The following is a 144,179-nucleotide window of genomic DNA, read 5'->3' on the forward strand; positions in this document are numbered from 1 at the left end:
CCACTGTTTAAAATGTTTACCATCTAAGTATTGGTCATCTACATCTTGTAAGACTTGTGCAACTTAAAGATAAATAGCAGAGGAAACATTACTGCAAATCTGTTGAGAGTACAGTTTATATTCAAAACTAGATCTACTTTGCACTTTTATTTTTTAATCCTCACCCAAGGATATTTTTCCATTGATTTTTTTGGAGAGAGTGGAAGAGAGAGGGCAAGACAGACAGAAATATCAATGTGGAGAACATATCAATTTGTTGCCTCCTGCACGTGCCCTGACCATGGCCCAGGCCGAGGAGGAGCTTGCAACCGAGGTACATGCCCTTGACCAGAATCAACACGGGACCCTTCAGTCCGCAGACCGACACTCTTAGCCAAACCGGCTAATGTGATCTACTTTGCACTTTTAACATAATATGCAGGGCTGCTTAATGAGTTGATATGTGCCAAAATCTAGGTTAATGCTTTTGCAATTCTGTCTGCCAGAACGAAAATATGGGCTTCTGACCTTTTAAGAACTGTATAACAAAGACCCCAAATGGGTGAATATTTAAAAACAAATTGATTTACATCTCATTATTTAGAAAGCTATTAATTATCTGAATTTTTGATGTCTAAAATAACATCACTAAAAGCAAGTAATTAGGAAATGTCTGTGTAAGGAAACAAAAACATCAAGATTGTTCCCCAAATTGGCCCTGGCCAGGTAAGCTCAGTTGATTAGAGTTTCACCCCATGTGAGTTCGATCCCTGGTCAGGGCATATACAAGAATCAACCAATGAGCACTGGTCAGTGTGGATCAGTAGGTTGGAGTGTCATCCTTAACTCTGAAAGGTGGAGAGATCAAGTCCCAGTCAGGGCACACTGATGTTTCTCTCTCTCCACCTTCCCTCTCTCCTTTCCACTCTCTAAAAATCAATGGAGTCCTAACCAGTTTGGCTCAGTGGATAGAGCGTCGGCCTGCGAACTGAAAGGTCCCAGGTTCGATTCCTGTCAAGGGCATGTACCTGGGTTGCATGCACATCCCCAGTGGGGGGTGTGCAGGAGGCAGCTGGTCGATGTCTCTCTCTCATCGATGTTTCTAACTATCCCTCTCCCTTCCTCTCTGTAAAAAAAAAAATCAGCCGAAACCGGTTTGGCTCAGTGGATAGAGCGTCGGCCTGCGGACTGAAGGGTCCCGGGTTCGGTTCCGGTCAAGGGCATGTGCCTGGGTTGCGGGCACATCCCCGGTGGGGAATGTGCAGGAGGCGGCTGGTCGATGTTTCTCTCCCATCGATGTTTCTGACTATCTCTCTATCTTCCTCTCTGTAAAAAAATCAATAAAATATATTTAAAAAAAAAAATCAATAAAATATATTAAAAAAAAATCAATGGAAAAAATATTTTAGGGTGAGGATTAACAAAACAAATACATGGAAATATCTTGGCATGAAATTATATTGTTTTCTTCTCTACAACAATCATCTTTCTACTCACATAAGGTTACTCTATCTCACTTTAATCTCTTAATTTCTTCCCCCTTTGGTATGCAGAGGGAAAATACAGATACCCACTTTAAAACAAAAAAAATCCTCACCTGAGGATATGTTACTATTCATTTGAGAGAGACAGGAACATTGATCAGTTGCTTCCTGTACATGCCCCAATCGGGGGTCAAACCGGTAACTGGGTATGTGCCTTGACTCACAAACCTTTTGGTGTATGGGATGATGTTCCAGCCAACTGAGCCATCCAGCCAGGACTGATGTCTACTAATTTTAATGCATGATGTCACAATTCAAATTTGGTACTCATGAACGAGAACTGTGCTCTAGTAATGTAACAGAAAAAAACCAAACAAAAGTTTCCTTTTCCTAACCTCACATCTGGTTTGGTGTTTTACTAGGATCTTAGTAAGCAGTAATGCCTAGGGCTGACTCAAGGATAAGTATTAAATTATAAGTATTACAATTGCAAAGCCATGTGTTTGCAGAAGATGCTCCCTCTTGTTTTTAATTAAAAGATTAAAAGGTAAGACTGAACCAGGAGATATGAAGTCTAATTTTCTCGGAATGAGGAATGAAAAACCAAGACAAGCAAGCACTGTAAAATTGTTTTTTTAATGGCAGGTCAAATATCCTGAAACATACATATAGTTTGATAGTCTCCTAATCCCAGTTGAGTTCAAATATTAAAGTAACACACACAAGCTAAGAGAATTCAATATTGTTCCAAGGCACTTACTGAATCTCCATGACTAGATGAAAACAAGAACAATTAGGATAGACAATTAAACAGTATATAATATAAAAATAACTTTTTGCTTACAATTTACAAAATGTATTATTATTACAATCTTTGATTTCTGATAACCTGCAATGCTGGCTGCATGAATCCAGCAATTTTAAAATTCAGAAACTATTTTCTAAAACTTCAGGGCAAATAATTTACAAATAAAGTACACAGAGATTTAGACCATGCAGAAATTTTACATCTTCTGTTAATAATATTTTATGACTACAACTTTGTCAAATTATATACCTACTTGCCCTGTACATATACAAAATAATGCATACATGATAAAACATTAGCAAAAGAGTAGTCCTTAAACTCAATTTATAATAAAAGTATTACTATATTAACATGTCTACAAGCAGCGTGTAACAGGGTTAAGAGACATTAAGGCAATAATACTTGAAGTTAACAAAAAAAAAACACACACAAGAAAAAAAACACCATATGTAATACTTTTTCCTAAGTGTATGTAGTAAAGCAGGTAGATAGTCCCGGCAAAAAATGCAAAGGTAATAATCTACACTGCGGTTAGTCCCACATTTTAAAGAAGGAATACTATAAATCTGGCTTTCAGTGGCACTTGAATTTTCCAGTATAATTTAAGTGGTTTTTGGCTCCCTGAATCATGTCCATTCTGAAGGTGGACCTCTTGGTCCTTTGGGTTTTCCACAGCGATTACCAAAACCTATAATCAAGACACCACAATAATTGGTCAGTGTTCAGAAATATTTTTATGCTGTATAGACGATGTCAAACATCCTTATCTTCTTGAACAAATAAATTTCCACATGGGAATTTAGAATTTAAACTAAGCAAAACTCTAAACACAAAATTAACTTTCAACTTTTGGAAGGACACATATGTAATATCTTAATCAATAAAAAAAAATATATTTTTAAAAAAAGAAACTGAATAAATCATAGCACAACGTTTGATAAACTTTGCCTTCAGGAAATCCTAGAATGATGGCAAATGATTTTTTCTCATTCTTGCCAGTATTAATGACATAATTCAAGTTTTAAAATTACCAATATCGGTGGCTTTTGTTGGACTTTGTGGTATTGGATCTTTCTTGTTACTGGAAGTAGGTGGACATTCTGTACAAGTCTCCGGGTGAATACCTCCTGCTGGATGATATAAAATGCAAAATAGAGCTACTGTTAATCACCATTATTTGTAGCATCCTATGTATAATCTTCTAATTGTTTTAATTTGGAAAGTAAAAAATAAGTTTTCTCTTGGGGACATCAGGATTTTAGAGAACCAAATAAATATAAATGATGAGGTAGAGAGCACAGGAAATCATACTAAGTGTTCTTCCTGGCATCTAGAAATCTGCAGTGAGTACTTCTGCAATGTGAAGATTATCCTTATGCTCTGACTTTATTTAATAAATCTGGATCTTGGCGTATTTTATTTCCTTACATTAGTTATACTGTGTGCTAATAACTGCAACTGAAATGCTTTTTATATGGAAACCAATGAACTTACTATTTGCTCCTATAAACAAGTTTTACATTACTTAAGTTTAATCAATTAATTATTAATGTGTAAGATTAGTTAACGAAAGAAATTAATGGCTATGATTCATCCATTCTTTCACAATCTTTATCACATCTCTACACCTCTGTAAGAAAAACTTTTCTGGAAACTTGGAGTGTAAGTCAAATGACCTTTTAATATATGTTAACTCCTTTTCCGTTTCCCTCCCTTCCCTATCCAATCTAGATAACCATCCTGCATCATTCCAGTCACACTTGCAATGATCCTCAACTTTATGATACTTGTCCTTAGGTGCTTATGGTCTAAATAGAGGGTCAGCAAACTTTTTCTGTAAAAAGCTAGAGAATAAGTACTTTAGGCTTTGCAAGCCAATACAATCCTGTCACATATTCTCCACTGATTTTTGTTTTTAAGCAACTCTTTCAAAATGTAAAAATCACTAGTTTAGATCAAGGGCAGAACAAGAATAGAAGCCAATGGCAGGATTATGCCTGTGTGGTAGTTTGCCGTTCCTGGTCGATTAGGAAAGGCAGAAAAGTACATTAATTATTATAGTAGTGTGATAAATTTTACAATAAAATTATAAAAGGGTGCAATGGGGGCAGAGAAGAGAGGTATGTAGGTGGAACTAGTAGTGGTGAGGTATTCAGTGCTGGCTTCTAGGAGGAAACGATGATCTAGTCTGAAGACCTCAATTTTCTCAGCAAAGTAAAGGTCATCTGCTAAGAGTTAGTGGGATAACCAAGCAAAGCTGAGGGTCCAACTGTGGAGGAGACCAGAATTGTAGGCTAATTTACAGTATTCAGTAAGCCCAAGGGATAAAATAAAATGGTATGGGAATTAGGAACAAGAAAATTGAAGATAATTTTCAGTGTGACTAGAGTGATGGAGGATAGTAACTAGATTGGTTAGAGAAGGAAGAGGAGCCAGAAAGGAGTTAACATGTATTAAGAAAATAAAAGATTCAGGGATCCAGCCATAGCAGTAACAGTAATGTAAAAAAGATAGTCATAATAGCATGGCTGCCGTGTGAGTGCCTACTATGCGCCAGGCAGCGTTTGATACTCTATGCGTGGGAGTCAGCAGTCCTCTGGAGTAAGTAGGTTCTGTTCATCCACTTCACAGAGAAGAACACTAAAGCTCAGAAACATCGGCACCTGGGCAAAGCCACAGGGAAGGACAACGGTAAAAACGAGACTCCAGTCCAGGTGGCCTCGACTCTAAAACGTTGGCTCTTCACATACAATATGTTGCCTCAGCAAAGTAGACAGAGAGTAACAGCTGATACGGAGCCCCATGAGGCAAACATCCGGAGAGAGAAGCTGAAGCAGAATGGAGGATGAAGGCAGAAAATGATAGATGAACTGAGGAAATTACATAGGCTAGGATGTTTGATGAGCTGCTTACATGGTCACTGATTTATAGGACTTAACAATAACTTGACCTATTTTAGCATGACAGTAAAAGTAATGGGGTAGGAAAAAAATTTAACTTATAACACTCGGTTGAGCTACATAATCTTTGGTCTTCATAAATGTATGAAGTCCTAAAAGATTTCCAAAACAATCTATTTTTAGGGACCTAATTCAATCACATAGATTAATTACGGGGCATTTATTTAAATCATTGCCAGATCTAGATTCTAAGTGGTTTTATAACCAACAGAAAATAATACACTGGGAAATACATTAAAATAATTTCTTTCCTATCAGCCTATAACTATTAATAATGAATGCAGTTATTTTCCAGATCAATAATAATCTCTGGAATAGTAATTAATTTGGAAGAATTATACTACATAATTCTGGTTTTAGGTGTCCTACATATTTTCACGTACAAAAATAAACAAATAAATAGCATATACCATAAGACATGCTATTTTATGAAAATTAATCTATGTAATCTATAGCAAAAAGGAACAAAATCTAACTTACCACATTTTTCACTCCCAGAGGTTATCAAGCCCTGTAAGGATGACATTTAATAACTTTATAAACAAATAGGAAAAAAATTTGTTATGAGTATCCCAAGAAATTGAGCTTTATCAAGATACTCAGTGTCAAGGGAAAAGAAAACAATGATGTTTTCAATTAGGCTTAAAAAAATGTCCTCCCCAATAAACTAATTTCATTTATTTTTAAAAATATAATAATGTTACATGCAATAGACATTAGTATTTCAAGACAAATAATCTTAAATATAATGTTACATGCAATAAACATTAATATCTCAAGAAAAACGATTTTAGCCCTGGCCGGTTTGGCTCCGTGGACAGAGCGCTGTCGGCCTGCGGACCGAAGTGTCCTAGGTCCGATTCCATCAAGGGTGCATGGCTGGGTCGAAGGCTCGATCCTGACTAGGGGGCATGCAGGAGGCAGCTGATCCATGGTTCTCTCTCCCTCTCCCTCCCTCTCTGAAATTAATAAAAAAATACTTAAAAAAACATGACTTTAAATATGTTACATGCAATAAACACAATTATTCAAGAAAAACAATCTTAAATATAATATTACATGCAATAAACATTAATATTTCAAGAAAAAAGGGATTTTAAGTATAATATTACCAAAACTGTACTACCATAGTATGATATCACAAAAGTTGTAGGAAATATTAAAAATCTGCAAATAACAGGATTACCTCTATTATATTCTAAAATATTTTTTTCCCTCTGAATCTATTTTTGTTCATCAGTTTATGTTGTTCATAGGTTTAAAACTTTTAAATGTATGGTACTTTATATTGGGAGTAAAAGGATAAGGAAATTCCTTTTTCCTTCTGGATGAAAACTGAAAGGAAGCTGTTACACAAAGGAATATACACACTACTGCATTTTGCCAGCCTTTTACAATATTTATCAAATTATTATACCATGGATTGTATAATAATCCATTGTATAATAATGATGACATACCATCATTCTTACAGGTTACCACTATTTTATGTGAAAAAGTGTATCAATGGTTTTTAATCAACTGTAAGATGTACCCCAATTTCAGTGATATTAAAATATGGGAGAAATAGGAAAAACATTAATGTTGGCAAAAAAAACAACATTTTTCCACAGCTAAAATATTTAGTTACCAATACATTTCCTGAATGTGAAAGGAAACCTCATACCTAGTGTTATAATGGAAGGAAAAAAGTCTAGGCAAGTACTAGGACCCTGAAAATAGTAAGTCCAGTTCCACTCATACCTCCAGAATGATTTGGAACATGGCACAATTTATGAATTTCAAAAGCAGCTTGGGAAAATAACTCTCTCAAGTGTTGGGACAGTTATATATAGACCATGTTGCCCTTGTAAAAACTCCAGATCTCACATTTCATCTGTAATCTTTGCATAAGAAATGCTGTTAAAAGTTTTATTTAATAGTCTTAAGCTACAGTTATTATAAACTAACAATATGGAGGCATGGAACAGACTGACATATCTTGATGTGGGGGATGAGAAGAGATAAACCAAAGAATTTATAAACTAATATGCATAGTCCATGGACACGGGCAATAGGGTAGTGAAGACCTGGGGGGGAAGAGGGAGGGTAGGAACTGGGAGGAGGGGGGTAAAGGGGGGTAATACTATCAACAATAAAAAAATATTTAAAAAGAAAGTAAAAATTTAAAAAAGCATATACTAAAAAAAATAAACAAAACAGCAAAAATATTGAACTCTTGCTGTTTTAATACCAAAAGGACTCACTTCAGATTTTTTTTCAGATTCTTCCTGACTTTGAAGTTCACTCCATTCAGATCTTACAGGTGTATCTGAGAAAAATGAAATCTTACAATTAAAATTAACATCTTTACTTCTTGAAATTTCTTGCACTAGGTAATATAAAAACATCCTATAGATTTTTAGAAATTATCACACTTTCATAAAAAATTTTGTTTCTATCAATCTAAGAATATTCCTTTGTTTCCCTCCTTAAAATATAATTAAAATAATTTACTCATCAGAGTTTATTATAAGTTCACTATAATCTATAGATTTGACAGACTTAGATTTAATATTATTGAAGTATATGGCTTCACTGGTCTTAACATTCTTAAAATCAGTTAAACAGATAAAGAGTAGTGAGCACCTCTGTGAATATATTAATAAAGCTGTTTCTCTACTCTTTCTGGAGGGGAAGGAAGAAAATTACAGTTTCAATGCTTTGAAATATGACTACTTTTCCCAGTTCTCACCGGTAACTCTTGTGGCCTGAAGTGTCCCTCAATTTAACACAACTGAGTGATACTAACCTACAACCCAATTTAATGTTTACTTACCTGAACTGGCACTAAGTGAACCAATCAATGTCTTTTCGTAATGAATGAAAAGATACCAAATTGAAAATACATTTATAATTGCGGTTGACTAGATTATAGTATCTAACATAAATGCAGCCCATTTTAGCGATGTTAGCAAGGAAAAATACCATTTCTAAAAAGTATTTTTCATACAAGGAATTAAAAACAGTTGTCAATATCAACTCAACCCTGTTTTTGAATTTAATTATGTAGTTCAATAGCAAATAGATTAAAATCAGCCAAGTTTCCCAGAGTTTAAAGTAGAGTATGAATATTTTTGTAAAATTAGAAGAGATACTCACTATGTTCACTTGCTAATACAAAAGATTCAGGAGTTCTTTCAGGGAGAGGAGGAGGTAAATCTTCACTAACATCAACATCTATATTAAATACATAACATTTAGAAAAATTACGAACTTGGTTAAATGTTGACTCATTAAAAATGAACTTATCTAAACAAAGACCTTTCTTAAAATTCTAAAACTCACTAACACAAGTATATAAGAGAACTAGTTTTTTAAATGTGAAAAATAAACAAATCTTTACCACTTTACTTGTTGTCAAGAATTATGACAGTCTTCATTCTTAAAGCCTTTTTTTTTTTTTTTTGATAACTGTGGCCCTTTCTTCTCAACTACATGTTCCTCCCTGGATCTCTGGATTGTATTTTCTTTTCTTTTTTTAAAATATATTTTATTGATTTTTTACAGAGAGGAAGGGAGAGAGATAGAGAGTTAAAAACAGTGATGAGAGAGAAACATCGATCAGCTGCCTCCTGCACATCTCCTACTGGGGATGTGCCCGCAACCCAGGTACATGCCCTTGACTGGAATCGAACCTGGGACCTTTCAGTCCGCAGGCCCACGCTCTATCCACCGAGCCAAACCGGTTCCGGCTGGATTGTTTTTTCTACGTTATAGAGGTTATTCAACCAAATAGAGCATATTTTACATAGGCTTTTGCAAATCATATACCGTGTGGGAGCCTAGTGTAGCCAAGTTTGAGAAGTCTTTCAGGACACCTGAGTCAGTTTTAAAATCAGAATTCATAAACAGGAATTTTTGTCAGGCAGTAACTTATGCCAAAGGTTGTTTTAGGTATCAAAACAAAATTATTCTCTTTAATTCCCTAACAAGTTTTAAAACAAACAAGCAAACGAAAATCTACTTCTTGAGCCAATGGTTCAACTACAAGGTAAACTAACAACATTAAAAACAGGACTGCCCTGGCCAGTGTGGCTCAGTTGGTTCAGCATAGTCCTGTGCATCAGGACGTTGCTGGTTCAATTCCCAGTCAAGGGCACATGCCTGGGTTGTGGGTTCAATCTCTGGCGGGGGGCGGGCATTCAGGAGGCAGCCATTAGATGTTTCGCTTTCACATCGATGTTTTTTCTCTCACCCTCTCCCTTCCCCTCTCTGAAACTCAATCAACTATGAAGAAGAAGAAAAAAGGTCTGCTTATAGTTATGTTGCACCACAGGATGCTTACACAGGAAAATCTTCAGTTAATACCAAACTAATGTAGCATAGTCAGGGAAGGGTGAAAAGAAACCTGAAATCACATTTACAGCTATCTTTGCTTTGAAATACAAACAAAATAAAGCAGAAGTGAGCTGCTATACAATAGAGCGCTTTCAACTTTCCCTGTTCAGTATTTTAAAGGAACTCCTGTTATCACCAAAAGACTGGACATTTGGCAGAAAATTTAACAAGCATATCACATCATGCATCCTTCCTGTCCTCACCAAATTCTATTTCTAATAGTCACTTTAAAAAAAAATTTCCTAGACCCAAGACACATGCCTGATATCCCCCCCCAAAAGCGCCCCAAATCCCCAAATGAAAATTTCTTATCTACACATTTTTTTAAGTAGTTTCAACTTGGTAGTTATATTTCTTTTTCTTTTTTTAAAAAAAATATTTTTATTTCAGAGAGGAAGGGAGAGGAAGAGAGAGATAGAAACATCAATGATGAGAAAGAATCATTGATTGGCTGCCTCCTGGACGTTGGACCGAGCCCGCAACCCTTGACTAGAATCGAACCTGGGACCCTTGGATTCACAAGCCGACACTCTATCCACTAAGCCAAACCAGCTAGAGCAAGGTAATTAAATTTCAAACTCTGAAGTTGAGGGAGAAAAATGTATCAACAAATTTAAATTATGGCCAACTGATAAAGTAATATTTATTGTGGTAACCATTATCTTCTGAAGATCCTTCAAATAAAACACAGAAGAATCAAGAATATAGAAAATCCTAAAGTTTAGGAAACTAGCTTAGAGTCTCATCTACTCTACCAGATACATTCTCAAGATAAAAAAATATAGTATGTCTGAGTTGGAGAAAATAAAGGTACAACAAAGGTGGTACTTACTGGGTCAGAAATAGAAAAGGAAAATCATCTTTCAGGTTCCCAGTACCTTTTATGCCAGTACATTATAAATAAGTCTGTACATGTCAATTATAAAAGTTCACTGACAAGTAAATGACCACTGATAATCTATCAGTAAATAGCTTTCATGTTTATACATTTGCTCTCAACTTTTTGGTCTGTTTAAGAAAGCAGCCATGATTAGTTTCAGCAGATCAAATTGTTTCAAGAACCAATAATACATACTGGGAACTGACCACATGCATTATGTTGAAATACTAAGACTGCTTAATTAAATAAGAGCAGTGATGACTAAATACGGATATATCCCACTCACTACTGAATGGATTAAAATTCAGTCTGCTGAGTAGTTGCAATATTGCTTCTTACATTAAACTAAGGATTGAAAGCAGCTTCTTTTTCAAGAACTTAGGAAGTTTTTAAAAAATTTTGTAGTTAAAAGAGCATAAAAAGATAATAATTATTTATTATAGATATGAGTGGAATTAAATGGCCAATCAACCCATTCTACAATATTTGTGCCACTGTTACTTCAAGCAATTATCTTTCTTAAATTATTTCTATTATACAGGTTTTTGACCCATGTAAAATACTAAAAGCTATAATACAGAAAAAAAGATAAAATTTCTCAGTTACAACAATTGAAACATTTTGAAAACACAAAATCCAGCAATGCAATGTGATTATATTAAGATGATAAAAGCTTACTTAAAAAAATTTGTCTAAAATAATGAAATTTTGCTGTAGGTTTTAGAGTAAAGTGTGGAATAAAACATAATGAATTAGTAATACAGTTAAAGTGCTTAGCACAGTGACTGGCACATAGTAAACATATTTAAGTGTTAAATACTATTATTACCTTTTTCAGCACCTGAATGTATTGTTCCTGCTATATCATGCCTAGCAATGGACATTGGCAATACTTTCCTTGTAGATATGCTTTCAGTACTAGTGGAAGCAGAAACTGTGGCACTTGCTGTTGAAATATTAGTTTTATTCTTGGACACAGCACTGTCACAGTTCCTTTCATCTGAGTCTGAGTCATCCGAGTGAAGAGGATTAGTAAAACTGAGGGGTGCTCTGAATAGAGGTGAACTACTATGATGATCCACAAGATCATGGGTTTCGACTTGTTTTGTGGGGCTTGGTGTTAAACTCACAGTTTTCATTGTTTGACAGTGGGTATCTGAGGATATCGCTTCAGATGAATCAGGCAGGGGTAAGGTATTTTCGGGTCCATGAAATGACCACGTTACATGTCCTTCTTCATCAAGAGGCAAGCAGTCTGGCCTTGGAGGTGGGTCTGAATTCTTCTGTGATTCTTCTGGTAGGATAACTGGAGCTTTATTTGACAGTGTTCCACTGTAGTCCACACAAGAATTCTGAGAAATATCAACTTTCAGATCCCCTGAACCCAATTCCTGTGACTTAGAGATTTTATCAATTATACAAGGTGAAGCTGATTTAATTTTAATTGCGTGTCCCCTATTCAAGAGTGTGTTCCCATCAAAACTTTTTGGTCCCTCTTGGAGAGGGACCTTCTTAATTTCAAAACTTAAATTTCGCTCCAATTTTTTATCTGTATGTTCAATTGATTCATTTTTCCCTGGAAGTTCTGCTGATTTATTATAATTTCTGTTGAGGTCTGTTGAATGTTGTTCTGATGAAACCACATGCAACACGGGCTTCGGATGGTATCTGTCATTGTCCTGCCACACAGTAGTGACTGTTGGAAAAGCTGAAGGGGGAGAAGGTGTCAAAATGGGTGGCACTGGGTGAGGCTCTGGTGGCTGCAGTATTTCTTCCTTAGCATCCCCTTCTACGAGGCAACTGAAAAAAAGCATGAATAAAAGGCTATTGTAAGAATGTTCATCCTTTGTAAAATAAGTTGATAGGTAACTAGTATGCAGTTAAATCTATAATATTAAGTCAGTAGAGTCTATAATTTGTATGAACAAAATATAATTTGTCAAACTAAGAAACTTTAATGTTTAACAAGGTAATACATGTACACAATTATACCATGATTTTATATCTCTTCTTATACACATTCTTGTGTTCCCCTGCTAAATGATTTGGGCTTCTGATGGATTGGTTTTCTATGTATCATCAGTAATTCAGCCTTCTAAATTTCCTTCAGATTTGTACATCTCTCTCACCTAGTCAAGCACATAGGCATCCCTCTTAGAAACTTTGGGCCTCCTGCTTTAGTGTGGGCTACAGCCTTTCTAGGCTACCAGAGTTGAATTTCTCTCCTGTTTCCCAGGTCCCATCCTCCTTATTCTGGGTATACTCCCTTATTTTGGCGGGTTACATCCTCCTCTAGTTGCTTATGAACTATATTTAGGAGGCAAATTTCTTGAGGCCTTGCATATTTAAGTATTATATTTTCAAGGTTATTGATTTTTTTGAAAAGGTATAGAATTCTAGATTAGAAATAATTTTCCCTCAGAATTTTGTAACTCTGATTCCTATTCTTTTAAATGTGAACTTTTTTTGACAGAATCCTGGTTTGATTCTCTAATTTCTTCTCTCTCCGATTAAAAAAAAAAGTTTTTGTTGATTTTTAGAGAGAGAGGAAGAGAGAGGGATAGAGAGACTGCAAAATCGATGAGAGAGAAGCATCATCAATCGGCTGCCTCCTGCACGCCCCCTATTGGAGATTGCTACTGGGGATTGAACCCGCAAATCGAACCAGTGACCTCTTAGTTCCTGGGTTAATGAGCCACACCAGCCTGGCTGATTTTCTATCTCTTTGTATTTGTTCATATTCATGGAAGATTTCCTTAATTTCTCCCAACCTTCTGTTTAATTTAAAATTTTTTGCAATATTTCCAATAGCTTATTTTTTACCATCCAGTTCTTATTTCATGGTATCAGTATTTTCTAATGAATGAAAAAAATGTAAATATTTATCTCCCCCCGCCTCCCCACAATCTTTATTCTATTATGTATTGTCTTCCCTTTTTTCCTGCTTATTTGGGGCTGTCTTTCATAGTAGGGGACTTGTCAAAGGTCTGATTTTTCCTGCTTTGGTTCACTCTGTAAAGTGCATGATTGTCTAGCCCAGCCATGGGCAAACTACGGCCTGCGGGCCGGATCCGGCCTGTTTGAAATGAATAAAACTAAAAAAAAAAAGACCATACCCTTTTATGTAATGATGTTTACTTTGAATTTATATTAATTCACACAAACACTCCATCCATGCTTTTGTTCCGGCCCTCCGGTCCAGTTTAAGAACCCATTGTGGCCCTCGAGTCAAAAAGTTTGCCCACCCCTGGTCTAGCCACTATGCAACTGAGGCTAATGCAGAATAGTGTTGAATATAAACTAATTGGGGGGAAAAAAGTATACATAAAAAATTAATCTATTGCCGAAACCGGTTTGGCTCAGTGGATAGAGCATCGGCCTGCGAACCGAAAGGTCCCAGGTTCGATTCCGGTCAAGGGCACGTACCTGGGTTGCGGGCACATCCCCAGTGGGAGATGTGCAGGAGGCAGCTGATTGATGTTTCTCTCTCATCGATATTTCTGACCATCGATCTCTCTCCCTCTCTGTAAAAAAAATCAATAAAATATATTAAAAAAAATCTATTAAATTCCACCTGAAAAATAGAATGAAATATGAAAAATGGCTAGAAGATGTGTATGTATAATGTAAGAGGGGAGGGCTTGAGGCTTAGTGATCGTCTCAGTGCATGGGAACTGAACATAGCTCTTGCAATATCAATGGTAGGCCACAACCATCAATGATACCTTTCTTCTCTGGGGATGGTAGTTTTTCAAGAGAGAGATACTGTCAACACCAGAAGCAGCTACCAATATTCTGGGAGCCAAATAAAGGGTAAGAGCAAGGGAGCTGGAGAATCTCATTATTCAGCATGCAGATTCCTGTTTTTAGTAAGACACAGAACCCCATCATCAATTGGACCTGATGTCCTTGAATCCAGAGCAGCGGTTCTCAACCTGGGGGTCGCGACCCCTTTGGGGATCGAATGACCCTTTCACAGGGGTCGCCTAAGACCATCGGAAAACACATAAATAATTACATACTGTTTTTGTGATTAATCACTATGCTTTAATTATGTTCAATTTTTAACAATGAAATTAGGGGTCACCACACCATGAGGAACTGTATTAAAGGGTCGCGGCATTAGGAAGGTTGAGAACCACTGATCTAGAGATTCCCTGGTTCAGCTAATCCAGAGTAAATGCCTCATACTGTGTGTGCCCAGGATGTGAGAAGCAGTCATCTGTCTCTTCAATTTGATGAAAGGAATCTGGGGTTGTAAACACTCTTATAGTGACATTCAAGTACTCTTCTTGTTTTCAGTACCATCTTACACAATAGCCTTAAGTATGATCTCCAATTTCTGAGCCTCTCGGGATTTTTTGAAGAGAATCATCCTGCTTCTTATTGCTTTGCCCACCTACATGGCAGCAAGTTTTAACTTTCTTTGTTCTGTTAGGTTCCTTTTCATTGGTCAATGTGCTCCTCACTTCCCTATATTTTGTCAACACCTCATATAATGACATATCTGCTCCAATTTTTTAAAAAAATCTTTACATATTTTTATATTTCTTCACCATAATTTTAGGAAGTTTAGAAAGGGACCAGTGATAAGTATTCAAACTGCCTTATTTAACCAATAATCTTAGAAATGCTTTTAGAAGAAGTAGTCTATGCATGATGTTGATATGTACATAGTAATATATTCTTGGCTACTCACATTTTAAAAGGTAGCTTTATTAAGGTATAGCTAGTAAACAAAAAACATATTTAATGTATATGATATGAGGAATTTGAACATGTGCATATACCCATGATACTACTACTGCAATCAAGGTAATAAACATATCCATCACCTCTAAAAGTTTCCTTGTATCCTTTGTGGTATTTGTGGCTACTCAAATTTGATTGATAATTACAATGACAGACTTTTTTCTTATCCTCCCTTATTTTTTTAAAAAATATATTTTATTGATTTTCCACAGGGAGGAAGGGAGAGGGATAGAGAGTTAGAAACATTGATGAGAGAGAAACATCGATCAGCTGCCTCCTGCACACTCCCTACTGGGTATGTGCCCGCAACCAAGGTACATGCCCTTGACCGGAATCGAACCTGGGACCCTTGAATCCACAGGCCGACACTATCCACTGAGCCAAACTGGTCAAGGCCCTCCCTTATTTTAAGGTTGGTTGAAACAAGGCTTAGAACATTTTACAGTATTTTCATATGCACAAAAAATGATAAGCCCAGTCACAAAAAGCATGCTATATTCTGATTTATCACTATAGTAACTAATATTCATATTTTCACTACTCTAAAGTAAAAAAAATTCCACTGAAGAAATACAGTATGATTTGCATCATTCTTTTTATAAATATTGTTCTTGATTTCACCTGTTCTGAAGAATGCATTTTTCACTCCTCAAAAATAGAACAAAATATTCAGAATCTACTACATGCTAAGCTAAGCATTATGCCAGTTCCAGAAGAAGATAAAACAATGAATATAACAGTTTGGGTCCTTATGGAGTACAGAGAAATACTGAAAAATAAGGTTAAAAAGATAGGATGAAGCTACCCCATGAAGGCCCAAAATTTCACAGTAAGAAGTTCGTACTTTATAATAAAGAAAATTTACATTTGTTTGATCACGTTTTATTTTTTATTTTTATTTTTTTATATATTTTATTGATTTTTTACAGAGAGGAAGGGAGAGAAATAGAGAGTTAGAAACATCGATGAGAGAGAAACATCGATCAGCTGCCTCCTGCACATCTCCCACTGGGGATGTGCCCGCAACCAAGGTACATGCCCTTGACCGGAATTGAACCTGGGACCTTTCAGTCCGCAGGCCAACGCTCTATCCACTGAGCCAAACCGGTTTCGGCTTGACCACGTTTTAAAATGAGTAACACTATAACTTGTTTCAAATTTGTATTTTATAGGAACTTATAAAATTACTTTTCTTATAATAATTTAGGTATTAGGCATGTATAAAGCATAATCGCATGACAGATTAAGTCTAACACAATAAACATGTAGTCTAAATAACCAGTTTACTTACTGCAGCCATACTGAAAATCAAAGTATACCATTTTTACTTTTTATTCATCTTATGCTCTTGTAATTTTATTTTCAGTTAACAATTCTATATAATAAAAGCCTAATATTTTTGAGGAGTGAAAAATGCCTTCCTCAGAAGAGGTGAAATCAGGAACAATATTTATAAAAAGAATGATGCAAATCATACTGTATTTCTTCACTGGAATTTTTTTACTTTAGAATTATCAAGGGAATTACTTAGAAAATTATATAATTTCCTAACCACTATGCTATACACCTGAAACTAAGAAAATCTACAGAGTAATAAATTCATCTTTCCTATAATGTTATAAAACATCTTCACATAAATTCTTCAATTTGCATATAATTTTTGGCAATCATATTACCTGTATAGTATGAAGAGAAATTGTAATCTTTAGAATATTTAAAATTTTACTTATACCACATACCAAAACATGGTTATGCTCACTGTTCTTATATATTACTAGTAGCCCAGTGCACCAAATTCGTGCACATTAAAAGGGAATTAATTGCCCTAACTGGTTTGGCTCAGTGGATAGAGCATCAGCCTGCGGACTCAAGAGTCCCAGGTTCAATTCTGGTCAAGGGCATGTACCTTGGTTGAGGGCACATCCCAGTGGGGAGTGTGCAGGAGGCAGCTGATCGATGTTTCTCTCTCATTGATGTTTCTAACTCTCTATCCCTCTCCCTTCCTCTCTGTAAAAAATCAATGAAATATATTTTTTTAAAAAGGGAATTAATTAGCAGAGATATTTTAATATTACTATTTGCCCTTTCTCTATAATAGAAGTGTGAGAGATGAAATTAGTAAAATGTATATGAAAATAATATATAAATTTATTAATGAATAAACAGTAACAAAAGGATATAAAAATAACAAAAACATGATATAAAAACAACATTGATGCAAACAATGACTCATAAAGTGATTAAACTTATTCTAATATCTCCCTGTACACCACATTAAGAGTGAAAACACTTTCAGAGTGCTTGACTAATTTCCCTTGTGATGAAGTACTTAGAACTTTAACTGTAACATCACATGCTCTTCAAACTCGAGAGAAAACAACATATAACTGACCATGTGTGAAAACGGGTTCAGATAGGAATATGCCTACTTTGTCTAGAGTTTGTCCTTGTGATTTATCAATAGTCATCACAAATGCTGGCATCCCGGGAAAGCGTCGTCGAATCAATTTAAAAGGGAGGCCAGTGTCAGATGGGAACAAATTAATTCTTGGAATCAGAACAACCTCTCCCTCTGCAGATCCTGTTAATACTTCAGCTTCGATAATGTTAGGTCGTAATCTTTTGATAATAAATCTGGTACCATTACAAAGACCCCATTTACTATTGAGATTTCTCAATAGCATGGTGATTGCACCCACTTTCAATTTTAATTTATGACATGGCATTCACGAAGGAGTAATACTATTAAGAAATTCGATGGGAAAATTTTCCTTTTCAGCATCATCTGTGGAATCAATGGAATCATCACTCAAATATGTGTGAAAATCTCCATTGAGTATATGCAAATTTTCTTCATTTAATTTTTGAACATGATCATTTTTTGGACAAAGAATTGCACGTTTAGATATATTTTTAATATTATTTATAGCAGTGGTTCTCAACCTTGGCTGCACATTAGAATCACCTGGGAATCTTTTTAAAATCCTGATTCCTGGGCCCCATCCTCCGGAAATTGTTCTTTGTTATGGGGTGGGGCCACAACATTAGTAACAAAGAAACAGAATTAAAACTTTATTGTGGGGAGCTGCTACAGTGTTTTGGACAGGTTCAAGCCTTGGACTGATGAGAGGGCACAGTCCTCTCTTTGACATGTGCAAGTCCCAGCTTGGAGGGCAGGTCCCTCCCGGCACAATTACAGCCAACAGCTGTAGTTGTAAGCTTGAACCTATGGTCCAAACACGTGGCCCTATGTGCCTGGGTGATGTAGGCTTGAGTAGGATTGAAACCCAGGAGAATGTTGTAAACATCTTGGTCATGCCCTTACTTTGCCTTGTAGCATCTGCTATAAAATAAAGGCATGGCTGTGGGCATGGTCGCTGTCTCTCAGAGAAGCAGCGTCCCACCGAGACCCGGCTTTCATTCTCTTGTTCTGTCTTTTCTAAGCCTTTCATCCGCCCCCCCTCAGGTTTACCCCTTGCCATGCTGGTGCGGCACACTTTAGAAAGATATGCCTCCATACTCCCAGGACAGGTTCCTGCCTCAAACCCCACCCTTACAGGAAACAGCTCCGGGAAACAGCTCGGGATGGGCGCAGCTGTTGCCAAGACAACCCCTGCAGGACTGACTTCCTTCCGCTTGGTCATGGCGGTTTTGGTAGTGATGAGCACCACCCATGGTTTTTATATAAGTAGATACTACTGAAATTTTATCAAGTGAAACAAAATTTATGTAGTACAGTTATAAATTAATTGCTATACATATGCTACATCCTAAACAGAAGACTAATAAAAGTTATAAAGAAAACTTAGAAATTAGTCAGCATTTGTTATTTTAAAAAACAGTGAGTAAAATAAAAGTGTCCTTTCAAAGAAAATGCAACATACAATACCTGCGAGTCCTTGGTGGTTTTGGAGGGGGAGAATCTTGTTTGTCAGAATCTATGGAGCTGACCATATTTTCAGTGTTAATTTCATTCTGCCAAGAGAGGAAAATGCTTCATTAAAGTTAGGAAAAAAATAAGTTTCTTTCCTTATATGTCAAATAAATTGTTTTCTGGGCTTTTGAAATTTTCAAATATTACCAGTTTTTCCAAGTAACAAAATGGGCCTTAAATATTCCATATTATAGCCTGAGGGGCTATCAAACCCGGTCCATCTCCAGTTACTGAAAAGTCAATTGTGTACGGCAGTATTTCAACATACTTCAAGTGCTACTATAAAAAAGAAAACAGATTTTCCCAGGTTTCAGCACCAAAAAAACACCCACCCCAAAACCCAAAACCAAAAATAACAGATTTCCTATGGAAATAAAGATCAAAGATATCTTTTTTTAACACATCACTACACTAGAAACTTAACATGCAGCGGGAAAAAGCCAACAACAAAATAAGGCTTATACCCTTCACCCTCCCAACCTATTGTGGACCTCTATTGCTACCTAGTACATTTATTAAACAGGTCCCAGAACTCATTTTAATCATTCCTTGTCCTACTCTCCCTCTGTCACTACATTAGTGTCCATTACTGTAGAGAGCCCTATATCACTGCAGATCAATGTTTATCTCTCTCCCTAAAATCAGTAAACATATCATTACGTGAAGATTAAGTAAGTCATGGGATGTAATGTACACATAACTACAATTAACGATCTGTATTGTATATCTGAAAGTCCCTAAGAGAGTAAAGTTTAAAAGTCCTTATCACAAGAAAACTTTTTTTGACTATGTGTGGTAATGGATGTTAACTAGACTTATTTTTGTGATCATTTCACAATATATACAAATATCAATCATTATGCTGTATACCTGAAACTAATAGTCTTATATGTAAATTATAGCACAATAAAAAATAATTTGAAAAAAATTTTCTATATGATTATAAATGTTAATGCCAAGTTGGGGGCAAGGGGAGGTGCAAAAGGGTATGGGGAGGTAAATGGTGGTGGAAACTTGATCTGGGGTGGTAAACACAGAATACAGAGTACAGATCATGTGTTGTGGAATTGTGGATTTGAAACTTGTAAAATTTTATTGACCAGTGTCACCCCAATAAATTCAATGAAAAGGAAAAAGTAATGGTTAGAGTATTTTTCATTTCTATATACTAAGGACATGAGAGTTTAAAGCATCTGTGTTTCTGTAGTATAAAAACCTTAAACTTTGAAATTAATATTGCATTTATGGGGGAAAAATTGGTATATTTTTCAATTAAAGTTTAAAGAAAAATGCACACCTATTTATCTTTTTGAAATATTAAATGAATCCCAAATTAGGTAAGATTATATGCAATAATATGTTAGCATTCTATTCTATAATATAAACTATTTGGCTACATTTAGCACAGGTTATAACAGGCTTTAGTTAAACTAAAGGGAAAAAATGATGACAACGTATGAGGCCTAGTTGTACAATCATTCCTCTGTTAATGAAAGAAGTAAGAATGAGGTCACATAAATGAATTTTTACAAATCTGAAATTTTCACTTGGCTTATAAAGGAAGAATACAGTTCTTACAACTCATGGATTAATGTTAGATCATACTAACACACTGAGATCAGCATTTGATAACCAATCTCTCATTTAGAAAACCAAGAAATTTCAAACAAATAGTCTGGGAAATTGCCAAAACCATGGAAAGAGGAAAACCGAAGATTACAAATTTTGCAACTCATTTCCTCATTTTACTTCAATTATTGGAGCTAAGCTGGTTTATCATGTGATAGTTGTCTTAGGGTTAAATGATTAAAAATAGCCCCCATATCTTTAAGGACAAGGTGATTATATAGGGAGGAAAGAAGAGAGCTAGTTTGGAAAACAGGCAGAAAGGAGAAAAATATAATATATATTTTTATCAGGTCAAAAGTTTGGATATCTGCCGGGTATGTGCTCGGTGGCTGAGTATATACCTATGAACCAGCAGGGCACGGGTTCAATTCCTGGTCAGGGCACATGCCCAGGTTTAGGGCTCGATCCCTAGTAGGGGGCATGTAGGAGGCAGCCGATCAATGATTTCTCTCATCCTTGATATTTCTCTCTCTCTCTCACCCTCTCCCTTCCTCTCTGAAATAACTAAAATACATATGAAAAACAAGCAAGTTTCAATATCCAATAAACTCTTTTTTACTAAAATTTACCTTTATCGTTTTCATTTTTTAATTTTCACCTCAGAGGGATATGTTGATGTTTTTTAAAATTGATTTTTAGCCCTAGCCCGTTTGGCTCAGTGGATAGAGTGTTGGCCTGCGGACTGAAGGGTCCCAGGTTCGATTCCGGTCAAGGGCATGTACCTTGGTTGCGGGCCCATCCCCAGTGGGAAGTGTGCAGGAGGCAGTTGATCGATGTTTCTCTCTCATCAATGTTTCTGACTCTCTGTCCCTCTCCCTTCCTCTCTGTAAAAAAATCAATATCATATATTTTTTAAAAATTGATTTTTAGAGAGAAGAAGAGGGAGGAATGAAGGGAAGAGAGGAAGAGAAAGAAACATCAATGTGAGACACATAGATTAGTTGCTTCATATATGCACCCAGACCCAAGATCAAACCCACAGCCTACGTATGTGCCCTAAGTGGGAATCAAACCTGCAACATTTCGGTGTATGGGACAATACTCCAGGTAACTGAGCCATCCAGTCAGGGCTAAATATTTTTTCTTACTTTTAGGTCAGGGCTAAAATTTAACTTTAAATGATAGTTGACACATATTGGTTTCAAGTATACAACATAGTATTAGATATTTATATACCTTACAAAGTGATCACAATATTTCTAGTAACCATCTGGCATCATACAGGTATTACAATATTACTGACTATATTCCCTATGCTGTAAATTTCATCCTAGTGACTTATATCTATAACTGACAGTCTGTATTTCTTTTTATATATATACTAGAAGCCCAGTGCACAAAAATTTGTTCACTGGCGTGGGGGGAGGGGGGGGAGGGAGGGTGGTCTCTCAGCCCAACCTGTGCCCTCTCACAGTCTGGGACCCCTTGGGAGATATCCACCTGCTGGCTTCGGCCTGTTCCCCTGGTGGCAGATGGCACGCCCGATCCCGTGGTGCCTGCCCTGTCTCCCCTGGTTGCACACCGCAGACCAGGAACCCGCGCTCGGGTGGGCAGTGGTTGGGGATCGCGCTGCCGCCCCCCGCCCCCCCCCCCCCCGGGTCGCACACAGCAGGCCCAGATCCTGCTGTCGCCCGCCCCCTGCCCCAGGCCGCACATGGCAGGCCCAGATCCCAAGCTGGGGCGGCAACGGCGGCTGGGGATTGTGTTGCCGCCCGCACAGGGTGGCACAACGGGATATGCCTGCAGTATGCAAACTGAAACGGCCATTTTGTTGGGTTAATTTTCATACTCTTCTGATTGGCTGAGGAGCGGAGCGAAGGTATGGTCAATTAGCACCTTTGTCTTTTATTAGTGTAGATTTTTTTTTATTCATTTCAGAGAGTAAGGGAGAGGAAGAGATAGAAACATCGACGATGAGAATCATTGATTGGCTGCCTCCTGCAAGCCCCCTACTGGGGACCAAACCCACAACCCGGGTATGTGCCCTTGATGGGAATCAAACCTGGGACGCTTCAGTCCACAGGCCAATGCTCTATCCATTGAGTCAAACTGGCTACAGCTACAGTCTGTATTTCTTTTTTTATATATATATTTTATTGATTTTGTACAGAGAGGAAGGGAGAGGGACAGAGAGTCAGAAACATTGATGAGAAACACCTATAAGCTGCCTCCTGCACACCTTCTACTGGGGATGTGCCTGCAACCAAGGTACATGCCCTTGACTGGAATTGAACCTAGGACCTTTCAGTCCGCAGGCTGATGCTCTATCCACTGAGCCAAACCAGTTAGGGCCAGTCTGTATTTCTTAATCCCTTCACCTTTTCCACTGACCGCCCAATCCCCCTCTGCCATATTAATCTTGCCTTCTCTCCAGTATGATCTTTTAAGGCTAAAATAACATTGAATTAAGTCATGCCAAAAAGGGACTCAATTGTGGCCCTATAATTCTACTTTTAAAAAAACCATGTACATTCCTATGTAATAAAGAGCTAATATGCAAATGGTAATCACGCCCTCAAGCCCTTGCACTGGGGGACCTGAGGCCATGCCCCCTGCCAGGGGACCTGATGCCATACCCCCGCCTGGTGGGGCTTGACGGGGGACCTGAGGTAGCGCCCCCCTGCCCGGTGGGGCTTGACGGAGGACCTGAGGCTGCGCCCCCCCCCCCACCCTGCGGGGGCTTGATGGGGGTGATTTTACTAATTTTCTTTCATCTCTGACACTTCTATTATAAAGGGCAAATAGCAATATTAAAATATTTCCTCTAAATCCCTTTTAATGTGCATGAATTTTGTGCACCGGGCCACTAGTATAACATTATCATGACCAAAAACAAAATAAAATTCATGTAGAACCAACTTACAATTAGGTGGGGGTGGCAGCAAGAAGAGAGAACCGTGAAGGAAAAGGGGGCTGGTTACCTGGCAGGCCTAACAACTCAGTAACTGAAGGTAATAGCACAGGATGGGTTTTTTTTGTTTTTTAATATATTTTATTGATTTTTTACAGAGAGAAAGGGAGAGAGATAGAGAGTTAGAAACATCGATGGCAGAGAAACATCGATCAGCCACCTCCTGCACATTTCCCACTGGGGATGTGCCCGCAACCAAGGTACATGCCCTTGACCGGAATCGAACCTGGGACCTTTCAGTCTGCAGGCCTATGCTCTATCCACTGAGCCAAACCGGCCACGGCTACAGGATGTTTTGATCATAAAAATTTCTAACTCAATAGGTTATAATGGGAAGTCAGGTCCTCGGTCTATGTGATAGATTAATCTTTACCTTGAGGAGGTCCTATATATTGTTTTTGTGTATCTAAGGTAATATACTTAAAATGTCACAATATCTTCTCCCGGCCTCGAAAGATAAACACTGGTACTGGGGCAAGACACCCGTACCATTCCTCATTGTTATTTCTTATCTGCATATCTTTGTAAACTATGTATATTAAATGATAAAACTATCTTGCACCCACCAATGTAAAAGAAATCTGTACCTTTCCATTTTGCTTTTTATCCAATTTTAGGGATTTCCTGCTTTACTTTCTCCTGCCTCCTCCTACCACCAATGGATTTACTGTCAACTTCTTCTTTTTTTTTTTTTTTTAAATATATTTTATTGATTTTTTACAGAGAGGAAGGGAGAGAGATAGAGAGTTAGAAACATTGATGAGAGAGAAACATCGATCAGCTGCCTCCTGCACACCCCCCACTGGGGATGTGCCCGCAACCCAGGTACATGCCCTTGCCCGGAATCGAACCTGGGACCTTTCAGTCCACAGGCCGACGCTCTATCCACTGAGCCAAACCGGTTTTGGCTACTGTCAACTTCTTTACATCTGCTTTGATTCTACTGTATAAAATAAACTCCAAAATGGTCATTTTCCAGAGTATTTTCTCAATGCATTGAAATTTTGCTTCCAAGTCTGGCCCTCAGCCTTGGCTCAAATAACCTCTTTAAGCCTTTCTTTAGGTTTGGAACTCTTTTGTTTATGCAACAACGCAGCTAATTTTTTAAAAAGTAATTTACACTTGAAACAAAAAAATACGAATTTTGACATAAGAACTACTTTCCCAATGTATTGTTTAGAATATTATGTAACTTGTATTGGAGTTATTAAATATGCATCATAGTTGAGTGTTTCAAACAGGAAGGAAAGGAGTTAAAATCAAGGTTAAATAAAAATAATAACTATTCTCATGTTAGGTAAGACACAAGATGACAATTAAAATGCTAAATATTACATCTTGGTAAAAGGATTTCTAAAATTAATAGGCCAACAATACCTACCACTCCATCAGCAATTTTTTGGACTCCATGAATCTCATACAGTTGTAGCTGTTTTTCAAACAATTGGGCAATAGCTCTATGAACAAGCTCATACTGCTCCTATTAGAGAGATGAAATGATAAACAAAAGAAAAACATTAAAAAACCCCAAAAGGCAAATCTAAAAATATAATTTATAAAGTGAATTAAAAAAACTATACCTTAGTTTGTACTGCAGAATGCCTCTGTGTTCTCATTTCTTGTATTAAATTAAATACATTAAACTCCTCTGGTATTTTCTAAAACAAAGAATGTAATACATAAACTCTAAATAACGCTTCAGAAAAACACTAGAATAGTCTTCAATTTTTCATATAGACCTTATACACATGCTGGCTAACTGAAAACATCCTGAATACCACATACCTTGTATCAGAAACTGCTTGGCATTGTAAACTTAAGCTCACCTTGACTCTCAACAGTCAAGCTAGTGAGCCAGATACATGAACAAAAAAAAGAAAAAGTCCGGCCAAGCCATGACCTCAGTGCAATGGGAATAAAAATGCTGTGACTAACTCTGATTGGTGTATGGAATGAAAAGTGAAGGAAATATAATCTATCTGGAGAGTTGAGAAGCTTGATGTGGATAAAGCCTAAGACTGAAAGAAGGAGAGGTATTCAAGAGAGGAGAGAAGATAGGCTACTTGGTTGAGATCATACTATCCTATATAATAAAAGCCCAGCCACCGAATGGCTGAACGACCAAAATGAACGATTGACCAGTTGCTATGATGTGCACTGACCACCAGGGGGCAGACGCCCAATGCAGGAGCTGCTCCCTGGTGGTCAGTGCACTCGCATAGTGGGAGCGCTACCTGCGGACAGGGATGAGCAGCACTCCCACAGCGGGCCGATCCCTGCAGGCCATGCCCTCCAACCAGTGCATGAATCCATGCACTGGGCCTCTAATATAAACGTAATAGTTTAAACTCATTCCACAGCCCAATGTTTCCTGGGCTAGCTATATAAGGACCGGCTAAGAGAGCTAGGAAAAATCAGATCTCTCAACTACATCCCTGGAGACTGTTTATCCTAGACAATTCTTTTGTACATTTGTATTTAGAACTACTGAAGTATGCAACCCTGGCATGAAAAACTTTATATTCAAGCAACTTTTGTAGAAAAGAAGATGGCATTCTGAAAAGTAGAGAAACTTGGTAGAGGTGTAGCAATATTTTAAAAAAGATAGAAAGGTAGAAACAGATTGCAGGCACATTTCTGAGGCAAAACTATTAGAAATTGGGAATCAATAAGAATATTTTGGAGTGATAAAGAAGACAGAAGAGTTAAGAACAATTCCCATTATTTACTGCCTGGGAGTCTTTGCATATATAAAAATATTTCTTTTTAATTTGTAAAAACTTATTTATGATGAGAGAGAGATAGATTTGTTGTTCCACTTATTTACGCATTCATTGGTTGAATGATGCATGTGCCCTGACCGGATATCAAATCTGAAACCTTGGCATATCAGGTAGACTCTAACCAACTGAGCCACCTGGCCAGGGCCCATCAAAAGATTTTTACATCAAGTCCTAACCTATGGCCCAAGACTATATTTATGTTAAGTCAAACTGAATCAAATGGGGACTATGTTAAAAAGTACAACTTTTGAAATGATCAGGAGTTTATTTTGTTTGCTGCTATTCATCTAAATGCCTCTTCCAATCCCAATTTTAATTTCTGACTTTTATGTTAAAAGTGTGATAGAATCCTATCTAAATTGTATTCACTTACAATTTTTCAATTGAGCATTAGATTAGTTTTGAGGAATACAAAAATAAAACTTAATCCCAGAGGGTTTTATCAGAAACTGTCTAAAATTTAAATATACCCTAGCAAAAATGAAAACTGACAAAAAGATAAGGGACAGAAAAAGAAAGAATGGAAGGGGAAAAGGAAAGAAATAAAATATTATTAATCCTATTTTAAAAAAAAATTTTTTTTTATTAATTTCAGAGAGAAAGGGAGAGGGATAGAGAGATAGAAATATCAATGATGAGATAGAATCATTGATCGGCTGACTTCTACACCCAACTGCGGATTGAGCCCACAACCTGGGCATGTGCCCTTGCCTGGAATCGAACCCGGGACCCTTCAGTCCATAGGCCAATGCTCTATTCACTGAGCCAAACCAGCCAGGGCTATTAATCCTATTTTATACAAGACATAGATTGACATATTCAGGGAAATCATAAAGCTATGAGGAATTAAAAGCTTTTCCCTAATGCATAGAAACCAAGCATATTATAGAATCAACAAATGAACCGAATCTATGTATAATAAGGAGATTGTGTTTTTCAAATCCATAATGAGAGCTGTGTCTTATTTATCTCTATATCCTCCATATACACAATTTTTTGAAAACAGTAGTGGTAATAATAGCAGCAATAGTAATAAAAACAAACACTAAACTGAGCATTTGCTATGTGCCACACATATAAAGAACTTTAAATGGTTAACTTAATTCTTATGAATTATTAGTATTATGATTTCCATTTTTAGATCAACAAATTGAGGCACAATGAGATTAAGCAATTTGACCAAAATTCCACAGCTGGTCAATGACAGAACCAGAATATTAATCTGGGCAGTTTGGCCAAAGAGGATTCTGTATCTTGAAAAGTCAATGCAGATTTTACATCCCTAATATAGGTATTAATTCACAGAGAACAAATGGGTGACATGTTTACCTTGCGCCCAGTGTATTATCTCAAGTAAAATGCATCATTTATACCTTTTTGCTAACCTGTATTTCATACATACCAAAGCTACTTCTAAAAAAGTAACAAAGCATATGCTGTAATTTACTGCAATTAGTCATTATATTTGAAAATCATAATAGATCAACTGGATATAATGTTACATAAAAATATTCTTACCCCAGCTTTTAATAAATTCCACGTATAATCTATGGCACAAATGGCACCTGTTCTTCCACAGCCTGCACTATGAATACAAAGTTTGAAAACACAATTTAATTTTTGTAATAAAAAACTGTAAAATAAAAAGCATGTTAATATATTTAGAAGCAAAACATTTTTTAAGAAATTTGACAAAATTCTTCTTAGGGTACTTAAGTACTGTATGTGCACCTTAACATTAGTATTTAGATCTTGTTTTTATTAAGTTTAAAGAACTTTCAAGAGTGACTCACAGAATATCTAGGAACCTTTACTGTGGAAGTCTAATTCTACCTCAGAAAACCTTAGTTAACAAAATATCTTGCAGAGATAAATTCATTCCAAAAAATAGTTTGTTAAACACATAATCCAGGAAGTTCTGATAAAGTACATTATAAGCAACTTAGTATGATTTTTAAAAAGCTCTTAATAATGAACAGAAGTAATATTCATTTTAAACTGATACATTTGTCAATTCCACACATTTCTAAAACATTTCTAGAATTTTAGAGTCAAGAATTACAAGGGCTAAGTAATACATATATTTAAAACTTGATGGTTAAATGTGTAAAAAATACAGAGACATAAACAACTAGATAAATGAAACACAACAGAAAGTACAGAAACAGATCTGAGCATATGTAAGTATTTATTACATAATGGATTCGTCAATCAAAGGCGAAAGACTAGACCACTCAATAAATGATACAGGAAAAGTAAGCTAACAATGGAGAGCAAAAAGTGAATTCTTACCTCCGACCTTAATCACAAAAAAATTACAGATGAATTAAAAATATAATGTTAAAAAAATGTCTGTAAAGTGCTAAAAAATACGGGCAAAACTTTAAGTGCTATTGTGTTAGGGGAGGACTTTCTAAGCATATCTCAATAGACATAAATCATAAATGAAGAGAGTCACAACTCTGACTACATAATTTAAAATATATACATGGCAAATCAGGCAGAATAAAAACCATGAAAAACCACGATCAAAAGTTAACACCCTCCAATATATAAAGAATTTGTAGTGTATAATTATTAAGAGATAAATTACTACTACTATAAAATATCTGGCAATGTACACAAGCAAGCAATTCACAAAAGAACATAAAAGACATAAAATGAAAAAGGGAAAGCTTGCTCTATCACAGGCATTAAAACAAAGTATTGAGGCAACTCTGGGGAAATAGGCACTCACACAAACTGGCAGTGGTAGGAATATTTCTAATTAACATTAGCTTTATGGATAACAAATTTAACAATATGTATTAAAAGAATTAAAAATTTTACATCCTTTGACTTAGATATCCCCCTTTCAGATCTATTTCCTGCCCTGGCCAGTATGGCTCAGTTGGTTGAGCATCGGTGCACTGAAAGTTCGCTGGTTCGGTTCCTGGTCACTGGTTGGAATGCATACTGGAGACAACTGATTGATGTTTCTCACATCAATGTTTCTCACTCCCTTCTACCTTCCTCTCTCTCTCAAATCAATAAAAACATATCTTTTATATCTATCCTTATGAAATAATTACAGATGTGCCCAAAGATTTTGCTATTGGATGTTTAAACTGTTTACAATTTCAACTAATTTGTAAAGAACTCAAAGAATTTGCTTTATCTTTTAATTTTACAATTAAGTAGGTCTTTTTTCTTTTTAACCAGTCAACTACTTGATTAAAAGGTCAACCAACCACTCAAGTAACTACAGAAACAATTTTTTTTTAAAATTTTCACCAAGGATACACTTTTATTGATTTTTAGAGAGAAGTGGGAGGTGGGGGAGATATGTGAGAGAAAAACAGTGATCAGTAGCCTCTTGTACAAGCCCTGGGGATCAAAACTACAAGTATGTGCTCTGATTGAGAATTGAACTGGGAGTTTTTTGGTGTATAGGACAATACACTAAACTGAGCCACCGGCCAGGGTCATAATAATATTTTTTAATTAATCAATTGTTAATTGACGGTCACATCTCCATCAACAAGTCACCTTTTCCGGCCTCAAAATAAAAAAGCAGCCCTTCTACTAATGTAGGCTTTACAATCAGATCAGTTAGATAAGAAAATAACTTTAGTATTCCATTTAACTACTGAATTAATTAACCAGTAAATATCCAAGTCACTTAAAGAGATAAACTGATAGCAGTTTTATGAAGTAAGTACTATGGAAGTCTCCTAAAATAAGCTAATGTAAATTAGAGATTAAGGGAAGAAAAATTGCCTCAGGATTCAGATAGCTTTTATGATTTGGGAATCTGTATAATGACCTAATGCAAATTCAAAAATTAGGCTCCAAAATACAATATATCACCCATATTATAAGGCCACCTATATTCCAAAGTATTTAAATATTTGGAAAATTCTTTTGTACCTGCAATGGATACAAATAGGCACATCTTCATGTTCTTGGTATTTCCTCATTAAGCTTATCATATCCAGAATAGAATCAAATGATGAAGGAACATCATGGTCTGGCCAGTTCACATAATGAAACTGATATAGCCTCCGAGATTCCTTCAAGAATAACAAAAATTCAATAATTATGAAAATACATTTGCAAATTTTAAAACATAGAAAAGCTGCATATCTCACTTTACTGCCATTTCAAGATAGTTGTATGGTATTCAGTATCACATTAAAAAAACAAAGTAGGTTGCGGGTTTAATCCCCAGTTGGAGTGTGTACTGGAGGCAACCAATCAATCTCAATCTCAATCTCTCTCTCTCTCTCTCTCTCTCTCTCTCTCTCTCCCCCCCCTCCCTCCCTCCCCCCTTCCCCTCTCTCTAAAAACAAAGCAATAAAAACATTTAAAGAAAAATTTAAAAATTTAGTGATAGTCTACATTTATTGACTATTTACCATCTACCTAGTACTTAATTGCCATATAATGTCATAAGAAAGGTACTGTTAATACTATTCTCATTTTATAGGTAAGAAAATTGAGATAACCTGTTTAAAATTTCATAGCAATAAAATAAAAAAAAATTAAAAATTAAAAAAAAAAATGCTGAAACCGGTTTGGCTCAGTAGATAGAGCGTCGGCCTGAGGACTGAAAGGTCCCAGGTTCGATTCCAGTCAAGGGCATGTACCTGGGTTGCAGGCACATCCCTAGTGGGAGATGTGCAGGAGGCAGCTGATCGATGTTTCTTTCTCATCGATGTTTCTAACTCTCTATCTCTCTCCCTCTCTGTAAAAAATCAATAAAATATATTTAAAAAAAAATTTCATAGCAAGTGACCAATGTGGGATCTGAACTTAACCATTACACTGTATATACTATTTAATTAATCCAGAGCATTAAGTAGATGAACAATATATCATAAGCACTGTGTTAGAATCTACTGCAACTAGAAGACTAATAGAATATTTAAGCCGAAAAAGAAAATTAGAAATGAACCTGTTTAACCCCAAACCCACTTGTCTTCTTTCCGATGAGTCAGTATATATGGGGGAACTCCCAACCCCTGACACTTTCAGAGGATCTGTGAGTTTTAAAGTATTTTCATAGTAGTACTAATGTATTTTCTATTTGCCTTTTCACTCTCATTCTCTCATGTGTGTACAGCACGGTGTTCCCAAGACTACTTGACTTATGATGATGTGATCACTTTGACAGCTAATAGAATATATGCTTGTGTATTCATGCTTTTAAGTTTTCTTCTGTTTAAATTTCCAATATAGTAAATATTGAAAGATATAACCCACATAAACAAAAGATCTTTGAATCTTCAATAATTTTTAAGGATGTAAGAGTTCTGCTATGAAAAAACCTTGAGAATGGTTATTCTAAGTGTTTAACTGAAAGAACACCTGCTCTGAATCCAGATTAAAACTGTATTAAAATTCAATTTCTGCCATTTACTGAGTAACTTTAGGGAAGCTAGTTAACGTGTTAAAGACTCTATTATCTTCATTAATGTGCAATGGAGATAACCACTATTTGAAATGCCTGATACATCACTGAAGTTTAATAAGGTACCTATCATTATCACCATAAAATTAAAAGTAGCAACAAAAGTATAATAAATAACTCAACTAAAGGAACATGATTAGTCAAGTCAGAATGGGGAATAAGAGTACCAGTACCATGTTTTCTTATAAACAGCAAAGTAGGAGTTGTGAGTATGTTTACAGATGCATTAGTTGGGAAAGAATGATGAACTTCACGTCAAGCTAAATTATATAATATGGTTTCAAAATTAAGCTAATAAAAATAGAGAAATTGAGGAAGAAGTTGACAAGCATCCTCTAATGTCCATCAGATTTTTTCTTTGATTTCTCCCTAGACAATTATCATTCCATATGGCTCTGAAACACTGAAGTCAAGGGCCCTTGAGTGAAAACAATATGTATCTAAATGATTACTTGGCTTTGATGGTAGTTTGTCTCTTTCTAAAATACTATAGACTGTAAAAGTGGGTCATAATTACCTAAGCAATGCTATAATATGCTATTGCAATGAATACATTTATAGCAAAGAAACTAACTATTCCAAATACAGTAAATTAAATTTAGGGAGAGCTATTCTAAGTTAGTTAAAATTTATCTTATTTTATTTATTTTACTAGAGGCCCGGTGCATGAAAATTCATGCACTGGAGGGGAGGGGGGTGTCCTTTCACCCGGCCTGCTCCCTCTCACAGTCCGGGAGCCCTCAGGGGCAGGAGGTGACCTGGCTATCAGGGGAAGGTAACGCTCTCATCACATCTCTGCTGTTGCCACTCCCAGCAGTGCAAGCCTCGGCCGGCCCTGGTTACCTGAGCCTTGGGCAGCCCTGGGCAGCTGGGCAGCAGCCATATGAGGCTTGCCTGCACCTCAAGGCGGCCCTGAGGGGTTGGGGGGCTGAGGGGACTGGGGGACTTGTGAGCACTTGGTATGTGCCACACATATAAAGAACTTTACAATGGTTAACTTAACTCTTATGAATTATTAATAGTATGATTTTCATTTTTAGATCAACAAACTGAGGCACAATAAGATTAAGGAATTTGACCAAAATTCCACAGCCGGCGGGGCTGAGGGGACTGGGCACCGCAATCTTTAAGGGTATGGCAGTCCATTAGCATATTCCCTCCTTACTGGCTATAGGTGCCGCCATCTTTGCAATGGTGTGAGGGTCAATTAGCATATTCCCTCTTTATTAGATAGGATAATTATTTATATTACATTACTATCTAACTTTATAAGCATAAACCTCAAGATACTAAATAAAACATTACTCTGATTTTCTTCATTATTGTACATAACTAAAAGGTTTTTTAAGTCTCCTTAACTATGTAAGATAGTATATATTATTTATGCCTTCTCTTTAAAAATTATTCTTAGAGTCCTGGCCGGTGTGGCTCAGTTGGTTAGGCGTCATCCCATGCACTGAAAGACTGCTGGTTTGATTCCCAGTCAGGGCACATGCCCAGGTTGCTGGCTAGATACCCGGTAGGGGACGTGCAGGAGACAGATTGATGTTTCACTCTCACATCGATGTTTCTCTCTCCCTTTTTCCTCTCTCTCTAAAAAGCAATACAATGAATCTTTTAAAAAGTTATCCTTAGAAATTCTCTCTAAATGAAAAATACTTACATTCTGGAATTCAAGTAAGAGTGTCCTAATGAAGTAGTCTGGTCTTGCTTGTTCAGCTTCCTAAATAAAGGGGGAAACACTTGTGAGTCAGTAACATTAAAACATATACAGTACTCACCAAAACAAATAAGAAACTCGTAAAGTCTACACTCTAAAATTAACAATTACTTGGTGTACCTAGTAATTACAAAAATAATCATTCTAAAAGCCATGAACTTAAGCTTTATATATATATATTTTTTTTCCCATTCAACAAAAGGGAAACTTTATTGAGGCCTCAGGACCATGGGATTGAGGCAGAAGGCCACTATGTGGGCTGAAGAGGTGGCAGAGGGGCCTCATTGAACCTTCTTGGGGCACAAGTTGATGGTGTGGCTGCACTTCTTCTGGCAGTTGACAGTGCAGGGGTGCAGGCAGGTGTAGTAAGTCACAATTGTACTTCTGAGTGAGCTAGCATAGAGACGACTCAATGCTGCCACCCTGCAGACAAAGCACCAAGCCAGGGTGGACTCTTTCTGGATACTGAAGTCTGAGGGAGTGCAGCCATCCTCCAGCTATTTGCCCGCAAAAAATCAGACACTGCTGGTCAGGCGGGGTGCCATCCTTGTCTTGGATTTTACTTTAGTATTCTCAAAGGTGTCACTAGGCTCAACCTCAAAGGTGATGGTCTTGCTACTCAGGGTTTTCACAAAGATCTGCAACTCTGCGTCTGCCTAGGACGCTATTCCACCGCATAGTTGAAGAGAAAGAGGGTGGTGTATATATACTTTTAAATAGAAGTATCTGTTAACTAATTCCTTAGCTAAAACTCTATCTTCCAGTAAAAGTAATGAACATCACCAGAATCATGTAATAGAAATAATACAAACAAAATGTCACTTCTTAGTACCTACTACCACCTACAACCATTACATCTTTCCATAAAGTTTTCCTTTCCCTACTTAACACTTACCTCTGTTAACTGGATCCAATTATAGAAGGAAGGATATGCTCAGAAACTGCCAAATTGTTATTCTGATTAAGGATAACATTACCACTTTATTTTTATTTTTTTTAAATATATTTTATTGATTTTTTACAGAGAGGAAGGGAGAGAGATAGAGAGCTAGAAACATCAATGAGAGAGAAACATCCATCAGCTGCCTCCCGCACATCTCCTACTGGGGATGTGCCCGCAACCCAGGTACATGCCCTTGACCGGAATCGAACCTGGGAACTTTCAGTCCGCAGGCCGACGCTCTATCCACTGAGACAAACCGGTTTCGGCAACATTACCACTTTAAAAGTCTTTTAGTACCATTTGTCAAAGTATTAGAGTAAAACCTCTATGTCAGTTTGTCCCTAAGCAAACAATGCTTTATTTCAGTAGTTAAAACCATAGGCAATGACTTCAAGAGCAACATATTGTTTTATTGATAAAAAACAATACAATATTATTCTGCTTTAATTTTTAAAGTCATCCTAATTTACTTTGAACTTTTCAAATAACATTAAGGGAGAAGTATTTTTGTTTATTTTCATCTAAAATAAGTACGAATAAAAACACTGGCCCAAGACTTAATTTTTTTCTTGCCTATAAAGCTAGTAAATATTTTGACTTTGCAGGCCATAAAATCTCTGCCTACTCAACTTTGCTATTGTGATAGGCAAATATGTACATTAATGGGCCTGGTTGTACTCTAACAAAACTTTGTTTACTAATCAGGTAGTGGTTAGATTTACCCATGGACAGTGTGCTAACATCTGGTCTAAGTGGATTACATACAGCAACTATGATCCGTGACTGAGCTCCTGCTAGCCACTCCTCTCACTTCCACTGACTCTTTACCCTCCTCATTCTCAAACCAAGAGAGCTCCTGATACTGTCCTTCCTTAGTCTCAAACTCTGTCAAATAATCAAGTCACTTACTATGGTTACTTTCATCAACTTGTTTCTAAATTTTATTTTTGTTTACATCAGTGATAACAAATCCTAAGTTGTCTGAAACAATCACAAGACAAATTACCTTCCTTTAAAAAAAAATTTTTTTTAATTGATTTCAGAAAGAGAAAGGGAGAGGGAGAGAGTGATACGAACATCAATGATGAGAATCACTGATTGGCTGCCTCCTGCACAACCCACACTTGGGACTGAGCTCGCAACCCAGGCATCTGCTTTGATTAGGAATCAAACTGTGACTGCCTGGTTCATAGGTTGATGCTCAACCACTGACCCACACCAGCCAGGCCAAATTATCTTGCATCTTACATAAAAAATTTGTTTCTTCAGCAGGAATCAATTCCAATGCTGACAAATCAAACCAGCTGTTACTAACCAAATCAAACCTCATAAAGGACTTTGTAATTATTTTTAGTTCAACTGAAAATTACCCAAAAATACATCTTTTTTTCAAATTATAAACTATGTTGAAAATTTTAAAGTTGTTTTGCTGTTGAATGTTAAGCACTATGTATTTCACCTGAATTTTAACACTGAGTACAGTTATTACATTAAAATTTGCAAATGTTCAACGCAACCACACTGCACAGTACTGAACTGAAGGGGGGGTTAATATTGTAGAATACTTCCTGGGCTGGCGAGGGGGGATGTGTTCCCTCATAGAAGTAGAGAATATGGTATGTATTGATTTTTATTAATTTCAAATAATATGAAATGCAGTATGATTTTTAAAAATGCTTATATTTAACACAACAAACAGTTCATTCTAACCAGGACTTTAGAGTATTGACTTCATATTAATTCCAGGCAGTTAACTCTGAGTTATAGTTAACATTACAAAACAACATTGTATTTATAAAGGAGACTGTATAACATAAGTTGAGTCCTTTCTATATCAATGTAGGAAGCACTAAGCTTTGGGTATGCATCAGAGGAATTCACAAGTTATACGTACAAATAAATCATAAAATTATGGACTTCTTGAACTCACCAATTACAAATAAAATCATAGAAATTATTTATCATTGAACCATGAAAAACAAAGTAAAAAGCAAGCAATTCTGAAATGGGGAATGTGATAGTTAATTTTATGTGTCAACTTGACTGGACCATTGAGTGATTAATATCAAATGTTTGATATTTGATCAAAATTATTCTTGGTGTTTCTGTGAGGGTGTTTTTGGGTGAGATTAATATTTAGATCAGTGGACTTTAGGTACAGCAGATTGCCCACTATAATATGGGTGGCCCTTACCTAATTAGTCAAGGCCTAAATAGAACAAAAGGAGCAGACTCGCCCCCAAGTAAGAGAGAATTCGCCAACAGACTGCTTTCATCTCCAATATCACTTCTTCCTGGTTCTACAACAGACTATCTGAACCAAAACTGAACAACAGCTCGCCTGGGTCTCCAGCTCCCTCACCCACCACCCTGCAGATTTTGGACCTGCCAGCCTCCATAATAATGTGAGCCAATTCCAAATAATAAATCTCTTTCCCATTATAGCAGTGATGGCAAACCTTTTGAGCTCGGCGCGTCAGCATTTTGAAAAGCCCTAACTTAACTCTGGTGCCGTGTCACATAGAGAAATTTCTTTATATTTGCAACCATAGTAAAACAAAGATGTGTGTGTGTGTGTGTGTGTGTGTGTGTGTGTGTGTGTATCTGTATCTATATCTATATATCTATATCTATATATCTATTTTATGTGCCTCAGGCATGAAACAGCACTGGCCACCGACACAGGCATCAAGCTAGGATGAACTAAGGGCTGTACATCTGCTTTGCCCCTGATATAAGAGCCACACCACCAATCAGGTGTCTCCTTGCCCATTGCCAGAGGGTAAAGGATGTATATTTTTGATATTTATTTTATATATTTAAATGCCATTTAACAAAGAAAAATCAACGAAAAAAATGAGTTCGCGTGTCACCTCTGACACGCGTGTCATAGGTTCGCCATCACTGTTTTATACATACACATGATATTGGTTCTCTTTCTCCAGAAAACTCTGACTAATATAGTTAAGTTACTGAATTTCCGTGTTTGCTCAATCCTGGATCTTTTGACTTGAGTAAATAAGAAAATACACTTCCTTTAGGTCATTAAAAAAGGTGCTATCATGTGTAAACCAAAGCAAATCATTATTACTATTTTAAAGCTTGCTTATATTTTACTATTTTTTCCTTCATGTGTTGTTTTTAAATTCATTTTCTCAGATTTCTGTTATGTTATTTATTTATTTATTTTTAAATATATTTTTTATTGATTTTTCACAGAGAGGAAGGGAGAGAGATAGAAAGTTAGAAACATCGATGAGAGAGAAACATCAATCAGCTGCCTCCTGCACATCTCCCACTGGGGATGTGCCTGCAACCCAGGTACATGCCCTTGACCGGAATTGAACCTGGGACCTTTCAGTCCGCAGGCCGACATTCTATCCACTGAGCCTAACCAGTTTCGGCTGTTATGTTATTTTTAGGACTTCAATTTAATTCATTTTCAGAGCTCATTAAATAGTTAGATATTTCAAGTTTCTTATCAAATTGTCTGCCACAAAGATCAAACTTTACGTCTCACATGGCAATTCTTAAACCTATCTTTGTATATAATTAGAACATTGTGGAGAGAGTAACAGATATGAAAAATTAACATGCTAAACTACATGCCAGTCATCAAGGGTTTAAAATAGATCACCCAGATGACAGTTTTTCCATTTACTCATATATAAACACTTACCACCAACTTTGATATTCAAAGGCTAACAGAGAATTCACATAAGGTACAAGGAATTTATATATTTATGAAGTCATTCCAAAAACTTCTAAATTTTAAAGCAATAAAAAAATGATATTAATATTTGTTTAGTATAATTAAATGTAGATTTACAATGGAAACACTGAGCGTGTGATTTATATAAAACTGGGTTTGTACCACATTATAATTTAATTATTCATCAGTCTAGCATGCCAATTTTCTGATTAAAGTAACATACATATAAACAGGTACTTACACAAGAAATTTTAAATGGTGCAAATGTTATAGGGTCTTCTTCATACAAAGGCCAATAGCGCTCACACTTTTTCTGTTGTCAAAACAAAAACAAAAGTTAGTTAAGTAATCCATGACATAGTTTTTCTTGAACTTTTATTAATATTTTGTGTGCAGGTGTTTAGCTTGTCGTTCCTTCCCAGAAAACAGAATAATTGCCAGCAGTAGGCAAGGAGCTGAGACAATGCATACTTGTCCAATTGTTCATTATTATCATTAAATATACTTTTTAATGATTTCAGAGAGAGAGAGAGAGAGAGAGAGAGAGAGAGAGAGAGAGAGAGAGAGAAACATAGAAACATCAATGATGAAAATCACTGATTGGATGCCTCCCGCACACCCTACACTGGGGATCAAGCCCGCAACCTGGGCATGTACTCCCGATCACAATTGAACCCGGGACCCCTCATTCCACAGGCCGACGCTCCATCTACTGAGCCAAACCAGCCAGGTCCCTATTATTCTTAAAAATGAGTTACTGTGGGAGAAACCGAGATGGCGGCATAGGTAAACACCGGAAATTGCTGCCTCGCACAACCACTTCAAACATACAACTAAAAGACAAAACAAACATCATCCAGAACCACAGGAAGGCTGGCTGAGTGGAAATTCTACAACTAGAAGGAAAGAGAAAAGCACACTGAGATTCAGAGGAGGTGCGGAAGTAAAGTGCAGAGGTATGGAGGCGCATGAGGAAAGGGCTGGCAACTGAGGACGCGGTTGTCTCTTTCAATCAGGAGGGAGTCTCAAGCTCCCAACTGCTCTGAACTCCAGTTCCAGGCGAGTCTCTGGGGACCCAGACTCATACGGGGAGAAACTGGACTGTCTGGCATTGGTTGGAACTCGAGGGCGGCTTTCTCTCAGAGGTGCTTGCAGCGATTACTGGGACACTGAGACGTGGGGCCTCTTAGGGTAGGACTGAGGATCAGCCATAGCTGTTTGCTCCACCCTGTTGATTCCCTGAGACCCCGCCCCACCCAAGCTGTGTGCAGAGGCTTTTGCATATGAAAGGCCTGGCCCTTTGCAATCTGAAAATTACCTAACAAACTGCAGCTGGGTCAGAGAGACCCAGAACTTCCAAAAGAAGGCCCAAGGCCCCACAGCAGCTTGCATTGCTTCACAGCTGGGTCTCATCTGGGCACCTCCAAACCCCAAACAAAGAAGAGAAATCTGCAGATCTCTCAGTAGGTGCTGCTGGGTAGCCTCAGGCAGAGGCTAAATTAGCACCTCCTTAGAGATCCAAGAGCCAGTGTGCCCAGTGGTCAGAGTGGGACCATCCAGATTACAACTCCTCAGATCCATAAGGGACACACTCAGGGGGCAGACTCAGTCAGCACCAAAGCCCCACTGAAGCAAGTCTTGCCCCAGAAGGGTGTCTCCAGCACAGAAGTTCTCCCACTGTAGACACAGCTGATTCTCACAGCCAATTGGCCTAGAGGTCAATTCCTCCCACTGATACCTACAACAATCAAGGCTTAACTACAACAAGACTGTGCACAAAGCCCACAAAGGGGTGCACCAAGAGTGTCCACCTCAGGTAATTGGGGAGGCTGAGCCACTGGGCCCTATAGGACACCTAGCACAGGAAGCCACTCTATCAACACAGGGAAGCAGCCAAAATGAAGAGACAAAGAAAAAGGTCACAAATGACAGAAATTGAGGAAAGCAAATGACTGGATATAGAGTTCAAAACCACGGTTATAAGGTTTTTCAAGAATTTTCTAGAAGCAGCCGATAAATTTAGTGAGACCCTCAAGAAATCTAGTGAGACCCTCGAGGATATGAACAAGGACCAACTAGAAATTAAGCATACACTGACTAAAATAAAGAATATTATACAGAGTTGCAACAGCACACTAGAGAATTGCAAGAATCATGTCAACGATTTGAAATACAAAGAAGCAAAAAACACCCAACCGGAAAAATAAAAAGAAAAAAGAATCCAAAATAAGAAGATAGTGTAAGGAGCCTCTGGGACAACTTCAAGCGTACCAACATCAGAATTATGGGGGTGCCAGAAGAAGAGAGAGAGCAAGATATTGAAAACCTATTTGAAGAAAAAATGACAGAAAACTTCCCCTACCTGGTGAAAGAAATAGACTTACAAGTCCAGGAAGCGCAGAGAACCCCAAACAAAAGGAATCCAAAGAGGACCACACCAAGACACATCATAATTAAAATGCCAAGAGCAAAAGACAAAGAGAGAATCTTAAAAGCAGCAAGAAACAAAAAGTCAGTTACCTACAAGGGAGTACCCATACAACTGTCAGCTGATTTCTCAACAGAAACTTTGCAGGCCAGAAGGGAGTGGCAAGAAATATTCAAAGTGATGAATAGCAAGAACCTACAACCAAGATTACTTTACCCAGCAAAGCTATCATTCAGAATTGAAGGTCAGATAAAGAGCTTCACAGATAAGAAAAAGTTAAAGGAGTTCATCACCACCAAACCAGTATTATATGAAATGCTGAAAGTATCCTTTAAGAGGAAGAAGAAAATAAAGGTAAAGATTCAAATTATGAACAACAAATACACATCTATCAACAAGTGAATCCAAAAATCAAGTGAATAAATAATCTGATGAACACAATAAACTGGTGAATATACTAGAATCAGGGGCATAGAAAGGGAGTGGACTATTCCCCCCGGGGTGGGGGGGGGGGAAGAAGGGGTATTGGGGGTACAGGAAAAGACTGGACAAAAATCGTACACCTATGGATGAGGACAGTGGGGGGCAGGGGGGTAAGAGCAGAGGGTGGGGTGGGAACCGGGTGGAGGGGAGCTATGGGGGGAAAAAAGAGGACCAACTGTAATAATCTGAACAATAAAGATTTAATTAAAAAAAAAAAAGAGTTACTGTGTTATCTCCCCAAGATTAATCATAAGAACATTATTAACATCCTCCTCTAGGGAAAAAAAAAATAAAACCTACTTTTAAAAAAGTGCCTGGCACAAGATCCATTTCGAATGAAGAGTTGTCAGGCAAGTTTTAAAGCCTATAAAATAGCATCCCCTTAATATCCGGCTGAATTCTCATTAAATGTAAAATCTGTGGCATAGTAGAAAGAGCATTCTACTTGGTATCAGAAGAATTTTACAAGTACTAATTTTCCTGTTTAATTGATCTTTAGTTTCTTTACCTGTAAAAATGGGAATGATCCTAATCTTATACGATTATTGTGAGTACTAAGTAACAATACATTTCAAATGTTCTATTGATGGCAAAAACTCATTAATTAAAGTTTAAACTATCCACTTTTATTTGAAACTAGAGGCCCGGTGCACAAAATTCCTCATGACATTTGTGCACTGGGGGTGTGGTCCGTCAGCCGGGCCTGCGCCCTCTCACAGTCTGAGAGCCCTCGGGGGATGTCCGACTGACGTCTTAGGCCAGCTCCCCGCAGGAAGCAAGCCTAAGCCGTCATTCGGACATCCTTAGTGCTATTGCGGAGGCAGGAGAGACTCCTGCCACTGCTGCTATGCTTGCCAGCTGTGAGCCCAGCTTCTGGCTGAGCAATGCTCCCCCCGTGGGAGCGCACTGACCACCAGGGGGCAGCTTATGCATTGAGTGTCTGCACCCCTGGTGGTCAGTGCGTGTCATAGCAACCAGTCGGTCGCTATTCGGTCAATTTGCATATGAGCCTTTTATTATATAGGACTAGAGGCCCAGTGCATAAAAATTTGTGGGATCCCTCCGCCCAGCCTATGCCCTCTTGCAGTCTGGGACCACTCAAGAGGATTTCCACCTGCTGGCTTAGGCCTGCTCCCTGGGGTATCGGGCCCAAGCTGGCAGTCAGACATCCCTCTGGCAGCCCGGCAGCCCTCGGGGGATGTCCACTTGCCAGCAGGGAGCAGACCTAAGCTGCAGTCAGACATCCTTAGTGCTGCTGAGGAGTCAGTAGAGGCTCCCGCCACCACCGCTGTGCTAGCAGCCATCTGCTGGCTTGTGGCTGAGCAGAGGTCCCCTGTGGGAGCACACTGACCACCAGGGGGCAGCTCCTGCATTGAGCATCTGCCCCCTGGTTGTCAGTGTGTGTCACAGTGACCAGTCATTCCAGTCATTCTGCTGTTAGGGTCAATTTGCATATTATCCTTTTATTATATAGATTACAGAAAATGTAATCAGTTCCCCCTCTTACCTTCCTGTTTTAAATAGGTATAGAAATAAAACACTCAATTTTCATTGGTTTTCTAATATCAAAGCTGATCATTTTAGAAAATCAGGTAAGTAAATGAAAGCCAATGTAATAGAATATACAATGATTCCGATGCTAAGAAATGACACAATTTATCAAAATCCAATAAAATGAAAGCCTTTAAATAAGACTCTAACTTAACCTTTCAGGCAGTAGGAAATATATCAGTTCTTACTAAATTCCTATAACTTCAAATATAGTAAATGGAATTATTACGTACAGCTTGGAATTAACCATAAGCTGATAATATTGCTCAGAAGGCAACCAATTTGAACTATCTAGTATTGTTAGTTTGACTTACAGCAACACTATTAATATGTTAGAAGGCTAAAAACTACACACCTCCTTTCCCAGAAGTTTATAGAAACTGATAAAAATAATTAAATTAATTTTGAGGATTGTTTTTTGTCTTCTACCTGGTAGTTTTAACATCTTGAATCAGAGAAAACAAATTATGCAAGATTAATTTAGTAAGAATTAAAGCTGTGTGACTAACACCACAGTAACAAAGGGTTATATTGGTATTTATATTTCAGGTATAAACTAATGACTATTAATATCAAAAGCTATATGTTAAACACTATACATACATTACCTATAATCATATATCATTCATGTTAGGGTGAGAAAAGTGAAGCTCAGAGAAGAGTATAAAAAACCATTATTAAAAATTTTGGATTAAAGAAATTCACTGTACCATGGTCAAAGAGCTAGTTAAGTGTAGATTTGTTTGATTTCATTAATTATGCTCTTTCCATTAGGTCACATTCTAAGTCAAGGTTATCAAATAAATTAATAGGCCCTACTGCTTACTACAAACAAAGCGCTATCAATTTCAAAATCTTAGTTTCAAAAAGCTTTTCACAGGCCTGCCCAATGTGGTCCAGTGATTGAGCGTCAACCCATGAATCAGGGAGGGCTTGGTTCATTTCACCTGGGTTTTGGGCTTGATCCCCATTAAGGGGCAGGCAGGAGGCAATCAATCAATGATTCTTTCTCATCATTGATGTTTCTATCTCTCTCCCCCTCACCCTTCCTTTCTGAAATCAATAAAAACATTTGAAAAACAAACACAAAAAACCTGCACTCAATTCAACTTAAATTTTTCATCAAGTATTATTACTAATATACAATGGGAACTTATTAAAAGAATGAAAAGAACTGGTCTGGGGTGGCTCAGTGGTTGAGCATCAACCTGTGAACCAGAAGGTCATAGTTTGATTCCCGGTCAGGGCACGTGCTCAGGTTGTGGGATCGGTCTCCAGTGTGGGGCATGCAGGAGGCAGCCTATCAATAATTTTCTCTCATTAATGATGTTTCTATCTCTTGCTCCCTCTCCCTTCATCTCTGAAATTAATAAAATATCTATACTAATAAAAAGGTAATATGCTAATTAGACCGGGTCGACTGGCCATCTTCCAGACATCTGACTTCCTTCCAAAGTCATGGTGGTGGGGGATGAGGCAGAGGCAGTTAGGGGTGATCAGGCTGGCAGGGGTGGGCAGTTGGGGGTGATCAGGCAGGCAGGCAGAGAGGTGAGGGGCCCTACTTTAATTGATGAACTAATAAGTATAAAGAAAACTTCAAATCACCACATAACTTGTTTTATAAGTTTGATTTGTGTTACACTTATAGAAAAGGACACAAAGTTTTATTTAACACATTGTATGCGGGAAACGTATTTATACGTTCTACCAGTGTAGTAGAGCACGGGACACGTATTAATACGTTTTTTATAGACTAGTGGTAGAATGCAGGTCACGTATAAATACGTAAACTAAAGTTATCGTAATTTTACTGAACGTTGCCATTTGTGCAAAAAATTAGCAAAAATGGCCCGTGCCACCTGTTAGCGCGCGATAAAAACTACCCGTATACAATGTGTTAATATCTACTTTATGTTATCCCCTCTGACAATGAAAACATAGTAGTTGATGATGATGATGCAAGAGATCAAGTGAGTTTAAAACTAATTTCACTTGTACAGAGTATAAAAGCACCATTATTAAAAATTTTGGATTAAAGGATTTTCTTTGAAGATAGCATAAACAAAAAATGCAATGGTATTTGAAGAAAGAAAAATCAAAATATTCAATTTATAAATTTATAATAATTAATCAGAATTATTTTATTTGGCTCATTTTCATTGCTCAATTTTATTCCTGTTTTTAAAATACCTCTCTACTTCGGTCCATAAATAGTATTGTACTTACACCACCATTACATATTTGAAGACTACTAAGCAACAAAAAAAATTATTATTTTAATTATATAATAAAATAAACACAAAAAAGAAAAATAGCATCTACTTTAGCTACAAGCGCTCAGAACATAATAAAAGACAAGAATATATATCCATAAAAATAAAGTTACAAAAAGGATATGCCATAATTATGTTAAGTGTTAATAGGTATACATACCCTTCCCATCTCAAATTCTCGACAGGCCATTACAATGATCTAAAAAGAAGTGGGGGTGGGATAAGAGGAAGAATTTATCAGTTAAACACAACTTTCTTTTGTTAATAAAATATAAATTTCAAGAATTACTTTTTACTCTGAGCAAAAGTACACTTGGCCTGCCAAAACAAGTAGATTTAATATGAAAAGTATGAGTTAAAAGGGCTTTCTAGCAAGAAATTATATTTTATGAATATTATAGATTTATTTCTGACTTGAATTTAACAAAATTAGCTAAAGGTTAAATGCATTCAACTGTCTTTAAACTTAAGGGTATTACATTTGCTTCTACACTCCAACATTTTATAATGTAACTAGAGGCCCAGTGCACGAATTCGTGCACAGGTGGGGTCTGGCCAGCCAGCTGGGATGGGGCTGGGCCTGTCAGGAGGAGATGGTGGGAGGTTGGCCAGCAGGCTCCAACCGATTTGGGGCGGGGTTTGCTGTGGGGAGGGGCTGTGGGCAGTGGGCCGGTTGCCCCTGCCCCGATTGGTATTGGGGGGACTGACTGGGGACGGGGCCATAGCTGCTGGCCTTGCCCCTGATCGGAGTCGGGGGGGCCTGATCAGGGATGGACCTGGCTGGGGGGAGGGGCAGTGGGTCGATGGGGGGGGGGGGGCTATCTAGGGTGAGGCCATGCAGGGGGAGGGGCTGAGGTTCACGGGTAAGGGGGGCAATCAGGGGTGGGGCTGGAAAGGGGGAGGGTTCGCTGGGGGGTTGGCTGGCCGCCCCACCCTTGATTGGGCTGGGAGAGGCCGATTGGGAGCAGGGCCGGCCCGGGGGAGAGCTCGAGGAAGGTTGGCCAGCCAGCCTCACGCCAGATCAGGCGGTTTGCTGGCCGCAGTGGGCGTTACAGTGACAGGTCGTTCCAGCGTTCTGTCGCTGGCTTTTTATATATATGTATAGTTGTTTTAAACATAAAGCAAAAAATAATTTTACAGTAAACGCTATATAACTGCCATCTGCTTTCTACAATTAATATTTCACTATACTTGATTTATCATATAGCTGTCTCTCTATCCATCTGACTATCAATTCATATTATTTAGGAGCTGTCTTATTAGTTACTGACATAATACAAGATTTAAAGTGTTATCACACCCTCTTTCTACCTAAATTAATGCGACATCCTAGAATCAGTTTCTGGCTTCTTAGTACACATTAGCTATAATTAAGATATCATTATGGTTAAAAAGTGCTTCCATGTCTTAATTCAGTAAAACAGTCTAAGTCACTACATGTAATACTTCTCAAAATAGATTGTGAAAAGCAAATTACTTACTACAACATTGTACTCCCATATCATCCTCCAAAAATCTATTACTGTATTTGCTAAAGGACCTTGGGTTGCCACGTATGCTTTTGGCCCATAAACACCCTAAAATGGTTAAAAGCAAATTTCGTTATCATCACCAAAAATATTTCCTTACCTAAATTTCAAGGTTTCAAATTTTATTAGTAGTACTGCTGTTTTCACCTAAAAGCACTTTCAAATAATTTTTCTTTCATAGTACATAAAAGCATGACAAAATACAATCATTTCACTTCAGCTTTTTAAAAAATGCTATTACTTTTGTGTATTTATTAGACAAGGTACACAGAATTAGTACTAAACTGCCTTATGCTAACTTGTTAAAGAAGAGTACCGCCCTAACCAGTTTGGCTCAGTGGATAGAGCGTCGGCCTGCGGACTGAAAGGTCCCAGGTTCGATTCCGGTCAAGGGCATGTACCTTGATTGCGGCACATCCCCAGTAGGGGGTGTGCAGGAGGCAGCTGATCAATGTTTCTCTCTCATCGATATTTCTAACTCTCTATCCCTCTCCCTTCCTCTCTGTAAAAAATCAATATATTTTTTAAAAAATTATTATTTAGCTAGGAATTAAAAACAAAAGCCCCAATTTTAAGCCAACAAAGTTAACTATAGCAGAAACATAAAAACATCCTTTGATTCTAAAAACAAAACTAAAACTAGCTAACCGTTCTTCCTTAGCTAGATTCTTCCATAGCTACCTTTAATTATTTATTCAACTTCAAAGTGTATTGCATGCCTACTACATGTTTCTAATAATGAACCTGAGAATAAAACAAATAAGATAGCAGACTAAAATACTAAAGCAGTATATAATGGAATCATACAACAACTCAGTGTTATTAAAGTACAATTAAAAACTAGAACTTTTTAAACAAATGTCCTTTTATAAACATTTAACAATGTTTATAAAATAATATAAACATAAAAAAAATATCTGAAACAGCAAATCACTTTTGTATTAGTTTTTGTTTAACTTATTTGTTTTGGGTTTTGTAATAAAATTGTTGGGAAAAATAGGTTTTTATTTGAAACCCTAAAATTAAAATATTAATTTTTCCATATAACTTTTACTACTTAATATTTTTTGTCAACAAAATACTGTATCAAAATTTGTATAAATATCACATATAAAATAACTAAAATTATTCTATCATATAATTAGAAAGATTCAAAAACAGAGCTAATGGAATAAAGTAGTCAAATAGCAGTTTGAATTTGTCTTTCTACTGATAACCGTGTAAGAATTTAACTGCTTTTGATCAAAGGTAACTATATGAAGACTATATTTAATCTTACATTTTTGGTCTCACTTGAAATGGTGGCAACTGCCAAAAGTTTTAAATTTAAGTTTATATTCTAAAATTTTAAATCAGTAGTACCCAGTAATTTCAGCCCTGGCAATTTATCCTAAGAAATTTTTCAAAAGAATAATACTATTCATTGCAATATTACCATTAAGAAAAACGGAAACAACCTATGATTTCACAATAGGGAATGATCATATACATCTGTGTACATAAACTCAAAGGGACAACAGAAAATGATTTAGTGATAGGTAAAGTGTTTATAAGTCTTTAAGGTAAAAAGAAGAAAACTATGGCAAAACTCTATCTTTATGAAAAAGGACACTAGAAGGCAAAGTACGTAAAAATGTGTCAGGGCTGTGATTTTATTTTTACTTCTTTTGCTAGTATAATGTTTAGTCAATTTAAAACAATTTAATAAACTAGTATGAAGAAAGACATTAAATATGGCAGAGTAAGATTTAAAGCTAAGATATACCTTAATAAAATTTGCATTGATATAGTCTGAATCTTGAGAAGGAGTCTTTAGAGTCAACTTAACTCGGCTGTGATCAACTACAAGAAAAAATATTTCACAAATTATGTTCTGTTGGCAGACATGTGCTTTCTCATGAACCATAAGTAAGATTAAATAAATAAGTAAAAATATTTACTTTGAAAAACAATTAAAATTGACTCTGGGTACAGAAGAATAATTTTAAACATCATATTGACAGGAAGTCTTTGTTTTTTATCCTCACTCAAGGATATTTTCCCCATTGATTTTTGGAGGTGGGGGGTGTGCGAGGGGGGAAGAGAGTAAGGGAGGGAGGAGAAAAACATTGATGTGAGAGAGAGACATCCACTGGTTACCTCCCGCATGTGCCCCAACTGGGGCCAGGCATAGAACCTGCAACCTGGTCTGGAATCGAACCCAAGATCCTTGGGGGTGTGGGCTGATGCTCTAACCACTTTGAACCACTGGCCAGAAATATTCTTTAAAAACAAAAACCTGATGATGTAAACCTCTGTTTTAAAGATGCAATCGGTATAATCTCAGTAGTTCTTTTAACAAATTCCTGGGGATCATCCCATATTTTCTAGACAAGAGTCTGGGTTTTAAACCTCTGTAGCTTTTAACAAGCATATATGTGGTTTGCACTACCAATACACAAGCTCATTTGCAAAAATTCTTACTAGGAAAAAAAAGTTTTCATGCTTCGCAAAAAGAATAAAAATTTAGTAAATTGTGACAGATGAATGAATTAAGTTGATATATAAGAGTACTCAATACTGCACTTGGCCAATACTATTTATTATTAAACTAGAGGCTCAGTGCACGAACTTGTCACAGGTGGGGTCCCTTGGCCTGGCCAGCGATCGGGGCCATCTTGCCCAGTCCCAATCGGAACCGATCAGGGCTGCCCGGTAGGGGGGAGGGACTGTAGGACATTGGCCAGCTGCGGGAGGTTGGCTGTGGGAGTGCACTGACCACCAGGGGGCAGCTCCTGAGTTGAGCATCTGCCCCCTGGTGGTTAGTGCACATCATAGTGACCAGTCATTCAGTCGACTGGTCGTACCGGTCATTTAAGCTTTTATATATAGCGATAAATACCTACTTGTAATAAAAAACAATCTTTACAGTAAAGTCCAAAAATATCAATTTCATAAAATTGTGGTTTATTTCTAAAATAAAATACATGATTTTCAAAAATTAAATCTTAAAGAAACATATAAAATGAAAAGCAATCTTTCCCTGTCCTTGAATTCCAGGGCTCTCTCTTTCCCAGCAAAGATATTAAGGTTCTTTTTTATCTTCCAAAAGTAATTTTTATGCATATACCTAAGTAGTTGGAAAAAACTACACAAATACAATGATACTATACATGTTGTCCTTTATCTATTACTTTTCCAGCCTCTATTCAAAGTATCTTAAAGGTAGAGACTTTGTATAATAATTGATTGATCACTTGAATCCTCAGTAAATGTTTCTGGGGGTTGTGAATCCAAATAGTAACAGTGGCTCCCAAATAACAGTCATGACTGGTGCTGTTGGGTTACTATATGCAAGATGAGAATTGTAAAATTTTTCCTTGATGGAAAATTTTATGCATATACAAAAATATAATGATATAATGGATCCCCATATGGCCATTAACATTTTACCAGTCTTATTTCATCCACCTGTAATCAGATAACAGCTGGGGGCTGGAGAAAGCAAGTTAAAACACAAGATCTCTGAGTCCCATACTGCAACAAATTGAATTTAGTAATTCAAGATGGGGCACAGAAATAGCTTTTTATAAATTAACTAGAGGCCTGGGCACAACATTCGTGCACTGGGGGTCATCCCTCAGCCCGGCCTGCGCCCTTTCGCAGTCCTAGGACCCCTTGGAGGATGTCCGCTGAGGGGTCCTTAGTGCTGCCGTGGAGGTGGGATCTGCACTTGCCAGCCTGTGAGTGCGCACTGACCACCAGGAGGCAGCTCACGCACTGAGCGTCTGCCCCCTGGTGGTCAATGTGTGTCATCGCGACCGGTTGTTCCACAGTTTAGTCAATTTGCATATTGGGTTTTATTATATAGGATAGAACAGTGATGGCGAACCTTTTGAGCTCGGCATGTCAGCATTTTGAAAAACCCTAACTTAACTCTGGTGCCGTGTCACATATAGAAATTTTTTGATATTTGCAACCATAGTAAAACAAAGATTTATATTTTTGATATTTATTTTATATATTTAAATGCCATTTAACAAAGAAAAATCAACCAAAAAAATGAGTTCGCGTGTCACTTCTGACACACGTCATAGGTTCGCCATCACTGGGATAGGATATTATGCTGCTTATTATATAACATCATCAAGTACATTTTAACATTCTTCATTGGTACTCCTATTAAGCATAAAAATGAGTAGACAGAATGTAAAGAATAACAAAGCAATGAAAATAATAATTTCTCCCCATGGTTTTGCTGGCTGCCTCTACAATCTCTTAAGAATTCAACTCCAAATAGATAAAAATCTATGTCGGCTACCCAACAGGCTCTTTAAAGCAGCAATTTTTTTTTTCTTTTTGAACAAATACCGACAACCTGTGGCAACAAAAAGAAAATAGATAAGACTGTTATCAAGGAAAGAGAAACCACCAGAAACTAAATCCAGGTCTAAGAAATAAAAGGATCTACATAATTAACATTAGATAGGCAAAGCACCCTGATCCATCACTGCTAAAGGCTAGCCAGCTCAGTTTTAGCCCTCTAACACACAAAGTACAGGTCATTCTTGACATAAGGAGTACCTAGAAATTTCTTAATTCTGGTACTGGCTTCAATGTTCTAGTATAAAATAAATCAGACATTCAAGATAGCTCCAGAAAAAAAACTAATTGATCTTTGAATAGTGATGAAACTACTTTTAATTTATCAAAAGCAAGGATGTCTGCTCTTGCCACTTTAACATTATACCAGCGGTTCTAGCCACTGTAATAGGGCAAAAGAGAGATTCATAGTAAAAAGTAGCAAAATGAAAAAAAAAAGTAGCAAAATGGTCATCATTTGCAGATGACATGATTTTGTATGTGAAAAATCATAAAGGATCCACAGAAAACTACTAAAGTCATAAATGAGTTTAGGAAGGTCACTAGATTTTTTTAGAAATCAATATACAAATATAAATTGTATTTCTATACAGTTGATCCTTAGACATCGTGGGAGTTAGACACTCACTACCACCACACTTTATGGAGTTGAAAATTCACTTACAATTTTTGACTCCCCAAAATTTAAGTTGTCCCTTGCGACCACCCCTACCCCACCTGTGAATACTAAAATCTGCAGATGCTCAAGTTCCCTATATAAAATGGCACAGATCAATGCATAGATGGCCCTCTGCATCCATGGATTCCCAACTTCAAATCTAAAATAGTAGTTAGTTGAAAAAAATTCATGTATAAGTGGGCCCATGTAATTCAAACCCATGCTGTTCAAGGGTACTAGTAAAAAAGAAATGTGAAAACAAAATAACAATAATTTCATTTACAACAGCTTAAAGAAGTTTTTTAAAAGAAATACAAGACTTGTACACTGAAAATCATATAACATTACTCAGAGAAATGAAAGAATCCTATCTAATAAACCCTAATATGCAAATTGACCAAACGGTAGAATGACTGGTCGCTATGAACTGACCACCAGGGGACAGATGCTCAACGTAGGAGCTACCCCCTTGGTGGTCAGTGCGCGCCACAGGGGGAGCACCGCTCAGCCTGAAGCCAGCCAGGCTCACAGCTGGCAAGTGCAGCGGTGGTGGCAGGAGCCTCCGTAGCAGCACTAAGGAGCAGTGAGCAGCAAGTAGGCGGGCGGTAAGGAACAAGGGGTCCCGGACTGTGAGGGGGCACAGGCCGGGCTGAAGGACCCCTCTCCCACCTCCAGTGCACAAATTTCGTGCACCAGGACTCTAGTACAGTGATGGTGAACCTTTTGAGCTCAGCGTGTCAGCATTTTGAAAAACCCTAACTTAACTCTGGTGCCATGTCACATATAGAAATTTTTTGATATTTGCAACCATAGCAAAACAAAGACTTATATTTTTGATATTTATTTTATATATGTAAATGTCATTTAACAAAGAAAAATCAACCAAAAAAATGAGTTTGCGTGCCACCTGACACGCGTGTCATAGGTTCGCCATCAATGCTCTAGTATCTATATAACTGAGGGGTCCTGGGTATGATTCCGGTCAAGGGCATGTACCTGGGCTGCGGGTACATCCCCAGTGGGAGATGTGCAGGAGGCAGCTGATCGATGTTTCTCTCTCATCGATGTTTCTAACTCTCTATCTCTCTCCCTTCCTCTCTGTAAGAAATCAATAAAATATATTTAAAAAAACAAAAACAAAAAACCAGCAACTTTTTGGTGCCCGGACAATGCCCAACAAACTAAGCCACATCAGCAGGGCTCAACAAAGGTTCTAATTGTGAATAAACAACAAATAAAAATTAATAATTTAGCATTTAAAAAAATTTATTGCCCTGGCTGGTGTTTTTCAATGGCTAGAGTATCAGCTTGCAGACCGAAGGCTCACAGGTTCAATTCCTAGTCAAGGGCATGTACCTGGGTTGCAGGTTTGATTCTCGGCTCTGTTTGGGACACATGTGGAAGGCAACCAATCAATGTGTTTCTCTCACATCAATATTTCTCTCTTTCTCACTCCCTCTCCCTACCTCCCTTCCACGCTCTCTGGAAATCAATAGGAAAAATATCCTCAAGTGACAATTAACAAACAGTTTTATTAAGGTATCTGTCTTTTTTATTTTACTTTTAATTTACTGATTTAGAGAGACATTAATATGTTGTTCTAATTTATGCATTCATCAGTTGCTTCTTGTATGTGCCCTGACCAGAGGAGATCAAACCTGCAACCTTGGTGTATCATCAGGAACATGCTCTAACCAACAGAGCTACTCGACCAGGACCTATATTATTTTATTTTAATGAAATAACTTTGAATAGGGAATCCACAAAATTTTTGGATTTTTCAGTATTTAAAAGAAAGTTAAGCCCTGGCTGGTGTGTCTCAGTTGGTTGACTATCCCAGGCCCAGAGGGAGGTTGCTGGTTCAATTCCTGGTCAGGGCACATGCCCAGGTTGTGGGCTTGATCCCTGGTAGGTGTCTAGGAGGCAGCCAACTGAAGTTTCTCTCTTACATCGATATTCCTCTCTCTCCACCTCTCTCTCTAAAATTAATGAAAACATATAAAAAACGAAAAAGAAATTAGCACCAGAGTAATTTCAATGCTTAGAAAAGTAAACAATAAAAAACATAACAAAAAAACTACTCAGAAGGAAAAACAAGAAGCACAAAATCAAATTGTTAACTTGTAGTGTACCTTGAGAGATTAATTACTACCTCATTAATACTCAAATTCATTAGAAAAACTAAAACTAGTGTAGGCTACAACTTGCTAATTAGCATTTCCATTTCTATGAAGGGCATTTCAAACTTACATGGCAGTATGTCCTTATATCTGTTCTTTTTAACATTTTCTTCTTTTTCTCCAGTGGCTGTGGGATAAATCTTTTCTGTTCTGTATTTGGTAGACAATCTTCTTAATCGCTTAAAATACAAAAGAAAAAGAAAATTCAAGTTTAGAAAAACATTAATATTTTCAAATTTTTAATGATTTACAAATAATTCTTCACTGAATTTTGCTAACTCCAATTCCTTATAACTCATTTCCCAAAGTTTACAGTATCTCACCACCCCTTAATAATTAACCCCAAGGATGACTTTTATTAAGTGCAAACAAAAGATTAATATCACAAAGTAGCAATGAAAGAAAACTAGAAAAACTTAAGTCATTTTAAAGAAACCATTAAATAAGCTGAATCAGAACATTTAACTCAGTCCTTAACTTATTCAAGTTATATTGGTTTTAATACGGAGTTTCAAAAACCAAGTTTTAAAACCATGCCGAGACTTCCCTTTAATGGCAGCGTAGGGTAAGCGCCGCACTTGCCTCCTCCCACAACCACATCAAAATCACAACTAATCTACAAAACAACTATCAGTCAGAACTACCTGAAATGTGGCTGAATGGAAGTCCTACAACTAAGGAATTAAAGCAGCAGCCCCATGGAGACTAGTAGAAGGGGTGAAGACATGAAATGGGCTAGATAAAAATTGTGAGGTATATCTCAGTTGCAAAAATCCCTCCACCAGCCCCCCAGACCAGGGTTCCAGTGCCAGAAAGAGAAGTTCACATTACTTCTGGCTATAAAAATCAGGGGAATTTAGAATGAGGGAGACTGAGGGTGGCTGGAGTCCCAGGCAGTTCTTCTTAAAAGGTCTGCACAAAAATTTACTCTGACTCCCTCCTTCTGAGCTCCATTGCTGGGGCAACAATTTGAAAGACACCAGAGACATATGGGGAGGAACTGAATTGTCTGGCATCAGGGCAAGAGCTGAGGTGGGGGGGTCAGCTTTCTCCCAGAAAGAAGTCCTAGCAGAGGCCACTGTTCTTTTGATGAGCCCTCCTCCCAACAGAGCTGTCAGACAGGCATCTTATCGGAGACTCCATCAACCCCGCTCACACTGTTTGCCCTGCCCTGGTGATTAATATTCTAAATAGCACCCAATTTTTAGGCCCACTAAGGCTGTTTCCAGTGGTTTTGCCATACAAGTGACTTGTTCTTGGCTCATGCTTCAGATATTCCTAAAATCTCTCAAACAAGTAGCATATGGCCTCAGTGTGCCCCATACCTCTTGCTAAGTGGCCCCAAGCCCTGCACTAGCAGCAGCAAGCCTTGGTTTGCAGCTGGGCCTTGCCAGGGCACCTCCAAGCCCAACACAAGTAGCAGCCACCTGCAGATCACTTTGTAGCTCATACTGAGTGGCCCTGGGCAGAACACAGGCAGAAGCTGACCTTGGCCTGCAATCTTCCAGGATGCCTCAGAGCCAGCACAGCCAGTCTCAAACCACACTGAAGCACCATAACCAAACCACCTCCCAAGCAACACACTCAAGGAGCAGACTCAGTGGCACCAGAGCCCGCTGATCCTCCACAGTGGTGCAGCCAGTCCTGGCAGCTAATCGGCCTAGCGGTCAATCCCTTCCATTGAGGTGACAACAGAAAGCAATGCTAAACTACAACATGAGGGTATACACAGCCCACACTGAGTGAGTGAGTGTGTGTGTGTGTGTGTGTGTGTGTGGAGGGGGGTGGGTACCTCGAGTGCCAAGCTTAGGTAATCAGGAAGACTGTGCCACTTGACCCTATAGAACACTTACTACATTAGGCCACTCTACCAAGCTAGGGGGACATATAGCAGTTTTACCTAATACATAAAAACAAACACAGGGAGGCTGCCAAAATGAGAAGATAAAAGACCCAAGTTAAAGAACAGAACAAAACTCCAGAAAAAAAACTATAACAAAATGGAGACAAGCAAACTATTAGATGCAGAGTTCAAAGCACTGGTTATAGGGATGCTCAATGAAGAATAGATGAATTTAGTGAGATCTATAATAATAAAAGTATAATATGCTAATTAGACCAGACAGCCGAACAACCTTCCAGATGCAGTAGGGGCTGTGAGGGCCGAGCCCCTTGCATCGGGCCTCTAGTAGGAAACATAAAACAGAGCAGAAAACATAAAAAAGAACCAGTCAGAAATGAGGCCCAGTGGGTGTGGCTCAGTGGTAGAGTGTGGACCCATGAAACAGGAGGTCATGGTCATGGTCATGGTTCGATTTGGGGTCAGGGTACATGCCTGTATTCCGGACTCGATCCCCAGTAGTGGGTGTACAAGAGGCAGCTGATCAATGATTCTCTCTCGTCAGTAATGTCTCTCTCTCCTCTCCCCACCTTCCTCTCTGAAGTCAATAAAAATACATTTAAAAAGAAAGAAATGAGGATGCACTAGCTGAAATGAAGAATACATTACAGGGAATCAACAGTGGAGTAGATAAAGCAGAGGATCAAATCAGAGATCTGTAAGATAAGTAGAAAACATCCAATCAGAACAGCAAGAAGAAAAGTGTAAAAAAAAAATTTTTTTTTAAATTAAGATAGTATAAGCAACCTCTGGGACAATTTCAAGTATGCCAACATTCCCATCAAGGTGATGCCAGAAGGAGAAGAGAAAAAGTAAGAAATTGTAAGCCTATTTGAAAAAACAATGACAGAAAACTTCCCTAACTTGATGAATGAAATAGACATACAAGTGCAAGAACCATAAAGAGTCCCAAACAAGATGAACACAAAGAGGCCCACACCATCACACATAATTAAAATGTAAAAGACATTTTACATTTAAGGACAAAGAGAATCATCAAAGCAGCAGAAGAAAAGCAGTTAGTTACCTGCAAGGGAACTCCACTAAGATGTCAGCTGACTTCCCTAAGACTGTCAGTGTGGCAAGGATGGTGGCCATGGTTCTACTCTATGCCTCTGATCTGCTGCTGCCGCCAGGGGCCCAGAAGGCAGAGGTCTGCGCTGGTAAGCCTGGAGAGGCTTGCCCATTTCCCTGGAAGGATATCTATAATTATGATGATGTGAACATGGCACATCTTCTGGAACAGTGGAAGAAATATGATGACCTAGAAGTAGGAGACCTCCCAGAGCACAAAAGACCCTCAGCACCTCTGGACTTCTCACAGATATCTCAGGCAAGCCCAAGACCATATTTAAAATGATGGAGAAAGGGAAGTTTCTCATGTTTGTCACCATATCAGGAAGCCCCAGGGAGAAAGAGAGGGAGGAAATCACCAGCCTCTGGAAAGGCAGCCTTTCTAATGCCAACTATGACATCCAGACATTCATCATGGATCAGACCCTGCCATCTGTATGCTGTGTGATGGGAGCTATGCCTAGGAGATCAAGGACTTTTTGGTCAGTCAGAGCAGGGGTGCTGATGTCACTCTGGAGGGACAGGTGTCATCAGCAAAGGAGGAAGAGGCAAAGAGAAAAAACAAAGCAAAAAAATGGCAAGGAGAAGAAGGAGGGAGACCCAAAATCTCAGTTTTCAAAGGAAGGCAATGGAGCTGGAATAAACAAGTGACCTGTAACAGGGCAGCTGTGGCCTCTGCCTGGTATTCATGGGACAGAGCTCAGTCAGGGCCAGTGGGGTGGGCGTGGGAAACCACACACTGGACAGAATTCTAGTTTTCTCTAGAGAGAACCTGCCACATGACCACTCTGTGGTCAGAGCAAGAATTACTATTGAAAGGCTTCAAGTAGGAAGACAGGTTTTTGTATTAACATTGGACACTGCCAAATTCAGATTTACTATAAAATCACTTTAGATGAAAATCTGACTGTTGCTTTTTCCTATTTAAATTTGGGGGATTCTTGCCTGGCCAGTGTGGCTCAGTGGTTAAGCACTGAACCATGAATGTCAGTTCAATTCCGGTAAGGGCCCATGCCCAGGTTGCGGGCTCAATCCCCAATGGGAGGCATACAGGAGGCAGCCAATTGATGATTCTCATCACTGATGTTTTTCTCTCTCTTTTCCTCCTCTCCCTTTCTGTTAAAAGCCGCGACCCTTTAATACAGTTCCTCATGTGGTGACCCCCAACTTCATTGTTACAAATTGAACATAATTAAGCATAGTGATTAATCACAAAAACAATATGTAATTATGTATGTGTTTTCCGATGGTCTTCGGCGATCCCTGTGAAAGGGTCGTTCGACCCCCAAATGAGTTGCGACCCACAGGTTGAAAACCGATGTAGACAAACATTAAGACTTAATTTAATTGAATCAGGCTCTTCACACTGCAAAAAACATCATTTCATTACTGTGAAACTAAAACTTGCCATGGGAACACTGCATGGAACTCTGGTATTTAAATACCCAATCAGGATGCCAGGATGTGTAAATCTCATATCTTCAAAAAAATGCAGAGAACAGAAAATAATGTAACTTGGAGATCTTAAGTATTTCCTTTGAATTTCTTGGAATTAAAGAGAACTCCTCAGACCACCTTACTCAATTGTTAGGTAGTCTATGAAGTTCAGGGATCCTGTTCTGTGTCCTTATTTAGGAAACAGTATGCTGGTGATGAGGTTCCTATGTTCTTCTTAATGTGACAATTTTAAAAGGTATAAATTGGGAATCAGCCGAGTCCTTCGCAGAGTGTGGCATAACCTCATTTCATTTATAAACATGTTTCTTTTATAAAATGCCTAAATTTGTGGCATTTCTGTATTGTATTCACATGATCCCCTACCTGTTAAATGTCAGATTTTGCTGTTAAGAGTTATGGAATTTATAAACAAGTGTCATTTTTAAGAACTAAAATTGTTGTAAAAACCTCCCACTGTGATTTTTAACAAAATAGCATATGTACATGGTTAGAAAATGCCATTGTTAAAGAAGGGTACCGCCCTAACCAGTTTGGCTCAGTGGATAGAGCCAAGGCCAGCAGACTCAAGGGTCCCGGGTTCGATTCTGGTCAAGGGCATGAACCTTGGTTGCGGGCACATCCCCAGTAGGGGAGTGTGCAAGAAGCAGCTGATCGATGTTTCTCTCTCATCAATGTTTCTAACTCTCTATCCCTCTCCCTTCCTCTCTGTAAAAAATCAATAAAATATATATTAAAAAAAAAAAAAGAAGGGTACCAAATGGAAGGTCTGTGCCTAACCACTGCTGCCACAATTGTCTCAGATGAAGCTGCTATTAATGTTTCCAAAAACACATATTTACCAGCTTGGAAAAATAAAGAAATGTTAAAGTGTCTTCTTTAAGAAGAAGGAAAAAAAAAGATTAAAAATATGAACAATAAAATGGCAGTGAGTACACATCTATTAGCAATTGAATCTGAAAAAACAAAGGAAGAAACAGAGATAACAGAGAACATTTTGACAGTTGCCAAGTGAGAGGGGGTTTTTGGTGGTTGGAAAAGGTGAAGGGATTAAGAAGTACAGATTGGTAGTTAACAAAATAAACTGATGAACAAAATAGATCCAGAGACACTGAAAAAACAATAACAACAACAACAAATTGGTAGTAAAAAAAATAGTCATAGAGATATAAAGTACAGCATAGGGAATACAGTCAATAATATTCTAATAACTATGTATCAGATGGATACAAAATTTATCAGATTATTTAGTAAATTATGTAATGCCTAATCCCTGGGATGTACAACTGAAACTAATATAATAATGCATATCAACTCTAAAAGAAAATTAAAAAGAAATGGTTTAAAATTAAAACAAACAAATAAAACTATGCCTAAACGATTATGTGTAATTTTCTTTATTCTGCCTTAAACCTTGAGCACTAATGATTGTGCCAGGCTCGTTCTAAAGCATAAGCTAATAATTACTTATAAGACACTACAAAACAAAGTTCTTTCACATACTGAATTGGAAATGTCCAACAAAGACCAATTCTGCTTATTCACTGCATTACAGAAGTGGTTTGTGAGTTAGTGACAAATTCTTACCACATATGGCAGAAGGGGATGTCCTATGGACTGGAATATTTCTGCGTGTCAGTAATACACTTCCTGCTTTCAGAAGCACTGAAAGTCAGCATTGTGAATTGTTTAAATGCACTGCTGAACTACATTGCTGAAATTTAATTTCAAAGGAGCCTACTTTCTCCCAGGCTTAACGACATATTGAAGGTATTCTGGTTTTACTATTCAACAAATTATCAAATACAAATGAAATGAAAAACTCTAGTAACATTTTAACTTTTTCACCATTTTACTTTTGCTACTTGTGATGCTGATATTTAAGCAACTAAGACTATTATGTCTATATTTTTAAAAAATCATAGAACTTTCAAGATTCGTAACTTAATCTTGTTATAATATAGTTTTAACATATAGCAATTGAAATAATCTTACAAATAGGCACTTACATATAAAATAGTGAGCCTTTAGGTTTTCTTTGAAAACCTAATAAACTTTATCACCACAATCGTAGAGGCCCAAAACAAGAATACACCTTTTTCCCCTTTAAGATGAAAAAAATGCCAAAGTAAAATTCCCCACATTTATGATGCTGCTTTCTTTGGCAAAGCTCTCAAAGTGTAGTAGGGAGGGAAATTATATCTAAAAGCAAATGAACTATTGGTGAGGGTATGGGAAAACCAGAACTTCATTAAATGCTAGTAACAAAGAACATTTTAGCATAACCCTTAGAAAGGTGATTTGGCAATTACAAATAAACATGACCCCTTAAACCAGGAATTGTACTTCTATAAATTTGTCCTCTAGATAAATAGCACACACAGCAAGTTTGTATGTACAAAGTTACTTATTGCAGCATCCTCTATAATAGACGCCTACTATGCTAAGTGTCTGGTCGTTCATTCAACCAATCAAAGCATATATGCTAATGATATGCTAAGGCCACTCAACCGCTCACTATGATGTGCACTGACCACCAGGGGGCAGACACTCCAACCAGTAGGTTAGCTTGCTGCTGGGGTCTGATCAATCAGGACTGGGCGACACAGGCCGAATACGCCCTGGAGCCCTCCTGCAGTCTCTCCCTGGCTGGCCAAACTCCCACATCCCCCCTCCCCAAGGCCAGCAGGCGGACGTCCCCAAGGGGTCCCAGACTGCGAGAGGGCACAGGCCAGCCTGAGCACCCCCCCCCCCCCCGCCGCAAAGTACACGAATGTCGTAATCAATAATCCAGATAACTATGTATAGGGCCACCAACCACTCTGTAAAGTACATCATTTTGCTGTACATCTGAAACTGCTATAGAATAATACTGAATATAAACTGTAATTGGAAAATAAAATTTTTAAAAGACATTTTCAATTAATTTTACCTTTAAAAGTATTGAAAAAAATCAGATAAACCCTTTTAAATAATGTCATTCGTATCTCAGAGTTTCTCTTCTAAAAGACAGAAACTATGACAGTTTTAATTTTAGCCCCACACATATAAATCCTCCAATGGGTCTATCATCTTCAAGATAAACTACCAATTCCTTAATTTAAATACAACATATTTTGAATGTTTCCTGTCTAATTTCCTAGCTTTTTTTTTATAGCACTCTCTTAGAGTTTGATGCTTCAGCCCTATAGAATTACCAACACCACAAGCACCCCTCTACCCTTTTACATCAGAGTTTCACAAGTTTTACTCATGTTGATGAGTTAATAGGACTCTGGCTAGAGTGCTATTTCCTTTCTGAAGCCTTTCTTAAACCACCCCTTCTTAACCACCCCTCGGCCTCCAGCAGAGTAGTCAATACTAGATTGCTCTATTACCACTTGTGAAAAGTGTATCAGTAATTGTCTATCTCACCAACCAGACTATAAAACTGACGGCAGACATTGGACTATCTTACTGGATTTTATAAACCAGTATGTAATGCAATACAAATCACACCGAAAGGGTTAGTTAGCTAGCTTAATTAGAAAGGTTTGCCAAGTTTTAGGAATGAGGAGGGCCCATAGGAGAAGAATACATAGATGGAGACTGGAAGACACCAGGGTGCTTATCTTCCTTATGCAGAGGATAGAGAAATGCCACAGGAAGAAGGGGTCCAGGCAGATGGAAACATTTCTGGCCTGAGGAATAAAACAGCCATAAACCTAGGACAGACAGGGGTATCTTTGGCCTGAGCAATTAAAGTGACCATAAGTTAGACCAAAAGTAGCCCTGACCTGAGCAGCTGGGAAAGCTGTAGGATAAGGTTTTCTATGCCAGCACAACTGGGAGAAAACCATAAGATAAATCAAAAGTGACTCCAAACAGCAAGATAAGGGGGTGAGAAAATGGGAGAAACCACGTGGGCTTTGAGCTTTGAAACTAATTCTATCTAACAGAATGACCAAAGAGGAAAACATGTGTGCGTGTGTGTGTATGTGTGTCCCAAATTAAGGAAAGGAACCAATTAAAAAAGGTCAGATTCAAACAAAGAACTGCAGCATATATAAACTGGAGACAAAGGGACATGAGTCAGGGGATTTTTTAATTTTCCCATTAGAGAAAGAGAAAGCAGGCTTTTCCCACTGGGGACACCCCTGCCCAGATGGAGTTTGTATCTGCTTCCATCACAAACCTCCAAATAGTACCACCATTCAACAGTTACTCAAGGCTAGGAATCATTCCTTCACTTACCTCCCCCTCACCCCAGATATCCAATCTATCAGCAAACTGTTAGCTTCACCTCTAAAATAGATATAAATTTCATCAAGTAAATGAACAGACTTAGAATTCAGAACACATTAGGCAGGGACAAGTATTAAATTTAACTGTTGGCTAGATTTTAAGTCAGGACAAAGAAAAGAAAGGGACACCAAAAGAAATAGAGCTAAAATGGAAATTAAGCCAACTCAAATTCTTTTTGGAATAAGATGGGATATACATAAATTAAATATTGGAGCTCAAGACTTCTCATGCTCTTTACTAGTCCACACACTACTGTCCCAAATTCCTCAATGTCAAAACACTTAAACAGTATGAGTTTCATAAGACAATACTTTTAGTAAATATGCACACAATATACAAATCTTAAACTGTACCTTAAAAGGAAATAAAAAGGGAATTACTTTAAGCCTAAGCGTTATAATAGGCAAATATAACAATAACTAATCCATAAAATAGCATGCTTTTGCTATTGCTCTGAATATTTTCTGAGGCAATTACTGAGGCAATCTGGAATTTTAATGGGGGGGGGGAGGGGGGTGGCACATAGTTGGCATTCAATAGTAACTATTAAATGAATAAATTCATCTGGTTTTATAACTGAAATATTTAATTGTCCTACATCACAAAAGCCACTCAATCTAATACTACTAAGTTAACCCTACCACACAAATTGCATAATTATTAAACTAAAATAAAGTCTGTGTAAAACCCAAATAGCAACAAGTAGTAAAAGCAGAGTACAATTTCCACCAAAAGCATACTCTCTCTGACTGTTCTTAAATCTTTAAAAACATATTTATATAAAAATAAGAGGCCTGGTGCATGAAATTCATGCACTGGGGGTGGAGGGGGCGTCCCTCAACCCAGCCTGTGTCCTCTCACAGTCCGGGACCCCTCGCTCCTTATCGCCTGCCTGCTTACTGCTCCCTAACCCTTGGCTCACTGCTCCTTAGTGCTGCAGCGAAGGTTCCCGCCACCTCCCCTGCACTTGCCAGCCATAAGCCTGGCTTCTGGCTGAGCGGCGCTCCCCCTGTGGGAGCACACTTACCACCAGGGGCAGCTTCTACATTGAGCTGTCATTCCACGCATCATAGGGACCAGTCATTTCACCATTCAGTCGATTTGCATATTGGCATTTTATTATATAGGATATGCATACCTCTAAATAATGTTACAAGCAACTGAAATAACCAAAGGATCTATCAACTATGCAATTGCAGCACCCACCTCTGATTACAAAATATGACACTCTCCTCCCAAAATTCATATTTTTATCTTTGCTCACATTTTACCTACTGCTGCATAACAGACTAACTTGCCTGCCATTCTTTTGCAGAAAGCATGGTTGTGAATTCTCATATGAAGCTAAGTCAGGACTGATGTTAAAAGAACATAATTTGAAGTAAACAGGGGACAATCTTATGGGTCTTTGGGTAACAAATGATTTTTTTCTTTGTTCATGTTGATTTCAATGCTTCAGTTATTTTCCTAGTAGTCTGCCCAGCAAAGTCCTTGCTTTCTTCTAGCTCAATATAGAAATCATCTTGCTGAAACATTTCCTGAGACTAGTACTAGCACCCATCAACTCCATCTTCCACTTCCTCCAAAAATGCTTCTTCATCTCTAACCACAGCTCTTCAAATATACCTCTAATATAGGACATATCCCAATGTACAATAATTACTCATATATGCACATAGTGTCCCTGATAGTGCATGAATTTCCTGAAGATCCAGGCCCTACCTTCTTTTTCTACTATACCAGCTAGTACCAGCAAATAGCATCAATAAACTGCTTAGGTCTTCTCAGTGGTAATGCTCAGTTCAGAGAAAACAGATGCAAATCAGAATTGACCAGTATATTTAAGAAACTATTTCCTCTCCCCTCTTACACTTCATTACTACTTCACAATGAAGTAGTAATGAGTCAGAGCACAATGAAATGCTCTGAGTCAGAAAAGCTGGGGTTCAATTCCATCAACCACTAGCAAAAGAGGTCTCAATACAGTAGTTTTATAATCCTCCCTGAATGAGTGCAGTATTAGACTTTAATTTAGAGAATTTATTTCTAAATAAAATTTTGTTCTACAAACATATTTAAAAACAAATATGGGGAAGCATAAAAACTAAAAGAAAAAAGGTAATATAAAAATTTCACAACAACTTTTTTCAACAGCCTAGACAACAAGCAGATGCTTTCTTTCCTTTTCTTAAAGCTCTTGTTTTGATTGGGGGGAAAAAGTATTTCTGTATAGTGTTTTCTAAGATCAAAATAAGTTAGGAGGTGTAACCCAAGTTTATCTCCATGCTATATTATTATGGAAATAAAGTAGAATTCCATTTGAATTGAGAACAATAAAAATATTTTGCCATATATATTATTTTTAGTGAAATGACTATATTTAATACCAAAGAGAAAAGTGTTCCTGGGTTTGATTATTTTATTTTCATTTGTTCCTATTCACAAAGTCATCACCTTCTCTTTCATCCTTTTCATCATCATCTTTATCTATTTAATGCCCCTCTAACCATTTAACTCATGAAACCAGTGGTTCCACAATTTCCTAGTCTATCTAACAAATTGCTCAGAAATTCTGAAATCTGGGTATTAAAACTATGGCTCCTGACTATGCCATCTTTCATCTGGTTTGGTGTCTTGATTTAAGAAAAGAAAAGCACTATAATCCCTTTTAGCCTTCAGACTCCATTGCCAAAACCAGACTCTCAAAAGTAGTCCAAAGTGCATCGCTGGTGTGGCTCAGTGGTTGAGCGTCGAACTATGAACCAGGAGGTAACAGTGTGATTCCCGGTCAGGGCAAATGCCAGGTTGCGGGCTCTATCCCCAGTGTGGGGCATGCAGGAGGCTGCTGATCAATGATTTTTTTTTCTGATCATTGAATGTTCCTCTCTCTCTTCCTCTACCTTCCTCTCTGAAATCAATAAAAAATATTTATTTATTATTATTTTTAAATATATCTTATTGATTTTTTACAGAGAGGAAGGGAGAGAGACAGAGAGTTAGAAACATCGATCAGCTGCCTCTTGCACATCTCCCACTGGGGATGTGCCCACAACCCAGGTACATGCCCTTGACCGGAATCGAACCCGGGACCCTTCAGTCCGCAGGCTCCATCCACTGAGCCAAACCGGCTTCTGCTATTTTTTTAAAAAGTAGTCCAAAGCAATCCATCACTAATCTCATTCCTTCATATGTATGTAAACATAAAGTAAAATTGAGACTATTAAGTTCCAGCTTTAACATATTAGTATCAACTGTCCAACTGAAAAATAAAGCAAAGAAGCCTCCCAAGTTAATAGTATGCATGCAGAATTCAAATTTATCTTTGCCAAAACAAATATAGCACAGGAAGAGTCACCTTTGCAGTTTGAGAGCTCAATGCATACATATTTACCACTATATGGAAATAAATGATGGTTTGCTTGGCCAGACTACCACAAAGCTGTGGTCAACAGACCAAACTTTTAAAGAGAAACTTACACTTCCTGGTGAACCATTAACCCCTGAATCCTCTGAAAACATTCTGAAAGTACTTTATGAAGTTACCAATAACCTCTAAAAAGCATCTAAATATCAAAACCACATCATACAGTTTTCTTTTTAAAACACAGATGAGTACTTAACTCCTTTCTTAGATTTAGATTCCATTGAAACAACTGTCTCTTAATTCTTCTCTCACCAGCCAATGAGTCCTTTCTGGTTCATCTTCTTACAAGCCTCTAAACATTGGTGCTCTCTGGAACTGTTTCGCTTCAGATTTTATCTTTTAGCAAGTTTCTCTTCTCCCTATTGTGCCTTTAACTTTTACATTTCTGAGTATCCCAAAATCTCTACTTCTAGTCCTGACTTTTCTCTTCAGTTCCAGTTCCAAATTCAAACTGCTTACTGAACATACCAACAGAAATTAAAACCTAAATAGAGAAAAATAAATTCATCTCATTTTTCAAATGCTTCTAGGTCCCTTTTTATTTTCATGGCACTCCTGCCCTCCTTATCCATTCAGGCTTAAAACCTCCTCGTAGCTTTGGACTTTCCTCCCTTATTATCTAGGCCAGCCATGGGCAAACTACGGCCCGCATCCGGACCGTTTGAAATGAATAAAACTAAAAAAAAAAAAAAAAAAAAAAAAAAAAAAGACCGTACCCTTTTATGTAATGATGTTTACTTTGAATTTATATTAGTTCACACAAACACTCCATCCATGCTTTTGTTCCGGCCCTCCGGTCCAGTTTAAGAACCCATTGTGGCCCTCAAGTCAAAAAGTTTGCCCACCCCTGCATTCTAGGCACTTACTTCCCCTCACATCCAATAAGTTTCAAGTTCTGATTAGTCCACCTTAGTAAACATCTCCCAAACCTGGTCCTAACTTTCTAGTCCCGCTGCCCTAGAAGAAAGACAATTGTTTTAGTATAGAATCATAGGTAACAATTTTCTTTCAATAACATTGTCATTTGAATTAAAAATAAAAAGACTGAAGAAACACTGGCCCTGGCTGGTGTGGCTCAGTTGGTTGAGCATTGTCCCGTGCACCTAAAGGCCTTGAGTTCGATTCCAGGTAGGGCACATAACCAGGTTGCAGGTTTGATCCCTGGTTGGGGTGCGTATGGGAGGCAACCAATGTTTCTCTCTCACATCAATGTTTCTTTATCTCTCTCCCTCTCTTTCTCTCTCTCGCCCCCTCTCCCCCTCCCTCCCTCTCTAAAAATCAGTAAAAACATATATTAAAAAGGAAAAGAATCCATGTGTCAAGGAATAGAGTCAGAAGAAATGCATTTATATTCGTTAAATCGTGTAAGTACCCTATACCACACCTACCATAGAGCAGGCCTTTAAATATGTGAAAACTGAAATGAGTATATAAGATTTATTAATAGATGAGGAATTTTAAAAATTAACTTATTTTCTAACTACACTTGACATACATTATATTAGTTTTAATTATGTAACACAGTGATCACATTTATATACCTTATGAAGTGATCACCCCTTTAAGACTAGTATCCATCTGACACCATACATAGTTATTACAATATTATTGACTATATTCCTTACGCACAGATGAAGAATTTAAGGAAAAATTATAATTAGCTACCTCAGATTAGCTGAACTGTTCTTGAAACTAGAAAATACCAAACTATATTTATTTGTACGTTCAAATACTGCCAAATTTCTTTGTCCTTAAAGAAGATTTTGATCCCTTTTTGTGTATATTCTAGAATTTGGTACTACACCTGAGTAGGATACTTAAGATCACATTGTTCATTACCAGCCCCAGTTCCTGCTTAAAAACTCAGAAAACAATTTCTAACGTACATTGCAAGTTTATTTAGATTGCGTTAGACAAAATAAATCATGGGCCAAATTCTAGAATGGCAAAAGAAACTGTCATTGATGTTCTCCCCAATCTTTCCATTATCAATCTACACAGAGATCAGAATCAAGTCTAAACTGTAATATTTCCAAAAGCTTAAAAGTTACCTGGCAAACTACAGTAACTTTATAGGCTATGTTTTTGTACGTTCCCAAATTCCCAGGTCTAGTAACACATAAAGCATTGCTATTAAGGGATATGCTGTGCCATTTATTTCTATCAGTGCATAAATATGTTCTTTGTTTAATATAAAGTATTTATATTTTCAAGATATAAAAAAGGGTAATAAAGAATCTACTTTGACATAGCATTTTCACTTTTCAAAAAGAAAGAGACCAAGCAGTGATAAAATCAAGATAGGTTGCCAAACTTTTGTCTGTAGAATTGTTTTAAATTCTCAACAGAACAGAAAGTGGCAATTCCTCAAAAGATTAAATATAGTTATCATATGATCTAGCATTTCCACTCCTAGGTATATATACCCAAGAGAACGGAAAACATATAGCCAGCCACAGAAAAACTTGTACACAAATGTTCATAGCAGCATTATTCGTAAGAGCCAAAAAGTAGAAACAACTCAAATGTCCATCAACTGCTGAATAAAACAAAATGTGGTATCCTATCTAATAAAAGAGAAACATGGTAATTAGCGTACGACCGCTACCCTTCTCATTGGCTAATCAGGGCAATATGTAAATTAACTGCCAGCCAAGATGGCGACAGGCAGCTAGGTAGCTTGAAACTAACATGAGGCTTGCTTGCTTCAGTGACGGAGAAAACCAACATTCCCCGCCTGCCGCTGCCTACCTCTGAGCTATAACTCTAAGCAACTATGTAACAAATATAGAAGCTAAACAAAACCCCAGAAACCTGCTTTAGTCCCCCGGGCTTCAGCCAGCAGGATTGCAACATTGTAAGCAAAGGCCAGAAACCTACTTTCAGCAGCGGAGGCCTAAGAGCTGGAGCCAAGCCTCAAAGCTAAAATTGGCCCAGAATAAAAAAAAAGAAAAAAAGGAGCGGTTGGGAGCTTCAGTCACCCCCAGCCTGAAAACAGCCCTCAGCCCCTCACCCAGACTGTCCAGGCACCCCAGTGGGGACCCCCACCCTGATCCAGGACACCCTTCAGGGCAAACCAGCCGGCACCCACCTGTGCACCAGGCCTCTACCCTATATAATAAAAGGGTAATATGCCTCCCAGCACCAGGATCAGCAGAGCCGAGAGGCCTCCCAGCACCGGGATCAGCGTGACAGGGTGCAGCGCCCCAACCTCCCCACCCCCCCACGGGCCCTGCTCTGTGTGTGACGGGGTAGTGCCATAACCTCCCTATTGGCCCTGCCCTGAGTGTGAGAGTGGCGGCGCCCCAACCCGCTGATCTGCCCTGCTCTGTGCGTGACAGGGGGCAGCGCCCCAACCCCCCTGATGGGCCCTGCTCTGTGAGTGACAGGGGGCAGTGCCCCAACTCCCTGATGGGCCCTGCTCTGTGCATGACAGGGGGTGGCGCTGCAACCTCCCCATCGACCCTGCCTTGAGTGTGACAGGGGACGGTGCCCCAACCCCCCAATCGGCCCTACCCTGAGCGTGACTGAGGGTGACATCACAACCTCCTGATCACCCTGCTCTGTGCATGACAGGGGGCGGTGCCCCAACCCCCCAATCAGCCCTACCCTGAGCGTGACTGAGGGTGATATCACAACCTCCTGATCGCCCTGCTCTGTGCATGACAGGGGGCGGTGCCCCAACTCCCCAATAGGCCCTGCTCTGAGCCCGACTAGGGGCTGCACCTAGGGATTGGGCCTGCCCTCTGCCACCCGGGAGCAGGCCTAAGCCAGCAGGGCGTTATCTCCCGAGGGGTCCCAGACTGCGAGAGGGCACAGGCTGGGCTGAGGGGACCCCCCCCCCCCGAGTGCACAAATTTTTGTGCACCAGGCCTCTAGTATTCATATAATAGGATATTATTGGGGCATAAGTACTAATATAGGGTATCCCCCAAAACTTCTGTAACTCTAACCCAGGACCAGGAAGACTGAAAATAAATGAATTAAACCTGAACCTGGGTAATTAAGAAAATATGTGTCCTTAAAAGTTTTAGTATATTTCTCTGGAGAAATTAATTGGAGGTTATATTTGATACCAAACATTCAGATTCCTTGCAAAAAATATTTCATTCTAACACTGTTATAGACTTGGTCCTGAAAAGCCAGACCTCCACTACTACAAAGATATGCGTACCCCAAGAGCATGATTTTGTCCTTATATATATATCTCTTTGTAATAATGATAAGCAGTGCTACTCTTTCATACAACATATGAAATCAAACAAACAAAAAGCCCAAATCTCAATCATAATAAAAACTAGTATCTATCTATTTACATACAATTTTCAAGATTTCTACAATATTTAAAAAGCACAAACTCATGATCTAGATATTTTTCATAACTAAAAATAATGTATAAATATAACCTAGAATGGGTTTCTAAATTATTTTTAAAATGGGCAAAGGACCTACCTAAATAGACACTTTTCCAAAATAGAAGAGAGCCAGATATCAAGTTATACTAAAAAGCCACCGTAATCAAAACAGCCTGGTTCTGACACAAGACACATATAGATCAATGTAACAGAACAGACACCAGAAATCAACCCAAGCAATTACCCTCAATTAATATTTGACAAAGGAGGCAAGAGCATACAATGGAGTCAAGAGTGTCTCTTTAATAAATGGTGTTGGGAAAATTGGACAGATATATGCAAAAAGTGAAACTAGACCACCAACTTACACCATATACAAGAATAAACTCAAAATGGATGAAAGACTTAAATATAAGTTGGGAAACCATAAAGATCTTAGAAGAAACCATAGGCAGAGAAATCTCAGACATCTCTCACAGCAATATGTTTACAGATACATCTCCAAGGGCAAGGAAACTAAAGAGAAAATAAACAAATGGGACTACATCAAAATAAAAAGCATCTGCACAGCAAAAGAAACCATCCACAAAACGAAAAGGGAGCCCACTGTATGGGAGAACATATTTGGCAATGTTACATCTGATAAAGGGTTAATATCCAAAATATATTAGAAACTCATGCAACTTAACAAAAGGAAGACAATCCAATTTAAAAATGGGCAAAGGACCTAAATAGACACTCCCCAAAGTGGACATACAAATGCCCAAGAGACAGATGAAAAAATGCTCAAAGTCACTGATTATCAGAGAGATGCAAATTAAAATGACAATAAGATATTACCTTTCGGGGGAAACTAAGATGGCGGCATAGATAAACACCGGGAAATAGTCGCCCCACACAACAATTGAAAATTAGCCCAAAGGACGGAGCAAACATCGTCCAAAACAACAGGAAGGCTGGCTGAGTGTAATTTCTACAACTAGAAGAAAAGAAAAGCACGCTGAGAGCCAGAGGAGCTGCGGAGGCTGAGTGCAGAGGTACGCGGCGGCTCGCGCGCGCGGAAAGGGGGTGGCACCTGAGGACGCGGCTGTCTTTTTGAATCACAAGCTCCCGACTGCTCTGATCTCCGGTTCTGGGAAGTCTCTGGGGACCCAGGACTCATACGGGCAGAGGCTGCTCTCTCAGGCGGCAGCGGGCGAACTTGGGGGCAGATTTCCCTCGGAGGTGCTTGCAGCCATTGCCGGGACACTGAGAAGCGCGACTCCGGGCGCGGAGAATCAGCCATAGCTTCTTTCCCCGCCCTTTTGACTCCCTGAGACCCCGCCCCACCCGGGCTGCGGCAGAGGCTTTTGCATGTGAATGCCCCAGAACTTTGCAACCTGATAATTACCTAACTGCAGCCGGGCCAGCCAGACCCGGAACTTCCAAGAGAAGGCCCAAGGCCCCGCAGCGGCTTGCATTGCTTCACAGCTGAGCCTCTTCGTAGTTCCTGCTGTGTGGCCTCAGGCAGGGGCTGAATTAGCACCTCCTTAGATCCAGGAGCCATTGTACCCAGTGGTCAGAGGGGGTCCATTCTCCCACTTCAGACACAGCTGCTTCCCACAGCCAATTGGCCTGGAGGTCAATTCCTCCCAGTGATCCTACAACAAGCGAGGCACCAAGAGTGCACCAAGAGTGTCCACCCCAGGTAACTGGGGAGGCTGAGCCACTGGGCCCTATAGGACACCTGGCGCGCAGGCCACTCTATCAATACAGGGAAGCAGCCAAAATGCGGAGACAAAGAAACAGGTCACAATTGGCAGAAACGGAGGAGGCCAGACGACTGGATATAGAGTTCAAGGCCACGTTTATAAGGTTTGTCAAGAATTTTATGGAAACCGCCGATAAATTTAATGAATCCCTCAAGGAGTATGGTGAGACCATGGAGGTCATGAAAAAGGACCAATTAGAAATTATGCATACACTGACTGAAATAAAGAATACTTTACAGAGCTCCAACAGCAGACAAGAGGATCCCAAGAATCAAGTCAAAGATTTGAAATGCAAAGAAACAAAAAATACCCAACCGAAAAAGAAAAAAGAAAAGAGATTCAAAAAATATGAAGATAGTGTAAGGAACCTCTGGGACAACTTCAAGCGTACCAACATCAGAATTATAGGGGTACCAGAAGGAGAGAGAGGGCAAGATATTGAAAACCTTTTTGAAGAAATAATGACAGAAAACTTCCCCCACCTGGTGAAAGAAATGGACTTACAAGTCCAGGAAGCGCAGAGAACCCCAAACAAAAGGAATCCAAAGAGGACCACACCAAGACACATCATAATTAAAATGCCAAGAGCAAAAGATAAAGAGAGAATCTTAAAAGCAGCAAGAGAAAGACAGTCAGTTACCTACAAGGGAGTACCCATCCGACTGTCAGCTGATTTCTCAACAGAAACCATGCAGGCCAGAAGAGAGTGGCAAGAAATATTCAAAGAGATGAATAGCAAGAACCTGCAACCAAGATTACTTTATCCAGCAAAGCTATCATTCAGAATGGAAGGTCAGATAAAGAGCTTCACGGATAAGAAAAAGCTAAAGGAGTTCATCACCACCAAACCAGCATTATATGAAATGCTGAAAGGTATTCTTTAAGAAGAGGAAGAAGAAAAAGGAACTCTTACCATTTGCCACAGCATGGATGGAACTGGAGAGCGGATAAATACCACAAGATCTCACTTATTTGTGGAATATAATGAACAACATAAACTGATGAACAAGGACTGATCCAGAGACGGAGAGGCATTGATTGGACTGTCGGGCCTTGGAGGGAAGGTAGGGGAGGGTGGGGGCAAGGGGGAAAGATCAACCAAAGGACTTATATGCAAGCATATAGGCCTAACCAATGGACACGGACAACGGGGGGGGTGAGGGGGTGAGCGGGGAGGGGGGGGGGGGTAGAGGGTACACATATGTAATATCTTAATCAATAAAAAATATTTAAAAAAAAAAAAAAAGATATTACCTTTCACCTGTCAGAATGGCTACCATTAACAAATCAACAAATGATAAGTGCTGGTGAGGATGTGGAGAAAAGGGAAACCCAGTACAGTGCTGATGGGAATGCAGACTGGTGTAGCCATTATGGAAAACAGTATGGAGTTTCCTCAAAAAATTAAATATGAAACTGCCATTTGACCCAGTGATCTCACTTCTAGGAATATATCCTAAGAAACCCAAAACACCAATCATAAAGAATGTATGCACCCCTATGTTTATAGCAGCACAATTTACAATAGCTAAGATCTGGAAACAGCCTAAGTGCCAATCATTAGATGAGTGGATAAAAAAGCTGTGGTAGCCCTAACTGGTTTGGCTCAGTGGATAGAGCGTCAGGCTGTGGACTGAAAGGTCCCAGGTTCGATTCTGGTCAAGGGCATGTACCTTGGTTGTGGGCACATCCCCAGTAGGAGGTGTGCAGGAGGCAGCTGATCGATGTTTCTCTCATCGATGTTTCTAACTCTCTATCCCTCTTCCTTCCTCTCTGTAAAAAAATCAATAAAATATATTTTTTTAAAAAAGCTGTGGTACATTTACACCATGGAATACTAGGCAGGAGTAAAAAAGAAGGATCTCTTACCCTTTCAGACAGTATGGAGGGACCTGGAGAGTATTATGCTAAGTAAAATAAGCCAGTCAGAGAAAGACAAGTATCACATGATCTCACTAATATGGGGAATATAATGAACAAAATACATCCAGAGACACAGAAGCATGGAACAGACTGTGGAGGCTCAGAGGGAAGGTGGAAGAACATGGGCAGGTGGGAAGAGATCAAACAAAGAACTTGTATGCATTTATGCATAATCCATGGACACAGACAGTATGGTGGTGGGGGGCAGAGGATAGGCTAGAAGAGGTCAATGGGGGACAAAGGGTACATATGTAATACTTTTAACAATAAAGATTTTAAAATAAGATATTTTAGAATCCATAAATCGAAATACGCCAAAATTTTAAATAAAAGGTGTGACAGTGTGACAATTTTCCAAACCATGGTCAAACTCTGAAGAGAATTTACTAGTATTTTGCCCAGCAGATACTTTACTGAGATACAAAGAAGGTGTGGTCAATCTGTATAGTAATCTTGAAGGAAAAATAAGTAATTTTAGCTAATTGTAAGAACAATTAATTAAAATGAAATTATGAAGTCACATTAACTATCCTATATGATGATAACACTTTACTTTGAAAATGCATCACAAGTATTGTTCCATTATGATTGTTAAACTTTCATAAACTGGTGCTTCTCTTTGTGTTAAAGATGGATATGTAGAAATACATGTAGAATCTTTATGATATAAAAAACTATAGCTCAACAACAACAAAAATGCCATAAAAAAAATGAGCAAAGAACTTGAGTAAATACTTCTTCAAAGATATACAAATGCTATCAAGCATATGAAAAGATCATTAATCAGCAGGAAAACCAAACCAAAACAACAAAATATCACCTGGCACCCATTACAAAGGCTATTTTTTTAAAAAGTGTTGGTGAGAATGTGGAGAAATTGGTGGACTGTTGGTGGAAATATAAAATGGTCCAGCCACAATGAAAAACAGTAAGTCAGTTCCTAAAAAAAAAAAAAAAAAAAAAAAATTAAAATTTGAATTACCATATGACCCAGTTATTCCATTTCTGGGTATATGCTGAAAGAATTGAAAGTAAGGTCTCAAAACAGATATGTGTACACTCATGTTCATAGCAACATTATTCACAATAGCCAAGAAGTGGAAGCAACTCAAGTGCCCATTGATGGACAAACGGAAAAACAATTGTGGTTTATACATACAACGTAATACTATTCAGCCTTAAAAAAGAGGGAAATTTTACACGTGCTACCACATGGATGGACCTTGAAAACATTATGCTAGTTGAAATAAATCAACCACAAAAAGATAAATATTGTATGACTCCACACTTAAATGAAGTATCCAAAGTAGCCAAAATCATAGAGATAGAAAGTAGAATGGTGGTTGCCAGGACCTGGGGAGAGCAGAGAAATGGGAGTACTTTAATGGGTATGAAGTTCCAGTTTTACAAGATGAAGAGTTCTAGAGAATGGGTGTACAACAATATGAATGTACTTAACAATACTGAACTGTACACTTATAAATGATTAAGATGTTAAGTTTTATGTTATATGCATTTCACCACAATCAAACATTTATTTTAAAAAAGGAAAATAAAGCCAGTATAGTTGTTTACACAGAAATTAAATATCCTATCAAGTATAGTAAGGGGAGCGAGCTGGTTGTGGGTATCATAAAAGTATCTCAGATTACCAGGCTACACACTATCCATATAACATTAGATAGCTATGCTCTACTCATAACTATTAAGATTTTTTAAATCTATTTTTTTCAGTTTGCTGACATACTGGGTCCAGACATTTACAGTAAAAGAAAAAAGTAAGCGCAGATGGTGTAGCTCAGATGTTGAGCATCGACCCATGAACCAGGAAGTCACGGTTGATTCCTGGTCAGGGCATATGTCCGGGTTGCAGGCTTGATCCCCAGTAGCAGGCGTGCAGGAGGCACCCGATCGATGATTTCTGTCATTATTGATGTTTCTATCTCTCCCTCTCCCTTCCTCTGAAATCAATAAAAACATATTTTTTAAAAAGTAAGATTTAATTATCACCTTCATGAGAATGACTGGTCTCATCATTTTCTCCTAACCCCGTGGTCGGCAAACTGCGGCTCGCGAGCCACATGCGGCTCTTCCTAACCCTTAGGAGTACCCTAAATAAGTTAATAACAATGTAACTACCTATATAGTTTAAGTTTAAAAAATTTGGCTCTCAAAAGAAGTTTCAATCGCTGTACTGTTGATATTTGGCTCTGTTGACTAATGGGTTTACCGACCTAACCTAGCCTATATACCAGGTACTCTTTTAGGTCCTACAGATACAGTGATGACAAGGACAAAATCCCGGTCTTCATGTAGCATACAAAAATTTCAAAAGTACATGCTAGTCATAAGTATTTTTCATTTCTGCCTTTTATATCCACCATATGTTTATACATTTTATTTTATCACTACCACCAATGCTGCCACACAAGATTGTAATTCCCTGTCTGCCCGAGGTGATTTTTTATATTTCTATTTATTCCCCCATAGTACCTAATGTCTTCCAAGCATCATATATTCAATAAAGCATGGCAAGCCTTTTAGACATAATGGGCATTGATTACCACATCCAGAACATCAGAGAACTAGCACCTTACAATCACATTTATAACACATTCAGTTCCATAAGTTGAGATAATATAGTTCGTATGAACTTAAAATGCTACTTGAAATTTGATCTTTGTAGTTTACATATGAAACTGATAAAGTGTAATTTAAATAATTTATCTAAAGCAGTATCTCCTTGTCCAAAATAACTAACTCAAGACATTTCATATCCTTAGAGATGAGATAGACATGTATGCTTATGTAATACATACACACACATAAACATGTTAAATTTACTGTTTTTAAAAAATTATATAAGTAATTCATGCAGATGCTAAAATATTCAAACCATACTGATAAGTTGTGTCATGGATTCCCAAGACCACCTTGAGGTTTGCTGATTCACAAGGAAAACTCATAGGACCATACAGTCATATTCATAGCTAGTATTATTACAGCTGAAGGCAGCAAAGGGAAAGGTACGTGAGGCAAAGTCCAGAAGAACTAAACACAAGCTTTCAAACCCCTCTCTAATGGAGCCACACAGACCCACTTAATTCCTCCAGGAATGAGCTGTGGCAATACCGGTGAATGTTGTCTACACAGAGAAGCTCATTAGAGATTCAGCGTCCAGTTTTTTATTGGTGGTTGGTCACAGGCACACTGCGCGCAGTGCAAACCAAAATTCCAGACTCTCAGAAGGAAAGTAGATGTTCCTCGTTAACCATATTTGTATAGTCAAGGCACAGTGAGCCACTTTTATCACAGAATGATACCTCCCAAAAGTCCAAGTTCCCGAACATTAGGCAAGAGCCAATCTTGCAAGCAGGCCTTTCTGAGGTTAATTTACTCTTTTCTATACCCAATTATAAAATGAAAAATAACCCTCCCCCCCATCTCTTTCTCCTTTTAAGTAGGCAACCATGTTAAGCCTGCTTATTAGCAAATATTTTATGTTGTTTCACAAAAATCGATGCAAATAACATAGTTGGACATACTATTCTATGCACACATGCAAATATTTTAAAAATCCCTAGAAGTTGACATGCTGGGTCAAAGAATATGCACATTATCAATTCTATTAGAAGTGGCAAACTGCCTTCCAAAAAAGACTTCACCAATGTACCTTCTTTTTTTTCTTTTTTTAATTAAATCTTTATTGTTCAGATTACTAACCAATTTACCTTCTATCAACAGATCCAAAATAAGTTTTTCGATAACCTTGCCAACATTTGCTATTATTAATTTCTGAATTGCCATGATTAACAACTTTGAATTTTACCAAATTTGGTAGAATCTGGAGGATTCCTCCAAAAGTTAATGGACTCAAAAGTTCATGTTGACTTTCTGCATTTTTCTGATTATTGGAGAGATTACTGACTTTTCTTCCTGTGTTCAGTAATTATTTGCATTTTTCCTTCTGTTAATTATGAGTCATAGCATGTGCTCATTTTTCTTTCAAAAAAAGCCTATATAATAAAGTGGTAATATGCAAATTGACCCTCACACCCTCACAGAAGATGGCCATCCCCATGTAGTCAAAGATGGCTGCTCCCATGTGGTCAAAGATGGCCGTCAGAAGATGGCCAGCAGGGGAGGGCAGGTGGGAGGGACCAGGCCGGCAGGGGAGGGCAGTTGGGGGTGACGGGGCCAGCAGGGGAGCAGTTAGGTATCGATCAGGCTGGCAGGGGAATGGTTAGGAGGTGATCAGGCTGGCAGGCAGGTGAGTGGCTGGGAGCCAGCAGTCCCAGATTGTGAGAGGGATGTCTGACTGCCGGTTTAAGGCCTAAACCGGCAATCGGCCATCCCGAGGGGTCCCAGATTGGAGGGTGCAGGCTGGGCTGAGGGACACCCACCCCCCGTACCAAAGTTTTGTGCACCAGGCCTCTAGTTTAAATATATTTTTTATTGATTTCAGAGTGGAAGGGAGAGGGAGAGACAGAAACATAATGATGAGAGAGAATCATTGATTCACTGTCTCCTGCACACCCCATACTCAGGATCAAGCCCATAACCTGGGCATGTGCCCTTGACCAGAATAAAAACCGGAAACCTTCAATCCACAGGCTCGATGCTCTACCTACTGACCTAAACTGGCTAAGGACACATGTGCTCATTTTTCTACTGGAGTGTTCTTTTTATTGATACAGAGGTTACTTAAGTATGTTAGACAATAACCCTCCTACTGTTAAAAGTGTCAAGATACTTTTTCTTTATTGCTCATCTTTGCATTACAGATTTTTAAAAATTTTTTTATAAGATCACAACTGATCTTTATTATGTTTTTGCTTGAAGTATGTCAGGACAAAAGGCACTGATGTTACCCCTAAATGTTACATCAGTCTGTTTAAATTGGCATATTGACTCCCTCTACACAACTATTTCATAACAAAATTTACCCAAATATGATGACTATGACATTTTTGTTTTATTTTGTTAATCCTCCTGAGGGTAATTTTTCCACTGATATTTTTAGAGAAAGTAGAACGGATGGAGGGAGAGGGACAGAGAGAAACATCATGTGAGCAAGGCACATTGGTTGCCTCCCACATGCACCTGACTAGGACCCGAGCAGGTTTGAACATGCAATCCAGGTTTGTGCCCTTGATCGGGAATCAAACCCTCAACCCTTTGGTGTGTGGGCCGATGTTGTAACCACTGAGCAACACCAGCCAGGGCAGCTATATCATTTTTGAACTTATTTTAAAAGAAAATGAAGAAATCTTATGATTCAGCTACCATTTTATATTACAAAGGAAAGTCCTAGGCTAATGGTCTTCTCTTGAATCATTTTGTGAAGTTACAATTCTTAGAGACCAGCTAATGAGGCCATTAGCATGACAATACTTCACTACAGCTGACTTCTTTGAGTCATACAACACTGTTTAAGTCTTAATACTTAATATGCAGTATGGGTACACTGGCAATCTCTAGGATTAAATTATTTTAGAGCATGTCTCCTATAATCTAATAACATTAATTATTCTACTGGCTAGAACATTTCATGAATGAGAAGCCAAATCAACTTTTACCTGTGGAAAGCTGACTTAGCATTTATTCTAAAACAAATTCCTTGTTTGTTCTCTTAAACTTTATAAATTCACCAACAGCCCTAATTAGTTATTTCTATAATGTTCTTTTTGATTGCTCTTGTTTACTTAATGCTGCTACTAACTGCTGTTCCCCTAAATCTCTTCATTATTGCCACCTGCATTTGTTTTCTCAGCGGGTTTCCTCTACTTGTTAAAGTACCTCCATCAAACTTCCCCTATCCTTCTGGGCTCATTCTGAAGGTCTTCTTATAAAGCATGACTCCTAACAGTATGTGAATTTTCACATACAGTATGTGAACATTGGACAACGTTAATGTACTTAATGCCTCTGAATTATATACTTAATAATGGTTACAAATGGTAAATTTTGTTATGTACATTTTACCACAATAAAGAAGCTGTAATAACAACAAAAAATCCTCATGGAACTTTGCCCCATAATACTGTGTTCAGTTTTGCATTTATTTGCCTACATCTTCATCTCTCCATCTCTATTGAAAATTCCCTCAGAAAGGGGTTATAAAGCTCCAGTGCCACTCACATAGGGTGAATTTACCAGAAAACTCAGAATAACTCACTCCAACTCTGATGTTTAAGAACTATAGGTGACCATTTAATATCTGTTTATACAACTTTTGTAGGCGAGAAGAAACCTATTTGTCTTACTTTTACATACTAAATTAGTGCTAAACTGTACTCAACAGAAAATTTTAGGTTTCAAGTTGTTACATTGATAGAGCAGACTTTAAAACCACTTGAACATACTGTTTATCAAAATACACATGATTAGAATACTAACGGCATATGAACAGAAATGCTTTCATTGACAAGTTTGCAGAGATGAAGCCACCTCTTTATCCCACCTTGTGATTAAAAATAATTTATGCCAAGCATTTTTTAAAAAATCCATTTTAATAGACATGGGACATGAACATGTTCAATCTACACTCAACTATAAGGCAAAGGATTCTGACAATTGACAGCCTGTAGAAATGTTAAATTCTATGGCAGGGGTCCTCAAACCACGGCCCGCGGGCCACATGCAAATACAAATATTGTATTTGTTCCCGTTTTGTTTTTTTTACTTCAAAATAAGGTATGTACGATGTGCATAGAAATTTGTTCATAGTGTTATTTTTTTTAACTATAGTCCGGCCCTCCAACAGTCTGAGGGACAGTGAGCTGGCCCCCTGTTTAAAAAGTTTGAGGACCCCCGTTCTATGGTGTCAAGTAACCACTTATTTCAAAAGTTCTAACCCCCACTCACCCTTTCTTTCTTCCCTCCCATCCCCCGAGTTAGGAATGGATGATCATGCTGCTGGTGCCCATAATGACTGCACTGAAAGAGGCAGTCCCTTCCATATATATACATCTAAACAAGGTCCCCACCTAGGTCAACTCCACACATTTACATTAAAATACCCATATTTCACTGGCAAGTTAGTTAATTCTGCCTGGAATGTGAAAGTGAAACAGTATATCAATTATGGTTATTCTGAGCTCTTCCTCTAACCTGAGATAAAGTGAATGAGACAGGGTGGTCACCATAGGAATGCCTTTATTCAGCACGTGCAGAGAAAGATAACAGTAAACAAGCAGGTGCACAGAGAAGTAAAGGCAAGTATCCAAGAAGCCCTAAAGAGACAAAGAAACTGATAAATATGGAGAACCATAGAAAGACAGGAGATGGAATGAAGAGTCACCTAGGTTGGGGATGGCTTTCCACTTTTTGGTTCCTGTCCTTCAAGTAGCTCCAGGTTAGTATTCTACTGCAATAAAAATATTTTCTATTTAAACTAGTTTGGAAGTAGACAGCAACCAAAAATCTCTATCGACAAATAATTTTTCTGTAATTTTCACAATATTTATGCCCCCCTTTCATTTATTGACTCTTTGTCCTAATAAGAATATAACTGTTGGCTTAGGCAACATCATGTCATAGAAAGGGATCTGCTTTGATAATTGGTACAAACTCAGCTCTGCTAACTTCTAAATATAAAACGTATGACAAGCTCCTTAATTTCTAAACAGGTTTAATGTTTCTTTTAACCGTATGACTATGAGTAAATTGTACACACATTATGGGGAGATGTCCAGAAAAGCTATTTTCTATGGTTTTGATCTAAAACTCCCTTTCTTGTCCTATAGTTCTGGTCCCAAATGTGTGTAATCGCAAAACACCTCTGAGGGCCATTCCTGGAAAACTCAAATTTGCTGAGGAATCCAAACTAAGCAAGAGGTCTGGTATTATAAATAACTAGAGGCCCAGTGCACGAAATTCATGCACTGGGGGTGAGGGTGTGAGGGGCGGTCCTTCAGCCCAGCCTGCACCCTTTAGCAGCCCAGGAGCCCTCAGGGGATGTCCAACTGACGGCTTAGGCACAAGGAGCGGGACTAAGCTCCAGCAGGACATCCATAGTGCTGCCACTGAGGCGTGAGAGGCTCCCGCCACCACCGCTGTGCTCGCCAGCCATCAGCCCAGCTTCTGGCTGAGTGGCGCTCCCCTGTGGGAGAGCACTGACCACCAGAGGACAGACACTCAATGCTGTTCGGTCAATTTGCATAATACCCTTTTATTATATAGGAGGATTTTCCAGGTCCTAAAGATTTTTTTAATGTAATTTCTTACAGGGCACTTTTAACAGAAGCCAATGAAAAACACTAATCTAACCATCTAAGAACTACATACATACATAAAGTACTACTTTATAAACCTGGGATAAAGTCAAATTCTAGGTTTAAGAACACTGACCATATGGCTTAAACTTGATTTTTAAAAGATCCTTCCTACCAACCAAACCATACATTATAAGACTAAATAACTATCTATACTAATAAAAGGGTAATATGCTAATTAGACCAGACATTTTCTGGACGTCCTTCCGGACAAAGCCACGGTGGTGGGGGCCGAGGCAGAGGTGGTTAGGGGCAATCGGGCCAGCAGGGAAGGGAAGACAGGGGCGATCAGGCCAGCAGGGGAGCAGTTAGGGGGCAATCAGGCCGGCAGGGGAGCAGTTAGGGGCATCAGGCCTGCAGGCAGAGGCAGTTAGGGGCAATCGGGCAGGCAGGCAGGCAGGCAAGCGATTATGAGCCAGTGGTCCTGGATTGTGAGAGGGATAGCCGACTGCCGGTTTAGGCCCGATCCCACAGAGATCCCGGATTGGAGAGGCCCTGTGCACGAATTTTGTGCACCAGGCCTCTAGTGCTATAATAATAAGACATCAAAACACTTCTCACCAGCTCTAACTGGTTTAGCTCAGTGGATAGAGTGTTGGCCTGCAGACTGAAGGGTCCCAGGTTCAATTGCAATCAAGGGCATGTACCTTGGTTGTGGGCACAACCCCAGTAGGGGGTGTGCAGGAGGTAGCTGATCGATGTTTCTCTCTCATCGATGTTTCTAACTCTCTATCCCTCTCCCTTCCTCTCTGTAAAAAAATCAGTAAAATACATTTTTAATAAAACACAAAAAAACAAATACTTCTCACCAAAACATTTGGGAATGTAGAGGCCAATTTCATATTCATCACATATTCAGTATGTATGTTTTTCTCCCATAGGGAACTCCCTCCTATTATTTGGGTATATGGGCTTTGCTTATTTTATATACTGACACCTTGTTCCTCACATCTAAAAGCCACAGTTCTTGTCATCTTTATGTCTTTGCAGGTACTATTTGTTTTCTATAACTGAAATGCCTTTTATCCTAGTCCACCTGACAAACTCTTCCTTCAAGAATTCAGCTCAAATGGGGCCTCTTTTTATTTATTTATTTTCTCTTACAGTATTACAGATATCCCCATTTTCCCACCTCCACCCAGCCCCTGCCCCATCCCAGGCCTTCACACACTATTATCTGTATCCATGGGCTATACATACATACATATAAGTTCTTTGGTTAATTTCTTTTCATCCACCTCCCACCCCCCACAAGCCCTTCCCCTCTGAGATCTGTTAGTCTGTTCCAAGCATCTATGACTCTGGACCTATTTTGTTTGTCAGTTTATTTTGTTCATAAGATACCACATATAAGTGAGTTCATGTGATATTTGTTTTATTTCACTTAGCATAATAATCTCCAGGTCCCTCCACGCTGTCAAAGGGCAAGAAGTCCTTTTTTATAGTTGCATAGTATTCCATTATGTAAATGTACCACTGCTTTTTTATCCACCATCTACTGATGAGACTTGGGCTATTTCCAGATCTTAGCTATTATAGTAAGGCTGCTATGAACATAGGGAGTGCATATATTCTTTCTGATTGGTATTTTGGGATTTTAGGATATATTCCCAGAAGTGTAATTGCTGGATTAAATGGAAGTTCCATTTTTAATTTTCTTGAGGAAATTCCATACTGTTTTCCACAGTGGCTGTACCAGTCTTCATTCCCACCAGCAGTGTTCTAGGGTTCCCTTTTCTCCACATTCTCACCAGCAAAGAAATCATTATCAAAACGAAAAGGGAAACCACTGTATGGGAGAACATATTCACCAGTGATACATCTGGTAAAGGGTTAACTTCCAAAATACATAAAGAACTCATACACCTCAACAAAAGGAAGACAAACAATTATTACATATGTGTATATATATACGTATATGTATATGTATATGTAAATGTATATGTATATATACAAAGGACCTAAATGAACACTTCTCCAAAGAGGACATACAGATAACTAATAGACATGAAAAAATGTTCAACGTCACTTATCAGCAGAGGATGCACATTAAACTACAATGAGGTATCACTTCACACCTGCCAAAATGGCTATCATCAATAAATCAACAAAAAACAAGTGCTGGCGAGAATATCCAATAGGGCCTCTTTGCAGAAACTGATTTTTCAGGCAGATTTAGTCTCTTTTTGCCTCTATGATTTCAGTCTTGAATACATGTACATTAGGGTAATATGATGTCTTGAATTATTATTGCATACCTTCTACATACTTCTATGTGAGGAGATTCACATACATATTATCTTGATAGGTATTACATCCCCAATTTCCCCAGATAACCTGCTTATATCACAGCAAGGCCAGGATAGAAATTAATTCCTATATGGCTCCAAATTTTGCTGTCTTTTTACTTGCCTAGGCTTTTGAAACCCAAGCCCTTGAGAACCTAAGAGCTATGAACATTTTTCTACTCCATGCTTCCCCCACCCAACCCCACCCCAATGGGCTTACACACAAAGTATTATGTATAAATTGAAAGCATTTACAAACCCCCTGAAGCGCATCTACTACCCCCAGGAAGATTTCCTGCTGCTTCTCACAAGTATGTTGACAGCAGGTAAACGGACTGTCATATTTTCCATTCCCAATTCTAAACACAGTGTCTAGGCCAGTAAGGGCAAACCTATGACACGAACTCATTTTTTTGGTTGATTTTTCTTTGTTAAATGGCATTTAAATACATAAAATAAATATCAAAAATATAAGTCTTTGTTTTACTATGGTTGCAAATATCAAAAAATTTCCATATGTGACATGGCACCAGAGTTAAGTTAGGGTTTTTCAAAATGCTGACACGCTGAGCTCAAAAGGTTCGCCATCACTGGCCTAGGCCATAGTGTGCATTGAATGAACACCTTTGTATGAATGGTGGATGGTAGGATCCAAGATAACAGGGCACATTTTTTTGCATTCCTCTGGAGTCTATCAGGGTAGGTACTCAAATGTTAAATAGCTTTTCAAGTGTAGGTTACACTTAAAAACAGTCATTACTGGAAATGTAGATATTAGCATACATCCCAAAGCCTGAAATTAACAGGATCCACACTCTATATTTTCCATGAAAAAACTTTTAGGGAGTAACTATGTATCTGCCATAAGCCAGTTCACAGACACTATAATGTTGTACAAATGGAAACAAGACTTTGTTATTTCAGAGGGAAGAAGACTATTGATTGCATAAATTTAAAATATTTAAATACTACAGGAAATATAAAATGCTAGGAGAGGAGTTCTAGTTGGAAGAGATTAGAGGTTTAGAACAACTGGTTATCACTGAACATGCCTTAGCACGTCATTCTTCTACTCAACTCTAATTAAAGGCTTTTCCCCCCATGGTATTAAAAATCAAATTTTACAATGGAGAACAAGAGCTTAAAATAACTGGGCTAAAATATTTATTTATCCCAGAAAGTGAGAATTACATTTTTGCTTCTGACTTCTCAGTGTATGTGGTAAAGTCATTCTAAATTTTTAGTGTTCTGATTCAAAGTACTGATCTACAAAACAGAAGAAAAATTTTCCCAAAGGGAAAAAGTATGTTCAACAGTACAACCACAGATAAGCAAGATTTAAGTCATTCAGCAAGTATGCTTCAAGGACAAGAAATGGCTTATTCCAAAAGGTAAGAGAGATACATTCTGCAGAGTATATGAATTTAACATTGTAAAGGTAATGTTAAGGCGGATCTGGAATGCCAGGCTACTAAGTATAGACTTTATCCTACTGTCCTGTATGCTAAACTAGGGCAAAACTTACAAAATTGGGGGTATAGAAGAAAGAGAAATTGAAACAGGCATACAATTACAGTTTCAAAAAAGCAGAGCTTGGATCTGATGCTTTGAATTGGCATAAGCATTTAAAATTCCAATTATTTAAATGGTCAAAGGGAGCTTTGAGGGTTTTTTTGAACATATTTTTTAATAATAAAAACAAAACCATATGTTTCCAATATGGTCCAATGTGAATACGTTAAAGAAACACAGAACTAAACAATTACACTGGGACTCAAATCCAAATCTCCTGATTTTTCAACCAGGAGTATTTCCTTTACTACACACTTGAAAGCAGTATTTTAGGACTGGATGAGGTAAGAAACTGGAGGCAAGAGAAAAATAACAGCTATTTCTGTAACCACTCCCCAAATTCCCACGTTACAAAATATGACTATTTTTTAAAGAGATTCCAGTGATATAGCTGGATTATATTAATTCAATCTAAAACCAAAAATTAAGCCCTATCTGGTTTGGCTCAGTGGATAGAGTGTTGGCCTGTGGACTGAAGGGTCTCAGGTTCTATTCCAGTCAAGGGCACATTCCTGGGGTGTGCACTTGATCCTCAGTAGGGGATGTGCAGGAGGCAGCCGATCAATGATTCTCTCTCATCATTTATGTCTATACTTCTCCCTACCTCTCCCTTCCTCTCTGAAAACAATAAAAATATACTTGAAAAAAATTAAAAGTGGACATTTTATTAAATTTAATATTTTAAGATAATGTCCCCACAGTTGGGGATACACAAGTAGTCATTTGAAGTGGTTCCCTGAATCCTTACGCACACTTGCCAGTAGACAAAAAGAAAAAAAAAATATGTATTGAACTATTTTCTATATTTATGGAGAAGATATTACAATTAATAAAATAATATGTACTTAAAAGTTTTATTTAATTCAGTCTAGTACTTTATCTTGTATTTTCTTTTTCAGTAGGTAATTGAAAATACAACCACAGTTGTGTATTAGTAAGCACACCTGTACACATAAAAGGCGGAAAAGCAGTTCTCACACTGATCTAAGAGACAAGTCCCCCGGACCATATGAAGAATCCATCTGCAGAATAAATGTCTTACAGCATTAAAGTAGCTACAATTTCTGCTCATGCAATGGTCATTAATGCCTATTAAATACTAAGCACTACATTAAGCAATGGGGACACAGAGATAATTAAGTACCAGTCTCTAGCCCAGGGGTGGGCAAACTTTTTGACTCAAGGGCCACAATGGGTTCTTAAACTGGACCGGAGGGCCGGAACAAAAGCATGGATGGAGTGTTTGTGTGAACTAATATAAATTCAAAGTAAACATCATTACATAAAAGGGTATGGTCTTTTTTTTTTTTTAGTTTTATTCATTTCAAACAGGCCGGATCCAGCCCGCGGGCCATAGTTTGTCCACGGCTGCTCTAGCCTCAGAGGCTTTCAGTCTGGAAAAGTAAAAAAAATTGTAAATTTTTATTTTTATAAATCTAATTAACTGAGTGCTACAGAAACATGGTAGTGTTTAACATGAAAAAAAAATTAATCTATATAAATGTTAATGTCTTACTTTCAAGTTTCAACTGTTCAAAAACCTTTTCTAAATTAAATGTCAAATACTGAAGGAAAAAACCAGCAATATTCTAAAAACAAATGCAGTAAACAATTCTTTAGAACTAACACTTGAGGTAAATTTTTAGTGGCTGTTTCAATGACCAATGTCTGGAAAGTCACTTTAAAAAGTTCCCTTCCACTTGTGAAGTTAATTAAATCTATATTATAAAAACCCAGTGGCCCTAACACCGTAATGACCAAAGACTGGTGCGGGTGAGTGGGGCTGCGCAATTTAACGTGCTGGGCTTCTAGTATTAAGTACATTTGGCTGGACATCCATTAAAGGATGGATAAGAAAATCTTAACTAACCCAGTAGCACTGGAAAAGCATTCAGATTAGCTCAAATGCAAACACTGCAAAATATTACCTATCACTCTGGCTTTGAAAGGCACATGAGACATATAGCACCATATATGTAAACTTACAGTTATTTTACAAACCTATGAGACCACCACAATATACCACTTCACACTCACTACATGGCTATAATAAAAACGACGGACAGTAACAGTGCTAGTGAAGATGTAGAGAAGTTGGTGGGAATATAAAATGTGTATTCTCCCGGTGGGAATGTAAAATGTGCAGCAGTTTTGAGTAACAGTTTGGAAGTTCCTCAAAATGTTAAACATTAGAGTTACCATATTAACCAGTAAGTCTACTCCTAAGTATATACCCAAGATAACTGAAAACATATATCCTAACAAACACTTGTACACAAATGCTCACCATAGTATTATTCATAAAATACAAATTATATTACATTTTATGTATTACTGTAGAATACAAAATACGCCAACGAGTGTGAACAACTCATATGTCCTTCAATAGATAAGCGGATAAACAAAATGTGAAATGTCCATACAATATCATCTACTAGGGGCCCGGTGCACGAAGATTCGTGCATGGGGGGTGGGTCCCTCAGCCCAACCTGCACCCTCTCCAATCTGGGAGCCCTCAGGGGAGCCCTCTCCAGTCTAGGAGTTTCTGTCTATCTTTGCAATAATATGAGCAAATTGTCAGAGACCCCAACCCAGTTTGGTTTTGTGCTCACAGAATAGTAGAGGTCTTTTTTTAAAAATATACTTTATGATTTTTTACAGAGAGGAAGGGAGAGGGAGAGAGAGTTAGGAACATCAATGAGAGAGAAACATCGATCAGCTGCTTCCTGTACACCCCCTATTGGGGATGTGCTCGAAATCAAGGTACATGCCCTTGACGGGAATCAAACCTGGGACCCTTCAGTCCCTAAGCCGACACTCTATCCACTGAGCCAAACCAGTTAGGATAGTAGAGGTCTTTTTTTTTTCCTTTGCTCCATTGGTGATTTCCTAGAAGTTGCAGGAATCTTCCTTTTAATTTTTCCTTGACACTCTGACTTTACTTATGTCTCTCACCTTTGCTTCCCCTCCATGCCCCACCTGCAACAGTAACTTGCTCCAGGCTCACTTTGCTCTAGTGTAGTGGTTCTCAACCTGTGGGTCGAGACCCCTTTGGGGATCAAACGACCCTTTCACAGGGGTCGCCTAAGACCATCGGAAAACACATATATAATTACATATTGTTTTTGTAATTAATCACTGTGCTTTAATTATTATGTTCAATTTGTAACAATGAAATTGGGGGTCACTACAACATGAGGAATTGTATTAAAAGGTCGCGGCATTAGGAAGGTTGAGAACCACTGATCTAGTGTCTAGGATATCCCGCAACGTGTCTGCCACCAGAACTATGATTCCCAGCATTCCTGGTGCTCCCCGTGCTCTGGGCTTTGGCTTCCAGTCCAGGGGCTATAGAATCATAAAGGACTGGGAACTTCAGTGGCCCCTGACAGGACCAAATACTCCAGTGGAGTCCCAGGGATCCAAGCCCCTCGGTGCCTGTGTGACGCGGAGGGTGCTCCACCCCGCCCCCTGGCCACTTGGTGCCTGCGCCCATGCATGCTGTCCACAGCCTGCCATCTTTGTTGGGTTAATTTGCATACACACCCCTTATTGGCTGTGGGGGATCACCAATAGGCAGCAATTTACATATTTGTCTATTATGAGTGTAGATATAATAAAGAGCCAGGGTCTTAATGACCGGTTACGACCAAAGGCTCAACCAGACAGGAAGTCAGTGCTGGGTTGCCATGGTGACCCAACAGTGACTGGGACTTGTGCAGGTGCCCTGACCCAGAACAGACTGCCTAGGGGGCTGCGGATCAGGCCCGGAGAGAGGCCTGCAGAGAGAGTGAGGTAGGGTCTGAGCCATAGCCTCTATGGCAGCCGTTGATCAGAACTTGTCTCTCTCTCCTGGCCTGGCCAACAGCAGCACCTCCATTTCTCTCCAGGTCTCCACCGGAGCTGCTGATCAACCCCGCCTTTCTGATCAGGGCTTGTTGATAGGCCTAGAGATACTGTCTGGCACAGAAACTGACCAATCAGAACCAAATCTGGGTCAACTTGAGGAGCCAATGGCTGCCTAGGAGGTGGAGCTTTTGACACTGACTGGCATAGAAACTGACCAATCAGAACCAAATTTGCCAGCAGAGGAGGGCAGTTGGGGGCAAGATCAGACCGGCAGAAGAGGGCAGCTAGGGGAGATCAGGCAGGCAGAGGCAGTTAGGGGTGATCAGGCCAGCAGGGAAGAGAAGTTAGGGGCGATATCAGGCCGGCAGGGGAGGGCAGTTGGGAGCAAGATCAGACCAACAGGGAGGGCAGTTAGGAACAATCAGGCAAGCAGGCAGAGAGGTTAGGGGTGATCAGGCAGGTGAGTCCCAGATTGTGAGAAGGGTGTCTGACTGCTGGTCGGATATCCCCTGAGTGATCCCCAATTGGAGTGGGTGCAGGCTGGGCTGAGGGACCCCCCCCCCCTCCGTGCATGAATTTCGTGCAGCAGGCCTTTAATTTTATACACACACACACACACACACACATATATATATGAAAGGCTAATATGCTAAGTGTTTGATCGGTCAGTATGACGCACACTGACCACCAGGGGGCAGACGCTCAATGCAGGAGCTGCCATGACGCGCACTGGCCTTTGCAGAGAAATGGTACTGCAGACCTAGCACCCACAAAGCAACATCCGACTTCCCCCAAGTGGGAACAGACCCTGGAGTGAGAGCCCACCAAATTGCAGCCGATGCTGCCGAGACTCCATGGCGCAAAATGCGGCCCACAGCCCAGCCCAACCCAAACAGTGGCTGTGGGCGCCATGTAATGACTTCATATAGCAATGCCCGGCTTCCTCTCCCCAGTAACAGGCTATCTGAGATAATAAAAGCCTAATATGCAAATTGTCCCCTTGACCAGGAGTCCAACCAGGAGGCGGGGCCGGCCAATCATTGGCGGCCCCTCCTCCCAGCCAACCCCACCCCGCTAGGGCGGCAGGCGGCCGGGGGAAGAGAGGACCCCACCCATGCACGAATTTCGTGCACTGGGACTCTAGTTCAACTGTAAAAGGGAATGAAGTATTTTTGATCCCTGCAACAACATGAGGGAACCTTGAAAACATTGTATATTAAGTAAAGAAATCAAATCATAAAACACCACATTCTGTATGATTCCATTTACATACGTCCAGAAGAAGCAATCTATAGAGGTAGAAAATACATTAGTGGTTGTCCAGGGTTGGGGACAGGATACAGAGAGGAAGGGAGGAATGACTGCTAATGGGTATAGGGTTTCTTTGGGGGGGAGGGGGTAGATAAAAATGGATTATGGTGATGGTTGCACTATTGTGTGAATATACTAAAAATTATGAAATTGTACAGCTTTTAATAAATGCATTTTATGTTAGGTGAATTACATCTCAACAGAGTTGCTACTAATTTTTAAAACACCTACATCGAAGAGTTTAATAATAAAAATTATTATACTTATCAAATCTGTGCAGCATTTTAAGATCTTGCCAGGCTTTCAGTCTTTCCCGCTTTTCTAACATTTCAAATCCAAATTTTAAATTAAAATTAAAAAAAAATTCAGGTCTTAATTAATCAATAGACAAATTATCTGTCTTTAAAAATTGTAAACAGCCCTGACCAGTTTGGCTCAGTGGCTAGAGCATCAGCCTGTGGACTGAAGAGTTCTAGGTTCGATTCCAGTCAAGAGCATGTACCTTGGTTGCAGGCACATCCCCAGTAGGGGGTGTGCAGGAGGCAGCTGATGGATGTTTCTCTCTCATGGATGTTTCTAACTCTCTATCCCTCTCCCTTCCTCTCTATAAAAAATCAATAAAATATATTTTTTAAAAAATTGTAAACAGTAATCATTTTATAAAAAAGCATATACAGCCCTGGCCGGTTTGGTTCAGGGGCGATGGCCTGTGGACTGAAGAGTCCCAGGTTCGATTCGGTCAGGGGCGTGTGCCTTGGTTGCGGCCATGTCCCCAGTGGGGGGTGTGCAGGAGGCAGCTGATCTCTCTCATTGACGTTTCTGACTCTCTGTCCCTCTCCCTTCCTCTCTGTAGAAAAGTCAATAAAGAATATTTAGGGGAAAAAAAGTATATACATGTAGATAATAATGAAAATTGTCTCTATCCTATCATTTTTTTTTAAAAGTATAGGAAGTGCTCCTTCAACCTGTATCTTGCTCTAACTTCTGCCATCTACTTTCAGAATGTTAAAGTAAATGAAGGAATTTATACCCACTTCACCTATTTTCTCCACAACCCACTATAATCTGGCTTCTTCCCAGACCCCAACCCCAAACTGCTTTTTCTAGCCACCAAATCACTCCTACTTGGCAAATAGAATGGGTTCTTTTTAAATCTCACCTTACCAGTCCTCCTAGAATTATTTGACTTTGGTAACTACTCCTTTTGTGAAACTCTCCCAGGCCTTCTGACATCCTTTGGGTTCGCCTCCTTCCCGACCATACCTTCTCAGAACCATCACTGGTACTTCCTTTTGGGAATGCTCTTTAAATGCTGATGCTCTTCAACCTAAAGTTGGTCATTCTATATACTTGTCTGGATAAGCTCACCTACTCCCATGTTTTCAACTATCTCTTACATGCTTATACGATGACTCCCAAATCTTTAACTCCAACCTGGCTCTCTTGAGCTCTACACATCTATTAGGTGTGTCATAGGTACCTCAGTTTTTTCTGTTTGTTTTTAGCCCTGCCAAAGCCAAGCCTCAAAAAATTGAGTATAAACTCAGAACTGTTCCTCTCCATGGAAATCTTTAGTAAAAGACAAAATATTTATGCGATCTGAAGAGAAACCAGAGTATGGCACCTCAGTTTTAACATGTCTAATTTCCTTCTATCATGTCCTGCTTGATCCCCTCTACTTGTTACTCCCCTTTTACTCTTTATCCTACCAAATAATATTTTCTAATTTGGGTGACAGTACACCAAGCTACGAACCTGGTGGTCATACTACAATACTCTTTGCTCCTTTACTACCAACATCTAGTCCATCATTGAGATTTCTTTCTTAATCCTTATCAGATCCTCTATTCCATTACTTTATTTTTTTAAATCCTCACCTGAGGATACACTTTTCACTGATTCTAGAGAGAGAAAAAGAGGAAGAGAGAAACATCAACATGAGAAACACTGGTTGCCTTCTATATGCACCACCCACCAGGGATTGAACCCTCAACCTGGGTATGTGCCCTGATGGAGTGTCGAACCTGTGATCCTTCGGTGCACAGGACAATGCTCTGAGCCACACTGGTCAGGGATCCACTAGTTTTAGTTTAGTTTACTTCAGACCCTCACCTCACTTCTTATAGTTTAACTTCCAAAATGCTCTTCACCTGCTAATTCATCCTCCATACTGTCATTAGAATCAACTTTCTACAACACTAATCTGTCAGATGACTGCTTACACCTTTCTTTAAAAAGGCAGGGGCTCTCCAGAGACCTATAGTAGGGTTTCAGCTTTCCGACCAGAGCTATCTGAATGATATCATTGAAGGCTGTATCACAGTAAAGCAGGCTGGAAAAGGAGAGGGGGTAGGGTGGTCGTGGCAGTTGGAAGTGGGGAAATACTGCTGGACTGTTGGCAGCTAGCATGTCTATTTTTTTACACACCTGCCCACTTTCCATGTGAATCTAAGAATTTCAGTGTAGAACTGTTAAAAATTACTATTACTGATATGTAAAATAGAATATATCATAGATGCAACAATCTGACCCCCTACCTAATTTTCTCAGCATTACCTTTAGCCTCTATACCATGTATTACCTCCCTGGTTCTCAAAGTATGGTTCAGGGACGCCCAACCCAAGATCACTGGAGACAGACTATGACATCAAAACTCTTTTCCTAATACTGTTATGTTTCCTCACTTGTAAATATGAGAATGCACAGACTTTAGTATAATAATTTTTTATCACTTTCATTTTCTTAGGTGTGTACAGTGGAGTTTTCCAGAGGGCAATTGACACATTTTACTGGGTGAAATGTGACATTTCAACATTATGAATGTAGCAGTATGAGAATCCAACTCTCTTCTATTAAACCAGATATTAAATAAATTTGCAAAAATATAAAAACAACTCTTCAAACTAATTTGTTTTGAATAATGAAAATATAGTATACAAGTTAATATGGAATGTGTTTAATATCACTATTTTAAAGCAAATTATTTTTTTAAATGCCTGTTGTAATTTCTAATGTAGTAAAGAGACAAGAACTCTTTAGGGTCCTCAATAATTTTTAAGATTGTAAAGGACTCTTGAGACCAAAAGGTATGAGAACTGCTGCACTACTTATAGCAGATTATCTATCCCTCCCTAAACATGTTCAAATTTAAAACCTTCACCCTTTTGCATGGTGTTTCGCCCCCCACCACTAGCCTAGGTCCTTAGGAACCAGGTCCTTAGGAACCTCAAATGCATCCTGGAGAAACTGGATAAAAAGAACAGAGATTTTAAAGTCAGGCAAGATACTTCTCAGACTGTTTCCTCATCTGTAAAATACAGGTTATATCTATCCTATAAATTGTTGATATGTTCAATAAGACTGTAAAATAGGAGCCCTCATACACTCTGGTGGGAATGCAGACTGGTGCAACCACTGTGGAAAACAGTATGGAGTTTACTCCTCAAATAATTAAAAATGGAACTCCCATTTGACCCAGTAATCCCACTTCTAGGAATGTATCCCAAGAAATCAGAAACACCAATCAGAAAGAATATATACACTCCTATGTTCATAGCAGCACAATTTACAATAGCTAAGATTTGGAAACAGCCTAAGTGCCCATCAGCAGATGAGTGGATTAGAAAACTGTGGTACATCTACACAATGGAATACTATGCTGCTGTGAAAAAGAAAGAACTCTTACCATTCGTAACAGCACAGATGGACCTGAAGAGCATAATGCTAAGTGAAATAAGCCAGTCAGAGAAAGAGAAATACCACATGATCTCACTCATTTGTGGAATATAGAGAACAACACAGACTGATGAACAGGGACAGATCCAAAGACAGAGAAACAGCGATCAGACTATCAATCCCCAGAGGGAAAGTAGGGGAGGGTGGGGGTAAGGGGATGAGATCAACCAAAGGACTTGTATGCATGCATATAAGCCAAACCAATGGACACGGACAACGGGGGCATGAGAGCATGGGGGGGGGGGGGTGTTCAGGGTTAATGGGGGGATGAGGACACATTTGTAATATTTTAACCAATAAAGAAATTAAAGATAAAAATAAATTGCAATTAACTAGAGACTAGCCCCTGTCCACTGTCAACACACACACACACACACACACACACACACACACACACTGCTAAATCTCCAGATACCCTAAATTAGTTCTTGGCCTCTCACACGCAGGGGGTTAAATCAACCTCACCTCTTCCTGCATGAAAACTTGGCTCCCAAGACCCTGGAGGACCAGGGCCCCAGGTCCTTCACTCACCTGGGAGAATGTTAGCTTGCGATTTCATTTATATTCACAGGGTTGTAAAGTATAGCATTTACCCATATTTCTCTTCCATCACTGTTTCATAATTCCTGTTTTATGACATGAGTTTAATCATGCAAATTAAATGCAAATGATTAGAAAACCCAAGTTTTCCTAACTCATTATATTTTCTTTAATTACAACTACTAATTGGTCCAGCCTCCTAGGAAAAGACTGGTTGGCATCAATTATATATTTTACCAGAAAAGCAGACCAAATGCTTATTAGTTTTCCATGCCAGTTAATTAAATAAAAATTCATTGCAAAAAAAAAAAAAAAAAGAGCATAATGCTAAGCAAAAAAGCCAGTCAGAGAAGGATAAGTATCACGTGATCTCAGTCATTCGTAGAATATAATGAACAACATAAATTGATGAATAAAAATAGATCTAGATTCTAGAGACACAGAAACATCAAACAAACTGGCAAACCTCAGAAGGAAGGCAGGGGAGGTTTGGGGGGTAAGGAGTAAAAGATCAACGAAAGGACTTGTATACATACATATAAGCATAACCAATGGACAGACAATAGGGGGCTGAGGGCATGTGCTGAGGGGTGGGAGGGGCCCGAGAGAGGTCAAAGGGGGAAAAAGGAGACATATGTAATACTTTCAACAATAAAGAATTAAAAAAAAAAAAAAAAAGACCGCAAAATATCTGGCAGCCCTACCCGGTTTGGCTCAGTGGATAGAGCATTGGCCTGCAGACTCAAGGGTCCTGGGTTCAATTCCGGTCAAGGTCAGATGCCCAGATGCGGGCTCCATCCCCAGTGGGGGGGGCATGCAGGAGGCAACCAATCAATGATTCTCAGGCATCATTGATGTTTCTCTCTCTCCCTCTCCCTTCCTCTCTGAAATCAATAAATATATATAAATAAAATATATATCTGGCATAGTGTTTAGCATACAGTAGGAAGGAAAATGTTAATTTCTGCCTGGCTAATGTGGCTCAGTGGTTGAGCATGAACCAGGGATCACGGTTTGATTCCTGGTCAAGACACATGCCAGGGTTGTGGGCTCAGTTCTCAGTGGGGTGCATGCAGGAGGAAACCAATCAATGATTCTCTCATTATTGATGTTTCTCTCTCTCCCTCTCCCTTCCTCTCTAAAGTCAATAAAAACATATTTTTTAAAAAGAAAAATGCTAATTTCCTTTCTACTTAAAATAATTTATAAAATCACTAACATTCTGTAGTAAAATAAAAACAATACACTAATTACTTAATCATAACAAAGCAAGCAAACTGGTTGTTTTGAGCAGTTGTCAGAATTACTATTTGCAAAAACATGTTTGTTATAGCCTACATCCCTTGAAATTCATAAATTATGATAGTTCTGTGGTTACCTTTAATTGATAAGTTAAATTCAAATTACTTTAAAATATCAGTTACTTTAAATGGCATTTTAAAATAGGATGGTTTATATCTATAAATCCTCTACTCCCAAAGTTTCACAAAATTAAGTACTATAATCCACAACTCTGTTGAATCCTGTATTTTAAATACTACACTGAGTATACTCATTAAATTTTTGTTTTCATCTTTGTAAGTGAAGAGAGAACTGGTTGTTAAACTGAAATGGCCATATTTACTTGTATCTTAAGTGTCATCTTTTATGATTTTTTTACATATACGTCTAAGGCACATTAAACTTTACCCTGATCAGACCAAATCTATTTGAGATTAGACATGAAAAAGCTTTAAAAAGCCAAAGAAAATGACTGAAAACAAAAGCCCAAATACTTCTTTCCTTCTATCTCTAGTTATCTGTAACTGAACATATAGATTAGCTATATGATATATAGACCTTAGCACAATAATTTGTTAGATGAAATATGAGTCCCATACTTCAGCTCTGTAAAGGAGGTACATTATTCTTCTTTTAAAGATGAGAGAACTCAGTCATTTCATTTTCTGCTAAGTGGCCTGCCCAAAGCTAGGTAGCTAACCAATGGCAGAGACAGGAGTAAAAGACAGGTCTAACAGCTCACAGACTAGTTAATGACAGATGGAAAAATCTCTACCCTCACTAGTCATCAGGAAATTCAAATTAAAACAAGATACCATTTTTCAACCATCAAATTATCAAAGATCAAGATAATTATATGAACACTTCTACATTACTGACAGTTGTATAAATGACACTTCTTCAAAAATTACTTATAAACATGTATTAAATGTTTACTTCCAGTACTAGAAGATATCTTATGCAATAATCCAAAGTTTTATGCATAAATGTTCATTACAGAAGTATGATATATAAGAGCAGAAAATAAATAGCCTAAACATTCAACCACAAGGAAATGGTTAAGTTACCATTAGTCGCCAGGTGAAATATTATGAAGCAGCTTAAAACAATTTTTTCAAAAGAAAAGCACTTATCAAAATATTAAGTTAAAAAAAAAACAACAACCAAGAATATAAAATGATATATGTAGTATGGCCACAGAGAAGCAAGAAAACATTATCAAACAAGCCCAGACTCATCGGCCCAGGAACCAAGAGGTCACAGGTTTGATTCCCCATCAGGGCATAAGTCCAGGTTGCAAGCTCAATCTCCCGTAGGGACATGCAGGAAGCAGCTGATCAATGATTCACTCTCATCATTGATGTTTCACTCTCTCCCTCTCCCTTACATTCTGAAATCAATAAAATGTATTTTGAAAAAAGAAAACATTAACAGACTTAATGTTGTCAACTATACTTTAGTAAATATTTTTAAAAGGAACTATGCTGATCTACATATACTTATAGACTCACGTCTAAAGTAAGATATAAACAAGCCTATTTGCATAAATTAAAATGTTATATAGATATTTTTTAAATCATTAAAAAAGATAGCCTTTCAGTGATGGGACTATAGCTGCGATTTTCAACCAGAGTGCTACAAGAATTTTTAAAACAAGGAATACCTGACTATTTAGTCAGGGACACTGATCTCTTTTCCCTTCAGTTGTCAAATTTAAAAATGACAACAGCCAACAGAACAATAGCCATCTGGTGTGAATGAAATAAAAATTATACCGTTTTTGTCATCAGCAAAAAATACATTTTTTGATGTGCTGCAGAATTTTAGTAAATAGTTTATGTGCCACAAGATGAAAAAGGTTGAAAATTGCTGGACTATAGGAAGGCTGGATAGAATAACGGAAAGAGCACAGTTTATTTTTTATTTTTATTTTTTTAATTGATTTTAGAGAGGAAGGGATGAATAGAAACATCAATGATGAGAGAGAATCACTGATTGGCTGCCTCCTGCCCACCCCACACTGGGGATAGAGCCCGCAACCTGGGCATGTGTCCTTGGCTGGAATCGAACCTGGGACCCTTCAATCCACAGGCGGACGCTCTATCCACTGAGCAAACTGGCTAGGGCAAAAAGAGCAGTTTAGATGCTTTTCTAAGGGTAAGGCATTATTTTAATTATTATTCTGTAATTTCCAGATTTGAAATGATGAACATTATAATTGAATAGGGTTATCCTAGCTAGATTATATCTAAGACTCAGTTCTAAAATGCTAAAATTTTTAAATGTATTTTTTATCCCACATCACAATTTAAGAATAACAGAACAAACAATAAGCTGATCTTCCATTCTGTTATAGACTATTCTCTCTCTATGGCAGAAGGTAGTTTCCCTCCAATCTTCCAGGCAAGGGGAAAAGGAGCACCAACTAGCAGCCTTAATTAGAGTATTGCTTATCAAGTCAGGGAATTAAAAACAAGCACTACAAAATAATGAATGGCCTTAGTCATCAAATCTCAAATGTAAAATCATTTAGTTATTCCTAGGTATTATGGAAGAAAAAGGAAATTCATTCAGTCCTTGAGAAATGAAATTTTCAATAGGAATCCCTGACTCATCCCTAAAGCATGAACCCTAGAGCTACTTCCCCAGTACAGTTCAGAGACTGGGCACCTGTCCTGATGGTCCGCATCACCAAACAATGCTCCTTCCTGACAGGATATGCCTTGGGGTAACAAGATGACCAGCATGCAAAGTGGCCCAAGACCTCACCTCTTATCCTTCCATAACCAAAATAAGCCTGCAAAAGACTAGTTTTAAATATTCTAAGTAAATATATTCTTCTATTTTTGCTATAGTAAAACAGGGACTCCATCCAAGTATTGACATCATTCAAAGATAGCAACACCATCAAAATTCTCTGTATTAAGGGACAAGTCCTCTTTTCTTTACCCTTCTCTGATCAAAAAGTAAGTTTTAAAAAATACATAAGCTAAATATTAAGAGAAAATGCTTAAAATAAGCATAGGTTATTTAAATCTGTATTTTTCCACCGTCAAAAGATACTAACAAAACCTTACTCCTGTCCCCTATTACTGATCTAGAAAGGCGGGAATCACAAAGCTCAGCAAGACTGTGAATCTGTAAGTTATGCATTTTAACGCCAGAGCTTTACTTTCATATTTTTAAAATAGGAAAAAGCACCTCAGGACTAAAAGTCATTTCACCTGCACCTTGTAAACAAAACCACTTTGAAGCAAAAACTAAACAATGTCTGCTGCTCACTAATGTTCTATGCCTTCGCTGTGCACACTTTTCACACTCCAGAAATAGGGAGTTCGATGGTGATTCTTGGGAAGGACTCTGCCCAGGAACAGCATTTCCCCGAGCTGATCTCCCATTCCCAAATCCCGCCGAGGCCAAGCAGGAACCACTTCCCAAAGTCCCACTTCCTCTTCCATTCCCCGGACCTCCAGGGCTTCCAACGCCCCAGTCTTGCGCAACATCCGCAGGAGCAGCCGCCGCCGCCGCCGCCTCCTAAGCCGGGAAACAACCCTAAAGGAACGTTTGTCCGGCAGAAAAATAAGAGGGGGGCGGGGGGGGGGCGCCAAGGTAGGAAGTCGGCTTCTGGTCCCACGCCTTCGGATCCGACCCCCCTCAAAGGGATGTTTCCAGGCCAATTTCATCCACTAGCCTTTTAACCTCCTTCCCAGCCCGCCAGCACGAGCAGAAGGCGGAAAGGGGGAGGCGGGAGGCGGCGAAGGTTATCTCCCCGCTCAGGGCTCCGGCCCGCAGCGTCGCCTCCGCCCCGCCAGGACTATTGTTCCCAAGCTCCCCACCCCCACCCCGGATAGGAAGCGATAGTCACATCCCCTCCGCCTTCGGCCGGATCCCCTGGGGAGCCGAAAGGTTTCCTTCTGGACAGCCCTCCCTCCGCCACACACACTCCCCCCTCCCCCTGAAGTCACGCTGACCCCAACTCTGCCTCCAACCTGGCGCTCAGGAGGCCAGAGGCCGGACCGACGTACGCGGGAATTAGGCAAGCCACGAGCTACCTGATAGGCAACCCTCTCGCGGGCGGCGGAGATAACAATTGCGAAGCCAGTGCGCACGACTTCCACCTCGTCCGCCTCCGAGACCAGCGGGGGACAGGGACCCCACACAGGAATGCCAACCGCAACGCCCCCCGCCCCTCCGGCAGCCGCGACCCGCGCTCCCCCCGGAGCAGACGCCCTGCCCCGACCCGCCCAGGAGGAACAGGGTGGACGGGGAGGTGACGAGAGACCGCACTCGCCTCCGGTTCCCGGCCCGGGAAACAATAGGTGGTCGGCGGCGGCGGCGCGGAGTGCGGACCCGGCCCGGTGGCCTCTCCCTTTGCGCCCAGAGCGCGGGAGGAGGGGAAAGGAGGCCGAGGGGCGGAGGCGGTCTCCCCTCCCGCCGGCCCCCGAGCCCACCCGGTCCTCGGGGTGGGTGCGCGCCTCTCCGCCCCTCTCCTCACCGGCGCACACAAAGCGCTGCCGGCCCGGGAAGGCGGCGGGAGGCTCCGGTGCCGGCGAGAGGAGGCGACAACTAGGGGAAGGACTCACCATGAAGTCCCGAGCGAAGTTGTCCTCCCCGTTGTGGTCCGGACTCTTCATGGCCTGGACCCTCTGGATGAATTTCCTCAGGATCTCCACTTGCTCCATCCTCCCGCGTCGCCCCGGCTGCGGTCGCTGGCCGCCCCGCCGCCGCCCGCCCGCCCGGCGCAGAGCCCGCTCCGTCTTCCCCAGCTCGCTCCCCCGGCTCGCCCCCTACCTCCCGACCCCCGCCGACCCCCGCCGCTGCCCCCTCCTCCCCGCCGCACACGGCGGCGGCACCGGCCCGGCACCCAACCCTACAACTTCCAGAAGCCGCCGCCGCTCTCCCCCAGGACGCGGCGAGCCGCGGCAGCTAGCGCCAACCCCAACCCCAACCCCCAGCTTGCTCCATCCTCCTTCCCCGCCCTCCCCCGCCTCCTCCTCCGTCCGAGACGCCGCCACCGCCTCAGGAACACGGCTCTCCGCTCGCCCTGCCCCCCCTCCCGGTTCCTCCTTTCGACTCCCCCCTCCCCACGAGCAGCCGCCGCCGCCGCCGCCTCTCCCCACGGGCGCGCCCCCAGCCGCCACCCAGACGCGCAGCCCGCGTTCGGCTCCGCCCCCAGGCGCTACGCCACGCCGATCGCCCCCGCCCGCCCCGCCTCCTGGCCCCGCCCCTCCGGCTCCAGCCGGTTTGGGATTGGCTGGGAGGCGCCTCGCCTGTCGTCTGGACGACTTGATTCCACTTCCGGGGCGGGTTCCGACCGGGAAGCTCTAGCTCTGAGGAGAGCTGGGCGGAGGGAGTGCGACTCTGAGCTGGACAAACCCTAGTGAGCCGGAGTAAGAGTTTAGTTGGGACTTGGATCTCACCGCCGACTAGGTGGGAAAAGCGTATTCCTACGGCGCTGCCGTACCGCCGCCTGCCTTGGGCCGGGACTACAAGATCCGGCGGGCGGGCGGGAGCCGCGGGGCGGGGCGGGAGAGGGCGGAGGTGGGGAGAGGCATGCTGGGAATTGTAGTCGTTTCGGCTGCAGGTTCACAGTCCGTAGGTCTTGGTGACTGCTGACGGCAATTAGACCTTGCTGCTCCTGGGAATGGCTACAGCCAAGAGAAGTGAACTGCCTCTTGCGTGAAAGGACTTGTGCTTTTTGCAAATCCATCTAGACACACTGGCGAGGGAGGGCCTGAGATTCGAAATGCGTCCTAATACTGTACATATCACGCTTAGGGTGGGGGCCCAGTGTATGCTGAACTGAAAGGCAGTCTCCTTGCCTTTAGATTCGCAACACTTTGAGCTGAACAGACTTTTCTCCGTAGAATGGACTTTGTAAGTCTTTACACATCTTTGTAAGTCTTAGTGATCAGAGCGTATCCTGGTCTAATAACCCATTTTACAAAGTAAGTGGTTTGCCCAAGGTCTCCCAGCCTATTCTTAGTAGAGCCAAAAAATGAGAATGCAAGTCCTTTTTTGCTCTCACTACAACACCATTCTGCCTTTCACTAAGGACAATAAACTTGTGATACTGTGACAATAGTGAAGGACTTGATTCGTGGACATAGACTCACAAACATTTTTTACAGATCAAATTGGTCAGTGAATTTGGTTAAAATAGGGAATATCTGTGGTAGGCCCCATTTCCCAGGTGAATGCTTAGAAGTAGCCTGGGACTGAAGGCTGGTGAGCATTGAATGCCTTGCTAAGGATTTGAACTTGTTACTTTTGGCAGTGGGAGCCACCAAGGTTTTCTGAGGATAGAAGCAACATTTGAAAAATATTAATCTGTCACTTTTGGGTAGATTGTGAATTATTAAGGGAAGAGAATATGAGAGATATTGGAAGCCAGTACATGAAGCAATAAAAGCAGAAACTAAATTCATAACGCTGCAATTAGAAAGACGCAGATAATCTCTCCCCCAATTTTTTTGGGAGGGAAGCAACCATAATTTTTGGTGGCCTTGTTTCAACAAAGCTACAAAAAGAAAAGAAAGACACAGATAGCTCTAGCACAGTGGTTCTCAACCTTCCTAATGCCGCGACCCTTTAACACAGTTCCTCATGTTGTGACCCCCAATTTCATTGTTACAAATTGAACATAATTAAAGCATAGTGATTAATCACAAAAACAATATGCAATTATATATGTGTTTTCCAGTGGTCTTAGGCGACCCCTGTGAAAGGGTCGTTTGACCCCCAAAGGGGTTGTGATCCACAGGTAGAGTCTTTGGCTCAGTGAATAGAGCATTGGCCTGTGGACTGAAGTGTCCCGGGTTCGATTCTGGTCAAGGGCACGTACCGCGGTTGCGTGTGGGAGGCAACCAATCGATGTGTCTCTCACATCAATATTTCTCTATCTCTCTGTCTCTTCCCTTTCCTTTCCACTCTCTGAAATTCAATAGAAAAATATCCTCTGGTGAGGATTAACCAGCCCCTATCCCCCCCCAAATTAGCCTTTAGAAAGATGCAGATAGAGGTGAGAGAGACTGAAAGAAATCATAGAACAAGGAGACTAACTAACTTAGTGGGCCAGAAGGAAGGTAGATGAAATTACTAGGTTGGCAGAAAGTTTAACAGAACTTTAACCGTGCATGGTATGGGCAAATGAGGACATTCATAACAGATGGTAAGAGAAATTGGCACAACATTTTTGGAGGCAGTTTGTCCATAAGTGTCATGCATGCTTTGACTGAAAAATTTGTAGGTACCATTTACAGCTGTGTACAAACATAAATGCTTATTGCAGCCTTATATGTAATGGAAAGAGTGGAAACAACATACCTATCTATCAAAGGACACTGGTTTAAAAAAAAAAATCACATACATATAATTAAGTTCTATTACACCTTTTAAAAATGAAAAAAATTATAATGTTGCTGTGAAATGGCCTACAAGATCTGTTTATTAAATGAGGAAAGCTAGACACACATGTATTCTTCCACTAATGTACATTGGAGTATGGATAAAATGCTTGAACATACATAGAATTTTTCTGAAAGATACTTCAAAATCTTAGCTGTAGTCACCTCTAGGAGGGCCTTGAGAATCTTTGGTAGAAAAGAGACAACTTTTACAACAAAATTAAATCAATTTATTTAAAAATTTTTTAATCTTTCAATCAGGGTGAGAAAAAGAATGCCAGTATCTTGCATAGAAATATGCAAATAAAAGAAAAAATAACAGATCTTATTTGGGAGATTTTTTAAATGGCACAGGCTAAGTTTCAGAATTCCCACCTACTTACACTACAGTTCTCAAGGAACTTGGGTGTCCTGCTCAGCCTTCGCCACAGCCTAGGGTTTGGGCACTTGACTCAAGTTAACCCATCTATGTAGACTGGCCAGCAATCTATTGCCTAGAGTAGAAGCATGGTCTGGTCCAATCAGTTCTCACGAGAATCTGAACTAGGACACCTAGAGAGAATCAGTCGTTAAGCTGCAAAGGGCAAAAGCCGAATGCCATGGAGTAGAGTTAGGGATTTGGCAGGCTGAAGCCTTGTGGGAGAGTAGAAAGTATAAAGAATCTGGTTAGTCAGGAAAGGAGTGTTAAGCAGGCATGCAGAGATACGTAGAGATGTCATGATATAACCCGGGTAGCCATGGCAGAGATGGGGAGAATCCCAGGAACAGCTTGACTTCCTCATAACTTTCAGGACAGGTTCGGTTGACATTTTTATTCCACAAATAAATTTTGATTTTCTTGAAACAGAATAGGGCAGTGAAAAGTGAGAGCGGTTCAGAAACCCACTTCATTTCTTACTCAAGGAAAGTCTCTTAACTTCCCCAAACCTCAGTTTCACCTTCTAGGAAAGCTACCTCGTGCTGTCTTAAGGTGCGTTTCAGAATTAGTGTATTTGTAGCTTTCCTCCTTTTAGGCTCCTTCCCTACACACAAGTCACCTGCATTCTGGGTAAATACAGGAGGGCTGAGAAGAAAGCCAAATACCATTTTCAAAAATCTCTCTTCTTAGTACTTCTGTGAAGGTGGGGGTGGGGGTTTAAAACTAGTAATCAGAAAGAGGTTTCAGAATTACCTGCCTGTTTCCTATTCACAGTATCTCTCTCCCCTCTAGCTCAGATCAAAGTAATGCTTTATATCTGTATAAAAAATTTAACTTTTGGAGTATTTTCACAACTTTCCTCTCATGAAAGCTACCCTTTTTTTTTTTTTTTTTTACAGTTTTTATGGCATTACAACTCTTTGTGAGTTCTATTTTTATTTGTTTTTAACAACCTTGGGAAGTCATTCGGCCAGTTCACTTGTACAAAACAGATGTCAGTCTCATGGCCAGAACCGACAGGTCTTGAGTTTCCAGCTTGTTGCATAAACCACTGAGTCACAATGCTTGTATACCTGTTGTCATTTTAGTGAAACTGCAGATGAGGATTCAAACCTGAGATTCTCCCAAAGTAACACTTCTAATATTAACCTGTCATTTCATTCTGCATCCCTCAGCACACTCTATACTCCCAAATTAGACTCATAGCTGGGAAGTTATGGGAGAGTGAATAAGAAAGAAGGGAGGGAAATTCTTCTCTAGTTTATTCTTGGTATCCCTTACTCCCTCATTCCTAGACCTAGTCGCAGCAAAAAAAAAAAAAAGAAGCTGTTGACCAGTTTTTAATTGTGAGTTTATTATTGAAATGTGTTATCCAATAGATAGGGACTCGGGGAATAAAGAAGCACAACTTTTTAGTCCAGGGCAGCATGACACTTTCAGCAGAAAGGTGTATAAAAATGGAGAGTTTGGAAAAGATGAAATATAGTGCTATATATTTCTAAAGCTAATATTTCAGAGCTTTTTCAGGTAATACTCCCTGTTTATTCTCGTAACTAAAGTAGGTAGACCAGGCATTATCTCCACCTTTATGCATTAGAATTTTAGTGGGGATAATAATGCCTAAACTTAAAGAAAATAAAAGATTAACAAAGGTCATACAGAGGGCAAAACTGGAACCGAAACCCATGAGGCTCTCCACTCAATGAAAACTTCAGTGTTACACAACAAAGGCTAAATGCTGAAGTGTAATAATAAATACTAACTGCAGAAGAATGTAGTAATTAAGTCTACACTCTTCTCTAAATTTTCTATCTCATATTTCTTATGCTGTTTCATTTAATATTCAAAGAAAAAATTAATATTTTATAAATAACTTCAAAGTCAAGTACTACCTGAGCATTTAATTAGTGACTCTTCAACATGATGACATTTAGTTTCTGGATTCAGGAACGGATCATTAACAAGGACTGTGAAATATGATTGCACCATATAATTCAGTATATTGATTGAGCTCAGGCTCAACTATCATCAAAATGCTCCAGAAGAAAACAAGCAATTTCATTCAGTAACTGCTAATATTTTAGATTAAAAATAAATTGTAGATTAAAACAAATCCGGTATGATCTCACTTATATGTGGAATCTGGAAAAAAACCAAAAACTCATAGAAAAATAGATCAGACTTGGGGGATCAGAGGCAGAGGGTGGGAAGAGGCAGAATTGGGGAAAGGGGGTCAAAAGGTATAAATAAACCTCTAATTATAAGATAAATAAGTACCAGAGGTGTAATGTACATCATGATGACTATAGCTAACACTGCTGTGTGATTAATAAAGTCTTTTTAAAAGAGTAGATTCTAAGAATTCGCATCAAAAGGAGAAAAAAATTTTCTTATTTATTGTATTTTATTAGGATGATGGATGTTAGCTGAACCTACAGGGTTGGACAAAAATAGGTTTACAGTTATGAGTACACAAAACAGAGTTTATTCTTGTATTATTATTTATTAATTTTGGTATTATTTTTCATACAAACAACTGTAAACCCCCTTTTGCACCACCCTGTATTGTGGTAATAATTTCATAATACATATAAATCAAACCATCATGCTGTGCACCTTAAACTTACACAGTAATATTTCTCCAGTTATTTCTGGAGAAAAATAAAATTGTAATTCCACTTATACAAGGTATCTAAAGTAGTCAAGTTCATAGAAACATAAAGTAGAATGGTGGTTACCAGGGGCTGAGGGTAAGGGAGAAAGTGTAGTTATTGTTTAATGGGTATAGATTTTCAGTTTTGCAAGATAGAAAAGTTTTGGAGATCTGTTTCATAACAATGTGAATATACTTAACATTGTTGAGCTACACACGTAAAACTGGTTAAGAAGGTAAATTTTATGTTTTTACCACAATATAAATAGGTAAATTATATTGTTTGGTATGATAAAAAAAAAAAAAGGGACTGAGATGGATAGTGGTGACGGTTGCACAACAATGTGAATGGACTTGATGTCACTGAACTGTGTGTACTTAAAAATGGTTGCCTGGCTGTAGTGGCTCAGTTGGTCGAGTGTCATCCTGTGCACTGGAGGATTGCCAGTTCAATGGGTTTTTTTTCTCTCTCTCTCGCCCCTTTCCTCACTCTAACTATGTCCTCAGGTGAGGATTTTTTTTTTTTAAAGGTTAAAATGGTAAAAAATATGTTAGGTATATCTTATCACAGTTAAAAAAAAACACCTGTATTTAAAGTACCAATGTGATTTTACCTTTTTTTAAAAAATATATATCTTATTGATTCTTTTGCAGAGGGGAAGGGTGAAGGATAGAGAGTTCGAAACATGGATCAGCTGCCTCCTGCACACCCCCTACTGGGTATGTGCCTGCAACCAAGGTACATGCCCTTGGCTGGAATCGAACCTGGGACCCTTGAGTCCGCAGGCCGACGCTCTATCTACTGAGCCAAACCGGTTAGGGCTGACTTTAACTTTTTATCCCATTCACTATTCTGTAAAAAAAACTTTCCATGCTTCTGTGTAGGCCACTATAAAGCTAAGTCAAACATAAATAATCGATGTTGTTAGGGAGATATTCAGATCTAAACTAAAATCTATAGAGGGAAATTCTATTTCCAAGACTTATCATCACATTATGCAAAAAATCTCCTAATGCCATGAATTCCACAAGGCACATTACCTGCGTATTATGTTTCATTCAGTGGAATCATTAGATGATTACCTTGCCTCATCAGTGACTATCACATTTCAAGATGTCCATTTTGTAGACATATTCAAGTTTATCCTGTAGTCGAAAATGTGTTTAAAGGCATTTACTGTGAATAGGTAGCTACTCATTTTTCTTAAGTTTCAACTAATAAGCATTCAAGGTTTTAAAATTATTTTTGAATTTCCTTTTAATGTGCTCTACCAGTTACTTAAAAAAAATTATTGATTGATTTTTGAGAGGAAAAGAGAAACCTTGACTTGTTGTTTTACTTATTTATGCATTAATTGGTTGATTCTTGTATGAACCTGTAACCTTGGTGTATCGGACAATGCTCTAACCAACTGAACTACCCGGCCAGGGTTAACGACAACAATAATAAAACTTTAAAAATACTTATTGTAAACTTTAAGGCATATATTTCCTTCTTTCTCAAAGAAATAACTATGTAATTCATCAAGACAACTGTGATCTACCCTCTTCTTATCAGTTTTTAAGTAGTTCCATTATTTCAAAATTCTAGTGAAATATTTGCTTCTATCTTTCTTTCTTTTTTTTTTAAATATATTTTATTGATTTTTCACAGAGAGGAAGGGAGAGAGATAGAAAGTTAGAAACATCGATGAGAGAGAAACATCGATCAGCTGCCTCCCGCACATCTCCCACCGGGGATGTGCCCGCAACCCAGGTACATGCCCTTGACCGGAATCGAACCTGGGACCCTTCAGTCCGCAGGCCGACGCTCTATCCACTGAGCCAAACCGGTTTCGGCATCTTCTATCTTTCTTTAATAGTAACTTGTCTCCTGGAGATCTTTCATTTCCTTTTCCTAGTTGAATGTTTGATATTTAATGTTTCCTCAATAGATTCCAATCTGCTCTTTCTCCAATTATCCCTGACTGATCTTTCTGTTGCATGTTACATAAAACTATTTTAAGTATATTCATAATATGTCATGAATCCAGTATCATGTGTCATACAGATGGTACTATGCAGTCATTTTATTTCTGATTAACAATTTGTCAGACAATGTTAATTATACAATGCTTTTAGCAATTAGCTTTTTCACTTGTGGATTTGTGAGGGGTGGGGGTGGGGAAGATGTTTATGATTTCCACTAAAGCCCTCAAAGCCAGGCAGCCTTGTTATTCCTTCATGGTGAACTCCCATGACTCCTCAAACCCTACTTCCTCATTCCTAGAGAAAATAGGAGTTATCAAGTGTCAACTCAATCACTCCCCTCTCCAAGTGAAATTTGGAAATCATAAACTCATCTCTATATTTATTTGTTTCTCTCCAATATTAATATGTGTAACCCTTTCTGAGGCCAACCCCTCCCTGCTGACCCTCTGTATCCTCGTTTATCTCTTTCTAGTCTTGCTGTACAAATGTCTCCTCTCCTATATCTACCTGCAGTCTTTCCCTCTCCACGGACTCTCCTTGTCCTACAAAATGCTTCAAGACTCCCTAAGCCCTCGCACAGGGCCGCCTATTGCAACCCTTAACAATCTGGCTACTAGCACACTTCTCCTAAAGGACCTCCTACTTGCCAGGTCTAATGACATCTTAATCTATAGCCTTCTCTACTTTTCTGTGGTATTTGACCCTTTTCAATAAATACCTGCCCTTCTTGAATTCTCCCCTTTCTTAGATTTAGTTTTAACTCAAAGTGAAATAGACCTAGCATAAAATGACCCATTTTAAAATGAACAATTCAGAGGCATTTAGTACATTCAAAATGTTGTGCAACGACCACCTCACCTCTATCAAGTTCTAAAATATTATCATGACTCCAAAAGGAAAGCCCATATTCATTAAGCAGTTGCTCCCTATATCTCCATCCTCCCAACCCCTGGCAACCACCACCGGTTCTGTCTCTACAGATCGACCTATTTTGGATATTTCATATAAACGGAATCAAACAATATGCCCTCTTGTGCCTAGCCTCTTTCACTTAATGTAGTTTTGTTTATTTCGAATCCTAGTATTTTGCCATATTTGCCTTAGATTTTATTTAAGAAGCAAAACATTACAGAGAGAATTAAGATGCCTTTGTAGTCCTACACCCATTAAACAATAACTGCCCTTTTTAAACTTTTTATTATGGAAAATTTTTAATTTGTAAAAGAAAAGAGAATAGTGAAATGAATCACTATTACTCATTAATCAACTTTGACAATTATCAACATAGAGCCATTCGTGTTTCATCTAAATTCCTTATACTCCCTCTCCGCACTGGATTATTTCGAAGCAAACCTCAGAAATAATTTCATTCATAAATACGTTTCTGACATTTTTAAGGGAAATATTTGAACATCTTACCTAATAATAGACAAACATGTAAATTGACCATCCCTCTGCTACGCTCACCAGCCAATCAGGAGAGTATGCAAATTAAGCCAACAAAGATGGCGGCTAATTTGCATACATAGGGGCGAAGCGACGGAGCGAAGACTGAAAGCTCCGGCCGGAGCAGCAAAGGCCTGGGCCCCGGGTGCCGGAGGAAAACCGGTGCCGGCAGCCAGGGGAAGGAAGGCCTATTGCACGAATCTCTCTGTGCAACAGGCCTCTAGTTCAGTATAAAACTTTAGTGTTCCTGGAGTCAACTATCCAGAACCTTCAATTAACTGCCCTCCAGTTTTAAGAGTACAAGAAAGTCATACGAAATCATCTGCAGTCTCGGATCTTAAAAATTCATGTTAGTAGATTCTAGTTTTAAAACAAATCAAGCATAATCTCCTAAATTTCTATACTTACAAAGGCTCTCAAATGACAAACTAATGTTCCTTACACTGAGCTTAAGGTATTACAAGATCTAAATCCTCAAAGAAATGGCCAAGATAAAATATGTTACTTAGGCAAGAAATATACTTTTTGAGGTAAAGTTTAAAAAAAACACATTTTTGTTCAATTTCATTTCACCAGAAAATAGTGTTTCATTATATTAGATATACAACTAGCCCTGGCCAGTTTGCCTCAGTGGATAGAACGTCAGCCTGCGGACTGAGAGGTCCTGGGTTCAATTCTGGTCAAGGGCACATGCGTGGGTTGTGGGCTCCATCCCCAGTGTGAGGTGTGTGGGAGGCAGCCAAGCCATGATTCTCTCCCATCATTGATGTTTCTATCTCTCTCCCTTCCTCTTTGAAATCAATAAAAAAATATATATTTTTTAAAATGACCCAACTAGAGCCCCAAAGTGGTTTTTACTTATATTGAATAATGAATTAGTGTTATGTGATTATTGTTAAGAATAATGGAAACTGCCCTGACTGGTTTGGCTCAGTGGATAGAGTGTTGGTCTGTGGACTGAAAGGTTCCAGGTTCGATTCTGGTCAAGGGCATGTACCTTGGTTGCGGGCACATCCCCAGGAGGAGGTGTGTAGGAGGCAGCTGATCGATGTTTCTCTCTCATCGATGTTGCTAACTCTCTATCTCTCTCCCTTCCTCTCTGTAAAAAATCAATAAAATATATTTTTTAAAAAAAGAATAATGGAAACTACTACTCTTTACTTCTTTGAATCTAACTTTTTTTTTTTTTTTAGCTCTTTCTGTTTTCTACATGTTCTTGGGGGTAGGGGGAGAGTCTGTTTGAAAGTTTCAAAGGTCTTTTCTTATACATGTGGTGATTATCACTTTGCTACTCCCTAGGTCTAGCCACTATCATCTCTCATCTGCCTTTTATGATAATTAGTCTTCTGACTGGTCTCTCTGCATTGGCCTTGGCCTGCGTCTGCCCCAAAGGTCAGAACAGTCTTTTCAAAACATGTCAGATCCTATCATTCTTCTGCTCAGAACCCTCTAGTGGCTTCCCATCCCACAAAGTCCCACTATAAATAATTCTCTCTCATTCTGCATAACTTTTTAAAAAGTCAATTTCAAGATAATTCATATAAAATAAAATGCATCAGCTTGATGAGTTTTGACAGATGTGTACACCCATGTTCCGTCAAGGTGTAAAACATTCTCATCACCACAAAACGTCCCCTTGTGTGCCTTCTGCGTGACCTTCGAATGTTTTGGACATTCTTGAAGGTGAAAAATCTGTTTATAATGCTCTGAGCCTAGAACTCAACTCTATTTACATATAAATACAAAATATTTTTTACATGGTTTTAATGTACACCTGATTTTCCAGAAATGCAACTATCATCTAAATTGAGGGAAGGTGGTACTGTAACCAGAACCCAAGGTTAGCTGCCTGCTGCCCCCCAAAACCAAATTCATTAGACAGACACTGGTGAAAAAAGAAAAAGGTTTTATTCAAAATTTGACTCTTGCCAAAAAACCCATCTCCATATCTTCACGCAGGTAGAGGTTTTTATAAGGAGGGAGAGGGAGAGGGAGAGGAGAACAACATCAAGGGGCAGGGGTTGAAAAGTTCTGTACGTGCAGACTGGCATAGTCCGTTCCGATAAGGACCTGGAAACTGGTCAGGAGATGGTCTGACGTGCGTCATCCTGTTTCTACGTCATCCTGGTTTTACATTTGAAGGTCAGCAGTTTCCCGGAACCGAGATGACTGAAGGTCGGAATGTATATCTTCTGAAGTTAGTTCCTTGAATTCTTATACAAACATGCTGTTTACCTACAGGCTACATATTAGAGTCAGTATTTACAGAAACAATGTCAAAAGAATAGCGGGGGGAGGGGGGGGTGTTACAATTTTCCACTGTTACAGTTCTCTGTTCAGAATTTTACCTGAGGTTTGCCATTTTGGAAAATCATGTCTGAGGTTCTATCAACATCACCATTTGTGACATTTGAGTTTCCAAGAGAATACTCTTCTATTTGTCTGCATTGTCGTCACATTTACAGTGGTTCTACATAAAGGTGAAATGCTTCATTATGTCTTTCACAGTGTTCATGAACATTTACATATTGAAATAGATGTTATTTTATTATAAATTACTTTCATATATATGAGAGGTTTGGCATTATATATTGGTTCTTTTGAGGTTGGGTGTGTAGACAGGTTATTTATCTGTGAGTTTAATTTCAAGCTAGTAAATGAAAAGTATTAACTATTTGTTATAAAAAGAGGGCATTGGCCTATTAGATTAGAGAAGCACTGCCCCTCTTGTCCGATTACCTCTCTGATGGAATCCTCTATTTACTGTCTATTCTCCTCTGCACTCCCTGCTTCCCTCCACTGGCTTCCCCGCTGTTCCGTGAAAGCCTCGGGCACATGCCCACCTTGGGACCCCTGTCTTCAGCTGCTGTTTGCTTCCTGTGCTGGAATACTCTTCTGATGAGGCTCTAAGTCAGTGGTTCTCAACCTTCCTGATGCCGCGACCCTTTAATACCGTTCCTCATGTTGTGGTGACCCCCCAACCATAAAATTATTTTCGTGGCTACTTCATAACTGAAATTTTGCTACTGTTATGAATCGTAATGTAAATATCTGATATGCAGGATGTATTTTCATTGTTACAAATTGAACATAATTAAAGCATAGTGATTAATCACAAAACAATATGTAATTATATATGTGTTTTCTGATGGTCTTCCAGGGGTGGGCAAACTTTTTGACTCGAGGGCCACAATGGGTTCTTAAACTGGACCGGAGGGCCGGAACAAAAGCGTGGATGGAGTGTTTGTGTGAACTAATATAAATTCAAAGTAAACATCATTACATAAAAGGGTACAGTCTTTTTTTTTTTTTAGTTTTATTCATTTCAAACGGGCTGGATCCGGCCCGCGGGCCGTAGTTTGCCCACGGCTGTCTTAGGAGACCAAAAGGGTCGCGACCCACCGGGTGAGAACCGCTGATCTAAGTGATTCATTCCCTCCCTTCAGTTCTTTGTGGAAATGCCACCTTTTCACTGAGGCTTTCCCTGCTATCCTGCAGCATGCCTCGTGTCCCTTCTCTGTTTTATTTCTCTTATACCACTTTCTATTCTCTGGGCAGATTTTATATTTTACTCACTTATTGTTGTTGTTTTTGTTACTGTTGTTGTCTATCAACCTGTCCTCTACCGTTTACCCCTCTCCCCTCCCACACTAATATGTAAACTTCATGAGGACAGCTGCAAAATGTGGGTTTGTGCTGGTGAAAGAAAATTGTCCAGTTATCCAGCAAAATGGCATTTGTTTTGCTCTGCTCCATAGTTGGCCCTCGCCTTCCTCCTTATCTTCCAGCCTGGTGTGCGGTACTGGTTTCCCCACTGCTTAGTCCTCTTTATAAATGCAGCAGCATCCCTAGAGTTCAGAATAGTGCCTAGCCCATATCAATGAATATTTGTTGAGTGAGCGAATGTGTTCCAAGAGAAGTGTTTTTATGTGATTTTATCTGAAAGTTTTAAGATTTAAATGTTTTTACCTTTTTTTAACAATTTTAATTTTTTTAAATATATTTCATTGATTTTTTACAGAGAGGAAGGAAGAGGGATAGAGAGCTAGAAACATCGATGAGAGAGAAACATCGATCAGCTGCCTCCTGCACACTCCCCACTGGGTATGTGCCCGCAACCAAGGTACATGCCCCTGACCGGAATCAAACCTGGGACCCTTGAGTCCGCAGGCTGACGCTCTATCCACTGAGCCAAACCGGTCAGGGCAACAATTTTAATTTTTTTAAAGTATATCTTTATTGATTTCAGAAAAGAAGGGAGAGGGAGAGAGAGAGAGAGAAACATCGATGATGAGAAAGAAGCATTGATCAGTTGCCTCCAGCATGCCCCCACTGGGATTTGAGCTCGCAACCCCAGGCACATGCCCTGACTGGGAATTGAATCATGACTTCCTGGCTCAAAGGTTGATGCTCAATCACTGAGCCATGCCAGCCGGCAAGAGCAATTCTTTAAGCATCCCCTTCCCTCAATTATGCTAGATTCTGATACCTTACCCATTGGTAGGTTGTCAGGTGCTGGCATCCTGTTCAGGAAATCAAGCAATCCTGCTTGCTGCGGAAACAGTTACCACCCCAGTTGTTTTGTATGGTAACCAGCTTCCAAGACAGCACCCAGGGATCCTGACCTGATTTTCACACCATTGTGTAGCCTCTTCCAACACTATACCAGGGTTGGTCTATGTGACAAACAGAATCCTGGGGAAGTGACAGAGAACTGGTGACTAATGAGACCAGGTTAAAAAAAAAAAGACATTGCCACCTCTGACTTGCTCTCTTGAATGTCTCCCTGTGGGTGAAGCCAGCCACCATGCTGCTAGGAGACTCAGACAACTCTCGGAGAGGGCCACATGGCGAGGAGCTGAGGCCTCCCGCCAGCAGGCAGCACCAGCCCGCCAGCCCCGAGGGTGAGCCATCTTAGAAGTGGATTCTCTAGCCCCAGTCAAGTTTTCCGATGCCTGCAGCCGTGGCCAATGTTTTTACTGTAACCTTACGGGAGACCTTGAACCAGAATTACCTAGCTAAGCTGTTCCTGAATTCCTTACCCACAGAAACTATGTGAGATAATAAACGCTTGTTGCTGGGTTAAAACAGTTTTGGAATGGTAATATGTCCTAGAGCAATACATTACCAATTCAGCATGGCTCGTTGAGGTCCAAACATTGTCTTTTGCTTACGTGACACCCAGGAACATAGGAAGTCTCCTGCTGTTTCATGAGGCACTGGAGTGTGGAAATGATTGTGCAGTTGTCTATGCCCTTTACCTGCCCCCCCTCACCCCCCCAACACACCATGTGTTTCTCCACTAGGATTGTGCCTTCCTAGTCTCTCGGCTCAGGAAGCAAAGCCCAAGTTCCCTCCTTTCCTAGAAGCACAGACCTATTTGTAGACCTGTCATCCTTCACCCCCAACCTTAATCTTGTTTTTTGTTTCTGTCTTGGGGAAATCCTTCTCTACTTTTATGACCATAATATTTTGTACTTCAACCTTCTCACCCTCTCCAGGACTTTTAGAAATAAAAGTTAGAAACAAGCTTATCTTTTTTTTTTTCTTCTTGTTATAATCCCTTCCCTGAGACAGTGAACACATGGCTCTCTCCTTGAATTCTGAGTGGTGAGTAAGGAAAGAGGGAAATGGAGGGAAGAAAAATCAAGGTCAATATCTCAAAATACTATCCTACCACAATTATCAATATGTGTTGGGTATTTACCCTGCACCAGACACTATAATGAATGCTTTAAACATTTATCTCACTGACACCTTACAATATGCTATGAAGTAAGTACTATTATGCTCATTTTACAAACAAGGAGGTCATGTGTAGAGAGTGATTAAGTAACTTGCCTGAGGTCTAAAAACTTGTAGGTGGCAAAGCTGGGATTGTACCAGGTATGTGTTTTATTGGGAAGCCCAGGCTTTTGACCATTACCACGCACTGTCTTTCCATGTGGTTAGGGAGGGGAGAGGGCGGGCCTTATTTGGCTCCGTTTGTTCACATAAATGAGTATGCCAATCATAGCTAAGATTTATCTGTTCATTAAGACATTACTGACAGTAGCTTCTACTGGCAACACTTTTCAGACAGCCGTACCTACTCTGTGCACCTGAAAATCAGACATTTTATTTAGTTTTTTAGGTCATCCATCCATTCAGCAAATGTTTTCCAAGTGCCTTTGCTGTAGGTACTGTGTGTGATGCTGGAGTTACCAAGCTAAGTTAAATACTCACCATGAGCTATATGTGTGTTTGGATGGTACAGGCATATAAACTAATAATTATAGGAGTGAGATAAGCTCTGCATCTAAACAGTATATGAACTACATGTTCTGGAATGCAGAGGAGAAATACTAATCTTAGCTTAGGTACGACAGGGAAAAATTCCCAGAGGTAACATTTCAGCCTTCAAGGTGAGTAGCAAGTCACCAGTAGGGCATTCTGGACAGAGGAAGTGACATGGGCAAAGGTGCTCGGCGATTTTGGAGAGCTCCAGATATTTGAGAATAATTGAAGAGCAGGAGGGATGCTTTGTAGGAATCAGATAATGAAGAGGTTTGTTATGCTATGCTGGCGAGTAAAAAGGATGAGAACTCTTACCCCACGGGTGGAAGCTTCCCGCAGATAGGCCTTGTTTGTCAGTTTTCAGAATTAGAATGCCTGCAGTTTTCTGTCTCCTCAGGCCACCTCTCCATATTATATTTGGCTGGACTAATGACATACCTAGGATTCCTACCTACCCCTATAGACATTTGCGTTTACTTCTGCCACAGCAATGGGAAGTCACTGAAGAATATTTTAAAGCGAGATAGCATTTGCTCTTTTAGAAAAGGCCATGCTGGCTTACTGTGGAGGATGAATGGTGAGGCCACCAGCTTAAGTACAAGATTAAGAGGCCCACGGGATGAGGAGGCTGAGGGAGGGGGAAGAGTGGCGATTCCCAGGTTCTACTGGATGAGTGGTGGTGCCATTCACCCAACATAAAGTAAAAAAGAAAGGTTTTACTTTGTATGTTATATGAAGTAAAATTCCTTGGGAAGGATTGTGGAGCGCTTGCTAGAGTCCACTTACTAGCTCTCGGGAGTACCTAGATGAAGTTCACCTGGAGACTTTTTTTAAAGGTGACATAAATGTGCCAATACATATTGTGATATAGTTATGTCACAAATCATGATACATTTAGGACATGTTGGAATGAGTAAGAAATTTTCTTATACTGATGGTATAAGAAAAAATGAGACATAATGTTTAAAATGGGGACTGTTCTAGAAAATCTGGTGTGTATGGTCACTGGGTATAAAAATTACTTTGTTGTCTCATCTGTGCTCACTTTAATAAAAAGTCTTTCTGAATGAAAGTACTGTATACATAGTATTAAAATAAAATGTACATGTTATAAAAACAGAAAATTTAAAAAAGAATGAACATGTTTAAGTAAACGTCTTATTTACAGCTTATCAATCTATGGGTATTCTCATCTTGAAAATAATTTACCATACTTTTCACCAGTTATTATTGGGAAACCCCATTAACTGACTTTTCTCTTCTTTTCCCAAGCTCTCATTCACTAGTGAGATAGATATATTATATCCTCACCCCAGGATATTTTTCTACTGATATTTAGAGAGAGTGAAAGGGAGGGGGAGAGACAGAGAGAAACGTCAATGTGATAGAGACACATTGATTGGTTGCATCCTGCACATGCCCTGACCAGGGTCAAGGGTCAAGCCTGTAACCTACTAGTAGGTATGTGCCCTTGACCAGAATCAAACCTGGGACCCTTCAGTCTGCAGGCCAATGCTCTATCCACTGAACTAAACCGGCTAGGGCATTAAATATATATATTGATTTCACACCCCCATCACTGGGGATGGATCCCACGACCAGGAATTGAACCACGACCTCCTGGTTCATAGGTCTGTGCTCATCCACTGAGTCACACTGGCTGGGCAAATTTATCCTTATTGTTGAAAGTATTATAAATGTCCCCTTTTTCCTCCCCATTGACCCTCTCTAACCCACTGGAGAAAGCAGCAATTACAATGAACATTTATGAATTTCCATATGCAAAAGTTGGACCTGGCAAATAAAAATTAAATTTTCTTTAGGAAAAAATAAATTTCAATTTAGCACATTGATCTTCAGAGAAAACAATATATACATTTTAAAATATTTTTATTGATTTCAGAGAGGAAGGAGAGGGAGAGGCAGATGGAAACATCAATAATGAGAGAGAATCATTGATCGGCTGCCACCTGCACGCCCCACACTGGGGATGAGCCCACAACTGGGACACATGCCCTACCTAGGAGTTGAACTGCAACCTCCTGGTTCATAGGTCGATGCTCAACCACTGAGCCACGCTGGCCAGGCACTATATACATCTATAAAAATCATTTAAAATATTTTAGATTTGTTTTCTCTGAGAATTTAAGAGCGTATCCCTCATAAAACTCTATGAGTTCTGGAAATATGATTAAATCTTATTTTTTGATATTTAATATTTCAAAAGATAAAAGGAGATCATGAATGTTTTACTTTTCCCTCTTTATTAGGAATGTGAAATTCTTTATATGTAAAAATCAAAATAGGCTGTTTTCTCAAACAACATAAAAGTGGTACTGTTATTTGGATTTGCATCATTTCTATATTCTGAACTATGTGTGTATATATTCATTTTAGCCTATAATTTTGGGTTCTTTAAAAAATTAAAAACAGTAAATGTTCTTTATAAAACTAGCAAACAACAATTGCGAATTTATGTCTTCTATTTTCCAGTTGAGGATGTGGCCATGTGTGTCATGAGGTGGATGAGATCATTCCTGTGTTGTGGAAGCTGAAGTGCTTTTCTAAGTCCATGGGTGGTCTGGCCGGATTTCCGAGTTGAGTTAGAACAATCTTTTATGTCATGGGATGCCTTGCCCAGGTTGTGCAATGTAACCATTAAAACCAAGCAAACCTGTTACTCAACTACTTCATTTCTATTTCTTCTGTATCCAAATTAGATTATTTCAATACAAACATGATTCAGTAGAATATTTACCAGGTGATAAGGATTTTAAAAATTTCTGTGGACTTAACTGAATTAAAAAAACACACACAAAAAAACCTTTGAAAATATGCTGTGAGCCAAGTGGGAGTTGGAAGGCACTTTGAAAAACACTTTACTATTTAGATAAAATCCAGGTTCAACCCAGAACAGGTGATATCAAAGTCACTAGTTTTTTACAGGTGGTTCTCCTTCTCTTTTCTGCCCACTTAGGATACCCATAAGCTCCCTTTATGTCTCATCCTAGGACTATGTCACAGGTGTGGTAGGTGTGGCCCTGCTACTGGCATAAAGCTTCTGCTTCCCACCAAGGCTCAAGAACAGGTCATTGGAGTAGGAATGGATGGGGCTGTTCTTGCTCTGGGTAGAAGGCGGGAGAAAAAGCAAGAGGAGTACTGTATGTGAATCATCCGAACAAGAGAGCTTTTTAAGTTCTTGTTTCAGTCGTTCCATATTTCTTTAGTTTTTCCACAATGGCCTTAAGAGTCGGTCATCTATTTCCTTTAAAGTAGAAGATTCTTTTTTTATTGCTTTGTGTTCTGCCATCCAAATTTATTTTGATAAAAATGTGGACCAATTAACTTTGAACTCAATTTTAACTGGTACTTAATTTGTTACCTTGTCAAGTATTACTTCCTCAAAGAAAAATAAAACAAGTATGAACCTGAAAAATGGATTTGGGGAAATTTTATTTTAAAAAAAGAAATTGCTAACATTTCTTTGGGCAGTTCTGTGCTATAACTTTTCACTGTCACCATCTGAAATTTCCAGGGTTTCTTTACAAAAACTGCTCTTGCATAATATTTTTCTTCTCTGTTTTATTCTATAACTAGAGGCCCGATGCGTGAAAGTCATGCAAGAGTAGGCCTTCCTTCCCCGGGCTGCTGGCACCGGCTTCCCTCTGGCACCCGGGACCCCGGCTTCCCTCACAGCCCCAGCTTTATCCGGAAGGTAGTCCAGTCTAATTAGCATATGAGGCTTTTATTATTATAGATGTTTCAAGCCCACCACTATTTTGCTGCATTCTGAGGACATTTCAGGGTCTAAATCAGGTAGCGATATACAGAGTATTGGTTGTATTGTTCACTGTATATACTAAACAAATGATTTTGAGTGCCTGCTATGTGCCAGTCACTGTCTGGGTGCCAGAGATACAAAAATGAAGCTAACTGGGGGGGATACATACATATTTGAATACTTATAAAGCAGCCAATGAAATATTAAAAGAGCTCTACAAAGTACAACGAGGACTAGACAATGGAATAACCAATTGTGCCAAAGAGAGTCAAGGAATGTGATAATATTTGATCACGGTATTAAAGAATGACTAGAGATTCGCCCAGTGGGCCTACCCAGTGGGAGGAGGCATTCAATTACAGGGAACATTGTTTGCAAAAGCAGGGAGGCCTGAAATGCAAGATAAATCCTGAAAGTGGCCTGGAATCACTGGAATTTAGGGTACAAAGATTAAGCATAAGTTCCTTTCCCCAGTTGGCTGGCTCTCCCAGCTGCCTCTCACCTTCTCCTCTTAGTTTCACTCCTGCTTCAGCTCCCAATACAACAGAGCTCTTTTTCTCCCCCAGCACCTCTGGTCACTGAGTAGGTAATTTCTCAGCTCCTTTATGAGCATGAGGCTCCTTTCATGAAAGGGACACGCCTTGTGCCTCATATTACTTTCTTTAACAAAACCAGCCACTCCCAGTCTGATTACTCCTCCTGCTTACTGGGGTTTATTTCCCCAAAGACTTGACTGTTTTGCATCTTGGAAGACTGAAGATTTATCATCAATTGGGATAATTAAACAGTATATAGCAAATTCTGAAAATAACCCTGAGAAGTATTCCAAAAATATTTTGAGAAATTCTAGCATCAATTATAGCCTCTAAAGAAGATTCTTTGAAAAGAACACTCCACTGGATGTGCAAATTCTAGCGTGTTTTAAAATAGTCACATATTGTTAATTTTTAGGTGTGATGATATTGTGGTTATCTTTTTAAAGTCATATTTTGGAGAGACATATTGAAATAATAAGGTGAAATAGTGTGGGTTTTGCTTTAAAATAATCCGGTGATGGGAGGAAAGGTTAAGTGTGGGGAGTAGACGAAATAATATTAATGGATAGACATCTGAAGCTCATTGCACTAGTCTGTTTTTGCATGTTTAAAGCATTCAGTAGTAAAAAGTCACCTTACCTTATAGTCACATTTCATCTTGTCCTTGTAGGTGAAAAAGAAATAATAATTTTTACAAATATAAAGGCACATGGGGTACTTTAATATCCTCAATTCATTAGCCCCTCCAGAGGCTGAAATAGGCTGAGTTCTGTATAAGGACTCTAATGCCTTTTGCTGTAAAGGATTTTACATTTATATGTAAATAAATAACCTTTTAGTATTTCTAAAGATAACTAAGTAGGCAATTAAACATGCAAATCTAACAACATTAAAAATTCTACCTCTTATCCCAAAGAGTGCCCCATTTCTTATTTTAGCTTGTCATTGTCTTTTATTTTTATAGCACATCTGCACTATAAACACTAATGAATAAAAATTACCTAGTGTAATTGTAATTTTCCTCCTGTTACAATGTATCAAGTTATAGTGATTTATTTGTCTTCTTTACAGTGCCTTCCTCCACCTATTTAAAAATTTTGTAAAAGAACTCCAGGCATTTTGGGACAATAAAGATCTTGTTAAAATCAGGTCTCTTTTTAATTCAAATTGTTTAGCCTGTAGAATAGCTTATAGCACGAGATGTTTTCAGCTTCTCTTAAGCATGTAAAAAGCTTTGTTACAGGAATGGTAAGGTGACTCAATGGGTCCTCTTCTTGCCTGGGTGAGCACAGGCTCCAGAGCATAGGGCAAGCTCACCAGGCTGAGCTCACATCGGACCTCAGAGATGCTGGAGATGAACAATGACCACAAGCAAGTTTGTGCTCTTTTTGTTTAAAACAATTCCGAACTCATAATGTGTGCATTTTGTAGTGGTCCTCCTTGCTCCAAATCCAGCTTAACCCACACACCTTTAATTCTTAACTTTTTCATTTTATAGATCACCTCTACCAATTTCAATTTATACATTCTCCAGGACACTTTCCCTTTAGGTGTATATTTCCCAAAGTGTAACCGAAGGGCCACCTCTGTCCAGCTGCGTGGAGTGCTGCCCCCCACAGGCATTCTGGGTCAGAATCTCTGGAGGTGGGGCCTGGGAACGGGGTCCAGGGCACATTATCAACTGGCAGCAAAGCTTAGGAGGAAGTTTTCGCTTGGCTATGAAATGGCAGGACCAAGAACAGTAAACCACTACTCCTCTTCTGCCTACCTACCCTCTGCTTTAGAAGTGTATTTCCTCAAGAACTGGACTCAGTGGTGAGTGAGCATCGACCTATGAGCCAGGAGGTTGCGGTTGGATTCCCAGTCAGGGCACATGCCCAGGTTGCAGGCTCAATCCCCAGGGGGGAGCATGCAGGAGGCAGCCAGTGATTCTCTCTCATCATTGATGTTGCTATCTATCTATCCTCCCCCTCCCTTCCTCTCTGGAATCAATCAATAAATAAATATTTTAAAAAAGAAATAGACTCATAAACAGATGGTTGTCAGAGGGGAGAGGGCGTGGGGGACTGGGTGAAAAAGGTGAAGGGATTAAGAAGTACAAATTGGTAATTACAAAATAGTTATGGGATGTAAAGTACAGTATAGAGAATATAATCAATAATAATGTAATAACTATGTAAGGTGCCAGGTGGGTACTAGAAATATTATGGAGAACATTTTGCAAAGTATATGATTGTCTAACTACTATGCTGTACACCTGGTAGTAATACAAAATAATATTGAATGTAAATTGTCATTGAAAAATAAAACAAAAATAAAGTAAATACTGGTTTCAATGGTTAGTCATTCTCATTCTTTTAAAATTTTAAAAATTTGTGAATGTTTTATGTCAATGAGGGGATACTACTTAGGCAAGTTGTGCTGTTTTAGGGTAGCAGTCTTCAAACTATACCTATATATACCATAAACTATACCTACACACACACACACACACACACACACACACACGATGGTATAGGAAGACTTTTTAAGAGCTATGAAGGCCAAGGAGAGTTTTAAAGGATCAGGATTCTGGATATTCAGTTTCCCTTTGCACTACTTAAAACTATTCTGCAAAAATAATGTATGGAGAGTGGCCCAAGAGGGCAAAAGAGGAGGCTCCTCTTGAGCTCCCGTTCTCCCATGGATGCACTGGTAGTACAGCCACATGTGGAGCAATTCCCTCTGAAAGAGATCCAGAAACTAGCCAAGCAACTCCCACATATCAGACAAATAAGAAAATACCCACATCAAAACAGGTAAAAGCTGAGACACACTGTCTCCACAAACCTCACCCCCCAGCGCTGCACCATACCACGAAGCGGGAACCTTCTCCCTGAGGAGTGAAGGGTTTGGACTCTATACTGAGTGCCCCAACTTTAAAGACTCCCACTCACCAAAAGCCCCAGCTCTGAAAGTCAATGGGCCTCGCTTCCAAGAGACCCACCAGATCATAGCAAACAAACATAATATTATCAATAAATGGTGATGGAAAAATTGGACAGTCACATGCAAAAGAATGAAATGGGATCTCTATCTTATGCTTACACAAAAACAGCTCGAAGTGGATTAAAGACTTGAATGTAAGATCTAAAGCTGTAAAACTAGAAGAAATCAAAGGGGGGGGGAGTTCTTTGATATTGGTTTTGACAGTGATTTTTTTTTGGAATTTACACCAAAATCAAAGGCAACAAAAGAAAAAGTAAACAAGTGGGACTACATTAAACTAAAATGTTTTGCACTGCAAAGGAAACCATCAACAAAAAGTAAAGACAACCTTTGGAATGGGAGGAGATATTTGCTAACCACATAACCAGTAAAAGTTTACTATGCAAAATTTGCTAGGAACACTAGCAAAAAGGGAAATAACCCAATTTAAAAATAGGCAAAGGGTCTGAATAGACATTTTCCCAAGGACATACAGATGGCCCAACAGGTACATAAAAAGGTGCTCAGCATCACTAATCAGCACAAATATAAGTCAAATCAAAACCACAATAAGATATTACCTCACACGTGTTAGAATGGCTATCCTCTAAAAGACAAGAAATGTGTATTTATAAGGATGTGGAGAAAAAGGAACTCTTGTACACCATTGGTGGGAATGTAAAGTAGTGCAGCCTTTATACAAAACAGTAAGGAGGTTCGTCAAAAAATGAAAAATAGAACTACCACATGATCTAGCAATCCCGCTTCCGGGTATATATCTAAAGGAAATGAAATCACTATCTTGAAGAGATATCTGTACTCCCATGCTCATTGCAGCTTTAATCACAGTAGACAAAGTATGGAAACAACTACATGTCCGCCACCAGGTGAATGGATCAGAAAAATGTAACACACACACACACACACACACACACACACATGCGCGCGCTGGATTATTATTCAGCCTTAAAAAAAAAATAAGGAAATCTTGTCATTTACAACAACATGGATGAACCTGCAGGGCATTATGCTAAGTGAAATAAGCCAGACAGAAAAAGATAAATACTGCATGGTACCGCTTATATGGGGAATCTAAGAAAAAGCCAAACTCATAGAAACAGAGAGTAGAAAGTGGTTTCCAGCGACTGGGGGTTGAGGGAAATAGAGAGAAGTTGATAAAAGGATACAAACTTTCAGTTACAGGATGAATAAGGTCTGAGGATCTAATGTATAACATGGTGACTATAGTTGACAACTCTGTAGAGCATAATTGAAATTTGCTAGGAGAGTAAAACTTACATGTTCTCACCGTCTTTCTCCACCAAAAAAAAAAAAAATATGTGAGGTGATGAATGTATTCATTAATTTGATGGGACAAATTCTTTCACAATGTATACTTATATCAAATTATCGTGTTATACACTTTATTTTATAATTTTATCAATTATCTATACTAATAAAAGCCTAGGTGGTCCTCGCGCCTTCACATGATGCCCTCACATCATCCTAAGATGGCCAGGAGGGGAGCAGTTAGGCGTCAATCAAGCAGGCAGGGCAGCGGTAAGGGGGCAATCAGGCAGGCAGGCAGGCAGGTAGCAGTTAGGAGCCAGCGGTCCCGGGTTGACTGGGCCTGTGAGACTGGGCCTGAACCGGCAGTCAGACACCCCCTGAGGGGTCCCAGATTGGAGTGGGTGCAGGCCAGGCTGAGGAACACCCCTCCCCCCACCCCATGCACGAATTTCATGCACTGGGCCTCTAGTATATTAATAAAGCTAAAAAATAATTTTAAAAACCTGATCTGCCTCAGGATAAAAAATTTCCACCTCTTCTTTCACACATCTCTTCCCCATTATGTCATATTTTAAAAGAGAAAGGCCCCTTCTTACCCTAATCTTTCTATAGTGTATTACCTTTTGGTAGAAAAACCTCTGTAATCCACAGAGATGATTAGAAACACAGCATAAGTATTGGTATTGGTATTGTGTTGAGAAAGGAGTTACATTAATGAATGAGTAACAATTCCATTTGCAATTAGATGGTTTTCTATTTCACTTTCAAAGATCTACAATCAAGTTCTCAACTGAGAGAATATTAAAAGCAAATTTGGTGCTAGATTTCCCCATGATTTTTGCCATATGATTCTGAGAGTGCAAAGAATTGCGGGCATTGCTGGAACAAAATTCCTATTTCTACCCACTTATTTACAAGAACAAATTTTGCTCAACATTTACATTAATAATAAAGCACAAAAAGATAGGGGAATAAAACTGAGGTTAAACCCTATCTCAATTTAGCCATAAATAATAAGTAATTATGCTAAATTGATACCTGACCTAATTTTAGCAAAAATTATATACTTGATCTAATTTTAGCCAAACCAGCCAGTTCTATCCAGCTCATTAAGAGATACATTAAAACAAAATTAGTTTTTTCTTATTAAATATATTTCCTTATAAAATGTATTCATGTTATTTTTATCAATAGTATGCTGATAATAATTGAAATGATATTCCAGGATAATTATTAAACACAGCTTTATGGTCACCCAAAATTTTTAAATGTAATTTCAATGGATATGCTTTTTGTTATGATAATTAAGGTAATTGACAAAAGACTTTCAAGAATAAAAATATGTCCTATTAGGATGGAATTCTTTGGTATAAGCAGAATAAAAATATGAGTTCAAAGAGAGAAAAAGGAAAGATTCAAAATCTCTGATTATTAAAAACAGCTTGGTCAGCCCTAGCTAGTTTGGCTCAGTGGATAGAACGTCAGCCTGCGGACTGAAGTGTTGCAGGTTCAATTCCAGTCAAGGGCACATGCCTGGTTTTGGGCTCAATCCCCAGTAAGGGGCATACAAGAGGCAGCTGATCAATGATTCTCTCTTTTCATTAATGTTTCTATCCCTTCCTCTCTGAAATCAATAAAAATATTTTTATTTATTTACTTACTTATTTTTGAGCACAAATTCTCTAAAATGAAAAATTTTAAAAGGAGTTATCTATAGTTCAAAGCTCATTTCTATGAGGTGTTACATCCATCACCCTTTTATGAGACATACAATTAAGAAAGGATACCTCCAGAAGCTACCTAAACCTTTCAGCTAGCGGTTACGATGAAGTTAAGGGTGTTTTCACACAGAAATCCAAAGAGGACAATGAGAACGAAACGAGTTCCACATGGTCATTCAAATCTTGGTAAAGGAACTAGAGTGGAAGCCCAAGCTAGTGAACAAGTGGGAGAAGGAAAGAACACATGGTTCAACAGATCACATGAGGAAACCCAGTACAAATGCTGGCTTTGGCATTATCTAGGTAGCCCCTATTTTTTGTCACAGGCGACTCTATTAAGTCCTATTGTTGCAAAACCAGTCCAAATCCTATCAAGTTAAAAAGAAGTCCCTCAATGACTTGTTGGGTGTAGGCGGTAACCCATGTCCTCCCACACCAAAAGTCATCAGTTCTGGCAAGGAAGTTCCAACGTGCCTTTATGATGCTGTTGATAGGATGCCTTAGGCCAGGCACATCCCGGTGATGTTCTGCTGGCTAAGATACAAGATGGGAGGAGAGTAGGCCTTATTACTCAATCAACTTCCTGGCCTTGAAGAAGCAGCGACGGTAGACCTGTCAAGTGGCTAGTCCAATGAGACAGAACATTGAAAAGATGCTGAAGTACAGGGCCCGAGTGTTCGTTGATTCATTGGAATCGCGCATCTTCCCCTCTCGCTTCTTCCTGTAGGCAAAATCATTAACGATTGATTCTGACAGGTCTTCTAGGCATCGTAGCTCTACCTCTAAAGATTTGAGCTTCTCAACTTTTGCAATCTCTTTATAATTTTTCGCCTCCACTCCATGCTTCATGTCTAGGATCTAGAGTTGGTCAGGTAACCGCCCTGTTCCCTTGCTCTCAAAACACACTTTGAACATGTCATAATCTTCAGTGGTAAAGGCAAATTCCCCCTTGGTTGCATCCTCCTTGGAGTACAGAATATGGCCAGCAGAATCTGTGACCTTGAGGTGGGTGCGCAGGCCGCCAGCACCCCCAGATTGGTCGGTGATCTCTATGCGCCCGTCACCAGCAGGTCCCTATGGCACTTGTGGGAGTTGATGGGTAGATGGAAGGAGATGGCGAGAACCAAACTGGGACCGAGCAGGAGGGGTAAAAGCAGCAATGCTAACTGGCAAGGGCCATGCTGGGCTTTAGGCCAGAGTCCCAGTGGTCAGCAAACTCATTAGCCAACAGAGCCAAATATCAACAGTGCTTCTTCAAAATAGACTCGCCCAGGCCGAAAACTGGCTTCTGCGCATGGGCCACGAAGTTTCAATTGCACTGTGTGCACGCCCACACGTGGTATTTTGTGGAAGAGCCACACCCAAGGGGCCAAAGAGCCGCATGTGGCTCGTGAGCCGCAGTTTGCCGGCCACTGGCCTCCAGACAAACGACACATGGTGCAGGAGACTGTTCAATAAAAATATATTTAAAAAAATAAAATAAAAATGTAGTAACAACAGCTTGTTCATATATTTAAAAAAATAGATGACATGGTATTTAGATTCAGTATGATATATTTTTAAAGTGCTGTAATATTTTGTAATGACAATATTTACAATACACTGGAAGTCACATCCTTTGCAACCATTTTAACTTGGGATGAAAAGCTTTACATATCAGCTTAATAATGTGCACAAGGATACAGAGTGTTACAAAATTCTTTTGAAAGTATTTGCAAGTAATAAGTTTGAAGACCCCTATTTTAGAAAACCTGGTTAGAGATCAGTGTGTAGAAGGGACTAGAATGGAAAAAAACGAGGAGAATTTGGGCAGGGCAACAGTGAGCAGACAATTGATTTTTTTCCAGATATAAGGAATTTGAACTATATTCAGTTCACAGCCATGGAAATGAATGGAAACAGACTGCAAAGCAAATGCTACTAAGAAATGAGAATTGTTAGTGTCAGTCCCTGCTTCATTTCATATTAAGTTTTGAATACTGACAAAACAGAATTTCCCACTCCCGATTTGGTCTTTCCCTCTCTCCTTTCCTTCCTTCCTTCCTTCCTCCCTCCCTCCCTCCCTCCCTCCCTCCCTCCCTTCCTTCCTTCCTTCCTTCCTTCCTTCCTTCCTTCCTTCCTTCCTTCCTTCCTTCCTTCTTCTATTATTCATCAGTTTGCTAAGTGCTTGGACTTCTGAAACAGTTAACATCAATCAGGTCTCTGGCCTCTGATAGCTTCCGGTCTAGTAGAGGAGTTCATAGGTGAGTATGATGCTGAGAGAGATATCATTTGTGGCCCATATTATTCCACCTCCCACCCCTTGTAACATGCTAGAGGATAGAGAGCTGGAGCTTCCCTTCCCAGACTTCCTCAGATTCCACAGGTGGCCCAGTCTCTCTGGCAAGGCAGACATATGAATGTCATATTTTGGAAGATAGAGGTGGCACTTCTGCTGTTTCTACGAGCAAGCAGCGATGTGGAAGCTCTGGTTTTTCTATGGCAATGTCGCAGAGGCCCCACTTGTTCTGGTTGGTTCTCTCTTTGGTGAGCTGGGGTCTCTCCTGCCCTGTCCTGGTGAAGGCTGTTCATGAATATATCTAAACGGTGGCTTCAGAGTATTGAACCCTTACACGCTGTTTATGTCCTCTGTTTTTCTGCCTCTACTTGTATGTTCGTTCCATCCACTTGCCTTGGACTCCATTACTGCCTCTTGTGCCCTATGAACAGGCTGCATTCTCAGTGTGTCTTTTCTCAACTGGGTCATTTCCTTTAGGGTAGTCTGTTTAGTTGGCCTAAGAAGTTCCCTGGAGAGCTAATTTAAAATGCGGACTCCTCCCCACATCCCTGATTCAGTAGTCTGAGATGTGGCTGGAAGTCTGCATTTTTAACAAATGCAACAGGTCATTCTGATCCATTGGCCTTGAACTGCACCTTGACAACTCTCTGATGTCAGCGGTTACGACAGAGTAGGCCCTTGCTCCTTCATTCTTCCCTGTACTGTGGAGGGCGAGAAAAGAGGAAAGTTAAAGGTAGCACCAGGTTCTAAGTTTGGCTGACTAGGGCTATAATTGTAGCACTTGTTCACACAGGGAAATTAATAAGGTAAATCAGTTTGTAGAGGAAATAATGAATATTATTAGAGATTTGTTGGTTCTTCCCAAAGGAGATGATATATTGTTGGCAGCTTGGAATGGATGAATGACTCGGCCTTGGAGGTTGGTTATTGGGATGAATTCTCTGTTGAGTCCACTTCAGAGAATTACTACTGTAGCTAAATTATTTCTTTAATGTGGTGCAACCAGGATTGTCCTAAAGATGACATACATCTATTGGCATCATTCCCAACATGACATGGAGTCAAATATATTTTGCATAAGAGGAAGAGTTAGAAGAATCATGGTAGACTAATCAGTACTATAGGTTGCCTAAGAGATGCCCAAGTCCCAGCTCTTTCCCTAGATCTCTCCTTCCCCTCTCCCTTAATCCTTCCTTCCCCTTTCTCCAGCCTAGTGGTAAATATATATTAGTTGTGTAAATTGTGGAAGGAAAATTATGTGGGATACATGGAAGAGAAGAGGATAAAAACTAAATTTACAAATATTATTACACATGTTTCAGTTGGCCCACAAACTAGGTAGGGTAAAATAATGCTGTTTCTGAGCTGTCTCACAGGTCTTTGTGTAAAGGAGGACTCTGGACTCATATTCCAACATATTGTAAAAGATCTGTTTCTTCTCCAGGACTTAAAGCCATTGTTTTAGAGAGGCCTTCAAGCTCTTTTTTTCAAGTGAAATCTTATGCAGAAATAATATTTCAGAAATGTAACTATACTTGATTGAGTTCAAATACATACCATTTATTTATTCTAAAGCTGTCTAGGTTCATGAGAACAATGTATCTATTTTTTATGAAGATAAAAATTTAAAACCAGGGTATATGGACAAGGGGAGTATGTGGGCAAACACATTTCTTTCCAAATTTATATTGATGAAGTCCTGACTTACTCAGAAAAGTGGTTACAAATGGAATAATTTCTTTTAACAACATGTTTTGCAATCTTGGAATACTGTAAATAAACAGATATGGTACAAGAGCCCTAATTCTGATATCTACCGTATAATGACTTAACCTTGTCAGTGGATCAGTCATAAATATTTATTGAACACTTAATATGGTCTAGGTCAGTGCTGGCGAACCTATGACACGCGTGTCAGAGGTGGCACGTGAACTCATTTTTTTGGTTGATTTTTCTTTGTTAAATGGCATTTAAATATATAAAATAAATATCAAAAATATAAGTCTTTGTTTTACTATGGTTGTAAATATCAAAAAATTTCTATATGTGACACAGCACCAGAGTTAAGTTAGGGTTTTTCAAAATGCTGACACTCCAAGCTCAAAAGGTTCGCCATCACTGGTCTAGATACTGAAATTATGTTAGAGGAAACAGACACCTGAAATGTATAGCCTAGTACAGTGGTCGGCAAACTGTGGCTCATGAGCCACATGTGACTCTTTGACCCCCTAAGTGTGGGTCTTCCACAAAATACCTACTTCTGTGCATGGGCCACGAAGTTTCAATCGCACTGTATTTTGTGGTATTTTGTGGAAGAGCCACACTCAAGGGGCCAAAGAGCCACATGTGGCTCGGGGGCCACAGTTTGCCGACCACAGGCCTAGTAGGATAGATAGTCACTAAACAAATAATTGTAAATAATTATAAGTGCATAAATTATGAATCGAAAGAAATTCTAAGTGTGCTGGGAATATATGACAGGAGATCTAGCTTGTACAAACGTGGTCAAACATGTTTTTCCTAAGGAAATGATATCTAAATTGAGACATGAAAGGTGAATAGGCAAAAGGAAGGGCAAAATAAAAGTATTCCAGGCAGATGGGCCACGATGTGCAAAGACCCAAGGAGCAGCCAGACATTTCCCAGTGTGGCAGAAAGTGACGCTGACGAGCAGGCTGACCAGGAGGGTGCTGGTGAGGCAGTGTACACACTGAGGCAGCAAGTGTCTGGAGAAGGAGGGACAAGGGATCAGTATATATTGGGATGGGGGTGGGGTTGGAGCCCATCAGTTAATATTTCTTATATCATCCTGGCATATGTATGCTAAGTATTTAAGCCTTATTTAAAAGATAATGGAAAGCCACTGAAGGATTTTAAATAGAAACCTGAGTTGATGATATCCTTCTAGCTGGGTATAGAGAATGGTTTGAAGGAGGTGGGACCGATCTAGAGGGAAAACTGCTAGAAAGATATTGCCATAGTCTAGGCAAGAGGTGATGGTAGTCTGTACATGGATGGTAGCAGTAGAGATAAAATAAAATGGGCAGTTTATAGATAACTGTCTTAGTCTGCTCAGATGCCATAATAAAATATATAATAAAGACTGGGTGACTTAAAAAGCAGTTTATTTTTTCACAGTGTGGAGGCTGGAAGTCTCAGATACAGGTCCATTTGGGTTTGTTTTTGGTGAGAGCTCTCTTCCTGGCTTGCAGCTGACCATATTACATGGCAGGTCTTCTCTCTCTCTCTCTCTCTCTCTCTCTCTCTCTCTCTCTCCCTCTTCATAGGCTCCAACCTATGACTTCGTGTAACTTTAATTGCCTCCTAAAGCCCCTATCTCCAGATACAATCACAGTGGGGATTAGTGCAACATATGAATTTTAGGGAACACAATTTAGTCTGTAGCAATATCTTATATGTTTCAGAAACAGTGCTTTATTGGACGTAGGAATGAGGTGGGAAAGGATAGGGAAGTCAAGGATGACACTTTAGTTTGTGGCATGAGTAGAAATGATAATTGCCATTTTTGGAGACTGAGATTACTGGAGGTTGAGAATTTTTGGAGGAGAAATATCTGAACCTAGCGTTAAACGTGTTTATTTTGAAATATCTATGAAATACCAAAAAAGGAAATGTGGAATTCAGAAAAGACATCTTGGGTACAGAAAGTAGATTGAGGACTCATCTGCCTAGACATGGCGGTTAAGCCATTGGAGTAGGGGAGAGTCCTGAGGGCAGTGGTTCTCAAACATAAATGTACATCAGAATCACTTTGGGCAGCTTGTTAAAACGGATTGCTTGGTCCCACCCCAGAATTTCTGATAACACTGTACTTTCAGAGGCTTATGAATATTTTAAGGCTTTTAAAATATAGTGGTAAATTACTTTCCAGAGAGCTCAGAGAAATTTATATAGTATAGAAAGGTCACCTCACTGATCCTTTTATTGCATTGAATATTGTAACTTTTTAATATTAGAGGCAAAAAAGTGAACTCCTTGCAATTTTGCACAGCTTTGGTGATTAGTGTGATGGTGAACATTTTAAAATGCTATTTGCACGTCTTTTGTTTTTTTGTTTTTCCATATTTATATTTTAACACATGTATTCTTTGGCCCCTTCAATACACCATTGCATTTTATGATCAGCATATTTGGGAGATAATTTGCACGGATAAAATGTGAATCGTCACAATTAGGCAGGTCTTTAATATTCACCTTTGTGAATACGAAGAAAATACTACTACTTTTCCAAGATGAATACTATGAAAATGTGGCCTATATAGAGCTAGAGACAATTTCCATGTATATGGCGGGTAAGTAAAACCAAGACATTGTCATTCTAATCGCCCTTAGGTTGTCTTGTGGCCTTTTAAGGGGGCAGGGGCCCAGAAATTCTTCCTCTTTTTCTAAATGTAGAACACACTTGACTGACTCTGGTAAACTGGCCATGACCTAATGTTCCATCTTACACAATGCTATTGCATGTGAAAGCCAGCCCAAATGCTTAGCTACAGAGCAGTGAAACTGCTGATGACAAAACCAGATCCTGCTGGGAGCTCAGCTGTCTTGACTCTGTGGCTCTTTCATTCAAAACTAGGTTACTTTTCTGACAGCCTCTTTCAGTCAACAATGTCAGATGACTTGAAATTATACTACAATATATGCTTCAAAATCTTCATCACTCTTTCCTGGCCTGCAGCCTCCTTCATTTATCATAACATCTGCCTTGGCCTCCTGTCATCACTTCTTTTGGCATCTGACAATCTCAATGCAGTGAAGCTGGGATTAGGTCTGGTTTGATGACTGTAGAGCAAATGTTCCCACAGTCATCATCACACTGCATTTCTTAAACACCCATCCTAGAGTTAGTTAATCATAGAGATAATTTCTGGCTCTCTGAAGGATAGCCATCGGATTTTGCAGATGAAATGCACACAGGCATAATCTGGCTTCAAAGCAAGGCTAACTCTCTTCATATCCAAAGGACATTGGATTTTACAATATATTTTTACTCTGAATGGAGATTCTGGGACCCTCCACCTCTTCTTAAATTGAGGAAAGAGCAGAACATGGCAAAACAGGCTTGAACTTTGAGATTAGACAGACCAGTCTTCTGGCTGTGTGACTTTAAGCTACTTGCTTCATTTCTCAGAGTTTGTTCCTTCATTTGTGAAAAGGGGTAATGTGTTTCTTACAGGGCTGTTGTGAGAATGTTGAAACATGTAAAACACATTGCAGGTATTCAAATGTCAGTTCCCTTCCCTATTGACTAGGAGTAGCCATCATTTTATGAAAAGAGTTGTCAGTACATGACTAAGATTCAGAAGGTAAATTCTTTAATGAATAGCCTGATTCTTGAATAATAATGGCTCCGTAGCAAGGGCTTGAGTAATTGTTTTATTGCTTTGAACTTCCTTTGACACAGGGCCCCACCCAGCCCTTATGAAAATGAAAACTAGTGAGCAGCCAACTGTTCCTCAGTTGTGAGCACTTTCAACACAATTTTTTATAAAAGAATTTAATGGCCAGGAATTAAATAACTATAATTGAATGTTGCATATGAAGATCAAGATTTCCAATAAATTGAAGGACTCTTGTGTGTCATATCCTCAGCATAACTATCTCCCGTGTCTTTTCACATTTCATGATGGATGATCTGAGGAGAAAAAGAACTAGAGACAGAGAAAGTTCCTGTTTGGGTCTTCTCTGAGGGTCTCTGATGCAGTTTCCTGCCAAGCCTCCACTTTGTTTTTGCTGGAGATATTTTACAACTACAGTAACACCATAATTAGAATTGAAAATCACAAATTAGACAAAAAGCTGGCTTTGCTTTAGACCTCATTGATGTAGGGTGTGATGGAGCATGTGATATATACTGATTACTTATCACCCATATCCACTTATTAAAACAGAACCTCTAATCTCTAAGCAAGTCATGGTCAGCTTAGTCTCATTGCTATGTTTATTCCAAAGAAAAAATTCTAAATTAAAAAAAATTTCATTTTTTAAAAAATGTGAAGTGACTCTTTTTAAAAAAATATGTATTTTTATTGATTTCAGAGAGGAAGGGAGAGGGAAAGAGAGATAGAAACATCAATGATGAGAGAGAATTATTGATCAGCTGCCTCCTGCATGCCCCCTACTGGGGATCAAGCCCACAACCCAGGCATGTGCCCTTGACCAGAATCGAACCTGGGACCCTTCCTTCAGTCCACAGAATGACACCCTATCCACTGAGCCAAATCTGCTGGGGCAAAAAAATTTCACTCTTTTGATTAATTCAGGTTATGTGTACACACAACCTCCGGCCCCTTCAGGTTCAAATTTGATAAATGTAATTATTTGGATGTATTTTCCTTTAAGCATACTGAATATAGATATGAAAGTCAGAATTTATATAAAATATAGTATAATTTAGAGGCTGGTTATTAACTTTATGAAAAAGATTTCCTCCTCTAGTTGAAACTTCTCTGGTTTAGCAAAGTTGCTGATAAGATCGTGGAAAAACCAGGTAGGGATGCTTGGGAAGAGCTCTGGTCTAGATTCTAGGGCCATTACCTACCACTTTTGTTTCGTTGGTTATATCACATAATTCTCTGGTTCTCAGTTCTTAATATAGAGGTCTAAGCAAGATAATCTCCTTGGTTTCATCTGTAAATTTAAGTTACAAGAACTTGTCCACTGTATAAACCCAGGCCCAAATTTCTGTCTTGGACATTAAGTCACTTAAGGATAGTGGAGTCAGAATTTCCCAAACTAATTCCCATTTCTTAATTGTACCATTAAGTGCCACTGGTAATAGAGTTCTAAATATTTTATTATAAAAACAGAAATTTAACACTAAATTCAAGGGCATATAAAGGAAAAAATGGTTCAAGTTAAAAGCATGCTAATATGTTTCATAGGCTAATAAGCTTATTAAAAAAGCTTGCAAAGTCTCTAGTGCAATATTACATTTTACAACTTATATTTATAAAGTCTGTTGAGACTTTCCTTTCCTATTTGATTCAAGTGTTGCAAGTTGACATTAATGCATACACTTTCCTTCAAATCACACCTATCATAGCACATGACTAAATTTAAATTCATATTGCATTACACATTGCAAGTCCCTTGCCTTCCTCTAATATACTTAAGAAGTTTGACAGAATTACTCAACCACATTTTTGGACATTCAGGATAACTCTCATTATTTAAAACAAATTTGAGAACTGAAACTCCACTAACCATAAGAATGGCTTTAAAAGTGACTCACCCAATTTGGTGGTCAGCCTATTTTTTAAAAAGTTAGGTTTGAATGGAAAATTGAGAAAGCGAAGGACTATTAATAATGACAGGAGGTGGGTGTATAAACAGGTGTAGTAGATTGTGGTGACAGAGTTGTGAAATTGCCACAATTCTAAAGAACCACATCCCCATTTTTTTGGTCACCTTCTTGGCAACTGGTGGTTTTATGATTCGGAAAAAGATGTACTGATGAGAGATAAGACCATCAGAATCTTAAATAAAAAATAGTGGCTTTTGAGAATGAGAAGAAACTTTAAAAGAGCAAAAATAAAAAATAAATTCCTTTAAAAAAAAGAATCTTTTTCATTCAAGAGAGTGAAAAGATTTCAATATAAAAATTTAGGACTCAAAAATAAGAATGAGTATTATTTGTTTTCATTAGAATTTTATACTAATCCAACATTTTCACAAACATTTATAATGATCATGACCAGGAAATCCTTCCTTTCTCACATCCAGGAAGTTATCAGGCCTTACTGACTCTCTGTCTTAAATATCTTTAGTTGCATCCTCTTTCCTTTGTCTTCAGTGTCACCATCTAGGTTGACACCATTACAACTTCTTACCTAGATGACTGCACCAGCTCCCAGCTGCTTGCCCTCTTTCCAACATTGATTCTCTGTTCTGCCAACAAATGACCTTCTAAAAGACAAACCTGATTATGGCCCTCTTCTGTTTAAAAGCCTTCAATGTATTCCAATTGCCTTGAGAATAAAATTCAAACCTTTAGCATGACATACGAGATTCTTTATGGTCTGACATTTGCCCTTGTGTTCAGTCTTGCCTGTCAGCACTCTCTTCCTCTCTCCAACTTAACTTCTTGATCATGCTGAACTAAATTTTAGTTCCCCGAATTCATGTTGCTTCCTCACCACACTTCTCTGCACATTCTATTCCTCTTACTTGGAATGTCTTTTTTTCATTGATCGGCTGCCTCTTTCACATCCCCCACTGGGGATTGAGCCCCCAACCCTGGCTGGGAATCGAACCGTGACCTCGTGGTTCATAGGTCGATGCTCAACTACTGAGCCATGCCAGCTGGGCCATACTACACTCTTGACTGGACATTTGGGTTGTTCCCAGTTCCTCCCTATTTAAATTATGATGGTTAGGAGAACTCAGGAAAAATCTTTTTTTGTGAGGCCTGGGCCTTCCAAGCAATTTCCTATTGTAAGGAGACTTTCTCCTTTTTGCCATCAGACTATCTCTTAAATTAGCTGAAGCTAGAGGGTGTAGTTGACCAGTAAGACTGTGAGTGGGTTATAGCATTGTAATTTGAGTGCATGGGTGACCCAGTCCATGCATGCTTAGCCATTGTTGACAAGACCCATGACTATATCTGGATAGTCCCATACACATCAGAACCCTTTGGCTCTCTCTTTCTCTGGGACAACCTGGAATAATGGGACTCAGGTCAGTGGCATGTGCTACACTTGCTGGAACCTGCAGAGAGCACCACTTTCCTCTCTTGTGGGTGCAAAGCAAACCCTGTGATCCTGGGAGACTCATAGGCATCCAGATGCTTCTAGTCACCTCCACTGATAGTGTGCTCTTGCATCTCTCCTGGAGTGGTGAGGTTATAACCCTCACACTCTCCTGGGGTAAGAGCCCTCCCTTTTTTAGCCCCTTGAGACTACAGTGGCATAAAGCTTGCTTTTTCTATCATATATCGTATCAAGAGTCTGTATTCTTCATGTACTAGTAAGGGCTCACTTGATTTGAGGGGAAAAAACCAGGTTTTAGTTAATTTCCTACTTGGGTAGTAGGAAATTACTCTGATTTTCTTCTGTCAGGATTAATCTCTCTATGGGGTTAGATTTCTCTCCAGAAATATGGTTCCAATGTACATTTCCACTAAAAATATATTAAAATGCCTCTTTTACTACACCCTTACCAGTACTTCTCATTTGTAACGTTCATTAATTTGACAGATGAAATAAGTTTTGTTTTAAATGTTTATTTCTTTAATTGCCTGTGAAATGGAACATTTCCCCATGTTCACTGCTAGTTGAATTTCCTCTCGTGAATTTTCTGTTCCTGTTCATTGCCCGTGTATTTCCCCACAGCTCTTTTTCTTTCTTTAAAAAAAATATATTTTTACTGATTTCAGAGAGGAAGAGAGAGGGAGAAAGATAGAAACATCAATGATGAAAGAGAATCATTGATTGGCTGCCTCCTGCATGCAACCCGGGCATGTGCCCTTGACTGGAATCGAACCCGGGACCCTTCAGTCTACAGGCCGATACTCTATCCATTGAGCCAAACCATCTAGGGCTCCACACAGTTCTTAAGTGTACATATTTAAGATTTAACATTTTATATTCATCGTGTAGAAAAATCAGAGTGGAAATAATAAAGAAGTATAATGAAATGTTATTCTCTAGTTCTGAAATAATTTGCTGCATGGTTTATTCTAGGTCTACATAGGAGAATGGTAGCAAAGTTTTCATTAGCAACTGAAATCTAGAAAGACTCCAAAAGCCTAAATTAAGATCGGGAGTTACGTTTTGTTCTTCCAACTTTTTGATCAAACAGGTTCCAACGCTCTTTTCTGCCCTGCCCGCCCTCTGGTGGAGGTGCTAAAGAGCAGGCCAGGAGATCAAGCAGCCTTAAAGGGAAGCAGTGAAAAAGACCCAAGGTTTGCCTACATGGCAAGCCAGCCCTGGATAATTAAAGAGCCAGTGTTTGACTAACAAACCTCTGCTCCTTGGTTTCCCTAACATTAAATGGGGTCGACAGAATTTACCGTAACATTATTATTCCCAAGTAGCACTTTTCCGTAGGTACTGATTTCTATGTTTGGTCTTGTGGACCTGCACTGGGGGGAAAAAAATTCCCCCTAATTCTATATCTAGAAAAGAACACGGGTTGGTATAGTATAGAGAACAGTGAAGTGAGGATTCTGTTCCCAGCTCTGGTACTTGCTAATTAGTTGACTGGCATTGGATAAGTCCCTTACCCTCCCTGAGTCTGGGTTTCTTCATTTGTAAATTAATAACAGTGATATTAATAGGTTTATTCTGAGGCTTAAATGAGATAATGGTAGTGAAAGTGCTTTGTAAACAATAAATCTCTCTACAATTTTCAACAATTTTCAACCTTTTCATCTCATGGCATCCATAAATTAAACTACTAGGGTTCTGTGGCACACCAAAAAATATATTATATGTATTTTTGCCCATCTAATAAATAATAGGTATAATTTCGATTCATTCACATTTGATGGCTATTGTTGTGATGTTGTTGTCATTTTTTAATTTGACAATCTAGGGGAAGAGAGGTCAGTACCCCTGACTGAACAGTCAGGTATTGCTTGTTTTAAAAATTCTTGCGGCACACCGTTTGAAAATTGCTGGTCTAGGGTAATTTAATAGTGTTGACAACTCTTCTCTCTGAATCATTGTTCAATGTGACAGTTGCCTCTGTATTTTATTTTTCTATGTGTTTTTAAATTTATCTTTATTATTGAAAGTATTACAGATATCTCCCTCCCCCCCCCCCCCCCATGGACCCCTCCTCCCTCCCTCGCTCTTGCCCTTTCCCTCAGGCCTTCACCACACTATTGTCTGTGTCCATGGGTTATGTATATACGCACATAAGTTCTTTGCTTAATCTCTTCCCGACTAACCCTTTCCTCCTTCCCTCTGAGATTCCACAGTCTGTTCCATGCTTCTGTGTCTCTGGATGTATTTTGTTCATCAGTGTTCATCAGTTTATTTTGTTCATTAGATTCCCCATATAAGTGAGATCATGTGATACTTGTCTTTCTCTGACTGGCTTATTTTGCTTAGCAAAATGCTCTCCAGGTCCCTCCATACTGTCTCAAAGGGTAAGAGATCCTTCTTCTTCTTCCTCTTTTTTTTTTTTTTTTACAGCTGCCCAGTATTCCATGGTGTAAATGTACCACAGCTTCTTTATCTGCTCATCTTCTGATGGGCAGTTGGGCTGTTTCCAAATCTTAGCTATTGTAGATTGTGCTGCTATGAACAGAGGGGTGGATACATTCTTTCTGATTGTTATTTTGGAATTATTAGGATATATTCATAGAAATGGGATCACTGGGTCAAAAGGCAGTTCCATTTTTAATTTTTTGAGGAAACTCCATACTGTTTTCCACAGTGGGTGCACCAGTCTGCATTCTCACCAGCAGTGTACTGGGGCTCCCTTTTCCCCACATCCTTGCCAGCACTTGTCATTTATTGATGGTAGCCATTCTAGCAGGTGTGAGGTAATACCTCACTGTCATTTTAAATTGCATCACTCTGATGATCAGTGACTTTGAGCATTTTTTCATGAGTCTCTTGGCCATTCATATGTACTATTTGGAGAAGTGTCTATTTAGGTCCTTTGCCCATTTTTTAATTGGCTTGCTTGTCTTCCTTTTTAAGGTGTATGAATTCTTTGTATATTTTGGAAATGTACCCCTTATCAGATGTATCATTGGCAAATATGTTCTCCCATACCATGGGATCCCTTTTCATTTTGTTGATGGTTTCTTTTGCTTTATAGAAGCTTTTTATTTTGATGTAGTCCCATTGTTTATTTTTTTCTTTGTTTCCCTTGCCCTAGGACAGTGATGGCAAACTTATGACACCGTGTCAGAGGTGACATGCAAACTCATTTTTTTGGTTGATTTTTCATTGTTAAGTGGCATTTAAATATATAAAATTAGAGGCCCGGTGCACAAAAATTTGTGCACTGGCCGGGGGGGTGGGATCCCTCAGCCCCACTTGTGCCCTCTCACAGTCTGGGATCCCTCGGGAGATAATGACCTGCTGGCTTAGGCCCGCTCCTGGGTGGCAGAGGGCAGGCCCAATCCCTAGGTGCAGGTCCTGGTCGGGCTCAGAGCAGGGCCGATTGGGGAGTTGGGGCACCACCCCCTGTCATGCACAGAGCAGGGCAGATCAGGAGGTTGCGATGCCACCCCCAGTCACGCTCAGGGTAGGGCCGATTGGGGGATTGGGGCACTGCCCCTGTCACACTCAAGGCAGGGTCGATGGGGAGGTTGCGGCGCCACCCCCGTCACGCACAGTGCAGGGCCAATCAGGGGGTTGAGGTGTTGCCCCCTGTCACTCACAGAGCAGGGCCCATCAGGGGGGCTGGGGCTCCGTACCTTGTCACACATAGAGCAGGGCCGATCAGGGGGTTGGGGAGCTCCCCCCTATCAGGCACAGAGTAGGGCTGATAGGGAAGTTGGGGCACCACCCCCTGTCACACAGAGAGCAGGGCAGATCAGGGGGTTGTGGCCCCGCCCCCTGTCACACACAGAGCCGCAGGGCAATCAGGGGGTTTGGGCACTGCCCCCTGTCACACTGCTCCAGGGGCCAGGAGGCCTCACGGATCAGCTGATCCCAGGGCTGGGAGGCCTCACTGCTCTGCTTGACACCGGGGCAGTGAGGCCTCGCTGCTCAGCTGATCCCCATGCTAGGAGGCCTCACTGCTCCGCTGATCCCGGTGCTGGGAGGCCTCGCGGCTCCGCTGTTCCCGGTGCTGGGAGGCATATTACCCTTTTACTATATAGGATAGAGGCCTGGTGCACGGGTGGGGGCCGGCTGGTTTGCCCTTAAGGGTGTCCTGGATCAGGGTGGGGGTCCCGCTTGGGTGCCTGGCCAGCCTGGATGAGCGGATGATGGCTGTTTGCAGCTGGTCACACCCCTTTCAGGGTGGGGGTCCCCACTGGGGTGCCTGGACAGTCTGGGTGAGGGGCTGAGGGCCGTTTTCAGACTGGAGGGTGACTGAAGCTCCCAACCTCTCCTTTTTTTCTTTTTTCTTTTTTTAATTCTGGGATTTATTTACCTTCTATGGCTGTCACTGGAACTGAGAGCCAGCTTTAGCTCTGAGGCTCGGCTCCAGCTCTGAGACCTCGGCTGCTGATCTGAGTTTGTTTGGCTTCTATAATTGTAACACTGCTGCAACTCCAGCTGTGAGATCCCGGCTGGCTGAAAGTAGGTTTCTGGGGATAGTTTAGCTTCTATATTTGCAACATTGTTTCTTAGAGTGCAACTCAGAGGCCGGCAGCGGCAGGTGGGGAACCTTGGCTTCCTCCGTCACTGGAGCAAGCAAGCCTCCTGTTCGCTTCAGCTGCCTGGCTGCCAGCCGCCATCTTGGTTGGCAGTTAATTTGCATATCCTGCTGATTAGCCAATGGGAAGGGTAGCAAAGTTAGGGTTAATTACCATGTTTCTCTATTATTAGATAGGATAAATATCAAAATATAAGTCTTTGTTTTACTATGGTTGCAAATATCAAAAAATTTCTATATGTGACATGGCACCAGAGTTAAGTTAGGGTTTTTCAAAATGCTGACACACTGAGCTCAAAAGGTTCACCATCACTGCCCTAGGAGATGTATCAGCAAACATATTGCTATGAGAGATGTCTAAGATTTTGTTGCTTATGGTTTCTTCTAGGACTTCTATGGTTCTGACTTACATTTAAGCCTTTTATACATTTTGAGTTTATTCTTTTTTTCTGTATTTATTAAGGTATTACATATGTGTCCTTATCCCCCCAATGCCCCCCCCCCCAAAACCCATTCATGCCTTCACCCTCCTGGTGTCTGCTTGAGTTTAATCTTGTGTATGGAGTAAGTTGGTGGTCTAATTTCACTTTTTTGCATGTACTCGTCCAATTTTACCAACATGATTTATTGAAGAGACTGTCTTTACTCCACCTTTGTCAAATATTAGTTGAGAGTAATGGCTTGGGTCAATTTCTGGGTTCTCTATTCTGTTCCACTGATCCATATGCCTGTTCTTGTGCCAGTACGAGGCTGTTTTGATTACAATGGCTTTGTAGTATTACTTGATATCTGGTATTGTAATCCCTCCTACTTTGTTCTTTCTCAAGATTGCTTCGGCTATTCACGATCCTTTTTTGGTTGCATATAAATTTTTTGAGTATTTGTGGGAGCCCAGCCAGCTCTCTCGCACCTCCACACTTCCTACCAGTCTGGATGTTGCCTCCTCTTTATGTTTTTGGTGATAAGGGTTTTCTCCAGCTAGTCTTCAGTTGGTTGTTCAGATGATTTTTCTATGTTTTAGTTGTAATTCCAGCTTGCTGCTGGGAGAATGCCAGTGTAGCTTCTACTTAATCTACCACCATCTTGGAATCCTGCCTCTGTATTTTGGAATAATAAATAATCAGTTTATCCTTTTAATCTTTAGCAAATAAAGGGAGCCTTTGGTGTCAGATCCATAGAAAAAGCAAGTTACATGTCCTGATGTGACTCAGATCTCTGTGTGTACTCTCTAGTACATTTTTGTTTTAATTATAGCATTGAAGAAGTGGAAGGTTTAAAATAGTACCTTTCAGAATCAGTCATTATTCAGTGACTCTCCT

The 144,179-nt window shown here is 39.3% G+C and overlaps 1 protein-coding gene and 2 pseudogenes across 3 annotated transcripts in view; 1 reads left to right on the forward strand and 2 right to left on the reverse strand.

The window, feature by feature from the left end:
* Nucleotides 1-2,080: 2,080 nt before the first annotated feature.
* On the reverse strand, nucleotides 2,081-101,592 carry PTPN12 (protein tyrosine phosphatase non-receptor type 12). Its single transcript, XM_081102538.1, has 18 exons — nucleotides 101,393-101,592; nucleotides 53,862-53,970; nucleotides 48,357-48,433; nucleotides 46,544-46,639; nucleotides 45,223-45,261; nucleotides 38,569-38,640; nucleotides 33,616-33,675; nucleotides 30,410-30,552; nucleotides 28,019-28,085; nucleotides 25,298-25,375; nucleotides 25,099-25,197; nucleotides 19,133-19,218; nucleotides 11,321-12,291; nucleotides 8,373-8,450; nucleotides 7,478-7,542; nucleotides 5,712-5,742; nucleotides 3,303-3,401; nucleotides 2,081-2,959 (listed from the first exon to the last, which is right to left on the reverse strand). The coding sequence occupies exons 1-18, from the start codon at nucleotides 101,489-101,491 to the stop codon at nucleotides 2,898-2,900; spliced, it is 2,331 nt and encodes a 776-aa protein (XP_080958664.1). The 5' UTR covers nucleotides 101,492-101,592; the 3' UTR covers nucleotides 2,081-2,897.
* On the forward strand, nucleotides 56,740-57,416 carry LOC308527277 (LRP chaperone MESD-like; annotated as a pseudogene). The gene has a single exon. The product of its transcript is annotated as an LRP chaperone MESD-like (transcript).
* A 26,249-nt stretch (nucleotides 101,593-127,841) lies between the features above and the next one.
* Nucleotides 127,842-144,179, reverse strand: part of LOC308526784 (transmembrane emp24 domain-containing protein 10-like) — an 18,894-nt pseudogene continuing 2,556 nt past the window's right edge. The window contains exon 2 of the transcript in view: nucleotides 127,842-128,460. The product of the transcript in view is annotated as a transmembrane emp24 domain-containing protein 10-like (transcript). The remainder of the gene's footprint in view (nucleotides 128,461-144,179) is intronic.

Source organism: Myotis nattereri, assembly GCF_964212035.1.
Source record: "Myotis nattereri genome assembly, chromosome: 11".
In the NCBI taxonomy this organism is placed as follows: Eukaryota; Metazoa; Chordata; class Mammalia; order Chiroptera; family Vespertilionidae; genus Myotis; species Myotis nattereri.

What these genes read in the sequence shown, in the direction of transcription:
- PTPN12 (XM_081102538.1), bottom strand. Translation starts at nt 101,491, where the DNA reads ATGGAGCAAGTGGAGATCCTGAGGAAATTCATCCAGAGGGTCCAGGCC. An exon ending in AAAAAATTGCTGATGGAGTG is followed by an intron (nt 19,219 to 25,098) that starts GTAGGTATTGTT and finishes CTCTCTTGGCAG; the next exon opens with AATGAAATTAACACTGAAAA. An exon ending in CTCTGGGAGTGAAAAATGTG is followed by an intron (nt 3,402 to 5,711) that starts GTAAGTTAGATT and finishes TATATCATCCAG; the next exon opens with CAGGAGGTATTCACCCGGAG.